The 121896-nt window shown below is 41.8% G+C and overlaps 2 protein-coding genes across 3 annotated transcripts; both read right to left on the bottom strand.

The window, feature by feature from the left end:
* Positions 1-985: 985 nt before the first annotated feature.
* LOC124131830 (potassium voltage-gated channel subfamily H member 1-like) lies at positions 986-61239 on the bottom strand. Of its 2 annotated transcripts, none has more exons than XM_046495318.2 (10): positions 60482-61239; positions 26882-27112; positions 21190-21318; positions 20494-20618; positions 15875-16273; positions 14856-15273; positions 12755-12954; positions 6733-6985; positions 5662-5858; positions 986-5121 (listed from the first exon to the last, which is right to left on the bottom strand). In XM_046495318.2, the coding sequence occupies exons 1-10, from the start codon at positions 60558-60560 to the stop codon at positions 3901-3903; spliced, it is 3252 nt and encodes a 1083-aa protein (XP_046351274.2). In that variant the 5' UTR covers positions 60561-61239; the 3' UTR covers positions 986-3900. The 2 variants fall into 2 exon arrangements, with proteins under 2 accessions (XP_046351274.2, XP_046351275.2); XM_046495319.2 differs by having other exon boundaries at positions 15875-16270; positions 60482-61238.
* Positions 61240-96881: 35642 nt separating this feature from the next.
* LOC125384317 (circumsporozoite protein-like) lies at positions 96882-98189 on the bottom strand. Its single transcript, XM_048403295.1, has 2 exons — positions 98138-98189; positions 96882-97426 (listed from the first exon to the last, which is right to left on the bottom strand). Exons 1-2 carry the CDS (start codon positions 98187-98189, stop codon positions 96882-96884), a joined length of 597 nt encoding a protein of 198 aa, XP_048259252.1.
* Between the last annotated feature and the right edge of the window lie 23707 nt (positions 98190-121896).

Below are 121896 nucleotides of genomic sequence, written 5' to 3'. Positions count from 1 at the left end.
GGATGATATCACAGAACAGGAAATGTCCCACCTTATTCAAAATTGTGAAGTGTATTTGTGTTGGTGATGTATTTTGAATTTTAATTCGACTTCAAAGTGAGGGTTGTAGAGGAAGGACATATATGTCCCTCTGGCATCCAGGGGGTTAAGACCGCCTCCGTGGTCTAGTGGTAGAGCGTCCGCCCGGAGAGCGGAAGGTCCGGGGTTCGATCCCCGACCGCGTCATACCAAAAGACGTTAAAAGATGGTACTTGTTGTTACCCTGTCTGGCGCTCGGCATTAAGGGGCTAAAACAAGGACTGGTCGGCTCGGCTCGGAGTCAGTATACTGTGTCTGAGTGGGGTATTCATGTTAAACTGCGGCATGGTATCTCAGTGAGCTAGCACTATTATTCGGCATCAGTCCGGACTAGTACAAGCGGCCATACAAACACACACACGTACATGCACGTCGCTATATAAGTGCAATAATCTTGGACGAGACGTTAAACCCCATTTCACCTCAACTCAAGGGGCATTATGGATTGAAAATCATGCAACAATGATTTCGTGATACGCCGGATGGTTGTACCCTACCAATAGCCGATCTTGAGTCAAGGTCAAGGTCACGAAAGGACACATTCTACATGCGTCCACGTCCAGGACATAATTCTCTTTGAAGAAATGTTAGGATGACTGTTGAATCTAATATTGATATTATGACGTCATATGGATACCCTTTGACGGCCGGTGATAAAAATATAGTTCTTTGATGGGAGACCCACAAAGGTCGACAATGACGTTATTCGTCAAGTTGGTCATATGTGCATGGATACCCAAAGAGGATAATAGCTTGAGGGGATGATCTGCTTGAACGTAACCCTACATCGTTCCCTGGGTCACCCTGACCTTCGTGAGGTGACCAGGCCGGTTACCAGGACAAAATGTCAAGACAGAACAACAGTCGCCACCCCGAGGAGCCAAAGAACACTCCACAAATACACGTCATGAATAGATCAAAATTTTATTTAAAGATGAAAATGAGACAAAATAAATGGTTTTTGAGAGCAACATGTAATTGATAACAGATTAACAGCAAACAAGAGAAACACGCAACTATTTACACAACCCTCTGAAGATGTAAGGCTAAATCTAAGAGTTATGCACGCGGAGGTAAAACGTGTCTCAAGTTCGTGCTAGTTAGGGCTATCACAGCACGATCAAGCCCGCGGGTAATTCAGAGGGCAAATAAAACATAGTGAAAATCAAATATTGGAATATTTAACTGATGTAACGACATCGTCTGAAAAGTCTGAAACAAATCAATAGCAATGTAAAAACTGCATTTGCATGTGGTTTGATAGAGAAGTGCATGAAAGTGAGACTGTTGGTGGAATGTTTAAAGAAGAGGTAAGAATCGGTGGTTTTCTGGTGAAATATTGTAAAAAACAAGTTTTAGATAAACATGATTATTTTGACCGACATGTAGTAAATATATACATGGTGTTCAAGTTCGTAGATTACTAATAGGTAAAGTGACAATATGATGTGTGACCTTGCATAGTGAACTAGTCACTTAGTAAAGCTTCGTGGTGGAAAGTAAACACTAGATGCAGTTCTCATTTCATGGCTTTACCGACACCCTCTAAAAACGGTCACCGGAATAACGACTGTTGCACTCAGAATTTGAGACAGGGCACCATTTCATCACATTCCAGTCTAATCGCAGAATTGTTTAAGAGAGACACGTTTGTCAATTATTTAAAGAGTATAGATTGTCGGAAATGGTATAATTGAAGTTAGAATGGTTTAGAGGGCACTAACTTTCAGAATTGTTTTATGAGATATGACTGTCGGAATGGTTAACAGAGTATCGACCGTAAGAATGTTTTAGGATAACTGACTGTTTAAAGGTTTAGAAAATACTGAAAGTCGGACTTATTTAAGGATAACTCGTCCCCTCATTTTTCACCTACCGCATCCTTTTAAAAAATAATTTACAAGAGGTTTGCTGCGAAACCGGATTTATAATCAATACAATTTTATATACTCGTACATATGTTTAGATTTAGTCTTTTGACTTATCTTTCGTGAAGATTCACCTGCAGTTGAATGGTATGAATGGTTTAGAGAGTAATGCGAGCAGTGTTAAGACAGTACTGTCTGTTAGGGGGTTTACAAAAGACAGTACTGTCTATTAGGGGGTTTACAAAAGACAGTAGAATGACGGTCTGACTGGCACAGAGGTTAAGAGACGGAGACCATATCCGGAATGATTTAAATAGTTGTAAGGCAATGGTTTACAGAGTACTTGCTGTAAGAATAGTTAAGAGGGCACTACCAGTCGGACATGTTCCTGGGTAGCTGACTGCCGACTGCAGAACGTACTGACAACAGAATAGTACAAAGAATTGTCAGAATTCACTCAGCTCGCCTCAACCCAGCGTACGAATCTCAATGAATCTCAGTCTGTAGAAGGAGTCCGCAATGGTACTATTCAGGGACCGATCATTTGATATTCTTGCAGGGGTGGGTGGGGGTAGTGGGATTTTATCAATATATATTTATTGTCCCAAATGCTTGAAAATAATAATTATTCTTCAAAATGTTGAAAAAGGAATTGTCTGTCACACGAAGTACGTTATTTCAAGGTGTTCTTAAATTATTTTTACATTATGCCCTTTTTTTTAATTTTTCAAAAACCTGGTTTTGCATCTGTAGAGGGACCATACAAAATCTCAGGCCTGCCTCAAGAATATTAAACGGTCGGTCCATTACGAACTTCTCTTTCGTACACACAAAACTGTTTTTCAAATATGCCGAGCGATGTGCATTGAAACCTCCCAAATAAAGAACCTACACAGTACCCTTGGGTGTGGTCGTTTTACTTTCCATGTAAGTAGCGAATGGCAACTGCAGCTAGCACTGTCATGATGTCTAATTATGTGAATATGTATACATGAAGCTGAAAAAAACAATACGTGAATTTCAAGAAAAGAAGGTATATCCAATCTAAAGGTCTCATTACCTGGATGTCGCCACAAGTCAACATCTATTGAGTCCAATTGGTTTGTATACAGATACTGTATATTTCGGAATGATTGTGTGAAAATCTCATTTATGTAATAGCAGGCAGTGGACGTGTATGTAAGCATGGCCGGCGTCATCTCTATATACGAAATAATAGCTTGATTGCCCTATACGTCTTGAGACGAACCCTCCATATGTCCTTTCACCTTTGACCCTCGGTCACGTGATATCACAACCTCTCAAGAAGTCAATATAATGTTAACAGCCAACAAATGCAATGCGGCTTGCACATTTCAACAATAACGTTTTGAGTTTGTAGAAAATAATATATTTGAACTTTGGAGCACCCATCCAAGGCACATCCTAAATAATTGTTGGTAGAGTAACTTGTTGCATCTGTTCACTCCAAAGAAGCAAACTGGTTCTACAGACAAGATTGGTGGAAGGACTCCATCAAACTTACATCACAGGGTAGTTGCGAAAACATCACATTAAATCCGTTAACAATAGCTTCTTCATTTGCATCCAGAGTCCAGTCTCTATCACAACCTTTGTCCTCAGTCCTTCAAGATACGTCACCATAACAACACATGGGAAACGACACACCCACGGTGTGCAATGCACCAAAAACTCGCAGCTCTGTGGAGTGGCGTCAAATGGAGACAACTGCTTTGGTCATCTGAATTGTGTGGCACTGGTGTTTGGGGTCAGTCAGCCACGTAAACGGTGTCTCACTCGACTAAAGTCGACTTTCATCTCAAGGTGCATGTTGCTAAACCTTGATTCACAAGGACGGAAAATGAATTAACACAGATATCCTTGAAAAACTGGAAGTGTAAAATTTCCATTCTAACGGTACTAATCTCCCGTGATATATATATCAAGAAACGTTTCATAAAATGTCAAGGTCACGGTCTTTGATATGCACATGCTCGTCATCTTCAGGTAACCCTTGGGTCTGACTGGCCAGCGTGCTCACTTGTTGCTGATCAGAAGTCTTCCTCTTCCCAGAGGCCTTACTACTTCCGCTTCCGACGCTCACTACACTTCCGCTTGAGGTCTTGCTCGACCTCCGACTGGTGTTGTGAGGCTGTGACGTTGTCACGTAGGGATCTGGACTAGACTTCCGGCGAGGACTGGAGTCACCGGAAGCTGAAGAACCAGCTAAACTGGATTTCCCATCTGCGTTTTCCCGGAAATGTCTCGGGGATGATGAAGCAGAGTGTTTTGGAGAATGTTCGACACTGTTCGACGTCGTCATGTTTTGCGGGGAGTTGAACTTTGAGCTAGGGTATGTGGAGATTAAAGACGAACACGGGGTGGATGTAGGTGAAAAGAATCTTAGAATTTCACTAATTTGTTCATCGATTCTGTTCATCTTGAAATTAAGAGAGTCCATCTCCTCTTTAATCTCAAGCCGTATGTCGTACAGTGACGTCATCATATGCTGTTCTGCTGCAGACAGGCCCCCCAGCGAGTTTATACTGGTTCTGTTGGTCTGCTCGCCGCTCCGAACAGGCTCTTCCCCTATCTGGTCAAGACAGTTGTTACTTCGTAGAATTCCACTATCAGTAGAATCGGTCTTTTTCAGGTTGGTCTTCACCTCCTCTTCGGGGGATTCGACAATTGGCTCTTGTTGCTTGCTGAGAAACTTGCCCCACTTGGACAGAGGTTTAACGGCGGCTTTGGGGGCATCATTCGCACGATTGTCAGTCTTTGGGGGAATTTCAGTCATTAGCATTTTATTTTGGTTGTTGTCAGGTGCAGGGTCCTGTCCCTTTCCTCCGCCACCCATCCCACCCAGAAACTTGCCCCACTTGGATGACCCCCCTCCAAGTTTGGGAACAGCCGGGGTGGCACTGCTCTCGGAGACATTGATGACCCTCGTACCACTCTTTGGTCTCTCGACATTGTTCAGAGCTTGGCCGCCATTTTGTTGTCCTTTCTCGACATCGATTCCGACCTGTTGCGTGCGTGCGTCACTAATTTTACGGAAGCGAGATATGAGTTTGCGCACTGGATGGTCGTTTGCAAGATCGAGAGGTGGGTCGTTCTTTCTCTTCTCGGCTAGTTCACGTTCTTTCTTGACGTCTGCGACCTTTCGGAAAATGAGCTGGAAGGAAACATATAACACGTGAGTCCAGGTTTTCTTAACAATCCTGAAATTATTCCCTCTGTAACAGTTTACATAAAGTATATCCTGGTGCAGCTTCTTACATATTTCTCGACTCATTACATCTGACTTCAGTAACAATACATATTTACATATTTGGGTAAGTCATTTCAATGTTTACTCTTAAAACCGTTTCCATGGTAAATCGGGCTGAGCACACAAAGCTATTCTGTAAAATTTGTCGCATAACGTATAAGCAATAAATCTTTCACACAAATGCAGAAATTCTGCCTGATATCGATTTAATCCCCATTAATACATTTCTTTTTGGTAGCCATTTTTCAATTTGTTGTTGTTTTTATCATTGCTGGACAGACAATTCTTATTCCCGTGTATGTTACATAAACCCGCCGCACTGTTTAACCTTGTCAAAGGGTAATAGGTCTTTAAAGCACAGTGACGTCTTCTCCGTCTTCTACTCTGTGCCCTCCTGGCCCGTATCTACAGCAAGTGTGGCTCCTTATCTTACATACTACTCACCCTGTGCCGGAGGTTGTAGGTGAGGGTGAGGTTCCTGGCGAAGGAGTTGGCGAAGGCATGGTAGAACTCTAGAACCTCCAGCAGACGATCTCGTTTGATGGAGTGGAGGTCACAATAGGTCAGCGCGCGCACATTGGCAGTAGACTGACCAATCGTCTGCTCCTTCCAAAAGTTATCACCGAATACATCGCCTTTACCTAAACGGAAACAGAAACATATGTAATCTTCAAGAATCTTTACGTGGGAGATAAAACTGATCGAGGAACAATATTATATCTGAAGTTGAGTTGCATAGTTTCTAACATACTTTGGTTTGAATATCGAGTTTCCAAAACGTTGTGTCCCTCATGCGTGAGTGAGTATGGTTTTACGCCGCTTTTAGCATATTCCATCAATATCATGGCGGGGGACATTAGATATGGGATTCACACATTGTACCCATGCTGGGTATCGAATTCGGGTCTTCGGCGTGGCGAGCGAACGCTTTAACCACTAGGCTACCCGACCGCCCCTGTCACTAATGATTGAAGTTTGTAAAAGACGGAATGGCAAATGGCCCCTTCCTTTTTCCAGCCAGGTCTGTAAATATAGCATCCTGTGTGACACTGTTACGCTGCCTCATTAACATTATGGTAACCATGACAAGTCATTGCAAATACCACTACCACTACCACTACCACCTCCACTACCACCACCACTACAACTACCACTACCACTACCACCTCCACTACCACTACCACCACCACTACAACTACCACTACCACTACCACTACCACCACCACTACCACCACCACCACTACCACTACCACCACCACTACCACTAGGGGCGGTCGGGTAGCTTAGTGGTTAAAGCGTTCGCTCGTCACGCCGAAGACCCGGGTTCGATTCCCGACATGGGTACAATGTGTGAAGCCTAATTTAGGTGTCCCCCGCCTTTATATTCTGGAACACTGCTAAAAGCGGCGTAACACCATACTCACACTCACTAGTACTACTACTACTACTACTACTACTACTACTACTACTACTACTATATTTTATATAATATTGGTGATAAAATGATATACTTACTGAGTATTGCAACCACCTCTTCGTCCTGGATGACCTCTAGTGACCCCGACACGACAAAACACAGGGCGTCGAGACTCTCTCCCTGGTGGAAGATGAGGTCACCCGGTGCACTGTGTGTCATGTTGAAGTGCATGGCCAGAGCGCGCAGACACCCGTCACTAGCCAATCGGAATGCAGGATGCTCGAGAAAGACCTTCCGGTTCAAGTGGACACAGAGGTCAGCCTTCATGTCCTTGGGGCAATAGTTTAAAACCTGAAACACCAAATGTAAGGTTAAGAATTATACAAATAATATTAAGAACAGGCTTTGAGCTGAAGACCTCCATGGTATGCAAGTACTCCATTACCATGAAGATTTAACATATACACTATGTGACTAACCTTTCCCAAACAATTGATGTTAGCACTCACATTTCAAATATTCAACGATATTTATATGAGCATCACCAAGTTTAAGTGAGTGAGTGAGTGAGTTGGGCTTATCGTCGCTTTTAACAGTATTCCAGTTATATCACGGCGTGTCTGCTTAATGTGGGAGGAAAGCCCGAAGTGATTCAGGTCTCAGACGTTTACCACTTCGGTGATACCCATGGGTATGGTGCTGACAAACCTAGAAACATAATCGAGGTGAACAGGGAGTTGGGGAGATCGGACATACGTTCAAATGTTAAACGTATTGATACACGTTCAGTGCTGGGGACGGATGACCTTGTGGCGTGAGGCTCCGCAATTGGCTGTGCAGAGTTGTGCCCCTTAACTACAAGGATCCGTACGTCGGAGGTTCGAATCCAGTATTCAATTATTACTCTTGGTTTGCCTGCGTCATTCCGTGTTCGTAGATTGATACAAACACACAAATGGTGGCGGTCTGCGTCCTTTTGAACTTTCCTTTCAAATTAAATTTAAATATTGTTTATAACTAAAATAATGTTAAAATCAGAGTAAATCCCAGTTCCCACACTAACGACCGTATGATCTGGTTTAATGTGACCTGCCTAAAAGAAACAACCTGTCAAAAGCAAGCTTACACTCTTGTTTGATGGTGGCTAATATGAAACAAAATATGGTTATTTGGTGGTTGTGTATTTGATACGGGTATCAAATTCAGTTTACTTTCTTTCGCCCGGAAGTTTAGTGTTATTTTTCAATACAATTTCTACGCTTAAAAGAAACGTTACTTAATTAAGTTTTTGTCGGAACACGACAGTGGATATATTGCCAAAAGAAAGCACTTGATAAGTGGATTTGACCAAAAACTTACAAAGACTATAAAAACGTTGCTAGGCTGAAAACAGTCCAAAACAACCATTATACCTGTATCAAATACATCACCATCGAATAACCATTTCTTGTTTGTTTCATCATTAACCACTACTCATGGGTGTAGAGGGCGGTCGGGTAGCCTAGTGGTTAAAGCGTTCGCTCGTCACGCCGAAGACCCGGGTTCGATTCCCGACATGGGTACAATGCGTGAAGCCCATTTCTGGTGTCCCCCCGCCGTGATATTGCTGGAATATTGCTAAAAGCGGCGTAAAACCATACTCACTCACTCATGGGTGTATATTTTTGCCCGACAGTTTCCTGTCATCGAAGCTGACATTATACACGAGGAAGTTCCACTGTTTCCGCCAAACACTATACCGATTGGGCACGCAGTGTGTCCTTGATGTGTTCCGGGAAACAACGAGAAGAACTTATCAAAAAATCTACTTTGCGTGTGTTTGTAAGGTCATGCCCTTAAACTATACAAATCATTTGGATTCTATGTGACAAGAATGTTCCAACATCCTCATATGCGCTTCCTGGTCGGCTTCTTTCCGTTACACAGTTGCCCGTGGGTATTTGTTTCAGCAATAGACGCTACTGTTCTAACAAGATTTTTCCGGCAAATATACACGATGTTGCCTGAGGAGTTAACCCGGTTCGGTCCGGTATTCACCTTCCGGATCGATACCTTAAAATCCGGGCATGTTGATCAGTCGTGGGAGGTCCCATGAACCAGTTGCTGTCTTAGCGTAGGAGACATTATGCTTTAGGAAATTGTATTTTATTAGGTATAGCGAGGTTATAAATTAATCACTTTCACTCAGAGTTTTACGTTTATTGGAATGAATTTCCCGTTTGCCAGCCTCGTTTTCAATAATGGTACACTTCATAGAGGACTTCCGGCATTTGAGTGCTGCCCATGCATGATTTATGACGTCCTAAATTAGCATGATTAAAAAGTGCTTTAAGGTAGAATTAACGTGGAGCAATTTCCACATCGGCGTAAACACCGTCTACCTACCTTGCGCTCAGGTAATACGACTTTGAGAATGGCTATCTAAGGGCAAGCCTCAACAAGACCAATGCAGAAAAAAACCCTAAATTTCTCTTGTACAAACAATAGCTGATAAAAGATTATTGGCTGGTATTGTATACTATAAGTGTCGGTATGAATTTTTAAATTATGACGTACACATTTTCAAAGAGCTTATTGATTTGTTAAACAAGCGTTTGTTCTAAATGAACAGGCAATCGCATGGAGGACGCACGAGCAGGAGAGTCGAGATAACACACCTAACTCTCGGAGGACTGGGGCAATTTATACAGCCCTGATTGACACAGGATAAACCTTTTTGATTTATATCTGAGAATTTATACTTTACACTCAATGGGGGCTAAAGAAATGGAAAACGGTGTTTGTCTTGGAATTCAATCGATGGAATTCGCCTGGCATGCTTCTGGGTTTGAACAAACAAACTGTGCTTACAATGCGATCATAATGAGATTAAGTAAATCAGTTGAGGTGTTTGGGGCCACTTGAAGCCCGGTCCGCATTGGGCAGACCCACATCGACTTCGGCAATACAGGTAGAATCAATCGGGGACACAGACCCTCAATGTTGACTCAAGCACGAGGTTTTACCGTCGCGGGCCGATCAGAAAATCAATCAATCACTTTTAGTTACACCTGTCGTGAGAATCGATAGATCGATATCTGGTCGATACTTGTCGATAATAGCATTGTTACTTGGCTTCAACGCGTCTTTCATGTCCCCGACGATGATGGCTCACGTATTATCGGCTTTGATTTCAAGACGAAACAACAATGTTGTTTTATAATGACAGATACATTGAGAGATAAATTTAAATTCTGACATGGAATAGATGAAAAGGGTTGAAAGGTGTCACTCGTTATATTAAATCAATAAACAAAAACAATAATGGTACATGTAAATTTAATTAAAGTTACTCAGCTTTTAAAAAAATCAACTTTATTGCAATGAATTGGTTTTTTTTCCAAGTTTCCTTGTGCTTGCACAACTACATCACTAAACCACTCCAGCTAGGCATACTTCATGTCGTAGCCATTCGCATTTCATGATGTAGTATCCAATACTTTAATGAATATGCTAACTCATGGATAGGGAAGTGTAAAACAACTGTAGCATACAGTAAATTGAATGACGCCAATAGAGAATACTACACTCATTCTCGCTAGATACCATTTTGACGACACGAGTGGACTGGTATCAGAAAGTATCATACCATAGAAAGTTCGCGAGTGTCGTAAAAATGGTACCTAACGAGAATGAGTGTGGTATTTTATTTATTACCTACGTTATGTATATATTTAAGTGTAAATACATTATACCAATTTATTGTTTGTTAACAGACCAAACTGAAACCGGTCGCAAAACTGGTTGCGCGTGAATATTAATAAATGCCCAAACATGGGCATTGTTGACATTTCTATGCATACGCATTAACAACATGTTCCTTCTGTTGTGTGCAAACCTGGCAGCACCAATGCTCAAAATCTTTATTTTAGAATTTCTGCAACTTTTGGTAATTCAGGCGCATTGTTTTCAGTACGCTGGACGAATGTAACAAAACTCTTTGAAAACGCTTTGAATCTCGGACCAACACTCGGTCACTCGCACCGCTGGGATCCCCGCTTATCATTCAAAATGGTGCGGTTTCCTTGATCTATCAGCTGAATTTATATCATTACGTACCGCTTTGGAAGAGGGAAACCAGAGTGCTCGCCAAACACGTTTATGTTGACTGTACGACCCTATACTGAAGACGTGGAAACCAACAAAATCTAGTCTGCTTGCATGTCAGAGACAACTTCGAACGAAGGGCAAGGTCACCATCGCAATAAGAAAAGTGGGATCTAATCACAGTGTTTTACGCTAGAGATCAAGAGGAAATGTTATTGTTCACATTGAGGATGTTTTAGGACACAAAAACAGAAGTCAGGCACGGAATTTTCGAATAATTTGTGTCGGAACTGTTCACTTTGAGTGATCTGGTCGCGCAGTCGTGTATTACCTGATGAACAAACACCTTCGGAAGCAATGTCACATAATACGCTTCGTAGTGGACACTGATGGCACAACCGGAGCATCCCACGTTTGTCCAGATATCTGTCGAGACCGTTTCAACTGACTTCATTTCACCACGCGTAATCTTTTACGTTAAATCAGATTGAAAGTCGCGAAAGTGGTCGCGGGCTGCGTCACGCTCATAGGGACCCTCGATCTATTGGTAGTCGTACATTGCAAATTGATATAACTCGATTATATAATGTCAGGAGTAGCTCTTGGCATAACAAATATAGACTACAAAGCGAATTTGATGCGTGTGACTATCTTGGTTGGTTTAACAAAGTGTTGTAAATATCTCGTCATGAGATTTCTTCAGTTCGGATTTTTGATGAATGAAAAAGGTAGTTCTGGTGTGAGAGAGGTCACGGTTATCCAAGCAAAACGAATAAAAAGAGGTCAACCTTGTACGACACACGTGTGACATACGGATTTAGTATCTCACCACCTGTATCTTTACCACGATAAACACCAAAACAGAACAAGTTTTAATCAAACTGATTGAATTTTCAACTCGATAGAATTATCAATGACTGTGACAACCATGGTATCGACTTGTTTGATTCATAACAACGTAATAGCGACGTTTCGGTATAGATCCTTATACCGTCGTGCTTGCTTGACAACGGTATAAGGATCAAAACCGAAACCTGGTTATAACACAAAAATAAAGTTGTTATATGACAATATGTTTAATGATTTTGTCTGCTTAACCATGCTATCGATTCCCAATAAGTTTGCGTGTGATACACCACCAACGAAAACACACACAATGTCATGTCATAGATGGTCACCATTTCGGGTACAATGGGTCTACGTAACTTCCGGTTGAGTGACCATTTCGAAGCTTTCGTATTGAAGCAAAATGGCAGCCCAAATGAGACTGATCAATGCCGGCTGACTTGTCTGATTGTCAGGCGAGTTAGCTCTTTACAAATGGCGGTTATTGTGAATAATGTATGCCATGTTGTTGAGTATGGAAAGACTCCAAGGATCCAGTTACTTGAAACTTTATATTTAGCATATAAAGGCTAATGGAGCGAGAAAGCCACTCAGGGGGTTTGTAAGACCTGATGTCATCTGATAGCATTGCCTTTCTATTGTGACAATCAATACAGGTCACAGTGAAGTTTACAGTAAATTTTCAATTGACTTGGGGGTCCTATCTATTAATTTGTAATTGCAAGCGACTGTGACATTATGCGACAATCCAAATTTGAAAGAGGCGAGTGTTCACGGTTGGACGGCAGGGTTGAAACCATTAGCTCGAGTATGATGCTGACAAATCCAGAAACATAGTCGGGACGAACGGAGATTCGAACCCACGATCAAAGGTTTCTGGTGTGCCAAAGGGACGCAACTCTGCACAGCGAATTGCGGCGCATTAGACGATTGGTCACCTGTACATTGTGTCGATCTCATTTATGAGATAAGCCTACGGTAGATTCCATACCTCTTATTTTAATTTGGAACTGAGCACTTTCGTGGAGAGGACTGTTAATTTAGAGGTATCGAATTCCATTCTTTACCTGCTTTTAATCCTGTTTTGACCAATCAGAATCAAGCATTCTTCAATGCCATGGTGACATGTGTAACACTACAGGGGGACCGACAATGACGGCGACATAAATGGAGTTTGACGTCGCGTACCTTAGCAGCGTCGATGCCCTTGGTAATGGCCCAGGTGGAGACGATGTAGTCCATTACACGTTCACTGAGAGCCTTGGGGACGTCGTGCAGCTTCATGAATTCCCGGACACTGTTGAGCATGTCGTGGTAGCGGGCGAAGCTGGCGTAGAACTGCTGGAATATCGTCGTCACGTTACTGAAGATGGTGGCGTACAGAAGCGCTGCAAGAAAACGTCAAGTGGGAGTTAAGATCGACTTCTGGCATAGTCATCAGTAAGCATGGCCATTGAAGATGATGATGACGACACTAGTAAGAATACGAATACTCCACTCAAATAGCCTATGGGCCAGGATGTCACATCATTTCCCCTGTCTATGGACAGCCTCCGTCGAGAATGATTGAGTGAGTTAGTATGGTTTTACGCCGCTTTTAGCAATATTCCAGCAATATCACGACGGGGGAACACCGGAAATGGGCTTCACACATTGTACACATGTGGGGAATCGAACCCGGGTCTTCGGCGTGAAGAGCGAACGCTTTAACCACTAGACTACCCGACCGCAGCTCCCCTTGTACAAAATAAATTTACACCATATATATAAATTAAACTAGGCTACAATACCGCCCCAACCCCACCCCTACCCCCAACCCATCGAGAATGACATTATTTTCAGTATTCTGTGTTCATTCAAATTCTCTGCTTCATGGGGAGTATAACATATGATTGTGCGCTATGAAAAGAAGAAATAATAACGGCTACAACTATACGTATTCTATGCGTCTCAGCTGGGCAGCTATATCAACCTTTCGTGTGGACATGATCAAGGGAATTGTATTTGCTGTAATATTAACGTCACATGTAGATGTACAGTAAACTACGGTTATAACGAACACGGTTATAACGAACAAACGGATATAACGAACTAACTTTTTAGTCCCGACTATATGCTGTAGTTATGCTGTATATATGCTTATAACGAATTACGGTTATAACGAACTAAAATTAGAAGTCCCTTTGAGTTCCTTATAACCGTAGTTTACTGTACTAGTTGTTATTGACATGTGACCGAAGAGGTGACAACATTCCGAAAACTGTATTATGGTTAGGGTATAGCTTATACTCAAGGGATTAAAACATCACATAAAATTTCAATACTACTTAGCGCTAAAGTTCTTCATATTCAATTAATGTGAAGGATAGAGAACTCTTTCAGATCGACTCTCCAATAACCTCAAAGAGTTGGACGAGAAACAGCCAATTGCAAGACTCCATTTCATCTCACTATAAAAGACCACGTTTTCAAACGGTCTGATCGAACATTCCCCCACGTCGGAACCTCTTCACCAAGATCTCGTTGACGGTTTTACTCCGCCGTAAGTGAAGTGTTTCACCTGAAGCCATTATTTCCCTCTCTTTTTGTCTCTTTACCAGAACACTGCCCTTAATACCCCTTTGAGTTGCCCCGTTTATCCATATACAGAAAATCCCCATAACCATTTGATTGATTGAGTTAAAAAGCCCATCAATACCCAGTACAATTACATAATCTCCTCCGCGTGTGATGGCGCGCATCGATCTACGCCGCTGTGGCAGGTAAACACCATCCCAGCGTTAGAGGCTGTGAGGTTAGGCCAGGGAACACCTACAGCTGCCAAGACAGTCGCCAGGTCTCCGCCAATAGATGCTAGCTTCACTCATGGTTTACGTGTTTCTAACTACATTACTTCCGTGGTAACATTACATCCTCTTTATTTAAAACGAGATGTTGTAATTGGCTGTTATGGAAGTTGAATGAAGTGAATGAGTGTTGTTTTACGGCTTACATTTAGCGCTATTTCAGCTGTATCACGTTAGCATGTTGATAGTTGAGTTTTGGCAAGGCAACCAGTGATGGATACCATGAGCAATAATCCAAGCCGTCGGGGTACGAAGGCATACGATTAGCCAGGGCACATATTGAAACTCACAATTCCTACTTTTATCGGCTCATTCGACAAACATAAGGTACTAGAACGCCGTCATATAGCTGGGATATTGCTCAGTGCGGCGTTACACAACAAACAAACAAACAACAACAATGTTCTTTGAAATATGGGTGTGTTTTGTTTGATGCCACTTACATCCAATGATCATCATGAAGACGGAGAAGAGTTTTTCACTTGCGGTGTTGGCGGCGACGTTGCCAAAGCCGACGCCGGTCATGCAAGACAGAGAGAAGTACAGGGAGGTCAGATAACGCATGCTCTTGTCCGGCCCGCCTTCCAGCTCGTCCACTGAGGATGTGTTGGATCGTATGAATGGCGACTTGGTCAGCTTGGCCAGGATAGGCAGCCAACCGTATTCCACGTTACTTAGCAGTTCGGCGTTTCCTATGGAGTACCAACTGCACGCGAACCAATGGGCGAAGAGTATGAAGACTAGGATGAGCAGAACCAACATGGCGGCCCCGTACTCCAAGTAATGATCCAGCTTCCTCACGACACGCCCCAGTCGGAGAAGACGAACCACTTTGAGGGCGCTGAACAGAGTACTGATTCCCTGAAGGAACAGGACATAAAACATGAATATAAAATAAATGAGTCAAAGTTGAACAGTTCTAAAGTGTTTTGTTTCAAAAGGGCATAGTTACAATAACACTTCAACGTCAATAGAAAAAATAAATATTGTCTTTTGAGAAAAGTGTAAAGCTTCCGCATTCGTCTTTTTTAAACTTCCGGATAGGGAAAGACGTATTTGACGCAACGTTGAACAGTTTTCAGTTAATTGCATCATAGCATGTTAAGTTAAATTAGGCCGAAGACATTTACCACTCTGATGGTACCGATTAGAAAGGGGGTTGCTGCTGACAGAATAAGTAGCAGCATTGGGTCAAAAACTTGGATTCGAATGCGTGATCCAAAGTTGAATCTGGCAACAAGGTGACACATGCTGCAGGCGATTTGAGTCGCCTTTAAACTATTTGTCCACCCGTTCCCCTTGGAGGTCCGAATTACTCTCTTCCATTAACATGTCAACGATTATATTTATAAATATAATAATATATTTTAGGAGATTCTGTTTATGACCTTATATACTTTGGTCTGCAGTATGTCAATAGCAGAATCGTGGAAAAATACAAAAAAATATATGTCATACTCACATCGTCCACATACTGAAACGCATTGAAGACATCGTATGGTAAACAGGAAAGTAGGTCAATCACGAACCAGCTCTTTAAATAGTTCATTCGTATGATCTTAGGATCTGATATAACCTCGCCACTTGGCCCCACAAATGTGGTGTGAAAGTTCAAAACGATGTCGACGAAGAACACGACATCCACCATGCTGTCGATAACGAGGAGGGGCAGCTGGTCCATTGTCTTGATCTTGAAGGCGGCGTTATAAGGGACCATGATGGCGGTATAGAAGGTGAGGACGAGGATGATCCAGTCCCAGATTGTCTTGAAGACGCAGTAGTGGAGGATGATGTGGGGAGGCGTCTTGGGAGCCTCCAGGCGGTACTGGGGTAGGACATCCGTGTTCAGGTTCATCATCTGCTGCCAAAGATGATTTTGATATACAATAATGCCATGTAATTGGTCCTTGACAATACGTTCATGCTGAGGTGAGGTGAGGTGAGGTGAAATGGGGTTTAACGTCGTAAAGAAACGTAAGATTATTGCGCTTATTTAGCGACGTGCCAGACAAAAGGGTTATACATTTTGACGGTTCGCCAGGGTGCAAGACGGGGCAAGACTGCATGTATTACACACGTGTAGACACAAGGGTTATACATATTGACGGTTCGCCAGGGTGCAAGACGGGGCAAGACTGCATGTATTACACAAGTGTAGACACAAGGGTTATACATATTGACGGTTCGCCAGGGTGCAAGACGGGGCAAGACTGCATGTATTACACACGTGTAGACACAAGGGTTATACATATTGATGGGTCGCCAGGGTGCAAGACTGCATGTATTACACACGTGTAGACACAAGGGTTATACATATTGACGGTTCGCCATGGTGCAAGACGGTGCAAGACTGCATGTATTACACAAGTGTAGACACAAGGGTTATACATATTGACGGTTCGCCAGGGTGCAAGACGGGGCAAGACTGCATGTATTACACACGTGTAGACACAAGGGTTATACATATTGATGGGTCGCCAGGGTGCAAGACTGCATGTATTACACACGTGTAGACACAAGGGTTATACATATTGACGGTTCGCCATGGTGCAAGACGGTGCAAGACTGCATGTATTACACACGTGTAGACACAAGGGATATACATATTGACGGTTCGCCAGGGTGCAAGACGGGGCAAGACTGCATGTATTACACAAGTGTAGACACAAGGGTTATACATATTGACGGTTCGCCAGGGTGCAAGACGGGGCAAGACTGCATGTATTACACAAGTGTAGACACAAGGGTTATACATATTGATGGGTCGCCAGGGTGCAAGACTGCATGTATTACACACGTGTAGACACAAGGGTTATACATATTGACGGTTCGCCAGGGTGCAAGACGGGGCAAGACTGCATGTATTACACAAGTGTAGACACAAGGGTTATACATATTGACGGTTCGCCAGGGTGCAAGACGGGGAAAGACTGCATGTATTACACAAGTGTAGACACAAGGGTTATACATATTGATGGGTCGCCAGGGTGCAAGACTGCATGTATTACACACGTGTAGACACAAGGGTTATACATATTGACGGTTCGCCAGGGTGCAAGACGGGGCAAGACTGCATGTATTACACACGTGTAGACACAAGGGATATACATATTGACGGTTCGCCAGGGTGCAAGACGGGGCAAGACTGCATGTATTACACAAGTGTAGACACAAGGGTTATACATATTGACGGTTCGCCAGGGTGCAAGACGGGGAAAGACTGCATGTATTACACAAGTGTAGACACAAGGGTTATACATATTGATGGGTCGCCAGGGTGCAAGACTGCATGTATTACACACGTGTAGACACAAGGGTTATACATATTGACGGTTCGCCAGGGTGCAAGACGGGGCAAGACTGCATGTATTACACACGTGTAGACACAAGGGATATACATATTGACGGTTCGCCAGGGTGCAAGACGGGGCAAGACTGCATGTATTACACACGTGTAGACACAAGGGATATACATATTGACGGTTCGCCAGGGTGCAAGACGGGGCAAGACTGCATGTATTACACACGTGTAGACACAAGGGTTATACATATTGACGGTTCGCCAGGGTGCAAGACGGGGAAAGACTGCATGTATTACACAAGTGTAGACACAAGGGTTATACATATTGACGGTTCGCCAGGGTGCAAGACGGGGCAAGACTGCATGTATTACACACGTGTAGACACAAGGGATATACATATTGACGGTTCGCCAGGGTGCAAGACGGGGCAAGACTGCATGTATTACACACGTGTAGACACAAGGGATATACATATTGACGGTTCGCCAGGGTGCAAGACGGGGCAAGACTGCATGTATTACACAAGTGTAGACACAAGGGTTATACATATTGACGGTTCGCCAGGGTGCAAGACGGGGCAAGACTGCATGTATTACACACGTGTAGACACAAGGGTTATACATATTGACGGTTCGCCAGGGTGCAAGACGGGGCAAGACTGCATGTATTACACACGTGTAGACACAAGGGATATACATATTGACGGTTCGCCAGGGTGCAAGACGGGGCAAGACTGCATGTATTACACAAGTGTAGACACAAGGGTTATACATATTGACGGTTCGCCAGGGTGCAAGACGGGGCAAGACTGCATGTATTACACACGTGTAGACACAAGGGATATACATATTGACGGTTCGCCAGGGTGCAAGACGGGGCAAGACTGCATGTATTACACACGTGTAGACACAAGGGTTATACATATTGATGGTTCGCCAGGGTGCAAGACGGGGCAAGACTGCATGTATTACACACGTGTAGACACAAGGGTTATACATATTGACGGTTCGCCAGGGTGCAAGACGGGGCAAGACTGCATGTATTACACAAGTGTAGACACAAGGGTTATGCATATTGACGGTTCGCCAGGGTGCAAGACGGGGCAAGACTGCATGTATTACACAAGTGTAGACACAAGGGTTATACATATTGACGGTTCGCCAGGGTGCAAGACGGGGCAAGACTGCATGTATTACACACGTGTAGACACAAGGGTTATGCATATTGACGGTTCGCCAGGGTGCAAGGCTGCATGTATTACACAAGTGTAGACACAAGGGTTATACATATTGACGGTTCGCCAGGGTGCAAGACGGTGCAAGACTGCATGTATTACACACGTGTAGACACAAGGGTTATACATATTGATGGGTCGCCAGGGTGCAAGACGGGGCAAGACTGCATGTATTACACAAGTGTAGACACAAGGGTTATACATATTGACGGTTCGCCAGGGTGCAAGACGGTGCAAGACTGCATGTATTACACACGTGTAGACACAAGGGTTATACATATTGATGGGTCGCCAGGGTGCAAGACGGGGCAAGACTGCATGTATTACACACGTGTAGACACAAGGGTTATACATATTGACGGTTCCCCAGGGTGCAAGACGGGGCAAGACTGCATGTATTACACAAGTGTAGACAAAAGGGTTATACATATTGACGGTTCGCCAGGGTGCAAGACGGGGCAAGACTGCATGTATTACACAAGTGTAGACACAAGGGTTATACATATTGACGGTTCGCCAGGGTGCAAGACGGTGCAAGACTGCATGTATTACACACGTGTAGACACAAGGGTTATACATATTGATGGGTCGCCAGGGTGCAAGACGGGGCAAGACTGCATGTATTACACACGTGTAGACACAAGGGTTATACATATTGACGGTTCCCCAGGGTGCAAGACGGGGCAAGACTGCATGTATTACACAAGTGTAGACACAAGGGTTATACATATTGACGGTTCCCCAGGGTGCAAGACGGGGCAAGACTGCATGTATTACACAAGTGTAGACACAAGGGTTATACATATTGACGGTTCCCCAGGGTGCAAGACGGGGCAAGACTGCATGTATTACACAAGTGTAGACACAAGGGTTATACATATTGACGGTTCCCCAGGGTGCAAGACGGGGCAAGACTGCATGTATTACACAAGTGTAGACAAAAGGGGTATAAACCCTGACCTGTCTCCAGCGTTTAAACATGTAAATAGAGACGAGAGCATATTATAATATTTGAGGTGAGGTGAGGTGAAATTGGGTTTAACGTCGCGTCTGAGATTATTGCACTTATATAGCGACGTGCAAGATTATTGCACTTATATAGCGACGTGCACTAATGCCGATTTTATAGCGCTAACCCACTGAGACACCATGTCGTAGTTCAACATGAACACCCCACTCAGACACAGTATACTGACTCCCAGCCGTCCTGTCAATTTGAGTTTAACCTATACTGAGCCCATTCTGAGTGTCTAGTCGTATTAATTGGTGCCCTGTGTGAAACTATAAGACCGCGAGACAAAACCGGAACATCCTGTTGACGGACTGTATGTACAGTACACGCTATCATCATCAGTTTTCCATGACGTCTCTGTACTTACACTCCCAACGACCATTCAAATTTATGTAGGCAATAGTGACGCATCTTACATAATTATATTTGTTTGTATATTTGTACAATGACCTTCATGATAATTCTTCATTAGTTTGTTTGTTGATCAGGCAATCTCGGGAAGAGGTACAGGGCATGTGCATATTTCGACTCACGTTCGCAATTTGTGACGGCTTTGAGTTGTCAAACTTTGTATTTGGCATATGCGATGAAAACTGCAGCAGGGTGGACCGGTTCCGCGTCACAGACCGCGCCAGGCGGGCGAACTTGCTCAAACCAGCTGCAATATCAAACGTATCAAACATGTCAAACATTTGAAAACTGTTAAATATTTCAAGCATGTCAAGCATCTCAAACGCATAAAAAATGTCAAACGCATCAAACATGTTAAATATATCAAACATCTTAAAAACATCAAACATAAAATGTCAAACATATCAAACATGTCAAACTTCAAACTCATCAAACATGTCAAACATCAAACATCACAAATCTTCCCTTGCTTTTGTTAACTGTCTGAAATAAACTACGAAACTGTGGCGTGTTCATTTCATTCAATAAAACCTGTAGAGTTATGATTCCTTTTAGTGGAACGCATATAGAAATCCTTCCTTAGAAATTTGGTTTTATAAAAACATGAAGAATACAGTTATGCTTAATAATAATAATAAATTCGACAAAACCGTTTGCATAATGTCCTAAGCATGTGTTCATGAATCACTATCCCATGCCAGTTGTTCGCGAAAAGGTGAGCAAGTTTTGCCCTTCGGATGTCATTGTCACAAACACATGCAAAGGCAAGTCAATTTAAACCATTTAAATCCATCAAAACGCTTATGATTGGCTATTACCTTTGCCGCCTTCGTCGTCGATTGGTTGTTTGAGGGCAGTAATGTCCTTGAAGGAGCACATGAATAGCACCACTTGGTCCTTCTCGTTCTTGATGGGGGCCACGTGCAGGAGTAGCCATAGTGGAGTCCCTGCGGAACAATATTACAGGCTCACGTACTTCATCTTAAACGTTATCAACAAAACATTCAACGAGCATGGTCGTAAACGTTCCTGAAAATATATTGACAGACATAAACAAGAGAACATATGCCAAAGTACCAGTTTGTCAGCCTTGATGATGCTGGGAAAACTGGCATTTATATAAAATAATATTTAACCAGGACGAGGACATAGAATCAGCCATGTAATACATTCTAGCCTCAAATCAGGTTGTAGCGATTTAAATTCACATAAAACTGATAGAGTCCTTTGAAATGACCCATCCTGCTATTGTGGCGCTACGTGTATACACAGGTCTTCAGCAACCCATGCTTGCCGTAAGAGGCGGATATTGCTGAGTGCGGCGTTAAACAACAAACAAACAAAACAGACTTGTATACATGTATGGTAAACAATTACAGGAAACAATAGAATATATCCAATGTGTACAAACAATTACTTCAGAAAGTGGTAGATATAATTAACCAGTACGGTATTCTATTTCAATTATCGACCTATGGTCTTATGATGATATTATTGGTTAACTGATAGTATTGATGTCATGCAATATGATTTCATATTTTTGTATTGGAGTGACAATAAGATAAGCAGGCCTTTGGATTGTTTGCCAATCCATTTCGTTATGAAATATACAGGTATATGTGTACAGCAATACAAACCCGGAGTATTTGCTATCCCTGACGTTTTAGTTTGAATACTGTCTGGATTAACGAGTGTCCATGTTTATACAGCATCACAATACGGGTGGGGGTGGGGATTGGTGTGTGTTGTTTTGGGGTTTTTTTTGTGTGTTTTTGTTGTTGTTTTTGTGTGTTGTTTTTGTTTGTTTGTTGTTGTTTGTGGGGTTTGTTGTTTTTGTTTTGTTTTGTTTTGTTGTTGTTGTTGTGGGGTTGTTTTTTTTTAGGGGGGGGGGGGGTATACTCTCCGGCCATCTTTGGGTACGTAATTGATACCAGTCCTTCGATCAATATATATTTATAGGCCTATTAAAACTGTTTCATTCCTGAGATAATTTAACTTTCAACGTGTCACAGCCCATCTGTGATTTATAGCATAGATAACAACCTATTGTCTATTAATATTTCAACATCACTAATCACATTCAGTCCTTGCACCTGCTGTTCGTATAATCAGGTCAGACGTCACCTTCATCAACATACACGACCGCAGTGGAGCCAGAAGCAGTGCAACCTCTCGGGGCAACAGTAATTGGTAAACAAGCATTCTTAGAGTCATCAATATACACCTTTCACTTGAACAAAACTCCTATTTGTCAGGCAGTCCATGGGGGTTAGAACTAATATCAGAGTATTACAGGTCCGTCGTTTTCGTGCATGCATTCATTTTTCTGAATAGTGTTGCCATGTACTTGGGTGAGCAGATTGAGTCTGTGTCGCTGGCTGTCAGTGTTTAGCCCCAGGCTCGCGGCTACCCTGATATAACAGACAGCCCCATCGATCAGCACTGGGAGTGGTACACGAGGAATAGGGCTCATATAGCATCGTATTAACGACCCGTGACGTCACAACTCTCATTATGTCCCCATTAGCTTTTTGATGGCGTTTAGGATACGAAGAAAATAAACATAGAAAGAACACAGGCTCGCAGATGGGAATGACTTGAGATTTTGATATTTACATGATATTTATGGGGGTCAACAATTTCAGGGTCATTTTCTCTGTGTGCGCAAATTGGTTTGTTCCGATCTATTAGGCGGTGTATGTAGGTATCCAACTTATTTAAAATGATAGGTGGCGTCGTTTGTAGATAGATCAGTTCACGTGGTGCAATGGCCGACATAAAAGAAACACAGTTCACCAGTGACGCTGCCTTTACAAAACTGTCATCCATGTTCTCAAAGCGACATTATACGACAGCCAGGCTCTCATATGTCGTGTTTCCCCTGGGCAGGGGACTTCGGACTGAACAAGTCAATATGATTGAAACCCCACTGTCAGAATCAATGTACGACACACGCCGAACAACGAGACGTCATTTGAGGGTATTATGCAACAGCCAGACGGGAATAAAAGGGTTTGTTCTTTCGGTTGGAATGCTGCACTGAGTCTGGCGCCACTCGGTGGTGTCGACCTGCAACGTGATAAGGTCAACAACGAGCCAAATGCTTTACAAAGAAGCTAGTAATATAGGGTTACATTGAACTGGCTTCTGAGCTGACGGAAACATGGAACAGATATTGGCATTTTCGACTCAAATGGCACATAGCTAGTGTTTGTTTGTTTGTTGCTTCACGCCACACAAAACAATATCCCAGCTATGTGACGGTGATAAATAATCGATGCTGGACCAGGTAAATCCAGTGATTGACATCACGAGCATTGATCTACGCCATTGGGATACGAAAACAAGCATCAACCAAGTCAGTGACCACCCGATCCCGTTAGTCACCTCTTACGACAAGCATGTGTTGCTGAAGGCCCTTCCTGCTTTAGACAATGGAAAAGTTTCAGTTTGTTTCATGAAGCTGCAGATACTGTTTTGGAAGTTCAATAATAAAGTAAATTGAAAACAAATTAAAAACAACTCATAAATTTTCAGTGACAAATGTTGTAAAACCTACAACTTTAATCAACTCCGCCTGATCCTAAAATAGGAAATAGTGAGTGAGTATGTTTTTTACGCCGCTTTTAGCAATATTCCAGCAATATCACGGCGGGGGACACCAGAAAAGGTGTTCCACACATTGTACCCATGTCGGGAATCGAACCCGGGTCTTCGGCGTGACGACTTAACGCTTTAACCACCAGGCTACCCGACCTCCCCTAAAATAGGAAATAGTAAACATCAGTTATAACGGATACAGATAAACTGTCAAAACAGTGGTCAATGACCCTTCGCGTTATCGTTCATATGACCACAGACACACGGCCTGTAGGTTTTATACATGTGCTACCGACTGTCGTGTGGTGGTTGAATCACCATTACCGGGCTAAAAGTAAATTCTGAATTTGAAAATAAAAAATACAGACGTAAGAAAATTTCATTTTAGTCTGTCATTTTGGAAGCAATGCCAAGTTACCTGTGCAAGAAGCAGGTAGGCGTTTGTACGCTCCACTGATTTCCACTGCGCATTAGATTAAGCATGTGACACTACGATGTCTCCTCTGAGGCAACACTATGCCGGGGTTAGATGAGCTTTCGTCTCTCATCATTTATTAATTGTTAACAACTGCCCTGAAAAACACTCTTGTTCGCCAAGCGATCACACCCCAGCCAGTTCTTCTAAGTGTGATTTCCCCGGAGATTGTGCTTGTGAATTATTCAAATGAAATGAATACAATTATATTTCCAGCAAAAAACTTCCCACCTCTGTGACCGAATATATTGAAGCAGGTATGTGCTTTTCATATTACCCGTTTGCGTCACGTAACCTAAAATAAATTAATGTTGACATTATAATCTCACTGGTGAGAAAAGCTAGGCATGATAGAATGTGTTTAGTGTCATTCACACGTGTGACATTATAAAGGAGGCAGCAATATCATCCCACCTCATCCGCGAGGACAATGGTGCACGTAAATTGTTATTGGGCCCGTTACATGTAATGAGAAATGGGAAGGGTTGGTTATACACTCTGCATACGCGTGCGAGTTAGTCACCACTGCGGACAATGGATACATGCATTGTAATGGTTATGATGAGACGGAGACCAGTTTTAAATTCCTGTTGAATTTAATATGACAAGTCCCAGGTGTGTGCTGCAACCTGCGCACCTGTCGCGTAACTCTTTGCTGGCTCCAGAACGGGTGGAACTCTATTCTGAGCATAACCAAGGTGGTACACGATAACTGACTCTAAAATGTAATCGGTGTTTATTTTCATTTCTGAATAATGTCTGTTGATGACCATTTATTAATGTTATTTGCGTCTGTTTGTATGCAATTTCAAACTGACAACACTGCTTTTGATACTAACTATTTCTCAATACACATTTGACAGAATCATGAATCATTCGGTCTCATATTGCACATTGACTTGATATGCCCCGGTGTTGGCTTGTGTTGTCTGTCATCAGAAACGCCGTGACTGCAAGTATTCTTAGAAGGCGGGGCAGCCTCTCAGTTTGAAGATGTCACAGGGAACAAAGGGATTCAGTGCTACAGGTGGAGCAGACATGCATGAGTTATCAATGATTTTCAGTGATCCATTCATATAATTGTCACGGCTATATTGCCCCTCACGCCCAGTGGCCTGTGTTTTGGCGGATAGTGGAGACTGGTTATTCACTGGCGTTGACGTTGTATATTTAAATGGGCATTGGTTATTTGGTTAAATGGGGATCGCGTATTTGTTTAAATGGGGATCGGGTATTTGTATTAAATGGGCATTAGGTATTTGTTTAAATGGAAATCGGATATTTGTTTCAATAGAGATCGGGTATTTGTATTAAATGGGCATTAGGTATTTGTTTAAATGGGGATCGGGTATTTGTATTGAATGGGGATCGGGTACTTGTTAAAATGGCGATCGGGTATTTGTATTGAATGGGGATCGGGTACTTGTTAAAATGGCGATCGGGTATTTGTATTGAATGGGGATCGGGTATTTGTATTAAATGGGGATCGGGTATTTGTATTGAATGGGGATCGGGTATTTGTATTGAATGGGGATCGGGTATTTGTTTAAACAGGGATCAGGTCATAATAAATGGAGATCGGGTATTTTATCAAAAGGGTATCAGTTATTCATTTAAATAGGGATCTGGTATTTATTTAAACGGAGATCCCGTATTTGTTTTAAAAGAAGATCGGGTATTTGTATTAAATGGGTATCAGGTATTTGTTTAAATGGAGATCGGGTATTTGTATTAAATGGACATCGGGCATTTATATTAAATGGTTATCAGGTACTAGTATTTATTTAAATTGGAATCAGGTATTTGTTTAAATGGGGATCAGGTATTGGTATTAAATGGAAATTGGATATTTGTTTTATATAGAGATCGGGTATTTGTATTAAATAGGGATAGGGTATTTGTTTAAACAGGGATCAGGTTATAATAAATGTAGATGGGGTATTTTATTAAATGGGGAGCAGGTATTTGTATTAAATGGGTATCAGGTATTAATCTAAATTGGGATCAGGTATTTGTATTCAATGGGAATCAGGTATTTATTTAAATAGAGATCGGGTATTTGTATTAAATGGAGATCGAGTATTTTATTAAATGGGGATCGGGTATGTTTTCAAATCGAGATTAGTGATTGGCTGAGAATCTGAGAATAGAATTAGATTTATGTGTATGTCATTTTCAATTTTATTTCGGCAGAATTTGAGGGAGAATGGTAAAAGCCCGATTGTGGAGCAAACCCAAAGCACTTTGCCAAACAGAGTTACCAGTATCCTTGACAGAAATATTGCTAGCATCTCTACACTCACTCATTGCAACTGATTCTCGCAACACCCCGCCCATGATAGCCCACCGGATATCGTCTGCTGAAACTGACTCTTTTAGCGATAGAGCAACAACCCGCCCATGATACCGAACCGGATGTCGTCTGCTGTACTTACTGTTCTTCTTGTAGAGCAGAATTTCGACCTGCTCCTGTTCCATCGTTTCGAAGGCGTCCTCCAGGCCATGGATGGTCTCCTTGTCGGTCAGCTCGCCATACATGAAGCTGCACGTACTGCTCTTCTGCATAACCTCCGCCCGGTTGTAGCCGGCAAGCTTACAGAAGCCGTCATTGCAGTAGACGATAGGGTACTCCACGATCCGAGCGTTGGCCAGTATAAAGCTGCTGTCTGTAATTACAAATATACAACGTTTAAATTGAGAAACAGAAATGTCTAAATACAACAGTGATATTGTCTTATATTTCAATTGTTCACTTTGTTATTTTCATCATGTAAATGAAATATGAATTCCCTTTTCTTCAATATAAAGCATTACATGTGTAATTCCAAAGGATTTCTAAATAGCGGGGTGTTAACGTTATTCTTATTATTTCTTTAAATTTAACAGTTTCTTTTTCTTAAACGTGTTGACATTCGGGCTCGCCCAATCAAAAACCCGGATTCCCGACAGCCATCTAATATATAAAACCCATTCTGCGTATTAATGTCATATCATCGCCAATGCAACTTCACTCATGATTTCGAGCTGTCTGTATACCAGGACTGTGTTGTCCAATGTGGACATCATATCGTTTTGAGAGGTCTCCATCAACCTGTACCAGATTAAATTCACAATTTTAAAACACATGTTTTTCTTCATTCATTGGGCTTGTTTTTGCATTGTTTCTGGTTTAAGACACATTTGGAGGTGAATGAGTGAGTAAATATGGTTTTGCGCCGCTTTTAGCAATATTCAAGCAATATCACGGCGGGGGACAACACTAATTTTGGAGGTAACATGGTACAGTGAAATAAGGACACTGTCGTATGAAAAATAAAGACAACTGTAATTGTGGACAATCCGGTAATGACAATCCGTCAGTTAGCCTGCTAACCTGGACATCGCCCTTTCTGTTCTCGGGCACAGACATTACTCAATTATTGATATTCGATTCATTCCTCTCCGCATACCAAATAATTGGTTTTAAAGATCATTTTTCGTCTATTTTGGTAATATAATTTTCTATACCTTCAAGATAGTGTCTGCTGTTAGAGAGTGCACGTCTCCTATTACCGTGAGTCTGTACAATCTGCTTCAGCATGGTAATGCTTTGTGTCATAAAAGTGGCTCTATTAGAACCAAACGAAACACGTATTTTTTGTTATATAGTTTGTTTCATTTCTCGTTATCGAATCAATATGTTTTGATTTGTTTCAAGACAATTAATGTGTGTTTTGGTCACATACATTTAATTTGGTAATTTGTTAGTTTTTAAAACTGAATAAATCAGGCATCACGTGACAAAGTGGGAAACTCATTACCTGATGTTGCAACCTGATATGATATACAGGAATAGCGTCAGTGATAAGTCTCACTCGGATTACATCGGGCATGTTCGCACTTCAACGCACAGAAACTCATGAAAAGTGATGAGATCGTGTGTATTTATTTGTTTGACATTTAATTAAACTCGATCATGGCATTTCGACTTGTTTATGTATGTTCAAGCTCTACCATTTCGTAAAAGAATTGATGCATTCTTTCTGTTCAACATTTTATCTTAAATGTCAAGGTTTGATAATGTCCAATCAACACTACCTTTATCAGATACATAACCATCGAATAACTGTTTTTTGTTTGTTTCATGTGCACAAGGTGTATACTTTCTTTTGCCCGTCGGTTTTGTCTATGTTATTGTCTCAACTGGACGGAAGAATCAGACATAACTGACACACTTACATGGACGCCTCTTTTTTAATATTAATACAATTATTGAAAAATAAATCTGAATAATATGCAATACAGTAAACTACGGTTATAATGAACTCAAAGGGACCACTAATTTTAGTTCGTTATAACCGTCGTTCGTTATAAGCATATACAGTAAACTACGGTTATAATGAACTCAAAGGGACCACTAATTTTAGTACGTTATATCCGTCGTTCGTTATACGCATTTCGACCGTTTCCTGTATACAGCAAATGGCCGGGACCAAAAAAAACAGTTCGTTATATCCGTCGGTTCGTCAAAAGCGTGTTCGTTATAAACGTAGTTTACTGTAATTTCTTTTAATGGGAAATTATGGATTTTCTAGTTTACTCTTTAAATTCTATACGATGTAAATATGATCACAACTTTAACAAGATGATTATACATAGCGTATACCTTCCTATTGTGTGTCAGAGTCATACCTTCAATGGCATTTAATAGCTGTATGGGTGTTGCGGTAGCATGCTGGTACCTTTATCAAGAAAGATACAAAAATATGAACAACGTTGAAAATATTTTGTATATTTGTTTATTGTTTCACGTCATCTAAATGTAACCTCTATTTATTCGTTTATTATTTTCAGATATATCTAATGAAGGAAAAAAGAACTTTCAAACTACATGAGTGAGTGAGTATGGTTTTACGCCGCTTTTAGCAATATTCAAGCAATATCACGGTGGGGGACACCAGAAATGGGCATCACACATTGTACCCATGTCGGGAATCGAACCCGGGTCTTCGGGGTGACGATCGAACGCTCTAACCACTAGGCTACCCGACAGCCCCTCAAACTACTTGAGGGTACGCCATGTCATGCAGATCTGTCATGCGATAACGACCCGGCGTATTGCCTCGCCGTGTTCACAATCAGGTCAATCCGACATGACAAGACAGTTACAGCAGCCCATGTCATTACGTCCTCATAGCAACGCCATACATCTTGGTATTTATATTTATAATATCAAAACACAACGTGGACTGAGTCCGCATTGTTCTAAACCCGAGTCCTCGCAGGATGTGTTACCTGATGTTTGACTGTCTGAGGCGACTGAGGGCGACAAACAAGTTGAGTGTTTATGAGAACCACTTGGAAACAACCAAGCCTCGCTTTGTTCCCAGTCGCCATCAGATGGGTTGTCGAGTGCCGCGTTTCAGGCCGTGATCAAACTTCAGTTGCGTGTGATGAAAGGAACGGTTTTTCCAATGACATAATAATAATGAACGTATTATAGTGGCGGAGCCAGGCCGTGTCCTTGCAGGGGCTCTCGACGTTCGGTGACATGAGAGGCAGTTCCACCACTAAGACATACAGCCCTCTTGTAGACAATGTGATGAATCTGAATGGATGGCGTCCATATATTTGTAAGATAACATATATTTGACATATTTGAACTGTTGAAGCTGTTACTTATAATCGATCACGGTCTTTGGTTAATGTTTTCGTTGTTTTGATCACCCGGTAATCGTTCACTTGAATCTCGCTTAATTTATCTAACTGTCAGCATCTTCTAATGCAGCTTGCCTAAGTGAAGTGCGACCTCAGTATCCAGTCTGGTTCTCTGGGTAAGCTGCGCTTGCGCTACGGTAGCGCAAGCGCAGCCTACGAAGGCAACCCGACTGGCTCAGTCTCTTGTCCCATGTCGTGCAGGTGGGTGGGTGAGAGGGGTTAAATGTCTTGAAAATCAGATCTTAGTGCACGTTACCTCTAAACAAAGATCTGATGATCTGATGATCAAAACCATCGTCTGTCTCTCGCTTCAAAGGGATAAACATTTCAAAAGGGTGAAACGTTCCATTGCTCGTGGGAAGAACTGCCAGACAATCTCGGCCATCTAGAATTCCAGAATATTCTTTTGTTCAGTTTTCAGATTTTGAATCGAGAACGTTGGCAAAATATTTTCCAAACCGTAGTCTGGAATGGAAGTCGCCAGTTTAAAACTAGTCCTGATTTCTGATTGGCTAATGTAGACTTCTTGTTGGTCATTTCATTGGTCGGTCAAAGTCGGTGAAAGGTCGTTCTTACGTGACCTGTGATGGGATGTCCTCAGATCTTTGTTTTGCAGTAGCGAGCACTCGGAACTGCTTTTCATGAGATTGGGATAAAGGCAGGTTTCAGCAATATCTCAGCAATATTTCAACAATATCACAGCAGGGGACACATCGAATAGGATTCACTCAATGTAGCAAGTCTAGGACAGCCCTGGGCGATGTCTAACAGTTCCCAGTATCAGATGTGTAAAATTCTTGAACAAACCACAGTAAAAGTATTTATAAACCAAAGCCCGCAATAGCCACCTGAGTCAATAGTCAGAGGCTAGTATTATTCTTTTCGACCCAGCAATCATATGTGTCTATCCGGTGATGTATTTCAGCTGCAGCACTGCTTAAGCCGTGATAACCTTGACCGGTGGACTTAATCAACGACTTATGTCCCTGATACACGATAGTGCTCATAAAGAGTCGTCGGTCGGTTACGTTACTGTGATTCCATACACTGGCGCGAACAATGGCGGTTATCGCCTCTTGCATATGGCGCAGCTAATCCCAGCAACGCCCTCTGTAGTGTAGTCCGGCAAATCTGGTTAATGAGATCAACACCCTCTCAGTGTTCAGTGTTGTAAGTACATGACACTAGGAAGCAATCCTCATCATTTCCGCATCTCTTCAAAAACCGTAACATTTTACAATAGGTTTTTAAATATTATTTTTCAGATTTTCATATTCATGGGTATTACTAAACAATATATGTATGACACGTTTCAGTGTATGAATATAAAATAAATAGTAATATAAAACAATATTTTCATTGTAATAGCTTTCTAAAACAATAAATATATCCATTACTCTACATATATTGTCATAGTGGTTATCATAAGCTAATATATATATATGATGTAAATGTATTGTGTACAATGGGTCAACCGGCCTTTATATATATATAATATAAATATAGTTGGAGGCGCCTTTGCGCGGCAGTGCAGTTTTGCCATCACTGGCGGCGAGATTTATTTTAAGAAAAGCTAAACTTTCAGTCCAATATAACAAACAAAAGACAGATTCTTTCAAAATGTTGTCAGAAAGGGTAAAAAAAATACGGAAGCCTAGTAGGGCCACGGTGAATGATACTAAGTCCTACGTAGGAGATAGTAAGTCCTACGTAGGAGATAGTGATTCTAGGCCATACTAAGTCCTACGTAGGAGATAGTAAGTCCTACGTAGGACATAATACGTCCTACGTAGGAGATACTAAGTCTAGCCCTCTATGCACTTTACGGCCAGTCACATGGATCATAAACCACCCTCTTCCCAACCAAACACTAGCCCTCTATGCACTTTACGGTCAGTCACATGGATCATATTCCCCCCTCTTCCCAACCTAACACTAGCCCTCAATGCACTTTACGGCCAGTCACATGGATCATATTCCCCCCTCTTCCCAACCTAACACTAGCCCTCTATGCACTTTACGGTCAGTCACATGGATCATATTCCCCCCTCTTCCCAACCTAATACTAGCCCTCTATGCACTTTACGGTCAGTCACATGGATCATATTCCCCCCACTTCCCAACCTAATACTAGCCCTCTATGCACTTTACGGCCAGTCACATGGATCATATTACCCCCACTTCCCAACCTCATACTAGCCCTCAATGCTGTTTATGGACTTGTCGTGAGAGTCGAACAATCGCTGGAATCCTCCCCATCTTAACATCCCCATTTCGCCTCGGAGAATGGTAAGTTCCACTCACCGGCGATGGAATGCAGTATAAACGAGATAGAAGATAGTATCTTAGCAACCAGATACCGTGACGTCAAAAGAGCTGTAGCTTTAATTCCACTTGATATGAAGCTAAGTGCCTATGTTTCTTCAGGACTCAGTCACCGACGTAGAGGAGGCCGTCCTGGGGTACCTGGGGAGCCAAGGGATGAGGATGTCCAGGTGTTGGGAGGAGGGCGAGGGGAGCAATGTCGTAGATGTCATGGGTAATAACGTGGAAGCGGCAGACGACAAGGAACAATTCGCGGCAAGAATGATTACCAAGACAGGAGTCACGCAGAGATTACATTGGAACACTTTGATTAGCTGTCAGCAATGTCAGTTTAAATAGGCGCGCACCTAACATGCAATGAAAGAACATGGGAGTGGGTAAGTTTTGTTTCAGCAGCATTCCAGATGTACCACGAGGAACTGTAAGCAATCTGGCCATGCAAACCAGAGGTTGATAGTATGAGCATCGCGTGACGGATACGGCAACATTCAGTAACTGCACTGAATCATCGGCTCCTACCACATGCAAGGGGTACTAGGGATCTGTTCTGACCAATATCATCACGATGTATATCCAGTACCGTATTCACCGTACTGAGCGCACTGCTCCAATAAGCTTCCCGGACCAAATTCAAGACGATGTATGGTCTTCGTAAGCGCTCCCCTGCTGAGATCGACCCTTTACATGAAAGACGGTTCATGTTTTTAATTATGTATATTACAGACTTCTTTCAGAAAACAACAGTTTAGAGTGAGTGAGTATGGTTTTACGCCGCTTTAAGCAATATTCCAGCAATATCACGGCGGGGGACACCACAAATTGGCTTCACACATTGTACCCATGTCGGGAATCGAACCCGGGTCTTCGAGGTGACGAGCGATCGCTTTAACCACTAGGCTACCCGACCGCCCCCAACAGTGTAGAAATGGAATATGATTGTGTATTAACTCTTATCAAAAACGTTTTAGTTTCATCTACGTATTAACTATTTTTTTTCACCACCGCTCCATCATTGACAATAGAATTAACTCTTTGTGTATCTTCTGTATTTAGCACACCCGTTCCCAATTGTCTAAGCATCCAGGGCGCTTATTACGGCGAATACGGTATATGTTATGTCTGGCGCATTTTAGCGGAGTACACTTAAAATAACAGAATGGGTCAGATTCCGACATAAAGTAAAGTAAGATAGATCACATCAACATCTGAAGGACACACGTGTTTCCCGGACTTGAAGATTGCAATAAGCCCACGCATTAAGTATCGACCGTCGTGATAATGTCCCACTGGTCATGGCGATGTGAAGACGAGATCGCGGGAGTGTTCACGTCCAACGACACACCTGTCACCGACCCAGGTACGTCAGGTGGTGTAAAGCTAATCAACGATCACCTGGAGTGTATTGATCACCTGGGCAGCGTTACATCTAATGTGCTAATCACCAGGTAATGCGATGTACGACAATCGATCGGTGGCTGGGGACCCCTGATGATGCTCCGACCACGTCACGTGACCGCAGGAAGGTCGGTCATCCACTCGCCCACATTGTCACGCGGCGTTTGGGTGACAGGGTCAGAATACAATAGGCCTTCAATGATACCGTAATCATGTCGAGAGTTCATGAAAGGGTGTTGGAAAAGCGGTCCTATGATACATATTGAATAGATAATTTTCGTGTGTAGAGCAGACGAGACGTGAGAATAACCATATTATTCACTACTGATACAAATACACCCACATATGCACAAAAGTGTGCTTTGCGATTTATTATAAATATATAAATTTTATCAATTTAGGCACAATCAGTCTTGTGACATTTGTTTCTATCTGGTGTGTTAATTTCCTGATTTTTAACAGGACAAGGGCAGGTAACTCTACCTACTTTCTAGGTTACTCGTAACATGTACACCTCAAAAGAAGTTACGCTGCACCCGATCTTTTCATATGACAAAGGTTTTAATCTGTCATTTCATGGAGCCCCGATTTTTTTAATATGACTATAGTTAATCTGTCATGTCATGGCAGTGAGTGAGTGAGTATGGTTTTACACAACTTTTAGCAATATTCCAGCAATATCACGGCGGGGGACACAAGAAGTGGGCTTCACACATTGTACCCATGTAGGGAATCGAACACGAGTAATCAGCGTGACGACCGAACGCTTTAACCACTAGGCTACCCGATCTTTAACTTCTTTTGAGAAGAATATATCAATGACACGTGACCATGAAGTCAGTGCATTCTGTTTTAGCACAAAGAAGGGAATATTCTCTTCCTCACACTGATTTATTCTTACCAGCATCTAGTTTAGAATACCGACACATTGAAGTTATTTACAGAAGGGCACAACAACATACAAGAATAAACACGCTGAGATAATAAAAACATAATCTACAAAAGGATCACAATTATATTTTCCTATTTATGAAATTGTTCAGATACGACGAAGAAACCAACGTCATAGATGTTCAAACAACCGGGGGGCACGGGCCGCGATTCGCTGTGCAGAGTTGCGTCCCTTGGGCACGCCAAAAACCTATGATTGTGGGTTCGAATCCCGGTTCGCCCCGATTATGTTTCTAGGTTTGTCAGCACCATACCCGTGCTCGTGGGTTTCACCGAAGTGGTAAACGTCTGTGACCTGCATCACTTCGGGCTTTCCTCCCACATTAAGCTGACACGCCGCGATATAACTGGAATACTGTTAAACGCGGCGTTAAACCAAACTGAACTCAACTCCCAACAACCAAATCTACAGAGAATGTATGAACATGCAGTGCCAGTCATCCCTGTGTTTATCGTTACCACCCGTGCCACCCAATACGCTGACGTACACGAACAGTGACGCTGTAGCTGGGCGCCGCGCTGTGCCAGCAATCGATATAGTAACATTTTACACTCGCGGATAATTAATTCTTTATATAGGCTTAAGGACATTCGACAAAGCAATTTACATTTTTAATTGTCGTTCTTATTTATGTCTGTAATAGTATGAGTGTAATGCAACAAACACGATTCTCCTGTACTTAAAGTATTCGCTTAAATTATATATACGAGTACTGTTTCAAGATGGCGCCCATGAAGTACTGCGTGCCCCGGAGGCTATGTTGCTAAGTAAGATGATTGGTTTCTAAGGTGAGATGTGTTGCCAGGAGCGTTCTAGCATCTATGGTCAGCCTTGTTGTCTTTGTGTCGCGATAACGTGACCAGCTGACCGCTCATCGGGTCAATGTAGTTACAGCTGACCGCTGCACAGGTCAATGTGGTAACAGGTGACAGGTCATTTGGTTACAGCTGACCGCTGCACAGGTCAATGTGGTTACAACTGACCGCTGCACAGGTCAATGTGGTTACAGCTGACCGCTACACAGGTCAATTGGTTACAGCTGACCGCTGCACAGGTCAATGTGGTTACAACTGACCGCTACACATGTCAATGTGGTTACAACTGATGCCACACAAATCAATGTGGTTACAGATGACAGTTCAATGTGGTTACAGCTGACTGCTACACAGGTCAATGTGGTTACAGTTGACCGCTGCACAGGTCGGTGTAGCTTAGCTGGGCGTTCAGATCAAGAAACGGTCGTGCTTATCGACTTCTAGTTACATCAACCGTTTCATTATAAATGGGGGCGGTCGGGTAGCCTAGAGGTTAAAGCGTTCGCTCGTCACGCCGAAGACTCGGGTTCGAATCCCGACATGGGTACAATGTGTGAAGCCCATTTCTGGTATCCCCCGCCGTGATATTGCTGGAATATTGCTAAAAGCGGCGTAAAACCAAACTCACTCACTCACTCACTCATTATAAATGCATGGCATATATGACTAACAGATGTGACTATAGATATATGATATACAGTGGATATATAAGTGTATTACGAAGGACTGGGGGCTACACGTATGTTTCCTCGGGAAATATGAAAAATAAATCCTAATTGGCAAATTTCTTGATCGGGAATCCCATAGAATTATGTGGTCTATGAAAATATGTCTTGTTGATAAGCTTGTTTCGTAAAATAAATCTTACTGTAAAATAACCCACCATGTCGGTTAATTCGGTAAAACCTAATTTCTGTTTAAATAGATCTTTTAAAGTTGATCAGGATTTTGAAAATATATTTAAATTCAAAAACAGGTCTTTCGAAAATGTGATAATCCTTCAGAAATACTGCATACTGCAGACAATGGCTCAATCAGGCTCGAGAGATCGACATGCTTGCAGACACATCAAGAACAGTCAGTGAAGAGGGTAGTTTCGTTACACGATCACATCCCTATCACATGATCACATCCTTATCACATGGTCACATCCTTATCACATGATCACATCCTCATCACATAATCATATCCCTATCACATGATCACATTTTTGTCACATGATCACACCCCTATCAAATGATTATATCCCCATTACATCCATATTACATGATCACATCCTTATCACATGATCACATCCTCATCACATAATCACATCCTTATCACATGGTCACATTTTTGTCACATGATCACACCCCTATCAAATGATTATATCCCCATTACATCCATATCACATGATCACATCCTTATCACATGATCACATCCTCATCACATAATCACATTCTTATCACATGATCACATCTTTGTCACATGATCACACCCCTATCAAATGATTATATCCCCATTACACCCCTATCACATGATCACATCCTTATCACATGATCACATCCTTATTACACGACCACAACCCTAATGGTCAAATATTGACAAATTATGCATTCAGCAATTAATAATTTCCACTCGAAATGTTCAAAAATATGTTAATCCGAGGTTGCACGTGTTCGTATACGTGAAGATAAGTGATGATGTTGATGATCCCGACAGGTGCGGGCTGCTACATCAAGATAGTGCCAGATCACTGGCAGACAAGCCGCATGGTCGATGTTTCCCATTACATCCGATGCTGTTCTAGGGTAACACGTGTTTATTTATGAATATATTCCATAATCGCAGCTGGTTATTCGTGCATATTTCGCTTTGACAAAACTATTTTGTACAAACATATATTCATAACATATGGTTGAATATGGCAACACTATCGCCTAGCAACGGTGTATTTCAATTCTGAAATATTAGGTTTCCGAAATGAATAGCGGTTATGATATGAAGTTTCATGGCGTATGTAAATACAAAGTGACACTTATCGTTCTCTTGTACTGAATAAAACTAAAATACTGTTAACCCGTTTTATTATGTTTTATTAACTATCCCTTGTGGATACACCCTCTGAAAGTATGTCTATCTGCGTGTTTCCTCGTACCTTAATCAGCGGAATGCTTCATCCTGGACATCGATATTGGAGACATATTGTATTACACGGGAATGCAGGACGCTAGGTATAGATTAAAAGGAAGTACGATTCTTTGGAATCAATGCGGATGATTTCACTTCTCTACCTTAAGCCGCGAAGGCGGGCTTTGTTGTTCCTGCGTATCGCGAAGTCGACCAGTCTCCTGTTTGTTGGTTTATATAAAAGTAAATGATGATACTGTGTTTTAATCGCGTTCTCAATGACACTCGGGGTTTGATTCGTGTGTTTTAATATGGATATACTTTAATCTTGACAAGCGAAACAACGTTTTGGATATTAATAATAATAATGATGATGATGATGATGATGATGATGATGATAATAATAATAATAGAGCACGCCGTTTTGATGTAGTTTGAATTTTGCAGACTCACTCACTCTGTTGCAGGCGGGCCTTTGTCGGTGAATGAGGTCAGGTTTTCCACAATATCGACATGGGTTTATATATCCTCTTAACCCATCCCGCGGCTGCACCAGAAATAGATATATTACACAGATAATTTATACTTCATATCGATCTCAGTTGTCAAACACACTGAACAAGAAAGAAAACACACTGCTTTTATCGTGACATTCAGACATTCTCGTCTCTGTACACAGCAAAGGTAATCAATGAACTCTCTATAATCAGAAACTACGTTATCCCAAACTCCTCATCTTTCTGGCAATCCCGGGTGCGATTAAAGAATTTGTTCGCCACCCAGTAGTATACTACTAAAAAAAAAGTTAAAAATCACCCGATTATTTCATATTACTATAGTTAATCTTTCATGACACAACAGATTAACTACAGAAAAATGATAAAATCGGATGATCCTTAACTTTGTTCAGCATTGTATAAAAAAACCTCAAGAAAAAAAATTGTATCGGAAAATAATATTTACGCGTGGCTCTTTGATCCTAAGGGTTAACCAATAATGTTTCGACACTGCTTTTATCAGAGGTTTCTTGTGGCAATGGAAAGCGTTTCGTCGCTTTTATTAGCCCTTGGATCCTTGAATAAAAATAGTTGCGAACACATTCCATAGCGGCTCCGATTAAACGTTACAAAGTTCCTGTGATAAGTAAATCATGATTTCTTACCCGAACGATTTCACTGGGATCAGTGCCGTCCTGACTAACGGGGTTAAACTGTACAAGGGTACTGATGTGAATGCTGTGTGGAGTCATTGCTGTGTGTGTACAAGAGTGAGTGAGTGAGTATGGTTTTACGCCGCTTTTAGCAATATTCCAGCAATATCACGGCGGGGGACACCAGAAATGGGCTTCACACATTGTATCCATGTCGGGAATCGAACCCGGGTCTTCGGCGTGATGAGCGAACGCTTTAGCCACTTGGCTACCCGACCGCCCCCGTGTACAAGAGAATCGCTCTTCGGGAGGGAGGTATATAAAGTAGGCACGAGTAACGTGAGCACGGGTTCCACCCTGACACCGCGATTCAGTGGCTGTCTTCACGGTAAAGGAGTTATCCTATATACTGTAAAGGACTGATCCTATATAGGTAAAGGGCTAATCCTATATACGGCAAAGGACTGATCTTATATGCTGTAAAGGACTGCTCCTATACACGGTAAAGAAGTTATCCTATATAAGGTAGAGAGACGGCAGAGGACTGATCCTATATAGGTAAATGACTGATCCTGTGTACTGTAAAGGACTGATCCTACATACGGTAAAGGGCAGGGTCCTATATACTGTAAATGACTGCTCCCATATACGGCAATGAACTGATTCTACACACGGTAGAGGACTGATACTATAGACGACACTGAACTGATTCTACATATGGATAAGGGTCGATCCTATACCCATTTCAGGTAATTATCCTATACTCCAGGTCAAGTAAAGGATCTAGTTTATTTACAGATCCTATTTCTGTAAAGGGCTAACCTTATTTCCGGTAAAAACTGATCCAATACCCAGCTAGTGCTTATATATCCCCGAAAATACTAGATATTTGTGATTCAACAGATGGTCTCTATTCAGAAGAGCGGTGATGTACTGATATTTGGAACCATGACCGTTCTCTAATATTATGAACACTTCCTGGTTAAACCACGTCATCCATTACTAATCCCCTCGGCTTCTATCAACGTGTGGCATTTTTTCAAACTTAATTATATCTATTAATCTACGTTATGCTCCGGATGACATTTTGTCTGCAACGTGAGCCAGTGATATATGAGTCCACAGCTGCTGGTGTGTTTGGAGCTGGCCACCGACAGTATATGGCAGACCAGTCTAACACGACTGAGAACTGGACACCGGTAGTAGACGAGAGTCTAGTCTGACACGACTGGGAACTGGACACCGGTAGAAGACGGGAGTCTAGTCTGACACGACTGGGAACTGGACACCAGTAGTAGACGGGAGTCTAGTCTGACACGTCTGAGAACTGGACACCGGTAGTAGACGGCGGCCCAGTCTGACACGACTGAGAACTGGACACCGTCAGTAGACGGGAGTCTAGTCTGACACGACTGGGAACTGGACACCAGTAGTAGACGGGAGTCTAGTCTGACACGACTGGGAACTGGACACCGGTAGAAGACGGGAGTCTAGTCTGACACGACTGGGAACTGGACACCAGTAGTAGACGGGAGTCTAGTCTGACACGTCTGAGAACTGGACACCGGTAGTAGACGGCGGCCCAGTATGACACGTCTGAAAACTGGACACCGGTAGTAGACGGGAGTCTAGTCTGACACGACTGAGAACTGGACACCGTCAGTAGACGAGAGTCTAGTCTGACATGACTGAGAACTGGACACCGGTAGTGGACGGAGCCTTGTCTGACAAACTGTCTAAAAGCAGCTTTAGTATCGTATTTGATGATCTGATCAATAAGATCTGTTAAAAGAACCACTTTAGGAAATTGTGTGTGAGTATGGTTTAATGCCGGGTTTTTTTGCAATTGTCGATCACTATCACTATGCATTTACGGCACACGCTCTAGGTCGGGCTTGCCGAGCCCACACGTAATCACACCTCAACCATCACCACCACCACCAACAGCAACAACAACCCCTCAAGAAATTTGAGTATCGAATCTTGAGCTAAATTCATCCCTTACAATCGTCACCATCATCACATACCCATCATCATCATCAGTAACAACAGCCCCTCAACGAATTAGAAAACAGATTTGCTGAACATTCCATGTGCATAGCTTCCAATCAACCGTATGATCTGAATATAGTTTACACCATTACATGAATAAATGAATAGAAAATAGAGTTATGTTTGTAAATAAAACGGATATTCAATCAATCGTCCTTGTGATATATAATGACATGACACAGAATGTAGGCATAGTTTGGTTTGGTTAGAAATTTATCGAAAGTAAACAAACCATTATTATATATGTTTACTTTGTTTGGCTAATTATGTTTACGACCCATAGATTATGAAACAAGATGTCGACAGTAAAGTCGGTCATGACGCATGAGAAAGTGTCGCACCAGACGTATCTACCCAGTTTTTGTGTCTGTCAGTCCAGCTCCTAACACTAAGAGTGTTCGATAATGAAAATTTGTGTGGCCTGTTACCACATTTCTGGCAACCACGGTTGACTAGATTCAACCTGCGTCAACCATGGTTAATCAACCATGTGCTACAATACACAACTATCACAGGTTAACACTTGTTTTATTGTTTGACAAAGCTACCTTTGTTGCTTTTCTATTTAGTGAATATATATAGTTCAAAATAACGCTTATAACATTAAACCACATGCAAAACCACCATTAGAGATGTATTGTTAATTGTAAAGTATTTATATCAACAATCGAAACTGAATTTCCCTGACGCATATCAGAATACACGTATACCTTCAATACCTTGTTAATTATATTCATAAAAATGCTTTCAATCAATAAATGAAACTAATGGGGTTTTCTTTACCGATGACGTCACTTGGAGGCTGCAAGGGGGAGGCTTGAGGCATCGAAAACTTAGGTCAACTGAAGTATGACGTAAATTAGTTAACCAAGGTTAACTCAACCAATGTTAACTCATTGGTTAACATGGTTTCACCTGGGTCGTCCATGGTTTTCAAATCCAACGCAAGCACTCTTATTTAACTACGTCAGATTCTCGGTGATTCTATCCGGTCAACGGAAAAAACTGCAAATGTTAAGATGTTTACACTCGTTTGGATCTTTTCTTATACAATAAAACCACGGACACCATAAACTAAGTTACCCTGACACTAGTTGTGATGTGTAATTCCTCGCTGACAGGGAAATGTTATATTCATTTGTTACATTTCAGAGTTTGGGGTTGTTTTGTGTGAAATTAAACGGATTTGCCTTGACATCGGTGACCTGTTGTTCTCGGTGACCTGTTGTTCAGACGTTATCGATGACCTGTTGTTCAGATGTTATCGATGGAATGTTGTTCAGACGTTATCGATGACATGGTGTTAAGACGTTATCGATGTCAAGGTGTTCAGACGTTATCGATGACATGGTGTTCAGACGTTATCGATGACATGGTGTTCAGACGTTATCGATGACATGTTGTTCAGACGTTATCGATGACATGGTGTTAAGACGTTATCGATGTCATGGTGTTCAGACGTTATCGGTGACATGGTGTTAAGACGTTATCGATGACATGTTGTTCAGACGTTATCGGTGACATGGTGTTAAGACGTTATCGATGTCATGGTGTTCAGACGTTATCGATGTCATGGTGTTCAGACGTTATCGATGTCATGGTGTTCAGACGTTACCGATGTCATGGTGTTCATATGTTATCGATGTCACGGTGTTCAGACGTTATCGGTGACATGGTGTTAAGACGTTATCGATGACATGTTGTTCAGACGTTATCGATGTCATGGTGTTCAGACGTTATCGGTGACATGTTGTTCAGACGTTATCGATGTCATGGTGTTCAGACGTTATCGATGTCATGGTGTTCAGACGTTATCGATGTCATGTTGTTCAGACGTTATCGATGTCATGGTGTTCAGACGTCATGGATGTCATGGTGTTCAGACGTTATCGGTGACCATTTTTCCTTCATGTGAGATGGTGAATCGGCTGTAATTAGTTATGGCTGAACGGTAGGGGCGATGTCGAGTTATCTCAACTGATACAGCTGCCCGCGTCACGTGGAACAGCTGGATACTTTGTTTCAGCACAAGCCACGCTGTAACTGTAAGCTTCAGCAATTGCCGCAGGACAGGAAGGACATATGCGTTATTGTTTATAGGGATTCCTTATCAAACTGTTACACTGTGAAACTGTTAATATCGGGTTTATGTCCCACATTGTATACTTTATACATATAAGTCCATATTAAATACGAAAATGTACGATAAGCCAACATAGTATCCATATTATTATCATCGTTGTGGTCGACGTCACAGCATCATCCTTATCATAATCATCATCTTTGTGGTCAACAAATCATCGTCGTGGTCAACAAATCCTTGTCGTCGTCATCACAGCATCATCTTCGAAGGATCATTATCATTGATGTCAGCCATAGCACCATCATCTTTGTTACCGTCGCTATCCTCATATTCAACATCATCACCAGCATCATCTTCCTCGTCATTATCAGTATCATCTTTATTGCCCCCCCCCCCCCCCCCCCCCCCACCCCTCATCAAATTTCCATTATCTTCATCACCCATCAGCATCAGCATCATCATCGCCCATCATCATCATCATCATCATCATCATCATTCTCGCCCATCAATATAATCGCTTTCATTAGGATTACACGGTTTGCCAAAAAGACCTTTATAGCCCTGAACCCGCAGGTAAAAAACAAATGGAATGAGACACAAGGGCTTAACAGTACGAGTATCAAACTCATTACTCAAATAGGAAACTGTCATTAAGTTGAATAGTGAAATACAATTACTGGTGACACTGCCGTGTTGCGTCTAATCATGATGCCAAGGTATTCACCCCAGGGATACGGCTGCCCTTACACCAAAGTAAGCCACCTGAAGTCGGCCCGTCGGCAAGATGGCGTCGCTACCCGCTGAAAACACGACAATCCCTCTCTCGCAGACGCTCTGTTTGCACGTGCTATTGATCGATGACGACATTGTCTTGTCACTGCAATGACTGCCACAAACTCAAATAAGCCTGTTTGTTTTCCTGATGCATGCAAATATATTACTTCTCGGCAAGGAACTGTTTGTCGTGTGCTTATAGCGGTTAATGACGCGACTGTTTGATCAGTCTACAGCTCAAGAGTTTGATAGTCAATGTGATATGACGTCACACCTTGCTGTCACGTTATTCGACAACAGGCGTCACAGAGAACGCGTGGTGCTACTGGTAGGGCAGGACATGCTTACCCTTTTCGCGAACACCTGGTGTCATCACTGATTGGCGTTTTGTATGTACATTCAATCATATCACACTAACATGCGATGATTGCAATGCAAATATACATCTCCACAAGAAGGGGTTTGGTATGGAGGACGCAAAGGGACATCGCTCTATCGACTTCAATGAGAAAAACACGAGACGAGAAAACTTAATCTTTAACACGAGACGAAAAAGTGATATTGTTGCGTGAGAAATTATCGCTTTCTCGTTTTGCGTTATCGCTTTTTCGCTTTTGTGATTGAAGTTGATAACGTAATGTCCCTTCTCTGCCACCATAGTTTAGTCATTATTGACAAATATCGATGAAGTTACTATATCTACCATTCCATCAGTCGGAAGGCATCAAGCACAAATTGTTACTGACAGTGTTTTTTTCACCGGTTGTAAGCTTTTAGGATATTTTGCGACATACGTGTTTCACAACTGATATGAACAAGATAGTCCTCTCAGTCCACTATCCATTGAATGGAATGTTTCTCATACCAAGATATGCCACAACCAGGTGATGCGTTCGGCGTGAAGTACCAATGTTACGACACATGGACCAATGTCAAAAATATTCAAAACCGACATGGACTATTGTGAACAATACTAAAAAACACGACACATGGACCAATGTTAAAATACTAAAAACAAAACACATGGTCCAATGTTACAAAAACACAACACATGGACCAATGTTAAAATACTAAAAACACGACATATGGACCAATGTTAGATATACTAAAAACACAACACATGGACCAATGTTACTAAAACACGACACATGGACCAATGTTAAAATACTAAAAACACGACACATGGACCAATGGACACATGATTCGCTCAGTTTCATATTTGACAACGATGGCAGTACAAGCAATGAGTAGATGTACAAATCGCTCGGAAACATCTGCAAATATATGTGTCATGTCATGTCTGGTTTAGGGATTTACAAGGTTCTGTAAGCACGATATCGATAATATTGATTCGCAGAGCGACGAATTATTCCAAAATGACGTGTTTTGGTAGAACCTGTCAAACCTATTGTACGTCTGAAGGCTGAAGGCCAATATTACCTCTTCTTGCTGTAGTGTCCTTGAAATGATTTATATTTTTCGCAAAACAGTATTGCATTTCTGAGGGATGACTGTTCGACGACAGCGTCCCTAGCAACGTTACCCTTATCCTTGCAACATCTGGTCATTAATCTGTCATCATCGCGGTTGATTATATGATGAATATGACTAAAAACATCACGCTACCTTTTGAAGACATTTGTGCTCAGACATGTGTTTTTAGTTAGAACATCCCACGTTGTTCGTTATCTATTATCACCTCAGGCTCAGAATTGCATCAATCTCTTTATGTAAGCTGTTTATGTATTCCGTCGTATGTTCTCTTATCGGACATGAAGAATAATGTAAGGTACAAGACTCCCTTATGAGGCAGCGCACACATTTATATAACTATGAATACAGACACCGTGCACACACGTGCACACACACGCATACACACGCACGCACGCACGCAAACGTACGGACATACACACACACACAGAGGCACACCCACGCATAAATTTAAGCAACCTTTTCATTCCTTAAAGAGAACATTTCATACATAATCTTTGCAATTTGGCTTGCACATTCATTTCAGGGTTTCATAAATGATTTAGTTAATTAATTTGTTAATTAATTCCAGGTCGTGGATTTTAAGCATTGATAACATTGTGGTTTCATGTTTATCAGTGTTCGGGACTTGCCAGATGCGTCGATGTTGACGTTAATTGCAATATTCTCGCACTGTCGTGTATCGGATTACTGAACACTTTTTTCTTATTCATGATTTTTTGTTACTAAATTATCCATATTACGAGTGGATTTATAACACGCAGAATGTCATCTACGACCAACTGATCAACGACCTATCGGTGACAATAATAATAGGTCCAGCAGCATGTATATACATCTTAAGCTTGAAACATACATTTTTTAATCGGTCATCAATGCAAGAAGATATACAAAACACAAAAAACTGGTGGCGCTTAGTCCTAATATCAAAGAAGGCCCGAGAATTTGAATAAAGTTAGGTAAGGTTTTCCGTTAGGTAAAACGGAAGTAAACTTTTACATTCAATATTAAAAAGGCTTGAATCTTTTAATATATTTTATTTAAGCTAATTCAATCAAGCATTCATTACATCGTCATTGCAGAATATAAACGTAGAAGAATTTATCGTTATATGCCTAATTCTCGTCATGTCATGTAATTTCAATCTTTACATTGCACATTATGGTAAGTAGAGCGCTGTGGGTTTGACGTCCGGTACGGGATGTGGACTATATAGAAGACATTCTTAAATGTATCCAGCTGTGGCATCAAAATAAGAAAAACTAACAAACGAATAACAAATATCATTCAAGGTCATGACTTGATGTTTACTTTAATGCGAGAGTACAACGGGTCAGAGGGCCAGATTGGCCATTAGCGTATAAGCCATTAGCGTATTTCTCCAGATAGACGTCAGATCTATTAACAGAACGATTGTTTGAACACTCGTCTTGAACAGCGCGACAGAACGTATTAAACTCATTTGATAATGGCAAGCGCGTCTCCCCGGGACTATCAGTCACAATCTCATCATAACTCCTTCCTGCAATCACACGATGAAATCAGAATAGGCGATCTTTTTTTAACAGATGCGGGTATGATATTATGATCATAAATATAATGTATTTCCAATCGTCATGTGCTTGCTACACAACATAACAATGGAGATAAATGATACTGGGTATAGCTCGAGAAGATAATTCATTATTAATTTCAAAGAACAAAAAGTAATACACTTTCAACTGATATCAATAGGGTTCCAAACGACCATGTGTGTGGGCGCGTCAGATCCCCAGGGCGGTTGCGTTTCAGGATATTTTTAAAGAAATTATGATCACGTGTATCCTGAATTAATCAAATTGATTAAAAGCGAAGGATAATATTTCAATGTGGTAATTATGGAACCCCAGAGGTGCAAATTGATAAATTGTTCGATCCGTATTCTGACACCTTGAAGTAGTATACATCACGAGTGGACCATGCTCTAAAGTACATCAACACCATGGCAAGATGAAGAAAACATTCCAACATTATCGTTGAGTTTTTCGAACGTGATATTTCACATAAAAAGAGATGCGATTTTAATACAAAATACTATCTCAACCCATGCTTGTTTTCGTTTGTTTGTTGTTTAACGCCGCACTCAGTAATATTCAAGCTATATGACGACGGTCTGTCAATAATAGAGGCTTGACCAGACAATCCAGTGATTGTCATCCTTAGCATCGATCTACGTTATTGGAATACGATGATATGCATGAACCAAGTCAGCGAGCCTGACCACCCGATCCAGTTAGTCGTCTCTTACGACAAGCATAGTCGCCTTTTACAAGCATGGGTTCCTCTGCTTTCAACAGGCAACTGACGAGATAGGATGGTCACCAGGCTTGCTGACTTGGTTGGTGCATGTAATCGTATTCAAATTGCGTAGATCCATGCTCATGATGTCAATTTCTGGATTGTCTGGTGTAGACTTGATTATTTAACAGGCACCGTCATATAGCTGGAATATTGTGATGCTCTAAACAACAAACAAACAAACAAAACACAATTCTAGATAGAACTGTTTCAGGGATTTCAGACATTTATTAATGATGTAATGTTTGTTTGTTGTTTAACGCCGCAATATTCCAGATATGACGGCGGTCTGTAAATAATCGAGTCTGGACAAGACAATCCAGTGATTGGCACCATGAGCATCGATCTACGCAATAGGGATACAATGACATGCATCAACCAAGTCAACAATGAAATCAACTTGCGAATGAATTCACTCAACCATACTGTCTCCATCTGCGTGTACCTCTTCATCAGCATTAGACATCATCCAATTGATTACGTATATATATCAGACATATTGTAACATTCAACCGTGTCCAACGCTTTATACTGTTTCATGTCTCCTTACGACGAGAATAGCTGTGCAAACCAACTAGACATGGATACATGGTGACTGTACATGTGTGAGGTGTTTCTTTAATGATGGGACCACGTCTTCTAATATCCAAGGGGCGGTCGGGTAGCCTAGTGGTTAGAGCGTTCGATCGTCACGCCGAAGACCCGGGTTCGATTCCCGACATGGGTACAATATGTGATGCCCATTTCTGGTGTCCCCCGCCGTGATATTGCTGGAATATTGCTAAAAGCGGCGTAAAACCATACTCACTCACTCACTCTAATATCCATTAAAGCTGCCGTCACAAGTGGAGTAACGTCACATGCAAAACACTTACGTCATTCTGATAAGATATTTAATATCCTCCTATTGTGTAGTGCAACCAAAGACGTTGTTCCCCCAAGAAGGAATTAGAACGTCATTTTTGTAGTCTTTTCTACGCCATCAAGTTTAAAAACCATAAATGCAAGACACCAATAAAGTCAGTCAATTCTGACGACGTTACTGTATGGTAAATCCTTGACTAATATTAGTTAGCTTGAAACGAACTGCGGGTCACTCGATATCTTTTCGATGGTCTTCGAGATTATGAGGTTTCATTGTAAATATAATATAGACGAATAGGTAGCCCTGATTATTACGTGAGTGAGTGAGTGGGTGATGGAGGGGTGGATGAATGGATGATAGCGAGAAAAATATATCTCAATGCATCATTTAGGCGATAGTCAAACATATGTCACCGCTTCAATAGGCATCAACTGACATAACAGTTTGTAAAAGCCTGCAGTCATTTTGGTGTGTTGGTGTGCTTTTGTGTTGTGATATGTCGGTATGCAGGCCGTTTTGGTCATTTATCAGTGCAATAGACATACACTGGTATCCGTATGATAATATGCACGCAATATTACTGATTCACACAATGGGGTGTATTTGAATGCATTTCTGCTTCCAAAGGTTTAATATACTGCGTGATCTGGTCGATATGTATGATGTATTCTTGAAGTGGCGTTATCGGGAGGTCGATTCGTATGATGGATCCTTGACGTGGGGTTATCAGGAGGTCGATATGTATGATGTATTCTTGATGTGGCGTTATTAGGAGGTCGATATGTATGATGTATTCTTGATATGGGGTTATTAGGAGGTCGATATGTATGATGTATTCTTGATGTGGCGTTATTAGGAGGTCAATATGTATGATGTATCCTTGATGTGGCGTTATTAGGAGGTCAATATGTATGATGTATCCTTGATGTGGCGTTATTAGGAGGTCGATATGTATGATGTATTCTTGATGTGGCGTTATTAGGAGGTCAATATGTATGATGTATCCTTGATGTGGCGTTATTAGTAGGTCAATATGTATGATGTATCCTTGATGTGGCGTTATCAGGAGATCCATATTAATGCAGTGGTATTGATGTGTGAATTTCGTATGTTCAAACGATCGATATGCATATAGTGTCATCGATATATCGATATGCATGCAGTGTCATCGATATATCGATATGTACGTAGTTTCATCGATATATCAATATGTATGTAGTAATTCTATAACCGATCTCTCTTACATATATTTGTCATCTTACTCCACCCAGACCCTCGATACAGAAGATACACCACTTCACCTCGACGCGTCTCCCGCCCCCTCCCCCCCCCCCCCCCCCCCCCCCCCGTGCGTTTGTGCCTCAGATTGTCCCAATCCCCCGTATACACACACAAAATACTGATTTCTTCACTTCCACGTCACCAAGGACATGCGACAGCACTTACTCAGTGAATACAACCTATCAACCTATAGCAGATCGATACATTGATTTCGCCCAGCAGTTTTGTTCCGCCGCATGTTACGGCTGAGGGGATGCTTTGAGATAATGAACAGTGTATGAGTAGACTACGGAACGACCAAGCATGTTAGTCCACGACCAATACGGGTCCAATGATTGAACAACCGATCGGGAACCGTACGAGCACGACTGTCGCGCAACAATGATAACAGTTTTCCGTTTTATTATTGATACGACTCGATTTTCTTGTGAATACATATCTAATTTTTATGTCTAACCCTTTTATGCTACTTTATGCACGCATACCCCATATGACTTACTATATTACATTATGATAATAACAGCAGGTGTCTGGCGTCCCAAGTTATATGCAATTATTATCTGCCATAATTTATCAATTAATACTAGGCAACCTAGGTCTTGTTGTGCTTCATATACACTGGTATATATGTATGTTTAACAACAGCTATAGGAACATACGGTAGAGATATTAACTGCATTTCATATAATGCGATGAAGTCCCCATTGTTGCTATTGTGTTTCACTAGATTAAAACAAATACACTACAGTTCAAAATAAACTACCTCCCGACCGCTAAAAGGACGAGAGGACGTTTGTTGTGAACAGTAGTGTATTATACAATTTGAAAAAGACATTACAAGATTAGCTTTAATAATACTTTCATAGAAATACCTTTTTTTGTGAAAGTGGAAGGCGAATGACCTCTTCATCTGATGCTAATTAATGATAATACATGATGTTATTCATATCACTCATGTTATTTAGACTACACTCCATTATCAAGCAGAGCGAGTGACTGAGTGAGTATTGTTTTACGCCACTTTTAGCAATAATCCAGCAATATCACGGCGGGGGACACCAGGAATGGGCTTCTAACATTGTACCCATGTCGGGAATCGACCACTAGGCTACCCGACCGCCACTTTAGCAGAGCAAACGTCATGACAATTTCACATGATGACAAAGTGTATCGGCACAAGGGTTTCATCACGAATATTCTTAAGAAAAACGTATGTCAGAGATGTCATAGATATTTTGAAACAATAATATTGTTCAATACAATGTGCGACAATACGCACGAAACACTGATCAAACTAATGGGTAAGTTCGTACACAAAGTTCGCTCGCGTCAACGCCAATAGTCGCAAAGTGATAATTTATCGAAGAAATTAACTCAAGCTCATTCACATTGATTCTGTGTTTCTTATCGACGATTTAGCTTGGCGTAATGCCGAATTATTCATGTTCATCCGGGAACTTTGAACTTTTGTCGATCTCGAGTGTTTCTCTAATTAGTCCACTGCTGTACCGTCTGAATAATTGAACGAGACGATCCTTTCTCATTGAGACGCTTCCTTACTCTGTTAGTGTGCGATGATAAAATCTCACTGATCAGTGGCAAAACAGAAAAACGACGGGTGAGGACGGAGGTGGAATATCGCTAATCGTGGCAGGGAAAAGATTGTCAGTGATCAAGTCAGGATAATTACTTTCCTGTGTATAAAACTGCTGAGACCGCTGTCTCTTATCATGGGTGAAAATTGCGCGTAAAACAAAAAGAATGTTTCCACGCGATGCTAGTACCAGGGGATACCCCACCCCGGTTCTGATTAGGATTTGTGGCAAAAACAGGGTACGTTTCCCTCGAGGAAATATTAAATATTTCATTAGGACAAACGGATACTTAATGAAGACCCTGAGCACCACTAGGGACTGTTTGTGTACACAACAGCTGTTCGCCATCGTTCATGACCGGGCATAGGCGTCATGTATTATACACGTGCAGGTGCACGACCAGGGACTACACGTGCAGGTACAAGACGGGGTCATGTATAACACACGTGTAGACACAAGGGTTATACATATTGACGGGTCGCCAGGGTGCAAGACTGCATGTATTACACACGTGTAGACACAAGGGTTATGCATATTGACGGGTCGACAGAGTACAGGACGGGGCAAGACTGCATGCATTACACACGTGTAGACACAAGGGTTATACATATTGACGGGACTACAGAGTACAGGACGGGGCAAGACTGCATGTATTACACACGTGTAGACACAAGGGTTATACATATTGACGGTTCGCCAGGGTGCAAGACGGGGCAAGACTGCATGTATTACACACGTGTAGACACAAGGGTTATACATATTGACGGTTCGCCAGGGTGCAAGACGGGGCAAGACTGCATGTATTACACACGTGTAGACACAAGGGTTATGCATATTGACGCTTTGCCAGGGTGCAAGACGGGGCAAGACTGCATGCATTACACACGTGTAGACACAAGGGTTATACATATTGACGGTTCGCCAGGGTACAGGACGGAGGAGGACTGCAAGTATTACACACGTGTAGACACAAGGGTTATGCATATTGACGCTTTGCCAGGGTGCAAGACGGGGCAAGACTGCATGCATTACACACGTGTAGACACAAGGGTTATACATATTGACGGGTCTACAGAGTACAGGACGGGGCAAGACTGCATGTATTACACACGTGTAGACACAAGGGTTATACATATTGACGGTACGCAAGGGTACAGGACGGAGCAAGACTGCAAGTATTACACACTTGTAGACAAAAGGGGTATAAACCCTGACCTGTCTTGCAATATTAGCCCCTTAATACTGAGCGCCAGACATGGTAACAGCAAGTACCATCTTTTAACGTCTTTTGTATGACGCGGCCGGGTATCAAACCCCGGACCTTCCGCTCTCTGGGCGGACGCTCTACCATTAGACCACGGAGGCGGTCCCTATCATATTGAGAAGAGATCATTCCAGTTGGTTAATGCAAACGCCTTAAAACCAAGAGCGAGGTGAAACCCCTTTGTCATCATCTAAACATGAACACTTTGGACAAAGCAGTTTCATTCCAACTGCGGTGATATGTCATGATTTCACGTGTTTCGATCGTAGATTATGTACATTATCATCAATAATGAGAGACCGACTCTAATGAATTTCGTGAATACTCACAGTAGGTGCATTAGTGGTTTTCTGTTCATAAGGGAATACAAGCGTCTAATGAGAACCAGCCTTATTACAATAAGCTGAAACAAAGTTCATGATATGAGAGCCGAATCCTAGTAGAGATCAATGACTCATACAGTCTCCGCATCCTTACTCTTAAGGATGTACAGCGGCCATTACAGGGATATTACAGGGCTCCACGAAGAATTTTTATTTTTTAATGAAAAAAAATATTTTGAGTGAGCAGTCAAAACAAGACTCTGGTAAAACTATCCTAAAAGTCACTTTAGAGTTGTTGGGAAATGATTCCGAAATATTACATTTCATAATATATGGAATGCGCTACAGTTTAACCCCGATCTGAACTTCTCAATTGTAACACATCGTCCCTTTAAATTATTCAGAGTGCCTTGACAGCAGCTGTGTTGTAACAAATATAAATGCCCTGGCATGGTAAAGTTCCCATTATGTACTCAATAATTCAGGTTCAGTCTTTTATAAGTATTCTTATACTGTATCATGGCACTGATATAACATTCAAAGGGCGTTGAACGAAGCTTACTCACCTGAAAACAGCCTTTCTGATAATACCAGCAGGAGAATAAGTAGTCGTCGTCATTATTCTTGTTGTCGTCGTCGTCGTCGTCGTCGTCGTCGTCGTCGTCGTCATCATCATCATCATCATCATCATCATCATTATTATAATTATTATTATTTATACATTAAAATAAAAAATGCAGCAAAGAGGGTTTGGGTGATCCTGGCACAGTCAGGCTTGTTAGGTTCATCATCAGCTCAGGGCCCTTGCCCCCTCTACACGCAAACCAGACAGCGAATGGAACTTCTCCCAGGAAGCGCTGCTTAGTCACAACCACCCAGAACTTTTCGTAGAATGCGAAGACTCCCCAACACTGCAGCCTTCTGCATTACCCAGATTGTCAGAAGGGATGTATTCCCGGTAGCAAACCCGATACTCTCCCAATGTCAGTCAACAGATTGGGAGCTACCAAACCTAAGGCACCGAGAACAATGGGGAGTCGGACATCTTGGTACTTGGGATGCAAGCGTGACATTTCGAAAGCGAGGTCCGTATATTTGCCATGTTTTTCCTTGTCAATCACATTAGTGTCAAAAGAGACAAAAAAATTAATGAAATAAATGATTTCATCGGATTTATCAAAAAGGACAAGATCAGGTTTGTTGGCATGGATACGGCTGAGGCTTTAAATGGGCCTATTGCAAATAATTTTGTATTTATCATTTTCCATGACGGCCTCTACATATTCCGGGTCGTACCATGGATGGACCTCTGTGTCAAAACCACAAGCATGGCGAAGATGGTAAAAAAAGGATCGAGCCACTCCAGCATGTCGCTTAAGATACTGTGTTTGTGCCAAAGCTGGGCATCCACTGACAATGTGTTGGACAGTCTCATTAAATTCACTGCATAATCTACATTTCATATTTGCATTTTCATGCAAAATTACACATTGACGGTTTCGAGTGGAAAGTGACTGGTCCTGAGCAGCAAACAGAAAGCCTTCTGTTTCACTTTTCAGGCCAGGCGACTTCCTCCAAGAGATGGACTCTGCAGGGTTGCTGATCTTCTCGAGACACTGCACATAAACGCGATGCAGTGGTCGTTCAGATAGCCTCTCCCTGAAAACTGAGTCCCAGCCGATTTGATATGGCACTCATGTCTGTACCGTCCAGCAGTACAGAACCATCACCTAAATCAACACTGACATTGAGATTATGCCCCACATCCTTGGCTCGTTTAAGAAAACTGTGGAATGCCTTGTTTTGATCGTGAGTCTTGACATGCTTCACAAGAGGATAATCAGATACATAAATGTGTGCAAAAGTGCACAATACAATTCTATCATGAAGAGCCTCAACGTTAATCAAACCACGCCCTCACATCATAATTGGTATATATAAGCGATTGATTGAAGAGCGAGGTTGATTCTTCGTGTGAGGGTGTCAATACCCTGAATTTCTTCTTTCGTCCAATCAACAACAGAAGAATACGAAAGAACGGGAACCCCTTGACTATTTTTGGCTTTGGCTTTATTGCGAGCGTTCACTTCTAAACTTAAGATTTTCTTTAGTCTACATTTGCAATCTGTCCGAAGTTTGTCTTTGATATGGGCATTCTGGAGTTTGTCTCTAACCTGCATCGCTAATCTAAAAGGATTTAGTGACAGAAACAGAAAAGCAAAGGACTAAAAGAATCCGCCTGAAATATTCCTCTACTTATAGAAATTGGTTCCGAAGTCACCGCCTGCCCCTGCCAATACATCTCAAGTTGAGCAATTCGTTAAGGAGGAAAACAAGGAGTCGGTCGGGGAGGTCAATGCATTCCAGTGACTTCAGAATCCATTCGTGAGGTACAGAATCATAAGCTTCTCTGTAGTCTATCCAACACATTGAGAGGGTGCGGTGGTAAGTTTTAACCTCTTCAAGGATTATTTTGTTAACCAACAGTTGATCCTTGCAACCGTTGTTGGTCTAGTCCTATGTATGTATCATCCTATTCCTTATCACTTATATGACGATTCCTATATTGAAATATAGGGGGAATGTATATGACAAGTTTATCATAACTCATCTGACATATGCAGGCTTTCGGGATTTAGTACCGGGTTTGACATTTAAAAACTACTGGCACAGATGTTGACAAATGTTGCTGAACCAGCTAATACGTGTAGGTTCTCACATAAAGTGATATATCGTTATATGTGGTTGGACTATTCCAGACATTTCCACTCACTCTAAAACATATTGTGGCGTCTGCTACCAATGACAAAGTCGCCCGAACCATGTTGCACATATTATCTAAAAAATAACCTCCACGAGATATACTGCTTCATGCGATGTCAAGAACGAAACACCTGACAATTATCTCCATGAACCTACATTTGTGTCTGAACGCGTCCCCTCATTTATCATCTCACCTCTGACGTCAATACACCCGACACCGCATTGAAAACATTAAATAATTATCAAACTCCTAGATTCTGCTTTGTCTCGCGAAAGGTTAGGTAGACTGGCTGATTCTCTGGCGTTTCAAATGACAATTACATTGAATTTTTGCTTTCTTCCTTGTCACAGAGTCGGCATAAAACCATTCTGTGGAATCAGCAGAAGTATGGCCATGCCACCTGAACATCGTTTCGAACATTTATTTGTCTCTGTGCTCTTCTAAGAACACAATTAAAACATCCAATGAGAGCACAGCTGTTGTTTTATGATTTCAATATAACTTTCCCCCATTATTTTGTTCTGCGTTCTGCTTTTTTTTATTCATAACAAAGGAAAACCAGTTTGAATTTGATCCCGTTTGAGTTCCCAAAGGAGGCTGATATTTGATGATTGGTTTTCATAATTCCATTGCAAATCACATTTTTGTAAAAGAATTCCTGTAAATATTACGTGTTAATGTGGCCCAGATGACCAGATTCGAGTCAACAATATCAAGATGAATACACATCTTTGCTAAATAAGTATGATGTTTCAAAGGTCAAGACATTGTTATTTCGTCAGTTTAAGTACTGCCAGTGAGTACGTGAAGAAATGATTTGCCTTTGCATGTGTTTGTGACGGGTGCCAACGGTGGGACAGGATACGCTCACCTTTTCGCGAACACTTGGTACCATCACTATTTCATAGTGATTCGTAAACACATGCTCATGATATAGTCGGATTAGTGCAATCGACACTGCTTTAGGCAGAGCTTTCTTATGAATATGGAAAAGATTTTTGTCGCTTTTATGTTGGTAACATTCCTCTCTTATGAGCAGTACAAATAGAACATGCAGTGAATCGAACTCAGAACGTCGGTGAGACGAGCGAACGCGAACAACTGGGCCCATCAAACAGATGTACAGATACAGTTAAAGCATCCCCGATTAATCTCCTATATATTATCATATAAATTTACGTACATAACGAACTCTCTACAGCGAACTGACAATTGTTAACCTATTTAAACTTGAATTATGTTAATCTTAATTCTGATCAAATAATAATTTCAGATGCAATTTTGTCCGACCATTGCATTAAAATGTTGGTACTTTTTTAACTGAATCACTGTTCATGCGGGAGGAAACGTGTATAAACGTGATGTGTATTGTATTTTGTTTTAGCCAAGATGGCGGACGTTTCCGAGCGAAAACGTGTATAACGAACAACGGATATAACGAACTGATTTCTCCGGTCCCTTGCAGTTCGTTATATCCATGTTCTACTGCACAAATATAAAACGTCAACAGTGGAAAATATTTATCTCGATTATCTGGCGAAACAGATTCCACTTGCGTGAAAGGCAAAATAGTGGTGAAAATTATATTATTGGATCACTGAAATTCAGCAATGGCACCAGGTGTTCGCTAAAAGGGTAAGAATGTCGAGTTCTAGCACCCGCCACTCAAACAATTGCATAAAAAAGTGCACGCAATGATTAATCTAAGCGAAACGGCAGATAGAAGGTGTCCGACGTCAGATCATTAAAGAGAGGTTAGCATCTATTGTTACACAGACATGGTCCTCATCAGAAACTAACTTCGAGACTAAAACAATATATATACTACTCCACTTTTTTATCGTTCTATGAAATACAAAACTGGCAAGAAATATGGCAAGGGTATAATTCATATGGAATGACATATCTGATTTTCCCTATCAAAACTAGAGTTGTGATATATAGGTAATGTACGGTTATTTGTCAACGATCACAATGTATACCAATGCTTCTGGTAAGAATTTCAACGCTAAATAATTTGTTTTCATGTTCTTTGTGCTCTATATGTTTAAAGTATGGAAGGGGATATTGACTGGGGTGTTCTATTTCTGTGGCTCAAAATGCAGAAATAGTCTCAGGAGGGCTTTGGTTCAAAGCGTACCAAGAAGAACTTTGTTCACCTACCGGACACACAAGCAGTGGTACATGTATGGTTGAACAAGAGACACAACAGTCGTATTGCCAGAAACACTGAATACGCGTATCCCAAGGACCAGATTTAATAAGAACATTTTCGGACTCATATTAAAGCGCCAGTTTTAATGTTAAAAACATATTTATGAATGAAATCGGAAGTGATACAACGACGAACTACTAGCAATGGTAGATTTAGGACTTTGGCAGATCCGCAGAAATTCTAAACACGGACAGGTCTATGACCTAAGGTGATCTTTCATCACGTATTGACACTCCCTCTGACTACAGAGAAGGGGGGGGGGGGGGGGGAGTTCTGGAGTCAAGGATTGTTGACAGTAAGTCACTCCTGTTTGCCCGAGAAACGCAGCCTTAGCAACGGCCTTTTCAATATAACGTCATCTCGCGCGTTCAGACTTGTCAACTAAAATCTTTCCCCGTGTTAAAAATGGTTACATTTAAATAAATCGATTTGTAAAAAAAGCCATTTGAGTTTTGAACATAATGACAACAGAATATTTTATCAATGGTTATCATTCAATTGTATAACGCAGGTCGTTCCGGGCAGTAACGCTAACACAAAAGAACGCACTGAAATCATTGCCGAGTCAACAGTGACAATAGCTTTTTCGAATTCTGAAAACACAAACTGCGTCACGGTACATCATGATAGCAGGGTGGCAATCAGGTTAGCTATGACACACGAGGTCCGCAACATTGGGATCATTGGCAACATATGGTACAAAACATAATACCAATAATGTAATCACAAACAACTCACCAACTCATCATTTAAACATGTAATAGACGTTCAACGTATACAATTTAACGCTTGACGTCATTCCTCTACGTTAAGGAAGAGACGAGTTGTTGGTGTTTTGTGTGAATACTGTTGTTACATTGCTTGTGACATTGTTACATTTGTCCTTATTAATGAATTTCAAAATAACTCGAGTCGTATATGTATGAGCATCATTGGTATGACCATTGTTATTTACCCATGAAGAGCGCAATGGCCTCTATTTAAGCCCAGCGGACGCCGGTTCTCGGGGGGAGGGGTGCGATAAACACAGAGCGCGCTCCCCCTGAAATCGCCAGCAGTTCGTACTTTTCAAGTTGTTTGTGTCTTGGTTTGAGAGACGATTGATCTAAATACCGTCATTGTTGTCTCATCTTCGACAATCAATATCAGCATATGATGAATGACTTTGTTTAATTATCGCCATTACATGACTTATTTAATTTTAATGTAGCCATTTGTATGCGTCACTGAAAGTCATACTTAGTGTACATATGAACGGGTTTTTTTACAACTTTGTAATCATTAACTTTATTTAAATCGACATATGCAATAACATGAGACTGCATAGAAACATAATATCTTTTAGAGATGTTAAGTGGATAACAGAAAACAACAATACATCAGTTGCACATATGTGACACATGTTGTAAATATTTTTCTACTTATGCTTAAATTACATGATCGAATGAGAAGGTTTGTATGTCACTGTGGGCATCAAAGACTATCATTTTTCATGATGCTTGTGAGCAAATAAACACTATTTTTTTTACAGAGAAAACTTTCCAGATACATTGTTTATTTGTTTTTACTAAACGCCGCACTCGGCAATATTACAGCAATATGACGGGGGTCTGTAAATGATCGAGTCTGGACCAGACAATCCAGTGATTGACATCATTAGAACTGATCCACGCAATTGGGATACGATGTCATGCATCAACAAAGTCAGCGAGACTGACCACCCGATCCCGTTAGTCGCCTCTTACGACAAGCATAGTCGCCTCTTACGACAAACTTGTCGCCTTCTACGGCAAGCATGGTTTGTTATGTCCTCTTTAGTCTGTATGCAATAACATACAGCACAGTGATTGTTGACTGGTAACTATTTTTTCCACCGCTGTTACATTCAATTTAAATAGATCCCAATTCTATTCCGATTTAAGCAAAATAACAAAAAGTTAATTTAGGGTTTAAAATTAAAATTTTACACATCGGTTAAATTTTCACAGCACTTCTAAACAATATCGGCAATTCCTTTGAAATCAATTTGTATGTTCGTCGATTGTCGTGTTGTTCAAACATAATTCTTATACTGTCTTTAAAGCTTTTAAACGATTAAACAACTCATATTCACACACTACCCTAAATACGACAGCGGTTCTGCCTGTTGTGTTATTAGGCTGTGTAGAACACTGATGAAAGATAGCTCAGGTGCTTTTCCCTTGTCACTCGTCTTTCCGACATTACCGTCGCCTGTGTGCTTCGATGACATTATGCCCCTTAATAATGATCGACTGCCTTTGATGGCTAGCAGTGCCGTGTTCGCTGGCAAATCCATGATGGCGGAAAATACCTGATCGAAGGTCCGATGACCATACAGGTACGCTGTCCACCAGGTCATAGCTACCTGACAAATCTGTAATAAAACTCATCAAATCTTGTGACAACTGTTAAACTCCGGAATAAAAACCTTATTAAACACACACAAACACCGACAGTGCCTAGCTGACAAGACAGCCATACATGTGTTACTATGGAGAGGTGTATGTATGTGTGTGTTGGTACTTACGTTGGCCATTGGATCGACGGATGATGTTTTCAAGAAAGGTGTTCTGGGGGGCAACAAGCCCACGTCTCGCCCCGGGCATGTTGGTTGAAGTGACACCTTAGTCCTCGGGTAGATACACGACCAGGTATGTCAGCGATGCGTTGCCACACCTGGCGAGGTGACAGGACAGGTATCCATGCTTGAAGTCAGTTCTGTAAACACATAGGCTCTCTTGGCTTGTATTTCCTTAGGTCTTCTCAACTGTCAGTTCTTCTAACTCCAACCACGTATATCAGGCAGGTATTCTCTTTAAGCCAATCTATCATTAATAAGGCAGGGCTCAAGTGCGCATGTCAAGGCACTTATTATGCAAATGATGTAAATTATATCATGTTACCGATTCCCTCTGAAGCTGACTGGCATGCTGTTTCTGTCGCCATGGTGACAAGGTGATGGTAAGGGTAGTGTCACAATATCAAGCGACAGACCTACGTCCGCACACCCGGGCTACAACAGGCGTTCACGGGACCAAATATTCCCTCTCACCTGTTCGAGAGAAAACAGGAGAAAGTTTGGCACAGGTCAAATATCGTGTCTCCCAGTCGGGCATTCAATGATGGGACAGGTGGACTAATTAGCACCTGAGCGGGTATAGACGCTGAGAGGTGTTACTGGTTCCCTCACACCTGAGCGTTCGATACAAATCAATGGACAGTAAAGCCAGGCGGAGACACTGAAAGTGGCAGCTACTAGTACCACTTTAGTGTTGACGAACACAGGTTCCAACTAATCGATAGCTTCATGCCATATAAGGCAGGCAGCACACGCCTAGCTCCAAGTAAAACAAAGCATCGGTCGCACGACCTACTCGTCACGGGCAGAAGCTGGTATTCAAACTAGATAATACCAAAATAATGTCTACAGGATATGACGCTGATAGGTACCTTCAGTTCGTCAATTATTCATTCATAAATCATACAATTGGGTGCTTATATTGGTTAGAACGACATTCCATAACACGGCGACATAGCAAAACCTGCATACAGGATATAACGAGGGAAGGATGTGCGACCACACCACCTGTGTGTGTCATTCTGTGGACAATGACCACAGCAGTCATCCGTGAAACTATCGTTCCAAATGAAGACACAATTGTATTGCTCGTAAACTTGAATACCAAACAACAATGTAGCAACAGATTGGTATTTGGAATTGTCCACATACATAAACCTTATCAGTGTCGCGAGCAGTTAGTTGTGTCTGAGTACATAATATAAGCAATATAGAAGAGTATGTTACTTAGTTTTTTTAGTTTTTTTTGTTGGTGGGTGGGGTTGGAGGTTGGGGGTTGGGGTTGGGGTGGGGGTAGGGGTGGGGGTGAAGTCGATATTGGCTGAAAAAAAGATCCAGGATTATGTTGTTACGTAGAGGATTGGGAGTATATGTGAATGTGGTCTTTTTGTATGATAGTTGTACTGGCGTTGATGGATAGTATACGTAAGTTTTGTTGGGGATATGGGTATATACAGTATAGAAGGGATATATACGGTATGGAAGGTGAGGTGAGCAATAGAAGGGGTATATACGGTATTGAAGGGGTAGATATGGTATGGAAGGGGCATGCACGGTATTGGAAAAGGTATATGCGGTATGAGCAGAGTTATATACGGTATGCAATTAGTATATGAGGTATTGGAGAGGTAGATACGGTATGAAAGGGGTATTTACGGTATGGAAGAGGTATATACGGTATGGAAGGGGTTTTTACGGTATGGAAGGGGTATATACTGTATGGAAGGGGTATTTACGGTATGGAAGGGGTATATATGGTATGGAAGGGGTATATACGGTATGGAAGGGGTATTTACGATATGGAAGGGGTATATACGGTATGGAATGGGTATTTACGGTATGGAAGGGGTATTTACGATATGGAAGGGGTATATACGGTATCGAAGGGGTATATACGGTATCGAAGGGGTATATGCGGTATTGAAGGGGTATATACGGTATCGAAGGGGTATATGCGGTGTGGAAGGGGTATATACGGTATGGAAGGGGTATATGCGGTATGGAAGGGGTATATACGGTATGGAAGGGGTGTATACGGTATGGAAGGGGTATATACGTTATGGAAGGGGTATATACGGTATGGAAGGAGTATGTACGGTATCGAAGGGGTATATACGGTATGGAAGGGGTATATACGGTATGGAAGGGGTATTTACGATATGGAAGGGGTATATACGGTATGGAAGGGGTATATACGGTATGGAAGGGGTATTTACGATATGGAAGGGGTATATACGGTATGGAAGGGGTATATACGGTATGGAAGGGGTATATACGTTATGGAAGGGGTATATGCGGTATTGAAGGGGTATATACGGTATCGAAGGGGTATATGCGGTATGGAAGGGGTATATACGGTATGGAAGGGGTATATACGGTATGGAAGGGGTATATACGGTATGGAAGGGGTATATGCGGTATGGAAGGGGTATATACGTTATGGAAGGGGTATATGCGGTATGGAAGGGGTATATACGGTATCGAAGGGGTATATGCGGTATGGATGGGGTATATACGGTATGGAAGGGGTATATATGGTATGGAAGGGGTATATGCGGTATGGAAGGGGTATATACGGTATGGAAGGGGTATATACGGTATGGAAGGGGTATATACGGTATGGAAGGGGTATATGCGGTATGGAGGGGTATATACGTTATGGAAGGGGTATATGCGGTATGGAAGGGGTATATACGGTATCGAAGGGGTATATGCGGTATGGAAGGGGTATATACGTTATGGAAGGGGTATATACGGTATGGAAGGGGTATGTACGGTATCGAAGGGGTATATACGGTATGGAAGGGGTCTATACGGTATGGAAGGGGTATATACGGTATCGAAGGGGTATATGCGGTATGGAAGGGGTATATACGGTATGGAAGGGGTATATATTGTATGGAAGGGGTATATACGGTATGGAAGGGGTATATGCGGTATGGAAGGGGTATATACGTTATGGAAGGGGTATATGCGATATGGAAGGGGTATATACGGTATGGAAGGGGTATATGCGGTATGGAAGGGGTATATACGGTATGGAAGGGGTATATACGGTATGGAAGGGGTATATGCGGTATGGAAGGGGTATATACGGTATGGAAGGGGTATATACGGTATGGAAGGGGTATATACGGTATGGAAGGGGTATATGCGGTATGGAAGGGGTATATACGTTATGGAAGGGGTATATGCGGTATGGAAGGGGTATATACGGTATCGAAGGGGTATATGCGGTATGGAAGGGGTATATACGTTATGGAAGGGGTATATACGGTATGGAAGGGGTATGTACGGTATCGAAGGGGTATATACGGTATGGAAGGGGTCTATACGGTATGGAAGGGGTATATACGGTATGGAAGGGGTATACACGGTATGGAAGGGGTATATACGTTATGGAAGGGGTATATACGGTATGGAAGGGGTATTTACGGTATGGAATGGGTATCTACGGTATGGAAGGGCTATATACGGTATGGAAGGGGTATATATACGGTATGGAAGGGGTATATACGGTATGGAAGGGGTATTTACGGTATGGAAGGGGTATATACGGTATGGAAGGAGTATATGCAGTATGGAAGGGCTATATAAGGTATGGATGGGTATATACGGTATGGTAGGGGTATTTACGGTATGGAAGGGGTATATACGGTATGGAAGGGGTATATACGGTATGGAAGGGGTACATACGGTATGGAAGGGGTATATACGGTATGGAAGGGGTATATACGGTATGGAAGGGGTATTTACGGTATGGAAGGGGTATATACGATATGGAAGGGGTATTTACGGTATGGAAGAGGTATATACGATATGGAAGGGGTATTTACGGTATGGAAGGGGTATATACGGTATGGAAGGGGTATATACGGTAAGGAAGGGGTATTTACGGTATGGAAGGAGTATTTACGGTATGGAAGGGGTATATACGGTATTGAACGGGTATATACGGTATGAAAGGGGTATATACGTTATTGAACGGGTACATACGGTATGGAAGGGGTATTTACGATATGAGAGCGGAATATGCGGTATGCGAAGTGGTATTTGCGCTGTGGAAGGAATATATGCGGTATGGGAAGCGGTATATCGGTATTTAAAATGTTTATGCTGAATGGGAAGCGGTATATGCGGAAAGGAATATCGGAAAAGTTTAATGAGTTATGAAGAAGTATAGCTGTTTTGGAAGCGGTATATGCAGTGCGGTATATGCAATATGGGAAGAGGTATATACGGTAGGGGAAGACGAATATACGATATTGGAAATTTAGATGTGATAGGTTAAAAAGTATATGCGACATGGGAAGATGTATATATGGTATGAAATAGGTCTATACGGTATGGATGTTGTATATGAGGTATATGCAAATACAGGAAATGTATACAGTAAACTACGTTTAAAACGAACACGCTTATAACGAACTGACGGATATAACGAACATATTCTTTTGTCCCGGCCATTTGCTGTGTATATGCTTATAACGAACTACGGTTATATCGAACTAATACCCTTTGAGTTCGCTATAACCGTAGTTTACTGTATATGGTACGGGAACAGGTATATGCTGTATGGGAAGGGGAATATACGGAACGGGAAGCGGATTATACAGTCTTGAAATGAAAAGTATAAAGAAGTATACGCTGATTGCTGATGTATATTGAACTATCTGAATGCTATAATATTTGAAGGATGACTTTTGTTTCCCAATCATGTGACCGATGTGTTCAATAACAAGGTCTATATTTACTGTCAAGGTACATAACACATCCTGACAGTAACAGGCTTATTAAGAATTTCGAAAACCACAACAACTTCGACCCCATTCTTCTGTTACCGTGTAGTCGGAGGTGAGGACGATGACAACGACGTATTGTGGCATGCTTGGTAGACTAGCAACAATTGACAGAAAACGGTACACAAGTTTATCAATTATTTCTCATTGTTCAAGTGGATGTATCGATCTATGTCAGGAAAGACGTTGATCACAATGGTGCTGAGTATTCCCACGACATACACGGACTTCGAGAACGGCTAGGGCGGAACGACTTATAATATAGGAGAATCATCGCGGCGCCTCGGATCAGTGGGTATTCACATACATGTTGCTGCAACGTTTAGCCTTGAAAACAATGGAACCGGATCTAAAACAATACAGCCGTCAAGAATTATTGAATAAAAGCCGTCTCACTTGACTGTCATATAGAACCCTCACAGACTCTGACATCACGGCTCCTTCGGGCTATCCGGGTCAGAATTAGTCTTCAGCAACCTAAATCGTAAGAGGCGACTAAGGGGATCCGGTGGTCAGGCTCGCTGACTTGGTTGATGAATGGCATCGTATCCCAATGCTTGATGCTCATGATGTCAATCACTAGCTTGTGTTATCCAAACCCGATTATTTACCGAATAGTCCTTGGTTCCGCGTTAAACAACAAACTAACTCCAAACATCCACGGTCTGCCTTACTGTCGTAAGTCTATGATAATAATGAGTTTAAAACGGACCCATCTAAAGGTTTATACTGCCGAAGTCCATTTTGTGTTTGTCTGCCCGTTTTACGCATCATTAAGACAGAAGTATATTCCTGTAAGATTCTATAACAATCCATGTATTAATACTTTTAGCAATCTCTTAAATAGCCAACATGACTGTATACTCAGAAATGTAGCTAAGTATGTGAAGGAAGCTCTATTATTACGTACAAAGACCTAATATTGTACCCTTAGTATTGTTTTCAATGTAAATTGCCTCAATTGTGTGTTACTATATATAACTGAAATGTACATGGGCCTATGGCCTCCCATACATGAAAAAACATAAATATAATACTGCCAACAACGAAGATAACACTGTCGTAATTGGCGATAACATCGGGAAACGGACCTATCTAAAGGTTTATACTGCCAACAACGAAGATAACACTGTCGTAATTGGCGATAACATTGGGAAACGGACCTATCTAAAGGTTTATACTGCCAACAACGAAGATAACACTGTCGACATAGGCGATAACATCGGGAAACGGACCTATCTAAAGGTTTATACTGCCAACAACGAAGATAACACTGTCGTAATTGGCGATAACATTGGGAAACGGACCTATCTAAAGGTTTATACTGCCAACAACGAAGATAACACTGTCGTAATAGGCGATAACATCGGGAAACGGACCTATCTAAAGGTTTATACTGCCAACAACGAAGATAACACTGTTGTAATAGGCGATAACATTGGGAAACGGACCTATCTAAAGGTTTATACTGCCAACAACGAAGATAACACTGTCGACATAGGCGATAACATCGGGAAACGAACTCATCTAAAGGTTTATACTGCCAACAACGAAGATAACACTGTCGACATAGGCGATAACATCGGGAAACGGACCTATCTAAAGGTTTATACTGCCAACAACGAAGATAACACTGTCGTAATAGGCGATAACATCGGGAAACGAACTCATCTAAAGGTTTATACTGCCAACAACGAAGATAACACTGTCGACATAGGCGATAACATCGGGAAACGGACCTATCTAAAGGTTTATACTGCCAACAACGAAGATAACACTGTCGTAATAGGCGATAACATCGGGAAACGAACTCATCTAAAGGTTTATACTGCCAACAACGAAGATAACACTGTCGACATAGGCGATAACATCGGGAAACGGACCTATCTAAAGGTTTATACTGCCAACAACGAAGATAACACTGTTGTAATAGGCGATAACATCGGGAAACGGACCTATCTAAAGGTTTATACTGCCAACAACGAAGATAACACTGTTGTAATAGGCGATAACATCGGGAAACGGACCTATCTAAAGGTTTATACTGCCAACAACGAAGATAACACTGTCGTAATAGGCGATAACATCGGGAAACGGACCTATCTAAAGGTTTATACTGCCAACAACGAAGATAACACTGTCGTAATAGGCGATAACATCGGGAAACGGACCTATCTAAAGGTTTATACTGCCAACAACGAAGATAACACTGTCGTAATAGGCGATAACATCGGGAAACGAACTCATCTAAAGGATTAAACACTCAACAACGAAGATAACAACACTGTCGTAAGGTTGTTTAAGATATGAATTACGACCGCTTCGATCGAATATAGAGTCCGTGACGAATGTGTTTTCAGTGGCAGTTACGACGGGCAAACAACGGCCCGACCTTGTGAAATGTTCCCAATATACACTTCCCATCTTGAATTATAATCCTAGCAGCCAGCCAGTCTATTCGTTGAAGGAAGTAGACGGCAATCGTGACTGAGAAAACGAGAGAATACCGTATAAAACCTAATATAGTTAACAACTGCATCATCTAAATAAACACAAGGATAAAACAACAGTTGAACCTATCATTTGACTTTATTATATCAGTCTAAACTGATACTGATACAGTGTGTTCTGTAACAGTTCGTAATTCGATACAGTTTGTTCTGTGCCAGTACATGCAAGTGCCATAGCATACGTTCATGTCTCAGAACTAATTAGGTATTTTGCCATGTAGACGCGAGCCATTAGCATCGGGAGGACTCCGCACGCCTGCCAGCGCACACGCTGATAACACATCCCGGTGTCCCTGCCCTTCCGGTAGCAGCAGCGGTAAAACACATCTCATCAACAGATCTATTGATTCTCCGTTGTATAATGTTGTATTTACGTCGTCTCTTTAGACATTGAGTTCAGTGTAGACCAACGAAGTTGTGAGCAATTAAGACCGTGAGTTATGTATGTGTGACATAAAGTGTGTGTGTGTGTGTGTGTGTGACTTGTGACTTCAGTATGTGTGACAGAAAGTGTGTGTGTGTGTGTGTGTGTGTGTGTGTGTGTGTGTGTGTGTGTGTGTGTGTGTGTGTGTGTGTGTGTGTGTGTGTGTGTGTGTGTGTGTGTGTGTGTGTGTGTGTGTGTGTGTGTGTGTGTGTGTCTGTGTGTGTGTGTGACTTCTGACTTAAGTATGTGTGACAGAAAGTGACTTGTGTGTGTGTGACTTCTGACTTAAGTGTGTGTGACTGAAAGTGTGTGTGTGGGGGGGGGGGGTGGGGGGGTGGGGGTGACTCCCAGTGATGGTGGACAGTGACTTGTTTCTGCTGGAGGAGTGAGTATGAGTGATTGTAGACAGTGACTTGTGTGTTGGAGGAGTGAGTCTAAGTGATGGTAGGCAGTGACTTGAGTGCCAGAGGGATGTACGTAAGTGATGGTAGACAGTGACTTGTGTGTTGGAGGAGTGAGTCTAAGTGATGGTAGTCAATGGCTTGTGTGTTTTGGGGAAGTGAGTCTAAATAATGGTAGACAGTGACTTGTGTGTTGAGGAGTGAGTCTAAGTGATGGTAGACAGTGACTTGTCTGTTTGAGGAGTGAGTGTAAGTGATGGTAGACAGTGACTTGTGTGTTGGAGGAATGAGCCAAAGTGATGGTAGACAGTGACTTGTGTGTGTTGGGGGAGTGAGTCTAAGTGATGGTAGACAGTGACTTGTGTGTTGAGGAGTGAGTCTAAGTGATGGTACACAGTGACTTGTGTGTTGGAGGAGTGAGTGTAAGTGATGGTAGACAGTGACTTGTGTGTTGGAGGAATTAGCCAAAGTGATGGTAGACAGTGACTTGTGTGTGTTGGGGGAGTGAGTCTAAGTGATGGTAGACAGTGACTTGTGTGTTGAGGAGTGAGTCTAAGTGATGGTAGACAGTGACTTGTGTGTCGGAGGAGTGAGTCTAAGTGATGGTAGACAGTGACTTGTGTGTTGGAGGAGTGAGTCTAAGTGATGGTAGACAGTGACTTGCGTATTGGAGGAGTGAGTCTAAGTGATGGTAGACAGTGACTTGTGTGTGTTTGGGAAGCGAGTCCATGTGATGGTAGGCAGTGACTTGAGTGCCAGAGGGATGTACGTAAGTGATGGTAGACAGTGACTTGTGTGTTGGAGGAGTGAGTCTAAGTGATGGTAGACAGTGACTTGTGTGTTGAGGAGTGAGTCTAAGTGATGGTAGACAGTGACTTGTGTGTTGGAGGAATGAGCCAAAGTGATGGTAGGCAGTGACTTGAGTGCCAGAGGGATGTACGTAAGTGATGGTAGACAGTGACTTGTGTGTTGGAGGAGTGAGTCTAAGTGATGGTAGTCAATGGCTTGTGTGTTGGAGGAGTAAGTCTAAGTGAAGGTAGACAGTGACTTGTATTTTATTGAGGGGAGAGTCTAAATGATGGTAGACAGTGACTTGTGTGTTGGAGGAGCGAGTCTAAGTGATGGTAGACAGTGACTTGTGTGTGTTGGAGTAGTGAGTCTAAGTGATGGTAGACAGTGACTTGTGTGTTGGGGGAGTGAGTCTAAGTGATGGTAGACAATGGCTTGTGTGTGTGTGGGAGGGGTGAATCTAAGTGATGGTAGACAATGGCTTGTGTGTGTGGGAGGAGTGAATCTAAATGATGGTAGACAGTGACTTGTGTGTGGGAGGAGTGAGTCTAAGTGATGGTAGACAGTGACTTGAGTGCCAGAGGGATGTACGTAACTGATGGTAGACAGTGACTTGTGTGTGTTGGAGGAGTGAGTCTAAGTGATGGTAGACAGTGACTTGAGTGCCAGAGGGATGTACGTAACTGATGGTAGACAGTGACTTGTGTGTGTTGGAGGAGTGAGTCTAAGTGATGGTAGGCATTGACTTGTGTGTGTTGGAGGAGTGAGTCTAAGTGATGGTAGACAGTGACTTGTGTGTGTTGGGGAAGTGAGTCTAAGTGATGGTAGACAGTGACTTGTGTGTGTTGGAGGAGTGAGCCTAAGTGATGGTAGACAGTGACTTGTGTGTGTTGGGGAAGTGAGTCTAAGTGATGGTAGACAGTGACTTGTGTGTTGGAGGAGTGAGTCTTAGTGATGGTAGACAGTGGTTTGTGTGTGTTGGGGAAGTGAGTCTAAGTGATGGTAGTCATTGACTTGTGTGTGTTGGGTGAGTGAGTGTAAGTGATGGTAGATAGTGACTTGTGTGTATGGGAGGAGTGAGTCTTAGTGATGGTAGACAGTGACTAGTGTGTTGGAGGAGCGAGTCTAAGTGATGGTAGACAATGACCTGTTTGTTGGGGAAGTGAGTCTAAATGATGGTAGACAGTGACTTGTGTGTGTTGGAGGAGTGAGTCTAAGTGATGGTAGTCAATGGCGTGTGTGTTTAAGGAGTGAGTCTAAGTGATGGTAGACAGTGACTTGTGTGTTGGAGGAGCGAGCCTAAGTGATGGTAGACAGTGACTTGTTTGTGTGGGAGGAGTGAGTCTAAGTGATGGTAGTCAATGGCTTGTGTGTGTTTGAGGAGTGAGTCTAAGTGATGGTAGACAGTGACTTGTGTGTTGGAGGAGCGAGTCTAAGTGATGGTAGACAGTGACTTGTGTGTGTTGGGGGAGTGAGTCTAAGTGATGGTAGACAGTGGCTTGTGTGTTGAGGAGTGAGTCTAAGTGATGGTAGACAGTGACTTGTGTGTGTTGGGGGAGTGAGTCTAAGTGATGGTAGGCAGTGACTTGAGTGCCAGAGGGATGTACGTAAGTGATGGTAGACAGTGACTTGTGTGTTGGAGGAGTGAGTCTAAGTGATGGTAGACAGTGACTTGTGTGTGTTGGGGGAGTGAGTTTAAGTGATGGTAGGCAGTGACTTGAGTGCCAGAGGGATGTACGTAAGTGATGGTAGACAGTGACTTGTGTGTTTGAGGAGTGAGTCTAAGTGATGGTAGACAGTGACTTGTGTGTTGGAGGAGTGAGTCTAAGTGATGGTAGTCAATGGCTTGTGTGTGTTGTGGAAGTGAGTCTAAATAATGGTAGACAGTGACTTGTGTGTGTTGGAGTAGTGAGTCTAAATAATGGTAGACAGTGACTTGTGTGTGTTGGAGTAGTGAGTCTAAGTGATGGTAGACAGTGACTTGTGTGTTGGAGGAGTGAGTCTAAGTGATGGCAGACAGTGACGTGTGTGTTGGAGGAGTGAGCCTAAGTGATGGTAGACAGTGACTTGTGTGTGTTGGGGAAGTGAGTCTAAGTGATGGTAGACAGTGACTCTTGTGTTGGAGGAGTGAGTCTTAGTGATGGTAGACAGTGATTTGTGTGTGTTGGGGAAGTGAGTCTAAGTGATGGTAGTCATTGACTTGTGTGTGTTGGGTGAGTGAGTGTAAGTGATGGTAGACAGTGACCTGTGTGTTGGGGAAGTGAGTCTAAATGATGGTAGACAGTGACTTGTGTGTGTGGGAGGAGTGAGTCTAAGTGATGGTAGACAGTGATTTGTGTGTGTTGGGGAAGTGAGTCTAAGTGATGGTAGTCATTGACTTGTGTGTGTTGGGTGAGTGAGTGTAAGTGATGGTAGACAGTGACTTGTGTGTTGGAGGAGCGAGTCTAAGTGATGGTAGACAGTGACCTGTGTGTTGGGGAAGTGAGTCTAAGTGATGGTAGTCAATGGCTTGTGTGTGTTTGAGGAGTGAGTCTAAGTGATGGTAGACAGTGACTTGTGTGTTGGAGGAGTGAGTCTAAGTGATGGTAGACAGTGACTTGTGTGTTGGAGGAGTGAGTCTAAGTGATGGTAGGCAGTGATTTGAGTGCCAGAGGGATGTGCGTAAGTGATGGTAGACAGTGACTTGTGTGTCGGAGGAGTGAGTCTAAGTGATGGTAGACAGTGACTTGTGTGTTGGAGAAGTGAGTCTAAGTGATGGTAGTCAATGGCTTGTGTGTGTTGGGGAAGTGAGTCAAAATAATGGTAGACAGTGACTTGTGTGTTGGAGGAGTGAGTCTAAGTGATGGTAGACAGTGACTTGTGTGTGTTGGAGTAGTGAGTCTAAATAATGGTAGACAGTGACTTGTGTGTTGGAGGAGTGAGTCTAAGTGATGGTAGACAGTGACTTGTGTGTGTTGGAGGACTGAGTCTAAGTGATGGTAGACAGTGACTTGTGTGTGTTGGGGGAGTGAGTCTAAGTGATGGTAGGCAGTGACTTGAGTGCCAGAGGGATGAACGTAAGTGATGGTAGACAGTGACTCTAAGATATTGTAGCCAGTGACGTGTAGTGACAGGGAAGATTGATTCTAAAGGTCAGTTGGACGAAACACGTGTGTGGGGGTGGTGGGAGGGTGATTTAGGGTGGGGGTTGTTTAGGGGATGAGGTTGTGGGGAGAGCTAGACTACACAGAGACCATATGGAGTGAATACTGTTTCGGCAGACTGAAGACACACGCCAACCATTATTCATATGTAATGCTATGTTCCCTCGTGTAAGTAAAGCTGACGTTGAATACATGACACCAAGTAAGTTGAAATATGAATCATTCGTAACCAAGATTAAAACTTGAAGCTGGGGCAGGTGTCCAAATGCTATATCACGTGTACAAAGCAATGGGCGTCAGACATCATTCTCCATCACTAACCGTATAGATCCGTGGCCCATGTTGACCACTGTCTGGAAGATGACACAAAATATCACATCGATTATCTATTACTGTAACGTCATCCGTTTTCCATGAGACAACGTTCACCAAAAGTAGTTGAAATATCAACTATACATGGTGCTCACGACATACTACCACGTTTCAAAATGATACCCAAGCGATCTTAATAAAAATGTCTCTTACAAATAAATAGAAAAAGAATATGAAAAGATGGACACGTGCCGATGGTGAACACAGACAAAACGTGGTTGGTCATGTGCCATGGACGATGGTATACGTTTACGCCTACGTTAACTACAAGGCGAAAGAGGAGGGCATAGTTAGCATATACCTTATAGAGAACCACCATGGATGCGAGGGAAATAACACAAGAGTGATGCATGAGGATGTGCCGGAGACGTAGGTGTCAGGTTTCTTGGAAACACCACACGTGTCAGGCCATGCCTGTATGGACCAAGGATGGGGATTTCGGATGGGGGAAGACCGATGAACATGTTCAATAAAAGCTCGAGCGATGAGTTGATGTGTACAAGCTTGCTCGACTTTAGTATACAAATAAAGTAACGTGAAACTTCAAACGTGAAATACATGCGTGTTGTAGTTTCCATTAATCCATTAAATTCAATGAATAGAAGTGTGAAATGCTTATTCATGTTTTGAACATTGCCTTTACTGCTGGATACTGAACTAGTCCATACTAGTTAATCAACCAACCAACCAACCAAACAATTAATCAATCAATCATTCAATCAACCGATCTTTATAGTACATACTAGTATATACATAGTAGTTCCAGGGTACATTTATACAATAGTATATACATCAATAACCATGTAGCTGTTAAATGAAACCGTTGAGTACGTACATGCTTTCTAAGATTCATAGTCGTGAAAATTAACATTGACAAATGTGTAATTGTGACCGTAGTTTTAGTTTGGTGTATAACAAAAGTATAGGAATAATCATATAAGAAAATATACTACTTTAAAAGTTAAAAAGTTAAGTGTAACGATGACTGTGTTGTGTTGCTTTAAATCCGCGGTCATCAATATCCCCCAAAATCTCACAGCTTGAAAATAATAATGTCAAGATAAACTTAAGGTTGATATTATTAGCAAAGTTCCACTCCGTCAGAGTGAGTATTACGAATTTAACCATGTTCAACTACATTCATTTAGTTCTTGCCACAATCATAGGTTCCTGGAGAAGTATTCTAACCAGGGTCACGCGGTGTGTGAACTGATATTTCACAGATATATGATATTTATCTAATTATAAAGAAGCCAAAACGAGACTGTGCTTGAGTTTCATTTGTCAACCCTGGTAATCATCCCGTTGCAAGAGAGTTAACTCACTGTACCGAACTAGGCTGGAATTTCTCGGCTTGGTCGTAGCGCCACCAGTGGATATTACGAGTTATGTCCCTTCCATGTCTCTCATATTGACCAATCAGATTCCATCACTCATATCACCTGCATTTGCTTCAAACAAAATGGCGGCGCTCAGTCAAGACGATCTGATCGATGATCAAGATCTATAGTGTAAGAAAACGGGTCTTACCTCGCGAAGTGAATCAACTCATTTGAGCACCTTGATTAAAAACAATATCTATCAACGCTCAGTTAATGGTACACATGCTTTGCAATTCCTGCAGGCGACCGAAATCTGCACATTGAAATTCATGTTGTTTACGAACCGGATGTCGATTTCGTTACGCTATTCTGATTGGACTATGCACAGACTCGAATCCAGTCAAACTATAACTCCATAATTCCAGTTTAGTTCGGCAAGCGTGGAAACAGGGCTTTTACAGTCAGTTAACAGTCTTGCCTCGGGAAGCATTCGTGACCAACTCGTGTTATTCCGGGACAAGCCGAATAGCGACTCGTGCCCCACTCGTGGCCATTTTTGCGACCGGGTTCCGTCTTAGCGCAAACGGGCACACCTAAAACAATTGTCAATTCGTTGCGTAATGGTTCACATATATTTCCCCCTATATTATATATATTTCAGATGAAATTTAAAGCACATCGGGACGTGCGGAATTATACAGTATGTTTGAACACATTTAACTGTCTCTTGGGTATATTTTTAGTTGCAAGACATATGTAAAATCAAAACTTATTTCTGAGGGATTCTTTGATAAAGTACTTGAAATCATACGCGCATTCTGATTGGTTTGTCGTATTTTCGCACATAACATTCATCGATAGGGGGACGAGTCTTCTTGCAGGTTACGGAAAGGGACGAGTGGTGACGAATACTCGGGAAGGTGGCCTTGGACGCCCCAGGTGAACCGGTGTTGACCAAGGTACATCCTTGCTGGACCAATGTTACGGTACTCTGGTTAGCGGCCTCCAAGTGGCGTCATCGGAAAAGAAAATTAGTTTAATGTATTGATCCAATCATAAAAAAAGGGTCTTAATTAATATAATTAACGAGGTATTGATTGTATACGTGTATTCTTATATGCGACAGGGGAATTTAACTTTCGATTGTTGATATAAATACTTTAGAATTAATCATGCAACTGAGATGTCGATTTTGCATGACGTTTCAAGTTTTAGGCGTTACTTTGAACCTTCTTGTCTCGCAGGCATTCAATAGAACAGATACAATGACAGCTTTGTCAAGAAATGAAACACTTCTCATAGTTGCGTGGTGAAACACATGGCTGTTGTGGTTCTCCGCTTCCTGACAGTCATTATTAAGCCTACGTTTGAATTTAATGCGTTCTATTTCGGATACTGCCCTCGGTTGTCCTTGATTCACAATGGTTGACTCAGGTTGACTTGAGTCAACCGCGGCTGCCAGAAATGTGGTGACCGCGGTTGACTCAGGTCACTCAAATCTTCTGAAGATGACAACCAGGTCACGCACATGGCGGGCATCTACAGTCTGCCAGCAGAGGGCGCCAGTCAGGTGACCTCGCCTCAAGGCTATCCTCAATCCGAGCGACCGCCTCTCATTGCGCAAGCGTGCAGTGCTATCAAGGGAACGTGGCTGTTGGAAACATGAATTCATCTCTCTTGTCACACAGTCTTGTGGATATTTTGTTTCCACTCTGAATTATTCTACATAGATCTAAATATGAAACAGATGAGGCGGTTAGTCTGATTTGTTTTATTTCTAGTTCAGGTGTGTAAATCAGTGGCTGTTTGACCGGTATTATCAGATCAACGATATACCTGAAGCTTCTTCAAACGTCTTGGCCACATTCCCAAGTTTTAATTTTGCCAACCCGAGCAGAAAGTCTGACTCATATGCTTAAGTAAACGTATCAGAGGAAATCCATGTTCTGTTAGTAAAAACTGGTTAATATCAAAGGTAGAAACGGATCTTACATTTACTACCAAAGTAGGAATAATAAAAAATAATAAAATGAGTCAAAGGCGTTTTAATATAGATTCCATAAGGATCGCCTAGTATTCGAAAAAATATATTCAAATTACTTATCAAAGTTGATATGATATCCAACCGTAAAATGTATAACATCTAATCACAGCCTCGCTTTAGGACTGGGCGCCGGAAAGGAACCGGAGGTGAAAATAGATGTACACAATGCAACTTCACTATAGTTTTAGATGTAAGTACGTTGATGGCATTGGAAATTTATATTTCTGACCATCTTACAATGGGTATACTTGTGACCATACAGTGGGTATACTTGTGACTACCATACAGTGGGTATACTTGTGACTACCATACAGTGGGTATACTTGTGACCATCATACAGTGGGTATACTTGTGACCACCATACAGTGGGTATACTTGTGATCATACAGTGGGTATACTTGTGATCATACAGTGGGTATACTTGTGACCACCATACAGTGGGTATACTTGTGATCATACAGTGGGTATACTTGTGACCACCATACAGTGGGTATACCTGTGACCACCATACAGTGGGTACACTTGTGACAACCATACAGTGGGTATACTTGTGACCACCATACAGTGGGTATACTTGTGACCACCATACAGTGGGTATACTTGTGATCATACAGTGGGTATACTTGTGACCATCATACAGTGGGTATACTCGTGACCACCATACAGTGGGTATACTCGTGACCACCATACAGTGGGTATACTTGTGACCACCAAACGGTGGGTATACTTGTGACCACCAAACGGTGGGTATACGTGTGACGACCATACAGTGGATATACTTGTGACCATCATACAGTGGGTTTACTTGTGACCACCAAACGGTTGGTATACTCGTGACCACCATACAGTGGGTATACTTGTGATCACCAAACGGTGGGTATACTTGTGACCATCATACAGTGGGTATACTTGTGACCACCATACAGTGGGTATACTTGTGACCATCATATAGTGGGTATACTTGTGACCACCAAACGGTGGGTATACTCGTGACCACCATACAGTGGGTATACTTGTGACCACCAAACGGTGGGTATACTTGTGACCACCAAACGGTTGGTATACTCGTGACCACCATACAGTGGGTATACTTGTGACCACCAAACGGTGGGTATACTTGTGACCACCAAACGGTGGGTATACTTGTGACTACCATACAGTGGGTATACTTGTGACCACCAAACGGTGGGTATACTTGTGACTACCATACAGTGGGTATACTTGTGACCACCATACAGAGGGTATACCTGTGATCACCATACAGTGGGTATACTTGTGACTACCATACAGTGGGTATACCTGTGATCACCATACAGTGGGTATACTTGTGACCACCATACAGTGGGTATACTTGTGACCACCATACAGAGGGTATACCTGTGATCACCATACAGTGGGTATACTTGTGACCACCATACAGTGGGTATACTTGTGACCATCATACAGTGGGTATTCTTCTGATCATACAGTGGTTATACTTGTGACCATCATACAGTGGGTATACTTGTGACCACCATACAGTGGGTATTCTTCTGATCATACAGTGGGTATACTTGCGACTACCATACAGTGGGTATACTTGTGACCACCATACAGTGGGTATACTTGTGACCACCATACAGAGGGTATACCTGTGATCACCATACAGTGGGTATACTTGTGACCACCATACAGTGGGTATACTATTGACCACCATACAGTGGGTATACTTGTGACCATCATACAGTGGGTATTCTTCTGATCATACAGTGGTTATACTTGTGACCATCATACAGTGGGTATACTCGTGACCACCATACAGTGGGTATTCTTCTGATCATACAGTGGGTATACTTGTGACCACCATACAGTGGGTATACTCGTCACCACTATACAGTGGGTATACTTGTGACCACCATACAGTGGGTATACTTGTGACCATCATACAGTGGGTATTCTTCTGATCATACAGTGTTACATACTTGTGATCCTTCAGTTTTTAGTTAAAAGCGGCGTTAAACAGAACTCACTCACTCACTCACTCCCGTTTTTAACTTCATTGTATTGATATAAACCAAGAGGCCATGACTGGCATCTAAATCTTTAACTTGAGTGAAATAGGGTCGTGGGAAATATTACTAATTGATCATTGCTCCTAATATGGTACATATACGACTTTGATGTTTGCTGAATAAGTCATTTCTTTTAAAGTGCCTTTGTTGAAAATCGATATGTTTACATGCTCAGTGACCTTTTCTGGAAATTCTAGGTGAGGTAATATGATTCCTTCAACAGGTGTTTGCTTATCAATGTTTTTCATCATTTTAGTTTAACCTTGTTTCCGTGGAAAACCCTATACCAAAACTGTAGTTTGATGGGCGGGAGAAGAAGATTTTGAGTGAGTTAACAGAAACCATCTTCTGTCAATATTGTCATCTTGTTTTCGTGCAAAAACTCTAACGAAAATGAAACTGTCTACATGTCAGTTCTACCATTTGATCTTACATGTAAACGATTATCGCTGGACCATATATGTAACAGATTATCGTTAGACAATATTTGTAACAGATTACTGTTAGACAATATGTATAACAAATTACCGTTACATCAAATATTTCACACATTACCATTTCATAGACCCTTTATGTAACAGATTACCGTTAGACCCTACTTGCCAAAGAATACCATCAAACCCTATAGGCAACATACATGTATTACCTTAAGACCCTACATGCAACAAAATACCGTTAGTCCCAACAAGTAAATTATATTTTGATCGTTTTGCGATTTATAGTCCGTAATCTTATTAACCTCTTGTTAAATGCGACTGCAAAGTGTTTCAAAGATATCGTCAAATGTTCTTAGCGGTTTTTTGCTCGCCTGCAGCTGATGAGTTGATTTGGCAGCACTCTGCCATACTCATGGCCCTCCCCAATGTGACGTACGTCCATCACCAGAGGCGCATTCCATATCTGACCCAAGACAAATCCACAACACACCCTCGTTAATCATGGAAAACAGTTGCATACTAATTTGGGGGTAAATCGAATGTGTTTTGATTTATTTTTATATGAATTCTTGATTTGATACCGCTGATGATAATTTGAAATCGAAAAGAATGATTTGTATGACATCCGTCGAATCTTCTGCTGTGGATAGATTAGAACATTATTGAGCGAGGATAATCGAAAATATACCGATTTACGCTTAGTTGGTGCATTTTACTTGTGTAAATTTGGATGCTCTCGGTACATGTTGCATTTACAGAACTTATTTTTAATAAACATAAGTTTTTATATACTCCATATAGACGACCAGTTCTAGGTGTCATTTGACACTTTCGTTTGCTTTGTTCATTTGTTTGTTGTTTAACGCCGCACTCAGCAATATCCCAGCTGTAAGACGGCGGTCTGTAAATAATCGATTCTGCACCAGACAATCCAGTGATTGGGATACGCTAACGACGTCAGCGAGCCTGACCACCCGATCCCGTTTGTCGTCTCTTACGACAAGCATGAGTCGCTAAAGATCAATTCTAACCCGGATCTTCACGGGTATTGACGGACCTGCATCGTCGGCTGCGACGTCAGTGGTGTCAAGGTCACAGAGTATGTCAACAACTGCCATGGAGACAAGTTTGGTTTAGTGACGAGTCACGGTTTATGCTTTCTCGTACGGTTGGTAAAAGTCGCGTTTACAGGCCGGGGAACGTTCACCAGAAACTGCATACAGGAAGTTGACAGATTTGATGATGGCAGTGTGATGATGTGGGTAACCATCTCTTACGACACGTTACACGGATGAGATTCTTTGGCCACACGCCCTTCCCATTATGCAACAAGGGAACGTCATTTTCCAGCAAGACAACGCCCGACCTCACACGGCAAGACTGACAACAGCCTTTTTCAGGAATCACAACATCCAGGTCCTGCTATGTCTTTCCAGGTCTCAAGATTTAAACCAAATCGAACATTTATGGGATGCACTGGATCAACGACTGCGAACACGACGGCAACAAACGCAGAACCTCCTAGAGTTGGCACAAGCACTACAGGCAGTGTGGGTGCACAATCCCCAGTCAACAATTCGGGATCTGATTGCTTCCATGGGATACCGATACCGGTCATATTTGGACTCTAATGATGGCCATAATAGATATTGAGAACAGATAACCTTCACCTTGAAAATCTACTGTTCCATTTTGCCATGTGGAACCTGGGTCAATGACAATGATGCCAATTTTGAATAATCGATTATCATCTGTTGATTATGTATTTATATGACATATAAAATATAAAATACACATCTTAAATCGATGTTGCGTTTCTTTATTTTGCAGAGTATATCTCGAAATATCATCACGGCGTAAAACACAACTCATTCACATTTTTACATATCCTTCGTGGTTATTCGTTGGTTCAAGTACAAGTACTCCTTTCATGGGTATGAAAGACACCTGCTGACTGAGTGAGTGAATTGGATTTAAAGCCGCTTTAAAAAATATTATAGTTATATCACGGCGTTTCAGCTTAAATGGCGTAAGTTCCAGACGTTTACGAAAGCCACGTGCACGGGTATAGCTGACAAACCTAGAAACATAACCGGGGTGAACCGGGATTCGAACACAATCATAGGTTTCTGGCGTACCCAAGGTACGCAACTCTGCACAGCGCGGAACACCCGACATTACACCTGTTCATCAGCATAGGTAGAATGAAAACTTTATGAAAAGCAGAATATTGATACAGTGTACAGCGTAATGCATTTAAATATACATTTATAGTATATTAATATGTTAATGCCTTAACTATCAGCTATCAGCTAAGGTAGATACCAATGTTCAAAGCTACCTATATGTACTGGTATTTAGTCATTCGATTCAGACTGCTTTCATGGCTCAAACCTTTATTAATATTTACGCACCACAAATCCTTCAGACTGTTGTCATCTCTTTGGAACAAAGAACGCAACTATTGATTGGCTGGTAACAGCACTGGCACGGAGCCGTCTCGTGAGGGAAAGCTGGGAATGAAGGACAACACCGGCCTCGCTGTTCCGGAAGATTTAATACACAACATTTAAAAATTTAAATAAAACAACAAATACACTTGAGCGGAATAATTGTTCGACTTCAAAGACCCAACAAAACAACGATCGGATGTTCCAGCTCGGATATAAACTGTCAGCTGAAAGATTTGGTTGGTTTGTTTGTTGTTTAACGCCGCACTCAGCCATATTCCAGCTATATGACGGCGGTCTGTAAATAATCGAGTCTGGACCAGACCATACAGTGATTGTCATCATAAACATCGAACCACGAAAATTGGGATACGATGACTTGCATCAACCAATTCAGTGAGTCTGACCACCCGATCCCGTTAGTCGCCTCTTACGACAAGCATAGTCGCGTTTTACAGCAAGCATGGGTTGCTGAAAACCTATTCTAACCCGGATCTTCACGGGTTCGGCTGAAAGAAACTCTACCATAGTTTGAAAACAACAAAGGATAGATGCATGAAGTAAAATGAATTGAAAAGAGGAAAATCTCAACGAAATCAGCATTTAAAATGACAGTCATAGATCATCCGATATTGGCATGACAGTTGCCCGAATTGAGGTAGGGTAGCAATTACAAGCTGTCAACGTAATGGACAAAGGGTGGCTGGAGCATGTGGTCGCTGTCGAACACGACGATCCATGACATCCCCGAGGTGTTTTATGGGCGACATGTCGGGGGAGCGTGCAGGACACGGCAACACGTTGACGTTGTGCGATTCGGGCTGTATGGGGCAGGGCGTTATTATAATAACAAAGGAGGCAATGTGGCAGCTGTTGTAGAAAAGGTAGGACAATCGGACGAAGAATGTCATCCATGTAACGCTGAGCTGTCAAATTTCGGTTAACGATGGCCAGTGGTGAACTATCAAGTGTAATGTTCACTGCAGTGAAATATCAAGTGTAATGTTCACTACAGTGAAATATCAAGTGTTGTGTTCACTGCAGTGAAATATCAAGTGTAATGTTCACTGCAGTGAAATATCAAGTGTAATGTTCACTGCAGTGAAATATCAAGTGTTGTGTTCACTGCAGTGAAATATCAAGTGTAATGTTCACTGCAGTGAAATATCAAGTGTAATGTTCACTGCAGTGGAATATCAAGTGTTGTGTTCACTGCAGCGAAATATCAAGTGTTGTGTTCACTGCAGCGAAATCTCAAGTGTAATATTCACTGCAGTGAAATACCAAGTGTTGTGTTCAAATCAGTGAAATATCAAGTGTTGTGCTCACTGCAGTGAAATATCGAGTGTTATGTTCACGTGCACTGCAGTGAAATATCAAGTGTTATGTTCACTGCAGTGAAATATAAAGTGTTGTGTTCACTGCAGTGAAATATCAAGTGTTATGTTCACTGCAGTGAAATATCAAGTGTTGTGTTCACTGCTCCAAAGGGACGCCACAGCGAATCGCAGCGCCTTAGACGACTGGGCAACCCGTGCCCCCGAAGTATATATGTTACAGGGAATATGTATAATCGGGGAATATGTATAATCAGGGAATATGTATAATTAGGGAATATGAATAATCAGGGAATATGTATAATCAGGGAATATGAATAATCAGGGAATATGTATAATCAGGGAATATGTATAATCAGGGAATATGTATAATCAGGGAATATGTATATCAGGGAATATGTATAATCAGGGAATATTTATAATCAGGGAATATGAATAATCAGGGAATATGTATAATCAGGGAATATGTATAATCAGGGAATATGTATAATCAGGGAATATGAATAATCAGGGAATATGTATAATCAGGGAATATGTATATCAGGGAATATGAATAATCAGGGAATATGTATAATCAGGGAATATGAATAATCAGGGAATATGTATAATCAGGGAATATGAATAATCAGGGAATATGAATAATCAGGGAATATGTATATCAGGGAATATGTATAATCAGGGAATATGAATAATCAGGGAATATGTATAATCAGGGAATATGTATAATCCCTGAAATTTTCAGGGAATATATCTAATGTCTGATTCACTCAGGTAATATACGTAATGCCTACAAAATTTCAAGAATAATCAAGAACAGCAATGACTATATAGAGTACAAACATGTGCTGGTCAGAAACACCCGGGCTTACATGCACAGGACAAACCCTGGTTGTACCATACGTAACATTTACAAATATAGAAATTAATATGTACGTTTATTCTAGACATCTCCGAATAATTCAAAATGTATTTCAAAGGAGTTTTTTATTCTATGCGTGAGAAAATAAGTCTGTATTGAAATGGTATTTTTTTAACCACAGTCGAATAATTCAACAGTTTTTTTAACTTCTAAACTCTCTTTAAATCCATTAACATTGTTATTATTGGGATAAGACCTTTTTTTATCACCAATAATGGCGTGTGCGCCTGTCTGTACATTAAGAAAATCGATATCCCGTCGATAATTGCAGCGAAACAGTTAGTGGATAGACCGCGGCGGCGATACAGACATACGTGATGCAGGTAATGTCCATATCTCAAGATGCAATATTGATATGGACGTTTATTAATAATGTATGGCTGTGTGTCATTTGAATTAATATTGCCCAACTAATGTTCATGACAATAAATTGTTTGTGTAGTCTATGCAGTAAGATCAATGAGTTGTGTGTGTAAGCGCCGCAGTAGCAGTGGATCCGTTAATTATTAACGTTGCTTTTCACGTAAAACAAACACGGCTGGTGAAAGAAGGAGGTTGTTTTAAAAACTGCTACAGACAGTGGGGCAGGAGCAAAGAATCTATGAGAATGGATGAACAGAGGAATTTCTTCCAGGAGCACGCGGGATGGTTGATCAGAAACAAAGACGTTACAGTGTCAACATTATGTTGCGGATCACACGACGCCAAGACAAACACAACAAATTGGAAACACAATATGGGGAAAAAACTGCCAGAGAACAAACATACCCGCATACAGACAGAGAACAAACATACCCGCATACAGACAGAACAAACATACCCGCATACAGACAGAGAACAAACATAACCGCATATAGAGAATAAACATAACCGCATATAGACAGAACAAACATACCCGCATACAGAGAGAGAACAAACATACCAGCATACAGACAGAGAACAAACACACCTGCATACAGACAGAGAACAAACATACCTGCATACAGACAGAGAACAAACATACCCGCATACAAACAGAACAAACATACCCGCATACAGACAGAGAACAAACATAACCGCATATAGAGAATAAACATAACCGCATATAGACAGAACAAACATACCCGCATACAGAGAGAGAACAAACATACCAGCATACAGACAGAGAACAAACATACCCGCATATACAGAGAGAATAAACATAACCGCATATAGACAGAACAAACATACCCGCATACAGACAGAGAACAAACATACCCGCATACAGACAAAGAACAAACATACCTGCATACAGACAGAGAACAAACATAACCGCATATAGAGAATAAACATAACCGCATATAGACAGAACAAACATACCCGCATACAGAGAGAGAACAAACATACCAGCATACAGACAGAGAACAAACATACCTGCATACAGACAGAGACCAAACATACCTGCATACAGACAGAGAACAAACATACCCGCATACAGACAGAGAACAAACATACCCGCATACAGACAGAGAACAAACATAACCGCATATAGAGAATAAACATAACCGCATATAGACAGAACAAACATACCCGCATACAGAGAGAGAACAAACATACCAGCATACAGACAGAGAACAAACATACCCGCATATACAGAGAGAATAAACATACCCGCATATAGACAGAACAAACATACCCGCATACAGACAGAGAACAAACATACCCGCATACAGACAGAGAACAAACATACCCGCATACAGACAGAGAACAAACATACCCGCATACAGACAGAGAACAAACATAACCGCATATAGACAGAACAAACATACCCGCATATAGACAGAACAAACACACCCGCATACAGACAGAACAAACATACCCGCATACAGACAGAGAACAAACATACCCGCATACAGACAGAGAACAAACATACCCGCATACAGAGAGAGAACAAACATACCCGCATATAGACAGAACAAACATACCCGCATACAGACAGAACAAACATACAAGCATACAGAGAGAGACCAAACATACCCGCATACAGACAGAGAACAAACATACCCGCATACAGACAGAGAACAAACATAACCGCATATAGAGAATAAACATAACCGCATATAGACAGAACAAACATACCCGCATACAGAGAGAGAACAAACATACCAGCATACAGACAGAGAACAAACATACCAGCATACAGACAGAGAACAAACATACCCGCATACACAGAGAGATTAAACATACCCGCATACACAGAGAGAATAAACATAACCACATACAGACAGAGACCAAACATACCCACATCCAGACAGAGACCAAACATACCCGCATACAGAGAGACAATAAACATAACCGCATATAGACAGAACAAACATACCCGCATACAGACAGAGACCAAACATACCCGCATACAGAGAGAGATTAAACATACCCGCATACAGAGAGAGAATAAACATAACCGCATACAGACAGAGAACAAACATACCCACATCCAGACAGAGACCAAACATACCCGCATACAGAGAGACAATAAACATAACCGCATATAGACAGAACAAACATACCCGCATACAGACAGAGAACAAACATACCCGCATACAGACAGAGAACAAACATACCCGCATACAGACAGAGAACAAACATACCCGCATACAGACAGAGAACAAACATACCCGCATACAGACAGAGACCAAGCATAACCGCATACAGAGAGAGAATAAACATAACCGCATATAGACAGAACAAACATACCCGCATACAGACAGAGAACAAACATACCCACATACAGACAGAGAACAATCAAAACCGCACACAGAGAGAGAATAAACATAACCGCATATAGACAGAACAAACATATCCGCATACAGACAGAGAACAAACATACCCGCATACAGACAGAGAACAAACATACCCGCATATAGACAGAACAAACATACCCGCATACAGGCAGAGAACAAACATACCCGCATATAGAAAACAAACATACCCGCATACAGACAGAACAAACATACCCGCATACAGACAGAGAACAAACCTACCCGCATATAGAGAACAAACCTACCCGCATATAGAGAACAAACACACCCGCATACAGACAGAACAAACATACCCGCATACAGACAGAGAACAAACATACCCGCATACAGACAGAGAACAAACATACCCGCATACACAGAGAGAACAAACATACCCGCATATAGACAGAACAAACATACCCGCATACAGACAGAACAAACATACAAGCATACAGAGAGAGACCAAACATACCCGCATACAGACAGAGAACAAACATAACCGCATATAGAGAATAAACATAACCGCATATAGACAGAACAAACATACCCGCATACAGAGAGAGAACAAACATACCAGCATACAGACAGAGAACAAACATACCCGCATACAGACAGAGAACAAACATACCCGCATACACAAAGAGAATAAACATAACCGCATAAAGACAGAAAAAACATACCCGCATACAGAGAGAGATTAAACATACCCGCATACAGAGAGAGAATAAACATAACCGCATACAGACAGAGAACAAACATACCCACATCCAGACAGAGACCAAACATACCCGCATACAGAGAGACAATAAACATAACCGCATATAGACAGAACAAACATACCCGCATACAGACAGAGACCAAACATACCCGCATACAGAGAGAGATTAAACATACCCGCATACAGAGAGAGAATAAACATAACCGCATACAGACAGAGAACAAACATACCCACATCCAGACAGAGACCAAACATACCCGCATACAGAGAGACAATAAACATAACCGCATATAGACAGAACAAACATACCCACATACAGACAGAGACCAAACATACCCACATCCAGACAGAGACCAAACATACCCGCATACAGACAGAGAACAAACATACCCGCATACAGACAGAGAACAAACATACCCGCATACAGACAGAGACCAAGCATAACCGCATACAGAGAGAGAATAAACATAACCGCATATAGACAGAACAAACATACCCGCATACAGACAGAGAACAAACATACCCGCATACAGACAGAGAACAATCAAAACCGCATACAGAGAGAGAATAAACATAACCGCATATAGACAGAACAAACATATCCGCATACAGACAGAGAACAAACATACCCGCATACAGACAGAGAACAAACATACCCGCATATAGACAGAACAAACATACCCGCATACAGACAGAGAACAAACATACCCGCATATAGAGAACAAACATACCCGCATACAGACAGAACAAACATACCCGCATACAGACAGAGAACAAACCTACCCGCATATAGAGAACAAACCTACCCGCATATAGAGAACAAACATACCCGCATATAGAGAACAAGCATACCCGCATATGGACAGAGAACAAACATACAAAACATGAACATGCCAGGTGTGTCCACCTCTGGTTGCGATGCATGCATCACATCTTCGTCTCATGGAATGGACCAGGCGTCGCACAAAGTCCTGTGGGATATCTGTCCATATCTGTTGGATCATGTTTCGAAGTTCCTGGAGTGTCTGTGGAACACGTGGTTGACGTCAAAGGCGCCGATCAATCTCATCCCAAATGTGTTCGATTGGTGAGAGATCAGGGGAGCGAGCCGGCCAGGGGATGACATTCACGTTGTTTTGTTAAAGAGAATCCTGAACAAGTCGAGCAATATGAGGCCGGGCGTTGTCATGTTGAAAGGTAATGCCTGGGCCATGACGACGCAAAAACGGTAGAACAACAGGGCCGATGATCTCGTCGCGGTAGCGCTGTCCATTGAGATTTCCCTTTCCCACTCTCAAACGGGTCCTCTGTCTTGCTGTAATCCAACCCCATACTGGCACTCGTGAAAAGCAACCTCCCCGTGGTGAGTGCTGGGTAACGCTAATAGCTCTTCCCTCGTGTGGACCCGGGGTAGAATATGTCCACAGCACCCCATTGCTGGCCGTAAAAGGCGGCCAAATTGGGCAGCATGTTTGCCGTGAGTTGCGTCCCTGTGTCGGCAGAGGAAGGGAGTCTGATGGTTGAGGGCGACGGAGCCGGCAATAGTGTTCCTTAGCCCAACACACCACTTTGACCCTAACTTTACCTAGACGGGTTGTAGGATGGGCCCGATCCTATCAATCGGCTGGTCATGCCAAGCCCTGTGCATGCATATGGTGTAGCACTTTTATGGTCAAAATGTTGAACTGTTTTGTATTGTCTTGGCCAAATGATATTTTGCATGAATTTCAAATGTATACAACATGGCTGGAATATTGCCGTTGTGACTTACAATCTTAACTCACTCATAAGTATATTTCCAAGTTCGTAAATTGCCTAGAGTCCTATGCCCAGGAGGCGGTGGCTCATGGGCCAATCTGGTGGAAAAATTAATCTTTTGATTTTTTCTGCTTGAGTATATCATCCGAGTATCCTTGGTGCTGCAAGTCGGAGGTCCACTTGCATTTAGCATTGTCTTTATGATACTCCATGGTGGGTGGGGGGCTCGGATGATGAAACTTACACACTAAACATGGATTACGAAACCCCCCTAAAAATCCCAAACGTCCTCTTGATACTGATCGTGATGATAACGAACATAGACCGTCCAAATCCATCGAATACTTGCCACGTTTCCTGGTTATTGAAACTCTGGACAAGATACCTCTCAAACTGAACCCGTTTGCAATATCAAAAGGTATTCAGGGCATTGCAGGCGAGGTAAAAAAACATCAAACGCTTACGATCCGGCTCTATCTAAGTAGAATGTAACAGAAAACCTAAATCTACTAACCTCTTGTCAACAGAACTCTTTGTTGGAGTCCCGGTTTTGATCTCTGCTCACAGAACTCGAGCATAGGAATTGTGAGAGATAGAGACAGATTATTCACAGACATGACAGAGATTGAAATTGTTACTGAGATGAAAATCGAAGCGTTATCTTCGTCAAAAGGTTCACAACCCACAAGAACAACCAAACTCAACCAACTAACACGTACCTCTTTTCTTTTTCCGCTCCGACTGCTCCAAAATCAACACAGGCAGGGTACTGAAGTATCAATGTTGATACTTACATTCCAAATCCTTTGCGATGTTTTAAATGTCAAAATTATGGCCATGGTGTGAATACTTGCACATTGACTGGTACATGTGCTCACTGTAGTGTGAATACGCATGTAACAGAGATGTGACAGCAACTTTAAAAAGTGTGCCAACTGTTTGGGAAATCACTCATCTTTCTCCAAAGAATGCCCTATCTGGAAGAAACAAATGGAGATCAACAAAATTAAATTCACTCAAAACATCAGTTTTGCAGATGCCAAAAAACTTGTTCAAACTCATGAACCAAATGAACCTTATGCGTTCATTACCAGGTCACCAGCTGAACCAACCCCCAAAGTACCCACTTCATCTGTAACAACATCTTCAAAATACTGCCAAACAGACTTGACATGGGTTACCTCGGATAATCCTGAAATTTTCTCAAATGAACAGTCAACTCAAACTGCAGAAACTCAGCTTCAATCACAATCATCTACTACATCCCAGAAACAATCATCATCTAAGTCAGTGTCAAACCATAAATCACAAACATATATGAAACAAGTTGTTAAAACCAAGGTAAAACCGGGAACAGAACCGTCTAAAAATTATCACAGTGGCAGACCCACAAAAGGATCAAAGAACCAGATACATCTTTACAATAAGTTTGGTTCTCTTGAGGACATGGATGTGTCCGAAAACATCCAGCATAGGGCACACAGCTTGTCGCCCTCAATGAAAGTGCGGGGCAGATCCCCGGTTAATCCTCCTAAGAGATGGTTTCTTCACATATGTACAGAGGGATTGTAGAGGCCTGAAGAATAATTTTAATGAATTACTGCTTTTAGTACAGGAATTACAACCATCAGCATTCTGTCTACAAGAAACCTATCTAAAGCAGACAGATACTTTTAACCTACGTCAGTTCATTGCATACCATTCTTTTCCTCCTCCTGGTGATAGGGCCACGGGTGGATCCTCCATCATTGTGAAGCAGGATGTTATCCATAGCCCTGTTATACTTAATGCTAATCTGCAAGCCGTTGCAGTACGTCTAACTTTGCACGTTGCATTTTCTTTATGCTCGCTATATATTCCACCTTCTTCAACTCTCCGGCAGTCTGATCTTCAAACTCTTTATGATCAACTCCCAAAACCCTGTGTCATCATGGGTGATTTCAATTGCCACAACCCTCTATGGGGTGATACAAATACTAACACAAAAGGTAAGATTCTTGAGGAGTTTGTATCTAATAATGACCGGTATATCTTCAAGGATGACTCCCACACCTATCTGCATCCTGCAACTGGCACTTACTCTTCTTTAGATTTGTCTCTAACCGATTCTAATCTACTCAACGAATTCGAATGGTCAGTCCACAATGACCTTTGTGGAAGTGACCATTTCCCAATTATCCTATCAACTGTCAATCCGTCTGATGTTCCTCCTTCTACAAGATGGAATTTTACAAAGGCAAACTGGTATTTGTTTCAAACACCGTGCTTAAATAAAATAAAACCCGAATGTGCCACTGATAATTGATCCTATTCAGGATTTTTCTGACGTTTTAAATGGAATTGCTGACGAATATAAACCTAAATGTATACCTCTACAATTCCACATATACGTAAACCATGGTTTAACACCGAATGTAAACAAGCTAGAAAAGCTAGGAAAAAGGCAGAGAAATAGTTTCGCCGCCACCCAACTGTCCACAATTTACATAAATTTAAAATTTTAAATGCAAAAGCTCTTCGTGCATTAAAAATAAACGCGAATCAAGGCAAATCTATGTCTCTAAAAAAAAATCCCGTACTCCAATATCTAAGGTTTGGAATATGGAACAAAGGATAAAGAGCAAAGGATCAAAATCTAGTGTTCACCATCTTAAGGAGGGCGACACACTATTAACCGATAAAAGTGATATAGCAAATAAATTGGGAGAAACTCTTGCTAAACATTCTTCCTCATCAAATTATACACCAAAATTTCAAAAATTTAAAGATCATCAAGAAAAAAAGAAAATTAATTTTAATTCTGATAATGGTGAGGATTATAACGAAATGTTTTCCATCCATGAGCTGCATACCGCCCTTGGGCAAGCTCATGATACTGCCACAGGTGCTGATAATATTCATTATCAGTTACTCAAACATTTACCCGAGTCATGCTTAGAAACATTATTGACTATTTTCGATCATATCTGGACAACGGGGAATTTCCCTTCATCATGGCGAAATGCTGTTGTAATACCATACTGATCCTTCTAATTATAGGCCGATATCGCTTACTAGCTGTGTATGCAAGGCCATGGAAAGAGTGGTGAATAACAGACTTATATGGTATTTTGAAACAAATAATCTTTTAACAGATATTCAATGTGGTTTTAGAAAAATAGAAGTACCGTTGACCATTTGGTTAGACTGGAAACATTTGTGAAAAATGCTTTAATTAATAAACAACATGCTGTATCAATATTTTTCGATTTAGAAAAAGCGTATGATACCACCTGGAAACATGGAATTTTAAAGGATCTTTATGAAATGGGATTGAGAGGGCGTTTGCCTAATTTTGTATCTCAGTTTACAGATAGACAGATATAACAGATAGAAATTTCAAGGTCCGTGTGGGATCCACCATGTCTGATTTTTACGATCAAGATCAAGGTGTCCCACAAGGTAGCATATTATCAGTAACGTTGTTTAGCATAAAAATAAATAGTTTATCCAAGGTTTTAAATGACTTTGTTGACGGGTCTTTGTTCGTTGATGATTTTAATGTATCATGTCGAGGTAAAATTATGCACACGATTGAGAGACAATTGCAACTTTGTCTGAATACAATCAATAATTGGACAGAGGAGAACGGATTTAAGTTTTCTAAATCTAAAACAAATTGCATTCATTTCTGTCGAAAATATAAACCACATAGGGACCCTGATTTACATCTAGCTGGAACTCCAATTAAAGTTGTAAAAGAAGCTAAATTTTTAGGAATAATTTTTTATTTTTTCACCTTACTTTTTTACCACATATTAAATATTTGAAAGCTAAATGTCTGAAGGCACTAGACTTATTAAAGTTTTTTTCTAATTCCAAGTTGGGAGGAGATCAAACGACCCTCTTTCACTTATATAGATCTCTTGTCCGTTCTCCCTTTCGACTGCTTTCTTCTTCTCCTTGGCAGTTGGTAAAGCCAAAGGTGGATCTTACCTTATCTAAACTAAAGAAATCTGAAACTAATCAACTACAATATCAACAAGAATACAATCAGTTACGTAGTGAATATGATACTTAAAAAATCTATTTTTACTGATGGATCCAAGGATGGTGATGCTGTTGCCACCGCCACTATCATTGGATCCAGAACTTTTTCAACTCGATTACCTATTACCCAATAACTCATCCATTTTCACAGCTGAATCAAAGGCCTTTTTAACTGCTTTAGAATATATTAATAAACAGAATAAACATAAGGAATTCATTATTTGTTCAGACTCTCTCTCCTGTCTTCAGGCTATTAAAAATACTTCGTGTCAGCATCCATTTTACTTGACATCATAGAACTACATAATAACCTTGCTACTGGCCAACATGACATCGTCTTTTGTTGGTTACCAAGCCATGTTGGAATTGTTGGTAATACAATGGCTGATGCTGCTGCTAAGGCAGCTTTCAGCAAATCTGTGACACCACTTCCTATACCCTACAGTGATTATCAACCTGTCATTAGATGTTTCATCAGAGAACTAATGCAGAAGAAGTGGTACACCCAAGTGGGTATAAACAAATTACATGCAATAAAAGCAAATATCGGTTATACCTACTTGGGTTGTCAGTCCAGATTTGAAGAGGTCATTGAAGGAGTCAGGCGATGTCGTATCTGCCATTCACGTTATACTCATGAATATATTCTAAAAGGTGAGGATCCTCCATTCTGCATCCCTTGTGATGAAAGAATCACTGTCAAGCATGTCCTGCTTGATTGTGTTGATTTTTCCATCACAAGGGATAAATATTTCAAGGTTTCATCGCTCAAAGATCTTTTTAACATAAACTTTCATTTAATTATTGGATTTTTAAAAGAAATTGAATTAATTAATAAATTTTGATGTAGAAAGTTATATATTTTATAAATTGGTAGTATATAATTACGAACTGAGATTGTTAGTGGTTGTACCCTTGATGGGGGTTGAAGTAGCGTAAAATTATTGTCCCCCAGAGAGGGTGCGTAAGCCCACTTCATTCAAAGTATTTTATATATACCAGGTTTTTAATCGTAGAATAATTGTTTGTTTTAATTTTGGCTAAATTTTTCCATAATCACCAGTAACTGAAGGGATAGTGTAAATCCTGCCGGGGTCCATGCAGGTAGCAAAGGTACTGTAAGTCCCCATGGTCCCTGGTATGGTGGCCTAACTTTAGCTGTTGGTGATCAATAGCCTGTTTTTATAATGTGTCGTCTGTAATAATCCAATCATTTTATTGTTCTAAAACTAGTGTCAAAGTTATAATCTGTTATATTTTGCTACGCTCGTAGTTGTTGTACTGTCCTTTGACGACAGTTTTTTAATATATGCTATAACTTGTTCAAGTTACAATATGGCTGAAATATTGCAGATGTGACTTTAAATATTAACTCACTCACTCCCACCCATACCATAATGCTGCCGCCCCCGAACCGATCTGCTTCAATGACACAATGATTGACGTAACGTTCACCTCGACGTCGGTACACTCGAATCCGTTCATCGCTGTGGCTGAGGTGAAAACGATACTCGTTAGTGAATAGAACTTGTCCCCATTGCATGGCCGTCCAGCGTAGACGCTGTCTGCACCACTGTAGACGTGCTTGACGGTGGTTTCCTGTCAAAATGAGACGTCTGGTGGGTCTTCTGGCGACAATCCCTGTACATCTGAGGCGACGACGTACGGTTTGTGAAGATATTCGTCGAAGGCCAGGGATGCTTCTTGCAGTCTTTGTTGCTGGCTGGAATCGATTTCGTAGGTGTGTTGTTCGAATCCAGTTGTCTTTTATTGGTTACGCGTGGCCTGCCACTCCGAGGAAGGCCTCTGACTGCATTCGTCTGTTGCCAACATTGCCATAAACACCAAATCGTGTTTCTGTGGACGTTAAGTTGTCTTGCAACATCACGTTGACTCGATCCTGCTTCAAGCATACCAATGGCTCACAGATGCTCATTTTCGGACAGGCGTGGCATTTCGTAATGTTGAATAATTGTGGTTGTTGTCAGCAAGATGCTAAGCAATGTATATGGAATCCCGTTAACCCACATGTTTGTATACCCATTCTTTGATAGTGAAGTGCATGGGGCTTGCATAAAAGTCAACTTTAGCATGGAATGCATGCTTTTCTGTAGCAGTTGCGTTTTTGTGACTTGATTCCATACATGTACTACAATATTGAAAACTAAACTTTACTTGTTTGAAAAATACACTAAAATATTGGTGTCACAGGAACTTTTGTTGTTGAGTATAGATAGCTCAATCAGAGACCGTTTCACAAAATCAACATCCACGACTGGTACACCTTCGTATGAAAGTGATTTACCGCTGCCTGTCTTAGTTGACACGAATATGTCTTTTTCATCTTTTAAAACCCCCATCGATTGCCTATGTTTTGTGTCAGGGATGAAATAGCGAATGTTGTCGTTATCTGGTCGTCTATGGTAGTCGCCATTTTTGTGAAGCTAAACGAGATATGAACAGCGATCTGATTGGATATCGCGTTTTCATTACAAGGGGCACAACTCTTGATCTACTTGAGGTGGCGCCAGGGTCGAGCCAAGAAAAGTGGCCTTGATGTGGCAAAGGTAGAAACTAGGCTTTGATATGGGCTTATGGACACGCTTGCCTCGGGGAGAGGGCGGGTAGGCGAGTATCAACATCTACTTCCATCAAATATGATTTGGGCTATATAGCGATGCATTCCTGGGAAAACCAAGTTCAAAGAAAATATCGAAAAAAGAAAACAACCCGGAATTGTAGATACACATTTTGTATTAAACAAAGAAGAAATGGTTATTCGATGGTAATGGTTTTGGTACGGTTATCATAGTTTTGTTTTGGACTGATTTTACCCTATTTATCTTATGATAACTTTTGTAATTTGTTTTTGTATACTTTTTTTTGTCCTGCAGTTTACTTCACATGTTGGTTTGACCAATTATGATTAGACTGACGGTAATATCTGAAACTCGACATTTAGTTATTTTTATAAAAAAAAGAAAAATCATGATAGAAATAAGTTTGGTCACGTGGTGCTTCAGATTCCTTAAGTATTACTTGACTACGTTCATCTTGCAGAGGGGCGGTGGTGTAGCCTAGTGGGTAAAGCGGTCGTTCTTCGCCGAAGACCCGGGTTAGAATAGGTCTTCAGCAACCCACGCTTGCCGTAAAAGGCGACTATTCTTGTTAGCGGCGACTAACGGGATCGGGTGGTCAGGCTCTCTGACTTGGTTGATGCATGTCAGTGTTACCCTATTGCGTGGATCGATGCTCATGATGTCAATCACTGGGTTGTCAGGTCTAGACTCGATTATTTAAAGACAACCGCCATATAGCTGGAATATTGCTGCAGCGTTCAACAAATAGACCCCAACAAAGGCCACAAGTTGACCATCTTCCCTGTAGAACAAAATGACTACGAAAGCGAGACACGCAGTATTTAACCACGGCCGTCCATATGCACTGCTATGTTCGTGTAGGTGCCAAGAAAGGCAATGGATAAAACATTAATGAGACACAAATTGATGCTTTTTCTATTCGCAAAGCACAACTGTTGATCAACGCATCACTACCCCCGAGTCCAGGAGACGGTATGTTGTCGTCTAATGGTGACAAGTCGCACCTTAATTAATAGAGCTAATTGCCTCGGCAGAAATCAATCCTGTGGTTAGGTGGCAGTACAGAGAGCCTGCAAGTGATAATGCTGCGGCAAGGTCGAGCTGGTTAGCTAGATGGTCTGTCTATTAGTAGAAATAAGAGACATGTAGATCAGCGATTAGAGCGGACAGATTTATAAAAGCGTGGTTCCTATAGATATTGGTCAGCATTAGCGACCCTGTGTGTGGGACAATCGTGACACGATATTGTTATAAATATAGCTATGAAGGTCGATATCAAGTTATTATTATCTCAAATCCCAGTGTTTATTGCTTGGTATTGAAGTCTGGGCCTTGTTAGATAGGTTGGGGGTTTGGAATTTGGGGGGTGGAAATTTGGAACTGGTTTGATTTGGTTTTGGAGTTTTGAGGTTGGAAACCGGTTTGGGTTGCGAACTGGTTGGGGTTGAGGTTGGGAATCGGTTGGAGTTGGGTTGGGGTGGGTGTTGAGGTTAGGATTCGGTTGGAGCGGGGTTGAGATTGAGGTTGGGAATCAGTTGGAGTTGGGGTTGAGGCTGGGATTCGGTTGGAGTTGGGGTTGTGGTTGGGGTTGAGGTTGGGATTCGGTTGGAGTTGGGGTTGTGGTTGGGGTTGAGGTTGGGATTCGGTTGGAGTTGGGGTTGTGGTTGGGGTTGAGGTTGGGGTTGAGGTTGGATTCGGTTGGGGTTGAGGTTGGGATTCGGTTGGAGTTGGGGTTGAGGTTGGGATTCGGTTGGAGTTGGGGTTGAGGTTGGGATTCGGTTGGAGTTGGGGTTGTGGTTGGGGTTGAAGTCTGGATTCGGTTGGAGTTGGGGTTGAGGTTGGGATTCGGTTGGAGTTGTGGTTGAGGTTGAGGTTGGAATTTGGTTGGAGTTGGGGTTGTGGTTGGGGTTGAAGTTGGGATTCGGTTGGAGTTGGGGTTGAGGTTGGGATTCGGTTGGAGTTGGGGTTGTGGTTGTGGTTGAGGTTGGAGTTGGGGTTGGAAGCTGGTTGGAGTTTGAATTTGGTTTGGTGTTGGCTGCAGAAGAAAATGACAATGAGAAGACACACTCTATATGTATCTATCGGGGTCCACAGGCACTGCAAGGAACGTGCGTTATAAAACACGATGGATAACACATCAATGAGATACATATTCATGATATGTTTCTGTTGGTCACAAGTGTTGGTCAACGGATCACTGCCCGACTCGCACATGGGAGTCCAGGAGACAGCATGTTGCCGTCTTGTTGTCATGGTGACCACGCGACTTTGGGTGGTTGTTTAGATCGACATTTAATGATTAACACGAAAAGCAAGAAGTGTAGATGAAATACCTAAGGCTTTCTTTCTCACCCCGAACTGTTGATATACCGACTCGTGAAGATCCGAGGAAGAATTGGTCTTCAGACACCCCTGCTTGCTGTAAAAGGCGACTATGCTTGTCGTAAGAGGCGACTAACGGGATCGGGTGGTCAGGCTCGCTGACTTGGTTGATGCATGTCATCGTATCCCAATTGCTCATGATGTCGATCACTGGATTGTCTGGTCCAGACTCGATTATGTACAGACCGCCGTAACATAGCTGGGATATTGCTGAGTGCGGCAATAAACAACAATTAAACAAACAAACAAACTTTATATACCATCTGCCTGTGACCATCAATGTGATGTCTGTGTGTGATAGAGACCGTGAGTCCAGCAATGACATCGAATACTTGGCTTTTTCCAGTTCACATTTCCTTCTTACATGACTTGGGCAAGAAAACAGGGGGCTCGAGTTGGCGGGCAAATATCACCATTTCCGGTTGCCACAACTAGTGCCCGCCAGTCCACACGAGTCCACGCTAGATGCCTCTAGTCCACGCTGGATCCTGCTGTTGCCGAGTTTCAAGTTCGGAGTTTCGAGCTCCAATGCATGATCCTCTGTTCATCCACATCAAACACTGTATGCATGGCTTCAAATTATCTGATAATTAACAACATAACCTGGACCATTCAACGTGATTATAAAAATCTGGAAGCCATAGGCACAGATATCCGCGATATTTTCCTTCTATTCGATCCGCCTATGGTCTAGTAGTAGAGCGTCTGCCCGGTGAGCGAAAGATCGGAGGTTCAATCCCCGGCCGCGTCATACCAATTGACGTTAAAAGATGGTACTTGTTGTTACTTTGCCTGGCGCTCGCATTAAGGGGCTAAAACAAGGACTGGTCGGCTCGGAGTCAGTATACTGTGTCTGAGTTGGGTATGGTATCTCAGTGTGCTAGCGCTATAAATCGGCATCATTCCGGACTAGAACACACACACACACACACACACACACACACACACACACACACACACACACACACACACACACACGTGTATGCTCGTAGCTATTTAAGTGCAATAATCTTGTCAGCGGCCTTAAAACCCATTTCACCTCACCTCACCTCGCCTCACCTCACCTTCTATTCGATGCGTCTCTCCTACACAAAACCGTCCATAGCCGGCCACGTCATGGGAAATCAGCCAATCAGCGGAGAATCTTCTCAAAGATTAATACCAGTAGCGCTATGTTATGCATATCTTTTTCTATGTCATTTCAGTGGACGCAAGAATTGAAGGGGGGGCAGTCGTCTAAGGCCCCGCAAGAACCTATAGTCGTGGGTTCGAATCCCGGTTCGCCCCGTTAATGTTTCTGGAACATTCTCGTGTTCTTGGATTTCACCAAAGTGCCTAAAACCTCTGATGACGTCGACCGCCTCCGTGGTCTTGTGGTAGAACGTCCGCCCGCTGAGCGGAAGGTCCGGGGTCGATCCCCGGTCGCGTCATACCAAAAGACGTTAAAAGATGGTACTTTACTTGTTGTTACCCTGTCTGGCGTTCGGCATTAAGGGGCTCAAACAAGGACTGGGCGGCTCGGAGTATTCATGTTAAACTGCGTCATGGTATCTCAGTGGGCTAGCACTATAAATCGGCATCAGTCCGGACTAGTACAAGCAGACACACATGTGCATGCACGTCGCTATATAAGTGTAATAATCTTGGATGCGGCGTTAAACCCCATTTCACCTCACCTCGCCGCTGATGACGTCACACTACAGTAACACAAGGTTCTTCTAAATGTTGATAAACATCCAAGGCAGGCAATATCAACAATGACCTGGGCGTTCTGGTGGAATGCCCGGGACCTGATGAATATATTTCAATCGTAACACCCAGGATTTCCAATTAACGCTTCATGAACTTACCTCATGAAGTGAACACAATTCAGCTTGATGATTGGTTAAAAGTCACAATTTCTTTAACATGAAAAATTCCATGACGTGATTAGAACCTGCAGCCTCACATGTCATGTTCAGATTTGAAACCCGTTGTTTTCCCGCTGAGCTACCGGGAAAGTTGATGAAAATTCGTTAAGTTTATCATGTCATGCCTCAAGCTAGTCCATGCTTGCACGTGTTTTTTCTGTCGCACGCTTTGAGCGAATTCCTTTTATACCGCGATACTCCGTATTGTTTAACTATAAGGTATGTCGATGTTTTCTTGTATTTCTTGCATTTTAGTCGGTTCATAAGTTGGATAAAACTTGCCTCCTCGGTTTTGGTTGAAAATGTTAAACCTTGACCTCACTCGCGGTTTTACATTTTCAACCAAAACCGATGAGGCGTCCTTTATCATATACATTAAGCTGACATGCCGTGATGTAACTGGAATACTGTTTAAAATGTTTAAACTGTTTAAACCCAACTCACTCACTCATTTACATGTGCCTAGCGATATGTGATCTCAGTGTCTAGGCCCAATATATCTACGCTTCTTGTGCCCAAGGGGGGCACGGGGGGCCCAGTCGTCTAAGGCGCCGCGATTCGCTGTGCAGAGTTGCGTCCCTTGGGCACGCCAGAAACCTATGATTGCGGGTTCGAATCCCGGTTCGCCCCAATTATGTTTCTAGGTTTGTCAGCACCATACCCATGCTCGTGGGTTTCACCGAAGTGGTAAACGTCTGAGGCCTGCATCACATCGGGCTTTCCTCCCACATTAAGCTGACACGCCGCGATATGACTGGAATACTGTTAAAAGCGGCGTTAAACCCAACTCACTCACTCACTCACTCTTGTGCCCAATGTGCCCCAAGCCCACCAAGCGCTACATGTACAATTCACCCAAACGCTTTCTGCCATGTGCCAAATTCGCGAGTTTCCTGCAATTCCTAAATAAATACGAACACTGGCCCAGCAGTTTGCAATCCTGTGTGTATTTAAAATCCTGTGTGTGTTTACAATCCTGTGTGTGTTTACAATCCTGTGTTTGTTCACAAAACTATGTGTTCAATTTGAGCCAGTGTTTGGTATCTTAGAAGGACGCTACATAACATTCGTTTTGTATATCCACATATTGCACGGAAATTGATCAGCATATTGTATAAATGGGAAAATGGTTTGCTTTGTGCATTATTCGTGACAATTAGAAAAAAAAATGTACATCAATAGATCTTGTTCTTCTTCATGCAACTTGATATTGACATATAAATGGATTGTCACATTACGTTCAAACACTGTAGATCCGCACGCCAATTGCTGCAGCACATCAAAACAAAGAACACATTACAAAGACGACCACACATGTTCAGTGCCCTGAGGAACTACTTAAAATATATGTTAAAAGAAGACACAAAGTCCAAACATTTATAACGACACTGTATAAATATGTATTCTTTACACCGAATCCATACTTAAAACTTTCATCTTTATCGGTCCACTAATGGATCCAATGTGTTTAAAGAGACACTCAACTTGGGGCAACTTGGAATCACATAGGTCTTTCAAACATTTAAATTGTATAACTAACATTTTATTGGCTGATCCATCAATAAATGATTCCTAAAGAAAATGTCAAACATGACACCACATCTTGACCTACCCTAACCCGTGAAGATCCGGGGTAGAATAGGTCTTCAGCAACCCATACTTGCTATAAAAGACGACTATGCTTTTCAAAAGAGGCGACGAACGGAATCGGGTGGTCAGGCTCGCTGATGGATGCATGTCATCGTATCCCACGTATTGCGTGGATCGATGCTCACGGTGTCAACCACTGGATTATCTGTCAAAACTCGATTTTTTACAGGCGGCCGTCATAAAGCTGGAATATTACTGAGTACGGCGTATAACAACAAGCAAACCCCAACAATGGCCACAAGTTGACTATCTTTCCTGTAGAACAAAATTACTCTGAACGCGATACACGCAGTATCTATCCATTGCAGCCCATAAGCGGGGTTAAACAACAAACAGACAGACAAACAAACAAATCTATCAGCATACTTTCTGGTACATCTCTGATACACTAGAAGGGGCACGGCTGGCTGTCTCAGGCGCAGCAATTCGCTGTGTAGAGTTGCGTCCCTTGGAAACCCAGGGTCCCGTTCTTAAAAACGATACAAGCGCTACGGCTGACGTAAGCCTATAGTAAAGTATAGGACTTACGATCATCTTAGCAATGAGGGTTCGAATATCAACTCACTCACTCTAATACCTCAGCTCCGTCCTTGTGTCCCGCTCTTTTAGCATAGGCCTCACTTGCACAAGACAACAATCGATAGTTACATTTGATTTTAGATGCTTACAATGAAAATTAAAATCACCATATCTATGTATTGGACCAACGGATCTTAGTGCGATCATAAGACGGATCAGATTTAAGATCGCAATCGTGACTGTGGTATCTGAAACACGACACCAACGCATCCATGTTTGTGGCTAAAGTATGACACCGAGGTATTCCATGTTTGTGGCTAAAGGATGACACCAACGCATCCATGTTAGTGGCTAAAGTGTGACACCAATGTATTCATTTTTGTGACTAAACTACGACACCAACGCATCCGTGTTTGTTACTTAATTAAGACACCAACGCATCCATGTTTGTGGCTAAAGTATGACACCAACGCATCCATGTTAGTGGCTAAAGTATGACACCGAGGTATCCATGTTTGTGGCTAAACTACGCCACCAACGCATCCGTGTTTGTTACTTAATTAAGACACCAACGCATCCATGTTTGTGGCTAAAGTATGACACCAACGCATCCATGTTTGTGGCTAAAGTATGACACCGAGGTATCCATGTTTGTGGCTAAACTACGACACCAACGCATCCGTGTTTGTTACTTAATTAAGACACCAACGCATCCGTGTTTGTTACTTAATTAAGACACCAACGCATCCATGTTTGTGGCTAAAGTATGACACCAACGCATCCATGTTAGTGGCTAAAATATGACACCGAGGTATCCATGTTTGTGGCTAAACTTACACCAACGCATCCATGTTTGTTACTTAATTAAGACACCAACGCATCCATGTTTGTGGCTAAAGTATGACACCAACGCATCCATGTTAGTGGCTAAAGTATGACACCGAGGTATCCATGTTTGTGGCTAAACTACGACACCGACGCATCCGTGTTTGTTACTTAATTAAGACACCAACGCATCCGTGTTTGTTACTTAATTAAGACACCAACGCATCCGTGTTTGTGGCTAAAGTGTGACACCAACGCATCCATGTTAGTGGCTAAACTACGACACCAACGTATTCATGTTTGTAATTAAACTCCGACATCAACGCATCCATGTTTGTGGCTAAAGTGTGACACCAACGCATCCATGTTTGTGGCTAAAGTGTGACACTAACGCATCCATGTTTGTGGCTAAACTACGACACCAACGTATTCATGTTTGTAATTAAACTCCGACATCAACGCATCCATGTTTGTGGCTAAAGTGTGACACCAACGCATCCATGTTTGTGGCTAAAGTGTGACACCAACGCATCCATGTTTGTGGCTAAAGTGTGACACTAACGCATCCATGCTTGTGGCTCAGCTACCACACCATTGTATTCATGCTTTTGACAAAGCTGCGACAACAATGTATTACAATTGACTACAATGACTTAATTAAGACATCAACGTTTGTGATCAAACTACGACGACACCGCTTTTCTGTCACCTTGGCTAGTGTTAATGTTTAACACTGGTAGGCACACACAGGTAGATAATGCATTGTGATACAGGCAGAGTATTGATTGTATACATTTGAAATGCAAAGTTACACAGAGTATTGGGAGAAAAGCTGATTGAGTGCTGCTCTGCATTGTTATATGCAGCCGTAGAATAGTGATGTGGTTCTAGGTCCAACGGGACCCAGTACCATGATTGTGTTGGTCCTATTTGTATAGACGGCACAATAACGGCTGCAGCTGATATTCAGCTGACGGCAGCATTTTGTCATGTCATAGATAATTGTGGGACACCGATGACTTCTGAAAGACGGATGAACTTTAAACGGCGCATAAATGCGAAAAGGTGAAGACATGACAGAAATATTGCGTATACGCACTTTTAGCATTGCAAAGCGAAAGTGCCGTTTACCATATTCCTAATATGAGTTGTGAGGTCACCACTATGAACAGCTCGGCTAGATCGTATTTGGCGTCCTCATACCAAAGTTCGTGGTTCAAAACCTAAACCAGATAAACAAAGCCTTCATATATCATATATATGCCATTATGACAAATGTAAGCTAATGTTGTACTTCTTCAAATACTCAGAGGGTCAATAATAACCGACGGCCTCTAATAATCGCCTGCTCTGTCGCGAAATTAGCGTCGGGTCTTTTACAAGTGCCGCCTCTCCTATGAGCATCCGTACGTGACATTTTAGTCTACAACAAATGTATCAGTGAAAAGAATTGCTTTATGTAATACTGTTATCTTCAAACAATACAGTGCCAGATGTTTATTAGATTATACACGGTAAATATAGGTTCTGGAGCTCACCTTTATCATGAATTTATCATTTTACGAAGCTTCAGTGTTATTATAGTGGCAAACCTCCATATTGAGTTTTGTCAAAATGTTTGCAATATATCCCGGGATAGAAACAGAAACCATATTCTGCAACTTTGTTTACAACAATACGGTTCATTGCAAACCATGATGCATTGAAAACTTAAATCTTCTTAATCATTATCATTCATACAAAGTTTCAGCTTTGTACACCTTGTGGTTCCTAATGAGTACGATTTTTTTATAGTTTGAATTTTTAATATTTTTAAGAATCTTAATTTACAAAAACTCATATCGATTTGAAGACAAAATGTTTTCATACGAAGGAACCTGCATGTCAAATATGTCTGCATGTCATTAATATCATGAGCATCGATCCACACAATTGGGATCGATGACATGCATCAACCAAGTCATCCGATCCCGTTAGTCGCCTTTCACGACAAGCGTAGTCGCCTTTTACGGCAAGCATGAGTTGCTAAAGACCTATTCTACCCCGGATCTTCACGGGTCCCCATACACTTTGAAAAAGGTGGATTAGCCATTAATGTATTTCTAAATATTTCTAACTTCGGATCAGAATCATGTGAGCAATCGTGAGAAACGTCATAACAAGAACCATTCCTGCAAAGTTTCAGCTTCCTATGTCTTGTAGTTTCAGAGATGTCGGGAATGGAAGTTCACGAAGGACAGACGGACAACTTGCCACGACATAAGCTCACTTGACTTCCAGGTGAGCTAAATACATGCGAATTGAAGCACATTATAAAAATTATGAATTCCCGCTCCTAACATAAGTCATTATTACTGACGTAACACATACATGTTTGTTGACGTAAGGTACAGTGACGTCACAACAGGTGTATCAAGACTATCGACGTCGCTTTTATATGGCCCTCAATAAACCAGACGTTAAAATATGGTATTTGTTGTTTCCGTGCCTGGCACTCGACAAAAAGGGGATAAAACAAAGACTGGTCGGCTAGGAGTCAGTATACTAGGTCTACCTGGGGTGCATGCACGTCGCTATGTAAGTGCAATATCAGAACATAAAGTAATAAATGTTATACAGCATTTAAAATCTCGCAAATCACCGGGACATGACGGGATCCCAAAATAAGCTGTGAAGGAAACCTGTTCTCTGTTATTACCTTTCTATAAGCGTCTTTTTAACCATATTCTAGAGACAGGACAATTCCCGGAATCAGGGAATCTTGGACTTCTAGTCCCATTACATAAATCTGCCTCGAAGGATGACACAAGTACCTACAGAGGCATTGCCATTTTAGAAATTATAAGTGAAATATTCATATCAATTATTGCATAAACATTTGGGTTTCCACTTGGCAGATACTCTTAGAATGCCATGCAGGGTTAAGAGAAAATTACTCTACGATTGATCACATATATACTTTATATACACTGACACATAGATATATCAGAAAGAAGCGTGGAAAATTTTACTGTATTTTGGTTCACTCAAAAAAAGCATTTGACACCCTGGATCGATATAAACTGCTCTATTCGTTATACGGTAAAGTTATACATGGTAAAATAAGTACACTACTAAGAAGTATATATGGAAACGTAAGAGCAGCTGTAAGATGTAGTAAAAATATCATGAGTGATGTATTCAATACAAATGCAGGTGTAAGACAGGGATGTACGTACGAGTACTATCACCACTCTTTTTTATCTTGTACATTGATGAACTTGTGAATGATATCGTGAACACTGATTGTTGTGGTATTTTTGTTGACGAAGTTGAACAAGCATTTTACTATTTACGGATGATGTTGCAGTATTTGCAGGTAGAGTTTTAAATTTACAGAAAAAGATGTTCAATATAAATATTTGCTAAGTGGGGAGTGTCTGTGAAGACTAACAAAACTAGTGTTGTTGTTTTCAACAAAGGTGGAAAGATATCTAAACATGAGAAATGGTTCTTCGGTCGAGAAAGACGCCAAGTAGTATCATACTACGAATATCTTGGCTCAGCAATTTCTTGTTGAAATGTATTTACAAAAGATAGTGAAGTACTTTCAAGGCAAGCAGATAAAGCAATGTATTCAGCTTAGCAGTTTATTATTTAATATAGAAAAACACAGACAATACTGATGTATGGCACGGAACTTTAGGAGAACTTCATATCGCAACAGTATTGAGACAATCCACACACAAATTTGTAAATATGTTTTGTTGTCGGCGACCGGTCAATAAGTCAAATTTAGCAGAATGCTTAAGGTACCCGATATTTATAATCTATCAATGCAAAGTTATCTGATACTAGATACGTTTGCTGAGACAACCAGATACACGATACCCAAGAAGATGATATTACATGCTTAAATGCCTTGATGAGATTGTGACATAAGCTCGGCCTCAGCTGTTAAGGAGAGTTCTTTTTCGCATGGATTCTCATATTCGTGGATATCCCAGCATGTTGGAAATAGAATTATGGTCTTAAAAATGTTTAAACAACAATGTAAAGATATGTATTGCCAAGGCTGGTAGGTTGATATCCGATGTTGAAAATCGCTACATGCCTACTCAATGTTTAACATAGATATCACACCAGAAATGCATTGGACAACTGTTCGATCTATATGTTTACGCAGATGTTTAACGAAGTTACCTTAATATACAGTTATATTGACATTCCAAAGATAATGATGTCTTAACATCGATGTGTCCCTACTGCATATACTACCAATAAGATGAATACCATGTTATTTATATGTTCAGTATACGAAGATATAAGAATTGAATACCTGCCTAACCATTATTATACGTATCCAACACAAACAAAATGTGTACAGTTAATGAACGGCATTAACAGCCACATTCATCTCAAATTTGCAGTTTATAATAGACTTGTTAATAAAATATTTGAAAGAAAGATGATACATTGAATATTACATAAAACTCAAATGTGTACACCTATTCAATTCCAGTGTACAAATGGTGCTCCTCGAGGATTTTTTCTACAACAAAATGTCATTATTCGCCTTATGGCCACATATACGAAATGAATTTGTCTGTCTGACTGCAATGACTCTGAAGGGGACGTTATAAACCCCATTTAACCTCTCCGCACCTGATTTTACGAATCTCGCAGTAAGACACACTCATGTCATTATCATCAAATGGGGCATGTGGACCAGGGACCGGGCTGTTTGGCCTCTATAAAATAGAACAGATAGCGGTGCTCTCTGGAAATAGAGTGCAAGCGTCAACCATTCTACAGCTGCGGGCGAAATCCTTCGCCTACAGCGGGACACCACAAGCACAAGACTGAAGACGTTTTTCTTTCATGTAGATTGTTCGTCTGTCTTCATAGCCGCCAGGTGTCGGCCTGAGCTAATTGCAAGGGAATACATCACCTCCTCCAACAAAGATAGACTGAAGCTGGCAACATGAGATTACAGTTACTTCACGATCTTCGACAACATGCGTTCGACTTATATCATGTTCTGTCAATCTATTCAAGTTAAACTGGTGTTAATTGTATTACCACGTATGCAGCGCCGTAAAGGTAAATAACCAGTATGTACAAGACTGAGTCAAGTCTGGGTCTAGTTTGAATACTATGGAATACACAAATACCTGATTAAGGATGCGTGTTCAGGGTGCGAGTTGGTGGACATGGAAATACACGTAAGTGGCATCTTCGGGTGTTGATGGGTGAGTTCTTAAGGTGAGGTGAAATGGGGTTTAACGTCGCGTCCAAGATTATTGCACTTATATAGCGACGTGCATGCACGTGTGTGTGTTTGTGTGTGTGGCTGCTTGTACTAGACCGGACTGATGCCGATTTATAGTGCTAGCTCACTGAGATACCATGCCGTAGTTTAACATGAATATCCCACTCAGACACAGTATACTGATTCCGAGCCGACCAGTCCTTGTTTTAGCCCCTTAATGCCGAGCGCCAGACAGTGTAACAACAAGTACCATCTTTTAACGTCTTTTGGTATGACGCGGCCGGGGATCGAACCCCGGACCTTCCGCTCTCCGGGCGGACGCTCTACCACAAGACCTCGGAGGCGGTCGGTGAGTTCTTAATCTCACAGTGAAGGAATTGCGTAATGGTGAAATCTTATGTTGTGAACATTATATGAGTGGGTGAGTATGGTTTTACGTCGCCTTTAGCAATATTCCAGCAAGATCACGGCGGGGGACACCAGCAATGGGCTTCACACATTGTACCCATGTCGGGAATCGAACCCGGGTCTTCGGTGTGGCGAGCGAACGCTTTACCCACTAGGCTACCCGACAGCCCCGACATTATATGACGTCATTAAAGTATATCCAAAACAACTTGAGTCAACTGAGCAAATTGTTTCGTTGTGGCAAGTCAGTAAATATAAATTTAAGGAACGTACAGTGACTAAGGAGTAAATGGGCTTAACACCGAAAGCTATCCCTTGGTACAACACTACGGAAGGATGGCCCTGTGTGTGTGTGTGTGTGTGTGTGTGTGTGTGTGTGTGTGTGTGTGTGTGTGTGTGTGTGTGTGTGTGTGTGTGTGTGTGTGTGTGTGTGTGTGTGTGTGTGTGTGCGTGTGTGTGTGCGTGTGTGTGTGCGTGTGTGTGGCTGCTTGTACTAGTCCGGACTGATGCCAATTTATAGTGCTAGCTCACTGAGTGACCATGCCGCAGTTCAATCTCATTAAAATCAAATGTTAGTTCTCGCTATCGCTTAACAAAGATCTGAGGACATCCCAGTAGGGGTCACGTCAGAACGACTTTTCATCCGACCAATCAGAGCTTCGCTTCCCGGATCATGAAAGTGATAGTCGGAATGTGATTTCTAATCATGCATCCTCGAAAACTTTAACACGGGGTATTCCGCACGATAGTTACGGGTTTATCGTCTGAATCCATACAATCTAGACCATCTCTTAGCCATTCCAGAATGTTCTTTTGTTCAGGTTTCAAATTTTTAATCGAGAATTTGTCAAAATATGTTTCGAAGCGTAGTCGCCAATTGGAAATTCATGCCGTAAAGCACGAAAAAGCTGCCTTCTGATTGGTCATTCCATTGGTCGGTCAAAGTTCGCGCAAGGTCGGTCTGACGTCACACGTAATAGGATGTCCTCAGATCTTTGTTTAGCGATTGTTCTACGGTCGGGTAGCCTATCGGGTAGCCTAGTGGTTAAAGCGTTCGCTCGCCACACCGAAGACCCGGGTTCGATTCCCGACATGGGTACAATGTGTGGAGCCCATTTCTGGTGTGCCCCGCAGTGATCTTGCTGGAATATTGCTAAAAGCGGCGTAAAACCATACTCACTCACTCATTTACTCATAAAATGATACTGTGGAATGTCCACGATTTCTCCAACACAGTCCAACACTCAGATTATAGTTCAGCACTATTCTCTGGACGAGAACAAAATACGTTTGTCGTGATGAATGACAGCAGTGTAATTGAACAAAACACCATAATAGGTACCACCGCACCAATCGTAATCTTGTGTACCAACCTCTGCAGTTTATGAATAGCATTTCTAACAATATATACGGCAAGCGGTGTTTTCAACAGTGTTTTATTTCGTTATGTTCGTCTTGCCTCCATCTGGAATCTGGATGATGAAGATGGTATAAAAAATGAAAGTAGGTTTTTTTTATCGTTTCCGTCACATGTTTTCATTGCCAAGTAGCAATGTGTTTTGGCAAAGTCTCACTTGTCCGAAATTAGCTCTCCTCACGCCGAAGTTACTCGATCCGTGAAACTTGGCGGGTCCCAGTGACCCAGATCCCTGTTGATTGGCATGCCAAGTGTCATTTGCATAAGGACACCCATATTTTTTGTATGCGTTTCTCACCTCAAACCTCAACTAACTAGAGAGCGGGCGGACGAAATAAAATATATTATTTATTAAAAATTGTCTGTCAATAATTGTGTAAGTTATTTCATGACATTTAAAAAAATGGTTTAAACACTTGGTACTAGAATCTAGTCTATGAATTAACTTATGATGTAGATCGAGTCGCTTTGCTTCGGAAACGAATTTTTAACAAACAATTGAAGAAAGACTTGGTTCTTTTATGACCGTGCAATGGTAGATCGAGTAGTATTTCTTTTATTACAATAGTGCACATTTTCCGTAGCGGCAAGAAAACTTGACACGCGAAAACTTTATATTTTTTCACGTCGGACTGGAGATAAAAAAAGGGACCTCACATACTTCGAAACGATGTTCACGTAAATATTTGTTCACAATAATTCTCAAGGCCATGTACGTGAATATGGATTTCAACATTATTTGCATCAAGATTATTCAGGTCGCTGGCTACACAGATCACCCTCTGTTGTAAACTACTTCGGCAAGAACACATGTTGTGTCTCGAAGCTCAAAGCAACAATGTTTCTCTCAGATGCACTTTTTCTCCATCCATGACGAGCATCTGTTATAATGCCAATGCCTCGACAATCTTCCTGGTCAGTTGATTTCAGCAATGTAATACACACAGCCTCATAAGTGGAGCTTTCACCACGTTCACTTGACGACCGTATCTCCCCTGGAATAGGTGTTAGACAAATGGCGACAGATGTATAGAGAATTAGATATCGATTCTATTTGGCAGAGTTGCATCCCTTTATCAGAAGAAGATCCGCTGGTTGAACCCCAGATGTTCCCCCATCATCATCCTTGATGCAACACCATACCTGTTCTATAGAGTTTCGCTGTAGTACACGTGCGGTGCTAAAACGCCGTGAGATATCCACTGTAAGCGGCGTTAACCATATCACTTACTCAAATGTACCGGTGGACACAGCGTCGGTGGTTCGATCCCCGGTCGCGTCATACAAAAAAAACTTTAAAATGTGGAACTTGTTGTTACCCTGCCTGGCGCTCGGCCATAAGAGAGTAAAACAAGTACTGGTCGCCTCGGAGTCAGTATACTGTGTCTGAGTGGGGTATCCATGTTAAACTGCGGCATGTACGTGGCTGTATAAATGTGAGAATCTCAAACGCGACGTTAAACTCAATTTCACGTCACCCACTCGTCGGCGACGATGACATCCACACAACTTCGCCGACAACAACCACTGGGCCATGTTGTCTGGTATTTCAGAGGGCTCACAGACGACGCGTTTTGGTGATTGCATTCATACACGACTATTTTGAAATCGCTTTTAGTCAGAAAGTAGTTGGCGAAATCCATCACAACGGACATGATCTACGTGGTCCTGTGATAACGTGCCCTTGGTGGGATCGGGGGGCTTCTGTCACAGTGATTTGTAGACCTGACGTTGGGTTAACATTCAATGTTTCCTAATAGTGTCTGCTCAAATCTAGCTGATAGATTGGCAGATTATCCCGTACTGACAGTGGAATCAATCAATGATTGTACACTTGTACCGATGAATGTACACTTGTAAAATGCTTTCTCCTAGCATAACATAAGACGTCCTAACCCTCCATACGTTAACATTGACGTTAACGCTAAGATCGTTCTGGGGACCTGCCCCTTTACTTGCTGTTTGTATAGATACCAACCGATACCTTCCCGTGAAGATCAGGGTTAGAATAGGCCACATCGCAAACAAACAACTGACAAATTACATAGCAAACAACCAGCTGACAAACACACAAACAAAAAAACAAACAAGCAGCTGATAACCACATTACAAACAAACAAGCAGCTGACAAATTACATAGCAAACAAACAAGCACCTGACAAACATACAAACAGCTGACAACCACATAGTAAACAAACAGCTTACAACCATACAAACGAGCAGCTGACAAATTACATAGCAAACAAAAACACAAGCACCTGACAACCATACAAACAAACAAGCAGCTGACAAATTACATAGCAAACAAACAAACAAGCACCTGACAAACACACAAACAGCTAACAACCACATAGCAAACAAACAGCTTACATTCATACAAACAAGCAACTGACAAATTACATAGCAAACAAACAACCAAGCACCTAACAAACACACAAACAGCTGACAACCACATAGCAAACAAGCAGCTGACAAATTACATAGCAAACAAACAAGCACCTGACAAACACACAAACAGCTAACAACCACACAGCAAACAAACAGCTTACATTCATACAAACAAGCAGCTGACAAATTACATAGCAAACAAACAAGCACCTGACAAACATACAAACAAACAAACAGCTGACAAATTACATAGCAAACAATCAAACAAGCACCTGACAAACACACAAACAGCTAACAACCACATAGCAAACAAACAGCTTACATTCATACAAACAAGCAACTGACAAATTACATAGCAAACAAACACACAAGCACCTGACAACCATACAAACAAACAAACAGCTGACAAATTACATAGCAAACAATCAAACAAGCACCTGACAAACACACAAACAGCTAACAACCACATAGCAAACAAACAGCTTACATTCATACAAACAAGCAACTGACAAATTACATAGCAAACAAACACACAAGCACCTGACAACCATACAAACAAACAAACAGCTGACAAATTACATAGCAAACAATCAAACAAGCACCTGACAAACACACAAACAGCTGACAACCACATAGCAAACAAACAGCTTACAACCTTACAAACAAGCAGCTGACAAATTACATAGCAAACAAACAGCTTACATTCATACAAACAAGCAGCTGACAAATTACATAGCAAATAAACAAACAAGCACCTGACAAACATACAAACAGCTGACAACCACATAGCAAACAAACAGCTTACAACCTTACAAACAAGCAACTGACAAATTACATAGCAAACAAACAGCTTACTTCATACAAACAAGCAGCTGACAAATTACATAGCAAACAAACAAACAAGCACCTGACAAACATACAAACAGCTGACAACCACATAGCAAACAAACAGCTTACAACCTTACAAACAAGCAGCTGACAAATTACATAGCAAACAAACAAACAAGCACCTGACAAACACACAAACAGCTGACAACCACATAGCAAACAAACAAGCGGCTGACAAATTACATGGCAAACAAACAACCAAGCACCTGACAAACACACAAACAGCTGACAACCACGTAGCAAACAAGCAGCTGACAACCACATAGCAAACAAACAAGCAGCTGACAAATTACATGGCAAACAAACAAACAAGCACCTGACAAAAGCACAAACAGCTGACAACCACATAGCAAACAAACAAGCGGCTGACAAATTACATGGCAAACAAACAACCAAGCACCTGACAAACACACAAACAGCTGACAACCACATAGCAAACAAGCACCTGACAAACATACAAACAGCTGACAAATTACATAGCAAACAAACAGCTTACATTCATACAAACAAGCAGCTGACAAATTACATAGCAAACAAACAAACAAGCACCTGACAAAAGCACAAACAGCTGACAACCACATAGCAAACAAACAGCTTACAACCATACAAACAAGCAGCTGACAAATTACATAGCAAACAAACAACCAAGCACCTAACAAACACACAAACAGCTGACAACCACATAGCAAACAAACAAGCGGCTGACAAATTACATGGCAAACAAACAACCAAGCACCTGACAAACACACAAACAGCTGACAACCACATAGCAAACAAGCAGCTGACAACCACATAGCAAACAAACAGCTGACAACCACACAAACAAGCAGCTGACAAATTACATGGCAAACAAACAACCAAGCACCTGACAAACACACAAACCGCTGACAACCACATAGCAAACAAACAAGCGGCTGACAAATTACATGGCAAACAAACAACCAAGCACCTGACAAACACACAAACCGCTGACAACCACATAGCAAACAAACAAGCAGCTGACAAATTACATAGCAAACAAACAACCAAGCACCTGACAAACATACAAACAGCTGACAACCACATAGCAAACAAACAGCTTACAACCATACAAACAAGCAGCTGACAAATTACATAGCAAACAAACAACCAAGCACCTGACAAAAGCACAAACAGCTGACAACCACATAGCAAACAAACAGCTTACAACCATACAAACAAGCAGCTGACAAATTACATGGCAAAGAACGACCAAGCACCTGACAAACACACAAACCGTTGACAACCACATAGCAAACAAACAAGCGGCTGACAAATTACATGGCAAACAAACAACCAAGCACCTGACAAACACACAAACAGCTGACAACCACATAGCAAACAAGCAGCTGACAACCACATAGCAAACAAACAAGCAGCTGACAAATTACATAGCAAACAAACAACCAAGCACCTGACAAACACACAAACAGCTGACAACCACATAGCAAACAAGCAGCTGACAACCACATAGCAAACAAACAAGCAGCTGACAAATTACATAGCAAACAAACAACCAAGCACCTGACAAACGCATAAACAGCTGACAACCACATAGCAAACAAACAGCTGACAACCACACAAAGAAACAAACAGCTGACAACAACACAAACAAACAAACAAACAGTTGACAACCACACAAACAAACAAACAGCTGATAACCTAATCACAGACAGCAGGTCGAGAAAACAACTGACACAAATGGTTTCGGGAAACATTTAATAATAACACACACAAGTAATAACACACACGAGTGACACGCTACTGAAACAATTCAATAAACACAACATATATAAGTTGGACGTTGGACAAGGCAACCAAATAACAGTACATAGGCGGGGATCGAATAATACCACGGAGGGTACATATATACGCATAATTACTCTGGAGAAGGTCAATATGCGAAAACAAGGGCCCTCCAACCCGACCCTGAGGTGGTCTGACCGCCGTTAAATGTTCGCACCAGACGCCATCTTGTTTTCTAGCAGACAAGTCAATATACTTCAAGTGACAGGTCAATACTGATCATGTGACGAGTCACTATTCGAGGTCAGTGTCAGTCACATGATTTCGGGGTCTAGCTTAAAATAAATTCTTTAGTCACGTGCTACGGATTAACCAATGGAATTGCAAGATTCTTAATATTCTTACAACAAAGTTAAAATGTGTATTGGACATTAAAGCGATACTTCCTCGCTAGCATGAGCTAGATATATAGCCCTCACGGGGAGGTTGGTCCCAATAGGTATCAGTTGGTTTTCTTTGTTTTGTGGTTTGGTGTAAAACAGGGTTGAATGTTATCACCCGTTCTGTTTCTGGCGTATACTGATAAACTTGCAAGCACTTCTGTAAGAGAAGATACTCATTTTATATTCATTGATGAAACTATTGAGGGAATATCTTTGCGATTGATTGCTGATGAAGTAGTGATGTTTGCTAACAGCGTTGTAAATTTACAATGTAAAATCGACATTTTATGTAAATATTGTAAGAAAAACAATTGCGGTAACTTGTCAAAACATGAACATGGTATATCGATGGTAAACAGGCCGATGAGTCGCCTTATAAATATTTAGGTGGAATCTGTTCTTGTATATTTGCTTGTTTGTTGTTTAACGCCGCACTCAGCAATAGTCCAGCTATATGACGGCGGTCTGTAAATAATCGAGTCTGGACCAGACAATCCAGCGATTGACATAATGAGCATCGTTCCACCTAATTGAGATACGATGACATGCATCAACTAAGTCAGCGAGCCTGACCACCCGATCCCGTTAGTCGCCTCCTACGACAAGCATAGTCGCCATTTACGGCAAGCATGGGTTGTTGAAGACCTGTTCTACCCCGGATCTTCTCGGGTCTGTAGAAATACTTTTTCAAAAGCCTGTTACATTTTGGCAAAGCAGGCAAAACTGCCTTTACTTACTAGATAGTTGTAGTATGTTTTCCGGATATACTTATGCATGCAGATGGCCTTCAAAATCTTTGATTGCAAAATAAAGCCAATACTTGTATATGGCTCGGAACGGGGTGGCACAATCAGAAAACCAATGAAGATTATTAACACTAAATGTAAATTCTTACTAAAAATTGGATATAGAGCCTTAAACAACGCAGCCCTTGGAGAATGTGGTCGATACCCCAAGTATAGCTACTGCTATAAGCGGACTATAAAGTATTGGTTTAGGTTAACGAGATAACAACAGACTCGGTGTGCAAAGCTCTGTTACAAAACAATGTCGGGGAGATAAACTGGCTGTCAGTTGTCAGACATATATGGTTTATGTATGGCTTCGGTTTTCTATGGATAGCGCAAGAAGTTGGTGATGTTGCAGTTTTTATGTCAGTATTTACTCAGAGATTGTAAGATCATTGTGTACAAGGACAATGGACATCCAGGATCAATAATTGTGCTACATTAGAAACATATTGTCACATCTAGACCTCTTTCCAACCGGAATGATATCTTAATTGTATTAAAAATCTGTCATTACGTAGAAGTTTGGCAACCTCTAGAACAGATTACAATGATCTCAAATATAAAAAACATAGACGTTCCAATGTAAAAAAATCAGTTGATGCTTTTTGTGAACACTGTAGTGAATGTCTTGAAGATTAATATCATAGTTTGTTTATCTGTTTAAAGTATGTGCATCGGAGGTTAATCATTATAGCAAGCTGTATTATATTTTCCCCAATAAACGAGAATTTGTTAATATATGTACCACAAACGAAAAAAGAATATTGTTAAATTTATATCTTTATGTAGATAACGTTTGCAAGTTTAGCACTAACGGCGGTCACTGATAGGTTGTACGTGTGTTATTCATACATTGACCTCGTATTCCAATACAGTCTGTCTGTTTAACGCCGCGCTCAGCACTAACAGCGGTCACTGATAGGTTGTACGTGTGTTATTCATACATTGACCTCGTATTCCAATACAGTCTGTCTGTTTAACGCCGCGCTCAGCACTAACGGCGGTCACTGATAGGTTGTACGTGTGTTATTCTTACATTGACCTCGTATACCAATACAGTCTGTCTGTTTAACGCCGCGCTCAGCACTAACGGCGGTCACTGATAGGTTGTACGTGTGTTATTCTTACATTGACCTCGTATACCAATACGCTCTGTTTAACGCCGCGCTCAGCATATTCCAGCTATATGACGGCGGTCACTGATAGGTTGTACGTGTGTTATTCTTACATTGACCTCGTATACCAATACATGGTACAGTCTGTCTGTTTAACGCCGCGCTCAGCACTAACGGCGGTCACTGATAGGTTGTACGTGTGTTATTCTTACATTGACCTCGTATACCAATACGCTCTGTTTAACGCCGCGCTCAGCATATTCCAGCTATATGACGGCGGTCACTGATAGGTTGTACGTGTGTTATTCTTACATTGACCTCGTATACCAATACAGTCTGTTTAACGCCGCGCTCAGCATATTCCAGCTATATGACGGCGGTCACTGATAGGTTGTACGTGTGTTATTCTTACATTGACCTCGTATACCAATACAGTCTGTTTAATGCCGCGCTCAGCATATTCCAGCTATATGACGGCGGTCACTGATAGGTTGTACGTGTGTTATTCTTACATTGACCTCGTATACCAATACAGTCTGTCTGTTTAACGCCGCGCTCAGCATATTCCAGCTATATGACGGCGGTCACTGATAGGTTGTACGTGTGTTATTCTTACATTGACCTCGTATACCAATACAGTCTGTTTAATGCCGCGCTCAGCATATTCCAGCTATATGACGGCGGTCACTGATAGGTTGTACGTGTGTTATTCTTACATTGACCTCGTATACCAATACAGTCTGTCTGTTTAACGCCGCGCTCAGCATATTCCAGCTATATGACGGCGGTCACTGATAGGTTGTACGTGTGTTATTCATACATTGACCTCGTATACCAATATAGTCTGTCTGTTTAACGCCGCGCTCAGCATATTCCAGCTATATGACGGCGGTCACTGATAGGTTGTACGTGTGTTATTCATACATTGACCTCGTATACCAATACAGTCTGTCTGTTTAACGCCGCGCTCAGCATATTCCAGCTATATGACGGCGGTCACTGATAGGTTGTACGTGTGTTATTTTTTAGTTTGTCTGCTGTTTTTTGTTGTGTGGTTGTCAGCTGTTTGTTTGTTATGCGGTTGTCAGCTGTTTGTTATTTAGCTGTCAACTGTTTGTTTGTTATGTGGTTGACAGCTGGTTCTTTGTTATGTGGTTGTCAGTTAGTTGTTTGTTATGTGGTTGTCAGCTGTTTGTTTGCTATGTGGCTGTCAGCTGTTTGGTTGTTATGTGGTTGTTTGTTATGTGGTTGTCAGCTGGTTGTTTGTTATGTGGTTGTCAGCTGGTTGTTATGTGGTTGTCGTTTGTTTTTTATGCGGTTGTCAGCTGTTTGTTTTGTGATTGTCAGCTGTTTGTTATGTGGGTGTCAGCTGTGTGTTTGTTATGTGGTTGTCAGCTGTTTGTTTGTTTGTTATGTGGTTGTCAGCTGTTTGTTATGTGGTCGTCAGCTGTTTGCTTTGTGGCTGTCAGCTGGTTGTTTGTTATTTGGTTGTCATCTGTTTATTTGGATGTCAGCTGTTTGTTTGTTTGTGACGTGGCTGTCAGCTGTTTGTTTTTCAGCTATTGATGCTATTCATGGCGGATGTTGTCAGCGGAGTTTTTTGGGTTATTTTATTGTCTTTACTTAATTCTCGATAAGAGTACCGTGAAAATAGAACTAACATGTTGCCTCACATCAATAGCTATATAACTCAGCGTGTAATATATCTGGTCTATTCTTGGCGCTTGATTTTGGACATGACTGGATTTGTCTGAGTGATGCTAACGAAGCAGAATGTTTTCGCATTTTTTTGAAAGATTAATAGGTGTGATTTCACGGATGAATATCAATACAGAACAATCGGATAATGTATTTCAAAGCATTGTGCGACCAAGATGGTGATACGAAGGATGTGTGTTGCGTAATTTGTATTAACATTTCATTGATCTGATTATTCCCTGTCTGAATACTGTCATCTCATTGTTCTCTGCTTGAAATTGTCATTTCATATTTCCTTGTCTGAACATTGTGTCGTCATTGTTCTTTGTCTGAACACACTGGCATCATTGTTCTCTGCCTGAACACTGTCCTCTCACTGTCCTCTCACTGCCCTCTCACCGTCCTCCCACTGTCCTCTCACTATCCTCTCACCGTCCTCTGTCTAAACACTGTCTGAACACTGTCCTCTCACTATCCTCTGTCTGAACACTATCCTCTCACTGTCCTCTGTCTGAACACCATCCTCTCACTGTCCTCTGTCTGAACACTATCCTCTCAATGTCCTCTGTCTGAACACTGTCCTCTCGCTGTCCTCTGTCTGAACACTTTCCTCTCGCTGTCCTCTGTCTGAACACTGTCCTCTCTCGCACCACTGCCCACTCACTGTCCTCTGTCTTAACACTGTCCTCTGTCTGAACACTGTCTTCTGCCTGAACACTGTCCTCTCACTGTCCTCTGTCTGAACACTGTCATTTCACTGGTCTCTGTCTTAACAATGCCATCTCACTGTCCTCTGTCTGAACACTGTCCTCTCACTGTCCTCTGCCTGAACACCATCCTCTCACTGTCCTCTGTCTGAACACTATCCTCTCAATGTCCTCTGCCTGAACACTGTCCTCTCACTGTCCTCTGCCTGAACATCATCCTCTCACTGTCCTCTGTCTGAACACTATCCTCTCAATGTCCTCTGCCTGAACACTGTCCTCTCACTGTCCTCTGCCTGAACACTGTCATTTCACTGGTCTCTGTCTTAACACTGTCATCTCACTGTCCTCTGCCTAAACACTATTCTCTCACTGCCCTCTGCCTGAACACTGTCCTCTCATTGTCCTCCGCCTGAACACTGTCATCTCACTGGTCTCTGTCGTAACACTGTTCTCTCACTATCCTCTGCCTGAACACTGCCCTCTCACTGTCCTCTGCCTGAACACTGTCCTCTCACTGTCTTCTGCCTGAACACTGTCCTCTGCCTGAACACTGTCCTCTCACTGTCTTCTGCCTGAACACTGTCCTCTCACTGTCCTCTGCCTGAACACTGTCATCTCACTGGTCTCTGTCTTAACAATGTCATCGCACTTTCCTCTGCCTGAACACTGTCCTCTCACTGTCCTCTGCCTGAACACTGTCCTCTGCCTGAACACTGTCCTCTCACTGTCCTCTGCCTGAACACTGTCATCTCACTGTCCTCTGCCTGAACACTGTCATCTCACTGTCCTCTGCCTGAACACTGTCCTCTGCCTGAACACTGTCATCTCACTGGTCTCTGTCTTAACACTGTCATCTCACTGTCCTCTGCCTAAACACTATTCTCTCAATGTCCTCTGCCTGAACACTGTCCTCTCACTGTCCTCTGCCTGAACACTGTCATTTCACTGGTCTCTGTCTTAACACTGTCATCTCACTGTCCTCTGCCTAAACACTATTCTCTCACTGTCCTCTGCCTGAACACTGTCCTCTCATTGTCCTCTGCCTGAACACTGTCATCTCACTGGTCTCTGTCGTAACACTGTTCTCTCACTATCCTCTGCCTGAACACTGTCCTCTCACTGTCCTCTGCCTGAACACTGTCCTCTCACTGTCTTCTGCCTGAACACTGTCCTCTGCCTGAACGCTGTCCTCTCACTGTCTTCTGCCTGAACACTGTCCTCTCACTGTCCTCTGCCTGAACACTGTCATCTCACTGGTCTCTGTCTTAACAATGTCATCGCACTTTCCTCTGCCTGAACACTGTCCTCTCACTGTCCTCTGCCTGAACACTGTCCTCTGCCTGAACACTGTCCTCTCACTGTCCTCTGCCTGAACACTGTCATCTCACTGTCCTCTGCCTGAACACTGTCATCTCACTGTCCTCTGCCTGAACACTGTCCTCTGCCTGAACACTGTCATCTCACTGGTCTCTGTCTTAACACTGTCATCTCACTGTCTTCCATTGTAACGAGGCAAGCGTGTCCACGAGACAATATCAAAGCCTAGTTTCCACCCTTGTCACATCAAGGCCACAAAAACACAGGCAATCGTTGGGGATGAAAAAGACATATTCGTGTCAACAAAGACAGGCAGCGGTAAATCACTGTACAGCCGTTGATGTTGATTATGTGAAACGTTCTCTGATTGGACTATCGATATGAGCGACAGTCCAATCATATATAGCAGAGAAAAGTGGGCTTGATGTGGCATGGTGGGATCAAGACTCGGAAAGATACTCACCTACGTACATCGCACTGTCTACCTTGCAAAGAGGGACACAACGTGCGATAAATGCATCCATTCCTCCATAACTGTTCACGACAGAAAATAAAAGCATTTCCGTAACCATAACAAATTTCACGTAAAAGTCCATTCCGACTGTAGCATGAGCATGTGTTATAAATCACTATCAAATAGTGATCCCGGGTGTTGGCGAAAAGGTTTTTTTCCCAGCCGTCACAAACACATGCAAAGGCAAGTCAAGTATACATCTAAAAAGGCACCGAAACATGTGGTACAAGTCAAGAAGGTATTCAGACATCCTTTGTGTCAGTCATGCGTCAAATTTGGAAATGCCCTACAAACCTTTTGAAAGCTTTGCTTAGGCCTTAAATGTTATCAATGCGTCATGCTTCAGGTCACATTACACCCCAGGGACATATCAGTACATATTGTCTCTGGACTACTGAAGAAAAGAACCTCTGGTGCATGTTTTTTCAGAACAGTCCCAAAAATCGCGAACACCGCAAAAGAGATTGAAATATTAACATTTGAAATTGATAGAGAACCCATTGAATGCCTTTCTGAGG

This window comes from Haliotis rufescens, unplaced genomic scaffold (genome assembly GCF_023055435.1).
Source record: "Haliotis rufescens isolate VD_foot unplaced genomic scaffold, xgHalRufe1.0.p SCAF_3, whole genome shotgun sequence".
Classification (NCBI taxonomy): Eukaryota; Metazoa; Mollusca; class Gastropoda; order Lepetellida; family Haliotidae; genus Haliotis; species Haliotis rufescens.
The sequence above is the reverse complement of the archived record's forward strand: the minus strand, read 5'-3'. Positions and strand labels throughout refer to the sequence as shown.

What these genes read in the sequence shown, in the direction of transcription:
- LOC124131830 (XM_046495318.2), bottom strand. Translation starts at nt 60,560, where the DNA reads ATGCCCGGGGCGAGACGTGGGCTTGTTGCCCCCCAGAACACCTTTCTT. An exon ending in TCTGCTCTACAAGAAGAACA is followed by an intron (nt 21,319 to 26,881) that starts GTAAGTACAGCA and finishes ATTGTTCCGCAG; the next exon opens with GGACTCCACTATGGCTACTC. An exon ending in CGACGACGAAGGCGGCAAAG is followed by an intron (nt 20,619 to 21,189) that starts GTAATAGCCAAT and finishes TTGATATTGCAG; the next exon opens with CTGGTTTGAGCAAGTTCGCC.
- LOC125384317 (XM_048403295.1), bottom strand. Translation starts at nt 98,189, where the DNA reads ATGGTGATATTTGCCCGCCAACTCGAGCCCCCTGTTTTCTTGCCCAAG. An exon ending in TGTTTTCTTGCCCAAGTCAT is followed by an intron (nt 97,427 to 98,137) that starts GTAAGAAGGAAA and finishes TTTCTTCTGCAG; the next exon opens with CCAACACCAAACCAAATTCA.